This window comes from Rattus rattus, chromosome 7 (assembly GCF_011064425.1).
Source record: "Rattus rattus isolate New Zealand chromosome 7, Rrattus_CSIRO_v1, whole genome shotgun sequence".
In the NCBI taxonomy this organism is placed as follows: Eukaryota; Metazoa; Chordata; class Mammalia; order Rodentia; family Muridae; genus Rattus; species Rattus rattus.
Genome location: NC_046160.1, coordinates 117,787,156 through 117,931,334, shown reverse-complemented (window position 1 = coordinate 117,931,334; position 144,179 = coordinate 117,787,156). Strand labels below are relative to the sequence as shown.

The window sequence follows — 144,179 nt, the reverse complement described above, 5'->3', positions numbered from 1 at the left end:
AGAATACTTATCTGCTACTATGAGGCTAACTGTTAAGTAAGGCCAGAAGGGGAAGGTTCAAGAAGGTCAGAAGTTCAACTTTAGCTTGAAATGTTAACTACACAGCTGGTGGAAATTCTAGGAAGCCATGTGGCTCTCTGGAGCATAGAATAGAGAAGCTGGCTGTAGAGAGCTGAGGGGACCTGTGCAGCAGCCAGCTATGTGAGCTGCATAATTGCCCTTACTCATGCCAACACTTGGGACACTTGTCCTCCAGACCTACATCCTCTTGCTCATTCAAAGCCTTGTCTGTAAGGGAATGCCAATTATACCACAACTGTGATGTTCTTGCTTTTCTCTCTCTGCCTGATGCCCATCTCAGACTCTTCCCAACATTAAACTCAAACTGTGTTTAGATTAAAAACTAAACAAAAACAAAAAGGCATGAAAGGAGAAGGGAGATTATTTAAGAAGTGTGATGGAGGAAAGAGAGGGGCTAACAATGAGTGAGTATGAACGGAGCATATTCTATGCTCTATAAAAAAAATCCCAATATAGCCCAGTTAACTATAATTAATATATTTTAACAAAAATTAACCCCAAATACCTTCTAGGATATACACATTTTCATTCAAACCATATGGTATGGAATTCTGGTATGGGACCAACTCAGAGAAATATCGGGAGAGTTTCAAAGTTTTCTATTGCCATTTGCAAACCACAGCTCATAGGATGAGAACCCACCAAGTCCCACATGGCCCTGCCAACTCTCATGTAAAGGCAGGGAAACTCAAATCATAAGTTGTTTCAAACTCTGCCGAGTCTTACAGAAGACTCAGTGCAATAAAAATCCTTTACCTGCCTGTTTGATGCCAAAAACTGCTCCAAACACCAAGCATAAAAAAACCCTCCCTACAACCAGCTAAAACCAAGGGGGGGGGGTGCGCCTAAGCTCAGCATTGGAGTCACGGGCAGAAACTTAGGTAGCCTGAACACAGCAAGAAAGGACATCTGTCCAGGAAGACAGCAAGAGACACAGGAGGTCGAAGAGGGGTGTTAGCGGTTGGCTGTGACTCCCACACCCAGTGACACATTTTCCTACCATAAACACAGGCTCCGCAGGACCGCACTGATTACCGGGGGTCTCTCAGAACAATCAGACGGAGAAACAGACCTCGTAGACAGATACCTAACTCCGTAGTTCCCAGTGCTCACCTCACACAGGGAGCTCCTGGGCCTTGAACCACTCTAGCTTTGTTCCCATCCCAGGAGTTCTGAATTAACCAGTAAGAGGACTGCCCTCAGGATTGGTTCATTCCAAAGCGCACCATGCCCCCAACCAGGTGGGTCTAATATCCAGCAGAGTCTAAAAAATAACATTCTCACTCTACAGCCGTTTTGGTGTTTTCATCCAAAATGTCTGAACAGACAGCATCAGGTGAGAAACCACGCATCTTGGACTTTACCCCGGCCCAGACCAATTGAGTCTGTCTGTATAGACCAGGCATTGAGGAGGAAGCGCCTACACATGTTAAAATGTCACTGGCCATTTCAAGGGGTAGGTTAGTTCGTTTTTTGGTTACTGTTACAAAATCCGGAAGATAGAGGAGGATAGGTTTCCCTTGACTTTCATTTCCAAGTTCTGTCCATAGGACACGGTCTCTACCACGCTCAGGCCTCACATCACAGCAAGAACAGATGGCAAACTAAACCATTCATCTCACAGCAGTGAAGAAGCAGAGAGAACAGGGGCCATGGTACCTAAGCCCCTCAAGGGACAGCCTTCAGTGACCTAATTTCCACCTATGAGGCCCCAGGTTGTAAAAGCAACACCCCTCTGTATGCTGATGATCAATCCTTTAATACACCCACCAGACTCAGCACAGGGGAAAGAGAATGTGTGAGCAATTGGTGACTTCATTACTGCCTTCCATTCTCTGACACAGGTGAAACTCCATTTAGTTACTACCTTGTAACAGAATCTGAAAAAAATGGACGATAGTGTAAGCTCATTTCTATTCTGTCTGTAGTGCCTTACACAGTTCAAGTGGGCAGGTGAATGCCTCCAGCATTGTGAAAGGGGTAAGGGAGGAGTGGGAGAGACAGGGGAGAGATGATCTGATGGGGAGCAGGCTAGTCAGTACTAGTGGATAGTGAATGAGTTCAGAATACAAGCTGAACCCAATCACTTCGCACACCTGGCCAAAGACACTGCTGTCTCCCCACGCTCTCCTACTTAAGGAGACAGAGTGTCTCAACGAATGCCAGGTGTCTGGAGGTCAAGGAAAACACTCAGATACTGGAGACAGATCAGTACCTCATCTAGGAATGCAGTTACATGTGTGAGCAATGACCTGGGTATTTCTCCAAACAAAACGGTTTGGGAGAAATCACTTTCTCCCGTGCTCCCAGTCGTCTTCTTTGCAAAATAAACCAGCTTGTGTTTCACATCTCTTGGAATCTGGAACAAACGCAAGATAATTAGTTCAAGTTTACTACAGAGCCTCTTTGTTAACAGGCAGGATTTGCTGTATCCCACTTGCAGACAGATTGCCAACAGAGGAAGTAAAACCCTGGCTTCTGGCCCATATTTACAAACAAGGTTGCTCTGTTGCTCTTCCGTGTCCTGGAAAAGGTAGGATTCTCTTACCGTTTTTACAATATCACTGTCAAAGACATGCCCATTACACCTAAACAGCATATACTGTAAGATTTTCATAAACAAAACCAAACATAAGAACATTTCAATCCTAGTGAGAGTTCCCCCCTTTTGATAATTTTTCTCTTGTTTGAAAATAAACCAAATGGAGTCACAAGGGGTTAATTTTCATTTCTGCCATCAAGGCAAAGAACAGAAGTGTTTAGCCAAGATAGTTTAACATTCCTGTAACTGTTGAGGGGTTCTGTTTTGTTTGGTTTGGTAAATACTACACTATTCAGCTTCTATGCTCTGAGAACTTTAGGTTTCTTGACTTGTCTGGCATAAACTTTTTTTTAAAAATTATAATTAGGAGAATACTAAAACAAAGCTATTCAAAACTCACGCAGCTGAAATGTAAACATCCTGTTACTCCCTAATATTCTGAGGGCTTGCCTCATACCTGTCCTAAATGACCACATCTGGGATGATGTTACCCCTTTACAACATGAATCCCAAGTCCAACACTGCTGAAAGATAACCTATTAGGCAAGGAATGAAAAGAAAGCAAAGGAAGAAACCTGAGGCCTGTGCAAATTATAGGATACACACACACACACACACACACACCCATGGAAGTGACATCAGTTTTAAAGGAAAACACATCAGAAAGTAAAGCAATTGGACACAAGTTTTTAGAGTTCTATTGATAAGTAACTTTCTAGAGCACACCTCTGCTACAAACAAGTATGGAGGTTACTTTACTTGGAACTTATGTTTGGGGGGTAGAGAGACAGTTCCTTTCCCAAACACCCACATGGTGGTAATTCGCAATAATCTGTAACTCCAGTTCCAAGGAATCCCAACACCCCTCTTCTGACCTCCATAGGCGCCGGGTACTCACAAGGTGCCCAGACATACACACAGGCAAGCATGCATACACATAAAAATAAAATGAATATATCGTCTAAAAGGAATTTACAATTTAACTGCCAAGATAATGCTTCTAGAAATTACTAATAATCTAAATTACGAAACAAGCATGTTTATTTTGTGCTTTAAACGACACCAGTCAGTCTTATTTGGTTGTTATTGTTGATTTTTGTTGTTGTTTGTTTAGTTTGTGGTTTTGACAGGGTCTCATGGTGTAGCCCTGGATGTCCTGAAACTCACGGGGTAGACCAGGCTGGTCAGAAACTCACAGAGATCCTCCTGCATCCTCTGCCACTGCCTCTGCCTCCCAAGTGCCAGAAGTTAATATAGTAAGCGCCACCACAGTCCAGCCTGCTCCAGCTCCCTTTTTTTTGTTAGAACTCGATTATTTCTTTCCTGGACAAAATGTAGTAAGTAGATACTGAAACAACTCACGCTATAAGGGTTTAGCTTGAGTTGTTTAAAAGAATAAGACTGTGGAGTTCCATCGAGGACTGAAACAGAAGTTATTTGGCCCTTAAAGCTCTCCTGGCACCATTAGCCCAGGCTGCCTTAGTTTCCTTGCATCATTTTATACAAATATCTCTTTCGGCAGGCATCCCTTGCAGAAAACTAACGTACAGTGTTTTCTGTAGAGCTGGTGCACAAGGGGACACGGAGACCAGGAGGTGGACTTTAAATCCCACAGCCCGCATCCTCTCAAGTTGCGCCTTACCTCGGGGGACGCCGAGAGCAACCCCGGGGCGACACTAAACACCAGGTTAGCAGGACCACTGCTCTCCAGAAAGTCTCCTAGGACCTGCCGGTGGTCCTCGCTCTCCAGATATTCGCCCCACGCCTCCTCTGGGAACCCCAGCGCTTGCTGCAGTCGGCCTCCCAGGAAGCGCACCCGCGGGTCTAGGGCAAAGCGTTGCGCTCTCCGTGCAGCCTCCGCCTCCTCGTCTTCCTCGTCCTCCTGCTCCGAGGGGCTGAGCCGCAGCACGGCCCCATCTTTCTGTGCTGCCATCTCGTACCTAGACAGCGAGGATTCTCGGAGTCCTGTGCCACAGAGGCGATCTCCCGAGGCAGTGCCAGCAGTTCTGACCGCAGAGCCAGGAGCACTGGAGGCGCGGTGGCCCGGACTGCATCGCGTCCCGTTGCCAGGGAGATGGCCGCCCCGCCCCAGCCCCGGACGGAGGAGGGAGGGAGGAGTGAGTCTTGGGCCGCTTGGCGCCTCCAGGCAGAGGAAATCAGGCCAGGGAACCATTGGATTTCTCTGTTTTCACCCCCTGGGCATCTTAGAGTTCCCAGAAATGTTCCAGGACTAGCTCTGGATTTAGCAGTACTGTCTTGAGCAGATATTCCTGCTAAATTTGCTGCCCTGGTTAGTTCATCTGGTCCCTACAAAGCCAGGCATAATTGCTCAATGTTTAACTGTGGGCGAAGTATGCCCCAAAGTAATTCGGTAGACCTCCTCATTGCTGTCTTTAAGTTCCTGGGAGGACAGTGTCCCAGTAAAACAAAACAAACAAAAAACTCTCTTACTTTCCTAATTGTCAAAGTCCAAGATCTAGGCATCACAAATCCTGATTCTTACCCCCAAAGAGACTGCAATGAGCTTTTTATAAAAGGCCAAATGCATCAAACGCAAATGCTAGAGTTGAGGGTACGAACTTTATCTCAGGTAGGATGGTGGCAGAGCATAGTCGAAGCCCTAACTTCCATCCCCAGCGCTCAGAAATCTTACTTTATCCGTCATTCGCTGATATTCTTATTATTAAAGTAGTCAGAATTTTGAAGTGGGAGAGAGTCTTTGAACTAAATAGATTTCACCCATTCCCTTTCCTTCCCAACAGGAGTTGCCAAAGGACTATTGCCTTTGATAATTCATCCGTATTTATAGTAAGGCTTGAACATTCTTTTCCTTTGGGAATATTGCCTCTCATATCCATCTATATGTTTTTCTGGTTATATTATCAGATTCTTAGCTTTAAATGTTTCTGGAAAGCCTTCATAAAGATGTCACAGCCATCATCAAATCTGCCTTGTGATTCGTGGTGTCTCTTGGGAGTGTCCAGAAGCTAGGTGTGGGAGATTAACCCTGAGTTTATATTCCCTTGACCTTATATTCTAGGTTTGTATGCTCCTAATTCTGGTACCAGAGAAACTGTCTGTAAATAAATAAATTGAGGAGATGGCCTACTGCCTCAGAGCTTGAGCCCCGTAAGCCTGGCTACCACAACCGTAGCCCTAGAATTCACATAAAAGCTCAGTTTGGTGGTGTGCTCCTATAACCTAGCACTTCTAAGATGGGATGGGAAGCTGAGGCAGGAGAATCACCTGGAAGCTCACAGACTAGCTATCCTGGAGTACACAGCAGCTGAAACTAGAGAAGGCTTGCCTCAGCAAGGTGGAAGGCCAGACCAACTTCCCAAAGTTGTCCTCTGACCTGTAACAGGTGCCTGCCACACCTCTCTCTCTCTCTCTCTCTCTCTCTCACACACACACACACACACACACACACACACACACACACATCACACACACATGATTATGTAATCAATACATTTATTTTAAATTATAAGTCAATAAACTACTTTCAATTTGGGAAGGGAAAATTTAGAACAATAAGGCTAGTAGTATTAAAGTAAGCTTTTCAAGGACTCAAATGTAACAAAATAGCCAATGAAAATGTAGCAAAGAATTTAATTCACTAGCAGCCATGAGAACAGTGAAGTTGCTGTAAAGGGAGCCTGCCAGGCTCGGTGCATATTCACAAAGGCCAGTGCAATTTTAATTTGTCATTGAGTTTTCTCTAGCAGAATAGTTTCTTTTCCAGAATTTACATCTGTAATTAGCAAATATCTACAAATAAAAATATAGCTTTTATAAAGCCAGAGTCTGAGTCTTTCGTTGTAGTAGATATTAAGAAATACATTTCCGGGCTGGGGGATTTAGCTCAGTGGTAGAGCGCTTACCTAGGAAGCGCATAAGGCCCTGGGTTGGTCCCCAGCTCCAAAAAAAAAAGAACAAAAAAAAAAAAAAAAAAGAAATACATTTCCCTAGAGAATTTGTACCTTAGAGTAATAAAATCATCACTTAGAAAGACATGCTTTCCCTCCTTGTATCAAGTGTGATTAAAAACACCAAGCAGGTACCATGCTGAGTTCACTTGGTTTCTCAAGAAAATCCTTATTAAACACCTACTGGGTGCCAAACCCTGCCCTGCTGCTGAGCACTGCAGCATGTCGGCACACTAAGCGTCTCTCCTCACATCGTTGTCTAAGCTAGCTCCACATTGGCTGCACTGAGGTTGGTCTACCTGGGTTTGCCTTCCATTTCTATCAGGTGCTGTCAGGAGCCACCTAGGATAGGCTAAAGGCATGCAGGTGACTTTTCTGGAGATGGCCCACCATTTTTGCATGGCTGTGATGGTAAACTCTGAGTTGCAGGGCCTTGAGAAATTTCGTCTCAGGATTGCTTCTTGCAGCTAAAATGCCTTTTCCTATCACTATTACATAGTATAATGATTCCTGGCATTAGCCTACCCTGTTGAGCAGATTTTCTGCAGATCGACATAAAGATAAACTTTCATGAATTAATGCTGCTTAGATGAATTAATGATTTCACAGAATTCCTGATTTGATTCAAACAATTTTAGAAAGTTTTCAGATGGTTTTAGTTGTCTTGCCAAAAAAGATGTAATAAAGGTAGACTCAAGAATAGAATTCACCCCTCCTCAGAGAATAGTAGTAAGTAAAGGCTGCATAATAAACCAGGCAATAAGCTTTCATAATCACACTAAAAAGAGATATAGGCTTGGGACAAATATGTGTTCAAGGAAAAACATTCAGGACCAAGGATGAAGCCACAGGTGTGCACTCACTATGATAAGGCAAGGCCATGTGAAAACTCTTGCTTTGGACTTAGGTGCTTATAGAATGAAACACTGCTTTGAACTTGTTACAGGTTCTTCTCTGTAATTCCCCTTCTGTGTAACATTTTATCTCTGAGGTAATTCTTCCTTACATAGAGAACTTTCTGTTTAAAAAGCTATAAAAATTGTTAATAGCAATAAAGAAAGGTGGTGTGGCCATTTCTACTACATCTAGAATGTGTGTACGTGCGAGCGTCTATGTGTGTGTGTTTGAATTCGTTCCTTGTTTTCCTTCTCTTTTCTCTCTGCTTCACAGAGAATAAACTCCAGGCTTTTCACCTGGCAGGCAAGAGACTCCTGGGCAAGAGAGAAAGGAACTCTAACAATTAATCCTTTCCTTAATTCCCTGATGCCACACAGCAGGAGTTAATTACCTGAAACCTTAGGATAGTAAAGAGTTTTTTTAAAAGGTAAATATTACCAAAAGTAAGCAATTGCACCCCCCAAATCACAACCTCTGCCACCACAACCTCCAACACCCCCATCTCTGCCTTCCCTGGGAAACCCCATGAAGCCCGGAAGGTCACCCACAAGGTGCTAAGTGTGTGATCCCAGCAAGCCATTTTCCCCTCTGGGTGCCTCGGTTTCCTCACCTGACATAGGAAATCATCAACATTTCAGCAAACACTTCCTCCCTTCACCTTCCCTTCAGTGATGGGATGTGAGCAGAGGTAACACAGGTTCCAGATGACTTCGTATGGTGGAGCTTGTCTCCTGTGCTTTAGGGGAGAACATTCTCAAGTAGCCCGCTGCTACAGGGAACCAATCTCTTATCCCCTTTCCCACTCCCACCAAACCTCTGGTCTTCCCGATAAGGTCTCTCCAACTTTCACCTCTCCCTCCAACCCCAAACTGTACCCCCCCCCCATTGGCCTTAGTTAGGATTGTTTGCTTGGGCATGAGTGAAAGGCTATTTAATCCAGTAAGGACAATTTAGCAGAGATAGTCCACTAAAAATCACGAGTCCTCCCCCAGCTCCCTCCAGCAACTATTAACTGCCTAACAGTCCTCAGGGAGGTGTGGAGCTCTGCAAGTCCCACCCTTATTAATGATGGCTGTTGGTGAGCCTAGACTCTGCAGATAACCACTACTGCTGTGAGTGCGTGAGTACGACAGTCATTTCGTGTCCAGAAGACAGTGTTTTATAGCATTGCTTCCATTCCTATTTCTTTTCATGTTCTTTTAGCCCCATCTTTTAGTGTTTTCTGAGCCTGGGGTTGGAGGTTGGGAGTTGGCATAGATGTTTACAGTATTAGGCATGAATTCCCTCTGGTGGAACAGGCCTGGGAGCCAATCGGAAAGCAGCGGGTTATCCTCATAACAGCCATGCTGCTGCTGTACCGGTGGGCATATCCAGCCTGGTGGGTTTGTAATGGAGTTCACAGAGTTCATAGATAGGTAAGACCATCAATCACTTTTCTCCCTAGCAGACTTCATAACACCTTTCAGAGCCATAAAAAAATGAAGCACTGGGAGGAAGTGTTTGGCTCAGCTCCAGCTGGATTTATTTACATCCTGCAACCAAAGTCCTTACGTCTTCTCCAAGCGTCTTGTTGGCAAGTTTCAGTGAGCAATCCATGTCCTGTGTGGATTGATGTCTATATGCCGGTGAGAGCAGGTACAAGATAAGGCAAGGCCTGTGATTGGGCAATGGAAAAGAAAGGCAGGGGCAGAGTTTTCGAAAGGTGGGGTGGAGAGAGAGGAGGAGAAGGAAGAGAAGATGGAGAAGAAGAATGACCCACCCTGTGTGGCTTTAAATAGCCACAGGTATCTATGAATATCTTATAAGGAATGGATAATTACAGGACAATTTGTTTTATCTAGGTGGGCAATTTATAGCAATATCAATGGGCTCTGAGTTTATTGTGCGGATCTTTCGTGGTGTGGAAATTTACTGATATAAATCTGATTGATAAACTACAAGCTTCTAGATTTTTGATTTTACCAGGTTGCTGGGAATATGAACAGAGTCCGTAGCAAGAGAGCCTTGAGGCAGGAGGCCACTGCATGGGGCTAGCCTGCTGGGGACAGAGAGTTGTAGGAGGTAGTGTGGCCTGCTACATGGTGCCCCACACCATATTTTTATTATTTACCACAGCAGTCCTATCTTACCCACCTCTACTTTTATATCACTTCTGTTCTACTACTTTCTCCTTCCCTTAAGGCCCCTTATCCCCACTCCCCACACCAACACCGGCCCTACTGACACTCCAAATTAAACACACAAGCCTAAAATTTCAAGGTTGGGATCTACTCATTGGTCAATATGTGTTGAGTAATCTCCACGAATGCGTGGGTGACCTAGGCTTTCCCTCATTGACTTGTAGACGTCCTATTGCTGTGAGTAGATATAATACAAAGAATTACTTCATTTTTTTTTATATTTCTTAAACTTGCTGTGTGTCCTAGCATATTATCTACTTTAGAGAAAGTTCCATGTGGTGCTGAGAAAATTGTGTTTCTCTAGCATCTAGATGGAATATTTTGTAGATCTCTGTTAAGCTCACTTGGTCTGTGATGCCATTTAAAATGCAAGTATTTCTCCCTTTTATGATTTTGATCATTTTGTTGTTGTTTTGTTTTATTTGGATGGGATGTCCTGTCAGTTGGTGAAGGGTGTATTAAATTCACATGCTACTGTTATGTTGGGTTTAATACGTAACTTTGCATCCAGTAGTATTATTTTCTAACATTGGGTGCACCTGTGATCAGGGGGCCTTTATGTTTAGAATTGTAATGTCTTCTTGGTGCAGTTCCCATGATCAATATGAAGAGCATCTTCTCTTACTATGTTTGAAGTCTGTTTTGTCAAAAATTAGAAGAGCAAAAACTGCTTGTTTCCTGAGTTCATTTGCTAAAACAACTCTTTTTCTGTCCCTTCCCCACGAGGTAGTGCCTATCTTTGGTAGTAGGGTACATTTTTTGGAGGCTACAAATGGATGTTTTGTCTAACCTGTGTGCTTTGCTTTGAGAAACTAAGACCCTTGGTAGTCAGAGCAATTATTGAAAGGTATGAACTGATTCTTGCCATTTTGCTGAGTTCGTGGTTGGTTCTTCCCTCTTCCTCTCTTGCTTACAAATTATTGCAACATGGTCTGTTCTTTTCTCTGGCCTTATGGGTGGATTTGCCTTTCTCATGAATACAGATAATCCCTTCAAGTACAAATATTTTCTGTAGGTTGGCTATCATTCCTTTGACCTATTTTTTCACAGAAAATTTTTGTTTCTCCTTCAAGTATGACATGTAGCTTTGCTAGATAGTAGTCTGGGTTCTAGCCTGGGTTGGCCATTGTTATCTTCCTGAACGTGAAGCACATCCTTCTAAGGCCTTTCTGAGCTTTTTTCAGCTAACAAATCTACTGTCATTCTCATGAATTTGCCTTTATATGTGACTTGGACTTTCTCCCTTGCCACTTTCAATATACTTTCTTTGTTCTTTTGTTTTGCTTTTATATTCGATGGTTTGATTCTACTAGGGTGAAGGAGGTTCTTTTCTGGTCTTGTCTGTTTGGTGTTCTAAAAGCTTCCTCTATTTGGTTTGGCATCTTTACTCTCTCTTAAGAAATACACTATTATGATTCTTTAGAAAATGATTTCTATGCCTGTAGAGTGAGACTCCCTTCTATCTTCACACCTGTTATCTTTACTTGGTATTTTCAGTGTCGTGTGTATCTTAGAATTCCTGCTTATACCCTCTTATTATTTTATCCGTATCCTTGCTGGATCGTTCCAGCTCCTCCACCTTGTCAAGTTCAGCTGTTCTGTCCTCTCCTTAACCATTCTGTTGCTCAGAGTTTCCATGATGCTTTTTATTTGGCCTACTGTGTTTTTCACTTCTAGTATTTCAGTTTGTTTTTCTTCAGTATTTCCTTCTCTTTGTTGAATTCCCTTTCATAGATTGTGTTGCCATAATCATGTCTTTCAGCTCTGTGTGTTCCTAACTGGGAGCTTATTTTCTTCTTCGATTTCTTTAGAGTTCTCCATCTGGGATTTCATCTAACTTACACTAACTGGATGCCATTGCTGTAGGATCAGTCAAGTTCTGCAGGAGTTATGTTGCCTTGGTTTTTCATGTTTCTTCATTAGGGATTTTTGTTGTTGTTGCTTGGTCTTTTCTGTAGTCAGATGTATCCTTTCAGTTGAAGCAGTTACAATACTCAAGTTGGTCTTGGATATGGTGGAACTGAGATGCTTAGTTCATGAAATGCTGAATCTAAATAACACATGGGCAATTTTTCTAGAAATTCCTGAGTGCTCTGGGGTTGTATCATCTTGAGTATGCAGTAGAGATGGGTGAAAGTGTCCATTTTCTCAGCGATGTGAAGTTTCCTCCTCCACAGTGAAACCACACGTACAGATTGGGTTACAAAGGCTATAAAGCTAGGAGGGTGTGGTTCTCTTGCCTCCTTGGTTCAAAACATCAAAATGCCTATCATGGAATCTATATCATTCTCTGACTGGAATATTAACTGTAAGAACAAGCACAGTAATTATATTAACCAAATGATGCCAGTGACCCCTTTGACTTCAATTACCAATAAAGATAAACAATAAAGGACAATGTGGTGTGTACTTGGATTTTAGTGACTAAGGTTACATGTTGGATGGGGGAGGACAGGGACACAGATCAACTTTGAGAAAATCAAAACAGAAAGTTAGCTGGGTAGAGAAAGCCAGGAAACTGATAGAATCCACAGATTTTAAAAAATAGTTGAAGCTGTAGACAGATGTGATTAAGGAGTAAAAGGAGAAGGGAAAAGAATGAAGGAAAGAAACAGACTCAACAATGGATGGAAATGTATGAGATATGAGTGAACAATATAGTAGAGAAGGCCTGAGTAGAACGGATAGAAAAGCATAAATGGCCATCCTAGAACCTACCAGAGCAAGGCAAGAACAAGTGTTGCAAACTGCTGTGGCACATAGGTAGGTATACACACACACACACACACACACACACACACACACACACACACACACACACACCAGAGAGATTAGCAGAGAGCAAGGAATTAAAAGGGTACTTATGGAGTGAATTAATGAACTTCACTGAGTTCAGAGGCAAAGTTCTAAGATCTCATTGCTGCTAGGGGTGGCAGAGGATGAGAGTAGGAGTCCTTGGTCTACACAGGATCCATGTTTTGTGTGGTTTCAAGTCCTTTCCTGCTGGTGTACTTGAACCCCTGCACTGCACCTTGACTCTTTATCCCTCAGGTCCAGAATATGTAAGAACCATCATTCCTCCAGCCCAGGTTACACTGTTCTTACCCAGCCATCTTGATTCAACCAGTTTGGAGCTGATTTGAGATGACCCGCAGCTAGACCCCCAATTCTTAGCACTCCCACCTGCTTCCCCTGCAGAGATCTCCCTGATTGATGAGTTCATCTGCAGACCTTGTCTCTTGGAGGAAATGAGCACACTGCGTACTATCTTGACTGTTTTCTTTGACAAGGTAATCTGCTGTCTCACCCAGGAGTCCCACTCTCTGTTTCTTGACTCCCACTCCAAGTTTTAATGGAACTCACGGTTGCCCAGACTACACAATTCATTTCCAAGTTTCTCTTGGAGCTAGTGGGAAGTGAAAGTCATTGAGAGGTGCACATCAAGCATATGGAAAGATGCCGTGGCTTCTTTACGAAAGAAAAGGATAAATACAAACTATAGTACAAATATTATGATTTTATTTTTTAAAACTTTCTTATTCTTTGAGTTTCACCCAATAGGTTCTTTTCATATTCATCCCCTCCCCTAACAGTTCCAATATCCACTTCCCCGTTCTTTACCTCACAGGGCAGTTTTGTGCCTCCATTTTCTTGGACGTGTGGTCTTACACTTACGCATGGTTGACTTAGCTAGGGCAGCACTCCAACAGAAAAGTGACAATTGACAGTCGTTTCATGGGTAAGGGTGGCACTTATCCCCAACTCCCCATCTTGTGCTGGATTTGATCTGACTTGGGCTTGCATAGGCCGTGTACATGCTGCTGGGAGCTCTTGGAGCTTTTATGTGCAGTTGCCCTGCTGTGCCCAGGAGATACTGTTCCCTTTGGCCATGCAGCACCTCGGGCTCTTATACTCCTTCCACTTCCTCTTCTTCTGCAGTGATCCCCGCCCCTTGGGATGAGAGGGTACACTTATATGTTCCACTTAGGGCTGAGCATTCTGTAGTGTCTTGTTCTCTACACCTTGGCCAGTTGTGTGCCTGTGTTTAACACCATCCACTAAAAGAAAGTAGCATCTCACGTAAGGACCAAGAGAAACTCTTAGCTTTATAATTTACACGTTAGGGCAAGAGTACCACACCTCCCTAGCTCCATGGCCTGTGTAACCCAATCTGTGTGTGTTGTTTCACTGTGGAGGAGGAAGCTGTTCACGCTGCTGAGGAAATGGGCACTGATACCCATCACCTCTTCATACTCAAGGTGATACAACACCAGAGTACTCAGGAATTTCTAGAAAAGTTACCCGTGTGTTAACTTTGACGCAGCGAGCTTTCCTCTAGGAAACTGTACACAAGGCCAGTCTCTACATCACATGCTGTCAAACTGGAGCAGCCAAATGTGCAACAATGGAGGTTGGTCGAAGTGTGAGATAAGGTGTGTAAGGCGTGTAACAATGGAGTCACATAAGGCTGTACAAAAGAACAAGGATGGTGTTGCTTCCTGGAGTGCTTTCTAAGATAGCTTTTTGACAGCCAGAAATGAGAGGTATTGTAGCTTCCATCCGTGAAAGCAGAAGATTGTAATATTGCACTTGCCCATATATTGTTTTAATAAACGCAATAGAATAACCCCCAAACTACAATATAAAAGTGTTTACACATGGGACAGGAAGGAGGAAGACATTCTTCCTATACATGACTTGAAAGCACATAAGTATACAAAAGTTTAAACTTGAATCAAAATCTATAAAAATCAAAAGTGAATGGAACCAATGCATTCACTGTGCATTGTCAGTGGGAAATCAGAATGATTTCAGGTGACTTTAAAGTAGCAACTAGATAGCATGTCCCTGATGTAAATCTAACCTAATGGCAAACAGAACTGCACACACACAAGTTACATACTATCTTGAAGGGGTTTTCCATCATTGTGCCGTGGTGGATCATGTTGGAAGGCTGTCTGTGCATCATGAACACAAAGCTGTCACAGGCTGGATTCTCTGGCACTCACAGTCATTTGTAAGGGAGTGCTCTTCAGCGACTGAGGACCAGGTAGAGGCACATGTTGGATAGTCAGGCAGTTGCAAGAAGAGTCCTATTCTAGCCCACAAGGAGCTCTTTCAACAGAGGCCAGGGAACCCTACCTTCAGTGGTCCACGGCCACAAGTAATTTGAGCTCACCTGGACTGGTAGTGCACATTGGCCTGGAAAGGCCCTTTAGAGTAGTATCATGGCCCAGGGCAGGTGTCAGCTATGGCACACACTCCAGCAACACTTTTAATTGGTGGGAATACCTTGATATTGCCTGAGGATGGGGAAGGAGCTTCTACACAAAAGCAAATGAATTGAAAATTGTAATTGAATTGAGATTCCACCTCGTTTCAGTCAGAACAACCAGAATCAAGAAGACAAAGGTAGAGAGATTGCAGTGGACCTGAGTTTGGTACCCAGAACCTACATCCAGTGGCTCACAACTGTCTGAAACTCTAGCTTCAGTTGTAGCCTCTGTGGACACCTGCATGCACATAGTATACACAATACATAGTACACATACAAATGAGCAGGCACACACACATAAATGTAAATTTTTTTTAATGTTTGCAAGGATGATACTAGGATGGGGAAGGAGACCTCCTACACTGTTGGTGGGAATGTATACAGGTGTAGCCACTACGGATGTTTAAACAAAAATCTAAACTAAAACTATATCATGTATAGTCATACATTTCTGTGATCTCAGCACTAAAGAGGTGGAGATATGAGGGTGGAAATTCAAGTCTAGCCTCATCTACATAACAAGTCTGAGGCCAGTTTAGGCTACAGGAAACTCTGGCTCAAAAAACCAACCACCATCACTACTACACGTGTCCACACACATATACACACAATCACACACACACACACACACACACACACACACACACACATATATATATATATATATATATATCAGACATAGGATAAGAAATATAATCAGACATAAGATAGACAAAGCTAAATAAAAACCTTTTTATACCTGGTTTTGAAATTAAAGTTCCAATATAAACTCAAATCTCATTTTATCTTTTAAAAATTATTGCTTAGTTTCGCTTTCTGCAAAGAGTTCAAAATTAGAAACGAGTGTGTTGTTGACAGGATAATTACTTAAAATACGAGAGTGGGAGGAAGCTGCAACACTTTCAGGAAATGTCTCTTCCCTAACATGGTTTGTTGTACAAATGGTCTGAGGTACTTTTAAGAAGGCAGTGGTGAGGACATCAGGAAAGTGAGGAAAATCTTAGTTAGGTCTCAGGACAGGGCCTTGAGAAATGGCAGCAGCTTGGAGCTCTTGCTGCTCTGTCAGAGGAGTGCAGTTTTGTTCCTAGTGCCTCTATCAGGTTGGCTCGCTAACCATCTGTAACTCCAGATCCAGGGGATGGAACACCCACTTTGGGGCCCTGTGAATATTGCATACTTACACTGCAGGCACGCACACAAACACACACATGCACCCACCTGCCTACACACGCACCAACACACACAAACGCCTGTGTCCGCGTCCACACACAAGATAAAATGATGAAACTCAGAATGGAGATCCTTGCAAGGCAGCAGGCTATCTGGTAGTCCTGTCCTCTGCATTCTGAGGGACACATAAAGCTAGTGAGTGGGTGACTCAGGTAAGTGTTGTGTTTCCAGAGGAAACACTGGAAGGGCTGTGTGGTTTCTTCTCACATACCAGGAAAGGAGCAAGATGGGTGAAAGGAAGACAGAAACCAGCACAAGGCAGCACACTACTGCCCCATGCTCTGCTGTGAGCCGACCGTGGCTCCAGGCCTAGGGAAAAGAAGGAGTACATTGTATCTAGGCTGAGTGGAGGTGGGGAGCAAGGATACTATAATGCTTTCACCTACCCCCCAACCCCCGCCGCCCCTGACTTAAAGCCAACAGCACTGTACTGTGCCTAATGAAGTCAGGTTTAACTAGGAAATGAGACCTCTCAGTCTCATGACCAGTTTTGTGTGACAGGGACAATGGTGGGCAGGAACATCCAAAGACACTCTGAGGACTGAGCAAGATAACACTGACAGCCAACAGTCAAGCAGGCACTGGAAGACTCTCTGGTAAAGCGGCCTCAGCAAGAGCACAGTTGTTAAAGGACTCAGAGGGTAGCCACACAGCAGGAGTCACTCCCCAAACCTAGACCTTATGACCCAGTGACCCTGTTCTCCCCTCAGAGACTTAGAAAGAACAGCAAACACTGGTGTTCCATTTTCAGGTGGGCACACCATTTATCCCTGTCTCTGTATAAAGGGATTTGCTGTAAAAGATCTCACACACACACACACACACACACACACACACACACACACACACACACACACACACACACACCCATACAGACATTCAAACAAAAACACTGCCAGAGACCAGAAGGAGAGATGCCAACAAAACCAACTGAACTAGATTCTGATATGACAAAGATATCAGGATTCTCAGGAGGAAAATTTAAATAATTATGAGTAGTAGTTTAATGTTTCTGATGAAAAGATCACAATGTAATTTGATCAAAGTGATAAAACCTTTTAAAAAAAAACTCATGGAAATGCTAAAACAAAGCACCCACACTGTTTAAAGAGTACTTATGACAAGATCATCAGGAGATTTAACACAGAGTTAAGTGAACTTGAAAACAGCTCAACAGAAACTCCTGGAAATGAAACACAAAGAGAAAAAGAAAAAGAGAAAGGATTTCATGACTCTGGGCTACAGAATGATGTCAGTCTATGTAGTGGTTTGTATGTGCTGGGCCCAGGGAGTAGCACTATTAGGAGCTGTGGCCTTTCTGGAGGAATTATGTCACTGTGAGGGTGGGCTATAAGGCTCTCCTCCTAGCTGCTGGGAAGCCAGTCTTCTCCTAGCAGCCTTCAGATGAAGATGTAGAACTCTCAGCTCCTCCTGCACCATGCCTGCCTGGATGCTGTCATGCTCCAGCCTTGATGATAATGGACTGAACCTCTGAACCTGTAAGCCAGCCCCGATTAAATGTTGTCCTTACAGGAGTTGTCTTGTTCATGGTGTCTGTTCACAGCAGTAAAACCCTAAGACAGGATTGAGACAATAGATAGCGAATAGAGAATTAATGAGAAGAAATGTTTTTAAAATAACACTGAGAAATCCTTTTGAGATTAACAAACATCAAACCACAGATTAAAAACTCTCTGAGGACACCAAGAAAATCATTACAAAGTGATATAAAATCCCATCAATCTGCAGAAGGCAGACACACAGAGAACACTCTGGTGACAACCAGAGGGAAAGGTCAAGATGGACAGGAAAGAGTTGCAACAGACGTCTCTGTGCCACAGAAGAACGGAGCACACGATTTAAGTGCTGAGGAACGCACAATGGAAGATCTCTCGTATCACACGGAGGGCTCGCCAGAGGGGCAGAGACAGTTGAATGAACATCCATTTACAAGGGGACTCATTAGATTGACTTATGCAACCCAGGCTGGGTATCCAACAACGTCTATGGAAGGCTGAGAGCCTAGTAGCTACTTCCTGGAGAGGTGCTTGTCTTCAGCCCACATTGGAAAGCCACGGAAGGAAGCTAGGTTCGGGAGTCTGCAAAGGACAGCGGCAACGGCAGCCGCAGCGATGATAAGATAGATACACCCACCAGTGTGAGAAGCAACGATCCTCACTTCGTAAGAGAGGACTGGAGATTCAGAGTTGTGACAGTTAGCAGTTCATCCACACCTTCCCAAGCTCAGAATCGGCCTGGAGAAAGGGCAGAATGGCTGATGTGCTAAGCTGGTTCTGTAAGGTGGTGCCACACCCATGTGGAAGGACATTTTTTTTTTTTAAATGTGGTTCTAGATTCAATTGAGTTGACAATAAAGATTAATCATCACAAGTCATAGCTGTCAACCTGACCTCAGCCACACCTCTTTATGTTATTTTAATTCCATATGAAGAGAGCAATAACCATCTCACGGTTATGAATATGCTTAACACGGCATAACTGTCCCCCACAACCAAACTGCACGATTCTTCCTGATGTAAAAGTCCACCAGGCTAGCCTATAAGTATTTTCTTGATTAATGATTGAAGGAGGACAGGGCAGTTCATCATAGGCGATGCCACCTTGGACATGGATGGTCCTGGGAGGTTGACTGAGGTGACTGAATGTGAACCTGGAGAGCAAGCCAGTAAGCAGCATTCCTCCAAGGCCTCTGCTTCAGATCCTGCCTTGAGTTCATGCCCTGACCTCCCTTTCCGAGGGACTGTGTGAGCTGTAATGTCAAGTAGCCCCCTTCCTCCTCAGCTTGCTTTTGGCCATGGTGTTTATCACAACAACAGAAAGCAAACTAGAACAGATGGTTAGCCTTTTAATATCCTATGACTTTTATATAATAAAATAGTGTAGCTTATCTTTTGCGACTCTGTGGGGTCTTCTTTCTTCCACCCTTTCTGCCCCCTAACACTAGATAAGAGAGTAAAACGGATGGAGCGGAAAGGAAAGAGATCCCTGGATAATGTCAGGGGTCAGAAAGGGGGCAACATTATCATCGCACTACTTCCTGCTGATTGGGGGTGTCAACTTCCTTGGGGCCAGTTTGATCTTTGCCCTCAGGATATCTAATCTCCTCCCCTTTCTTCTTTGCACATGAGTACTTAACAAAACATGATCAACAACAATCCAGCCACCAACCAACCAGTCACCGAAAATCCACACCTCTTGGGGGCTCTAGCACTTAATACACCCTCTGAAAAATTCCCAGAATTCCAAATTTCACACAATCACGTAGTTTCTGCAGCTGGCAGAATCTTGCCCCTGTTACAGCACAGGGCAAATCTAGTCAGCTGCCGTGGACAACCTCAAGCAGCCCCCTATTAAAACAAAAACATATTCTTACAATATTTCTATGCTTTTAAAAGAAACTAAAAGAAACTAAAATAGATTTTAACATACTAAACTGTTGATATCATCTCAATGTTATATTACCTGGTAGAAAAGTGAAGAAAGACAGGACCAAAATCTGCATAGTGTAAGTAAGTATATATATGCACAAATGTATTTTTTTCTAGATACATTTTAGCAAGTGTATTTAGAGCCATTATGAAGTTTCCGATGTTGAAACTTACTCACTGAGACATTCTAACTTTATGGTTTATAGCCCACATTTAATTAAAGTTTACAGCAAATGAAAAAAAAAATAGCTGATATTTGATTTCTATCCTGTTTTTATTTTACCCACAATCTTATACTTAGTTATATTTTGACTCTGTGAGAAAAAAATCTAACATTCTGAAATTCCATGACATGAAGAAGAGGAATGTTTGTTTGTTTGTTTGTTTGTTCGTTTGTTCTTCTGAGATTGAAAATGTTTTCCAGATGGTGGACTCTTCAGAATGTCCTCCATTGGTCTGGAGAGATGGCTCAGCCATTTAGAACAGTTGTTACTCTTGCAGAGGACCCTGGTTAGATTCCCAACACCCACATGGTGGTTCACAGTCACATAACTCCAGTATCAAGGCATCCAGGACTCTCTTCTGACCTCTGTGAGCACAAGACCCACATGTAGCGTACAGACATACATGCTGGGAAAATATGCATACACATAAAAATGAATTTAGAAGAAAAGGAGAAAATATGTTCTCCATGTATGCAGAGTGCTCCTGGGTATCTTTTGACATAAGTGTTGCATGTTTGGTTTGGATAGCACACAGGTTAGAGTCTTCAAAAAGGTCAACCAGACAGAGCCAGATGGTGGTGGTGCACACCTTTAATCCCAGAGCTTGGGGGGTGGGGGAGGGCAGAGGCAGGCAGATTTCTGTGAGTTCCATGCCAGCTTAGTCTACAGAGCAAGTTCCAGGACAGCCAGGGCTACACAAAGAAACCCTGCCTTGAGCACCCCTTCCCTAAAAGCCTCGCTTGTCTCCTATGAAGCACAAATAATGACTTCTGGAAGCTCAGACCTATTTGGTAGTCGTCCTAAGCAGCTTCTTACACCAGTAACAAGAAGGGGAATGCCTTAGTCAGTGTTGTATTGTTGTAAAGAGACCATGGCCATGGCAACTCTTATAAATGAAAGTATTTAATTGGGGCCGTCAGTTTCAGAGGTTTAGTTCATTCTGATCATGGCGAGGGCATGGTGGCACTAGAGAAGTAGCTGAGAGTTCTGCATTCAGATCCACGGGCATCGGGAAGAGAGACTTTGGGATTAGTTTGAAACCTCAAAGTCCTCTTCCAGTGATACACTTCCTATTCCAACAGGGCCACACCTCCTAATCCCTTCTCAAGTAGTGCTACTCCCTGATGACTAAACATTCAGATATATAATCCTATGGGGGCCGTTCTTATTCAAGCCACCACAGGGAGTTTGCTGGTCAGAAGTTCCATGGACTTCAGTCAGCATCTAATATACTGCCAAAGAACCAGGTCTGTTACCATGCAATTTTCCACCCCTCCAGTAGAGGGTGCTTCTCTCTGCTTTGTACACGGCATTACATAGACACCTGCTTACTTACCCTCCTCATTCTTTGACTAGAGCACACTCACACACACACACACACACACACACACACACACACACACAGAGAGAGAGAGAGAGAGAGAGAGAGAGAGAGATTGCAGTGAAATGAGTGGGGATACCACACTTACTCTTTACAAAACAAAGCACAAGCACTCATACAATCCTCATTAGTGCAGCAACTGGTCAGGTGGCCTTAAACTGTTACTTAAAACTACATTCTTCACTACTTGTTCCATAGTTTCTCTACCCTCACCAAGCACCTCAGAAGGTCTTGGCTCTTTACCTAAATGGATGGTCCATTCTTGATAAGAAAAATATCATCCTGCCCAGAGGGTTATTGTAGTTTCTTATTGATTTTAATCATAGGACATGGTAAGACCAAGAGATGTCTTAAAGGATATCCTACACTTCAGACACACTCTACATTCCCTCTATGTGGAAAAGTAATCCAACTTCCTCCTGGTGTCTGGATGAATGACCCTTCCCTGTAAAAGAATTATATATTGTAGCTAACCCTTATAAATCTCTCTCTCTCTCTCTCTCTCTCTCTCTCTCTTTCTCTCTCTCTCTCTCTCTCTCTCTGTCTCACACACACACACACACACACACACACACACACACACACACACACACACACACACACACACACCCCTGGTATTTTATTTGACAAGCTGTAAGCATAGATCAAGCAGGTCCTGACCTGGTCTAATTTACATCCAATCCATAGGCCCCATGTTACTTGCTGTTTAAGTCTTGCCCTAACTGTTTCCATTCCATCAGCCTGTCCTCAGGGTCCACTTTTCCTGGCCACATGCTTATGATCCATTAGGCCTCATGTCAGACTCCTCCTCTCTCTGTCTTCTGCCGTCTCTCTTGAGACTCCTCACTTGATTCTCAAGTCCTTCCTTTCTCTCTCTACAGCCCCATCATAGGCTTTAGCCTTTTATTAACCAATAGCTTTAAGTTGTGGAGCAAGGTTTATATAACAAAGGCCAGTAGTGTACTTGAGAATTCACTTGCCTGGGGACAACCAGATCTTGGGGTTCAGAATTTAGTGTTTGAATACACAGCAGCACCAGACCAGCCCAAACACCTCCCTAACAATGTTATTCCTATTGATCAAGGGCATCAGGAGCCCCCCAAAGGCAAAGTCTTATCTTCCAGTTGACTGCTTGTTGTGACTCCTGGAAGAAGCTTTCCTTCTTCTGGAGATAAAACTTGTAGGCCAGAAGAGTGAAGGTCACAAGGACAGGAATAAAAGCTTCTGTTAGTCGGTTACTCTTGGTGATGGGGAGAGGACCCAGTTCCATCTTCACCCAAGTGAAGCTCATGAGTCCTGGCTGTGGAGAAACTGTCACATACTGAATGCCAATCTAAAGCATATGCAAAAGAGACCCTGCCCCAGCTCTCCATGCCACTGTCCCAAGCTGGCATTGTAAATGTGTCTTTAATAGGCCATTCTACCAGGCCAGATGCTTCCAGATGATGGTAGTGGTGGAGGGGGTGGGGGCGGTCAGAGTAAGGGAATTCCATAGCATGGGCCTGTTGCCTATTCTTTGGCTGTGAGTCCCTTGGTCAGAAGCCATGTTGCATGGAGAGCTATGACAAATACTACAGCAGAAACGAAGAGGTATAAGATGAGTGTGCTCAGGGGCAGATAATGAGAGACTCTGGAGCACTCAGCCCTAAATGGGATGGATGTCTTCATCAACCCTCCCTCAAGGCTCAGAGATCTATGAGAAGAGGAAGTAGAAAGAGTGTAAAAGCCAGAGGTGGTGGATATCTCCAAGGAAACTGTGTAATCCAGACACAACAGGACTGACACAGGTATGACCTCACAGAGACTGTGGTAGCACACAAACCCTGCTGCCCTGGTTTAAACCAGACAAACCAGCACTAAGAATGGGAAGTGAACACAGGGTTCACCCCTAACCAAGAAGCGATTTGCAATGGATACCTACTGGGAAAAGGGGAAAACCAGTGGTCTCCAGTGAAGTGTCACTGGGTATATCAACCACACTCCAGGGGAGGCCTGACTCCATGTTCTTTCTGTGGGAATCTTTGCTGTATTTTGTTTGGCTGTTTTTTTTTTCTTATTGGTTTGTTTGTTTTGATCATCAGGGTTTGGGGGGTGGCAGCATTTAGCAAGCATGAGCATGAAGTTGAGTGGGTAGAAAGGTGGAGAGGACCTGGAAGGAGCTGGAGAAAGGAAAAACGATCAAAAACATTGCATAAAAAAACTAAAAATAAATAAATAATAATGGAATCAGCTGTTTGGGTAGAGTGGACTTCAAGGTCAGTGTTAAAGAAAATTTAGCCAAACTGAGGCATTTGAAGGACACATTATTGAAAGCACTGGCAATTCTTATAAAATGAGTGCCTAGACAGAGTGGCCAGCAAGAGCTCTGACAAGGAACACAGCCCCGCAGCAGAATTTGAGGACAAGTTTCACGTCATCCTCTCGGTGACAGCAGAGATGGTTCCTGTATCATGTGACAACTGAGGAAGTTGACACTTTGAGAAATCAAATACTTTCCTTAAGTAAGGTGACTATAAGATATCTTCTTCAGAAAAGTAAAATCACTGGTGAACACACTGAGGAAGAGGTCAGATTTAAGTCTTCAGGACTAAGATTAGAAGTCATGACACACTGTTTGTTCCAGTCTCAAATAGAACGAGGCAAGTGAACAGAGCATCTACGCTGATACATCCATTGTTCTCTGGCGTCAACCGATCCGACTTTTCAAGGCTGACAGGGTATCTAAAAGAGTTGAACCTGCCCAGAGCTGTGGAGAGGCCCAGAGGGCTGGGAGAAGAGCAAAGGGCAAGAAAGCAGAAGCGGAAAAACCCATCTAATATCGTGTCTACTTCCTGTCAGATAGGAATCTTTGCTTCCTGCTGCTGCTGACAGAAAATCCAACAGATGGCGGCCCATGGTAAAGACGCCTATATCCCAGGAGAGCTCTGAATGTTCAGGATTTATTGGCAGCCTGAGTCGAAGGCTGAGAGATGAGGATGCGTTGCGTTCAGTGGTCCCCAAAGACTTAGCAGTCACAGTGTCATAGTTGCTAAGTGGCAGCTGTACCTTTGCCATTTCACAGAGGACAGTGCCCTGCCAGAAAACGGAAGGCCTTCCAGTCCTTTTGCTACTGGCTCATCCGTAAAGAATAGAAACTTGTTTGGCTCAGGCTTCTAGGCATTGAGGTCAGGAGTATGATGTCAGCACCTGGTGAAGGCTCCTGCTGAGTCTCTACATAAAGAGCAAGGGAGCAAGGTAGGCCCATAGGAGCACTGGATGCATCAGAGCAGAAGCCCATTCCCTTATTTATTGGAGGGGATAAATTTGTGAGGTCACACCCTTGTGACCAAAGTACTTCTCAAGGGACCCACCTCTTAACACCGTGCCAATAAGGCATTTTAACTTGTTTGAAGAGAGAATCTTCAAACAGTAGCAAGGAAAAAAAACTGCATTTTCAGCAGTGAAAAAGAAAAGATAAAACTTCATGATTACATCCAAAAGGCCGCTTCTTATGTCACAGGGATAAAGAGTGAATTCTTGCATGGTTGCCCTGGCTTTTAAGGTGAAGCCGGGTTCTGGATGCTCCACAGGCTTTGCTCAGACGACAACCTCCATGCGACAGTTAAAGACATGTTGTGAAGAAAAGCACAGGGAGGGGGTTTCTTCAGAGGGTAATATAGGAACATAAATAAAGAGTCTAGTTACTCCCAATTGCACCTTCAAGATAATGTCATTAGGTTTAAGTTTAGTAGAGGGCAAGGATTCTGCACAATTAAGCAGTTCTGGACAAAATGGGGCTCTAGCTGTGCTTCATTAAAGCCATCATTGTCTCTGCTCCCATCCTTCAAGGTATCAACAAATCGTGCACTTGGTGATCTCTGGGCCTTTGCCTATCCACGAGATTTGCTGTTTATGGAATATGGTGTGAGTTAAGCAAAAAGGTGAAGGATAATGTTGTATCTTGGTGCCCTCAGCCAAGGTGCAGACACAAAATGCCTGGAGGGGTACAAGGCTTTCCTTGTGCTTTTAGTTCCCTTGTGGGCCAAGTCCAGAGGCAACTGTATGGTGTCTCATCTCAGTGACCAAATCCAAATGCTGCATTTCCCCAGAGGAATGTGGCTCTCTTGGTGTGGTGGTTTGAATATGTTTGGCCCATGGGAAATGCTACGATTAGTAAGTGTGGCCTTGTTGGAAGAAGTGCGTCACTGTGTAGGCAAGATTTGAGGGCTCCTAATGCTCAAACTCTGCCCAGTGCAGAAGAGACAGTCTCTTCTGGCTGCAGTTAGATAAAAGATGCAAAACTCTGAGCTCTTTCTCCAGCACCATGACTGCCAGCCCATTGTCATGCTTCCTACCATGATGGTAATAGACTGGACCTCTGAAACTGTAAGCCATCCCCAATTAAATGTTGTCCTTAATAAGAGTTGCCTTGGTCATGGAATCTCTTCACAACAATAAAACCCTAAGATGCTCGGATTGTCTAATTAAGACCCATCTCCAGCCTCCTCTGAAGGATGCGGCCACCAGAAGGTGCCTGGGCAGATTCCTGGCTCTTTCAGGGAGGAAGACAGAGGAGCGTCCATTGGTTGGTTGTCAACCAAGAAAAGTTTTCATCTCAGTTCCTCACAGTGCTTGCCACTAACAGGCTTTTCACAAATAATGGGGATTATTTCATCCCTTTATATATGGCCAATACTGAACAAAATTTATTTCAGAGCCACTCTTGACTACGCTTAAGACTCTGGGAGGCAACAAAAACAGTGTGAATCCAAGAAATCCACGTGACCTTGAGGACCTGTAACGTCTGGTTTAGAGGTAGCAAGGCAGACAAGCGCAGACTGCTGTTTAGGTTGTCGGTAGAGAGGTGTGGCTGAGGGTAGAGCCAGACAAGGGCTGTGGGCCAACTGAGGTGACGTGCAGCTTCCTGCCGGGAAATCTAACTCCCCGGGGTGGTCATTCTAAATGAAAGTACCAGGGAAGTCCCTCTTCTCTCCCACTGCTAGCTTTGGCAGAATAACTTGAAAGATAATAAAAAGAGAAAGACTCGAACATCTTTTTCGACGACAAGCATGGACTTAATAATTAAAAGAGGGAAAGTAACAGAAATCTGATAAGTCTGTGGGTGAGACCAATATTGTAGTATCTACAGAGAACACATTCGAGCAAGCAGGCCCGAGAAGAAGCCACATAAAACTCACTCAGGATTTGGCACGGTGTCTTCTAGGACCAGCCATGCTTTCAGCCTTCCTTTCCTCTTATTCTTATGGCTTGTTTCCCGTTAGTAGTAACTGAGCCCTGTGAAGGTAGAGATGTCAGCCGATACCAGAGTTTGGCGGGCACGCACAGGGAGTTCAGGTTCTTGTGTATCAAACAGTCCACGGAGCTGGGACATCGTCGCTGCAGCAGAAACAAAGATGGTTCTCTCAAAGAAGACGCACTTCCAGGAGAATGTGGTGGTTGACCGGCCCAGAGATCCAGCCATGCTACACAGGCCTGGGAAGGCAGATCATGTCACCACATGGTCTAAGAGCATGATAGCAAATCAGGCAGTGGGCAGCAGGAATTGGGTGCATGAATGGGCACTAAATTGAATAGGAAGAATGCTCCGGAGTTGGGATTCTATAAACTGTACTCCTGGGAAACTCAGAGCAACTGGGGCTAGACTACACACAAGGCTGAGAAACTGTCCAGCAACTTGCATTGCACTGCAGACCTCCCATTTCTCCTGTTTTCTCTCTGATTTCCCCATTCTTATCCAATGTTGGGTGGAGGGCTGTGAATGGTATCTTGGTTCCTGGTTGAGTTGAGGTTTGAAACCCCAGTGACCCTAAGGGACGGTAGGTGTTTCCCTAAACTCCCAGGAAACCAGGCTCCTGTCATGTAGCTACAGCACCCGCCCCCACAGCCTCCTGTAGAGAGGTTTGTGACCATCAGACATGTAGGAGCAGCGCCCCAAACCCTCCCACATGTAGATAAGGTATCCCCGAGCTCTCAGACCAAACCAATAGGAAGTCCCTACTGTCAGACCCACCCCAAAACTGTATATAAGAATCCTATCCAGAAGGAGCAAAGGTGTGCAAGAATCATTCTGTCATCTGAGAGCTTCTGTCACAAGAGCTGTAACGCTGCCGCTTGGGGAAGAGATCCGCTCTCCCGAAATCGGAAATCAACGCCAGAAGCTCCCCTGTACCCCTCTCTGGCTCATCATCCTCCTGCTGGCTCAGCCCTGCCTGTCTTGGAGCAACTGAAGCCGCAGTAGCAGAGACAGAGATGGAGCAGCACCAACGGTGGAGGCAGCAGAGGCAATTTCCTCTCCCTGCTCGAGTTCTCTCCCTTTTGCCTGAACCCTCGAACCTGGCCCAGCCAGAGATCTCCATGGAAAGCTTCCAATACACAGGCCCACAATTCAACATAGATCTAGAAGCCTTGGCTAGAGCAATAGGACAAAAGGAGCAAATAATAGCAATATGAATTGAGAAAGGAAGTCCAAGACCCCCTGTTTGAAGATGGTATGAGTGTTTTCATAAAAGACCCCGGAGACTCAATGTAAAAGAGGTAGGATAAAAATGAGCGCAGAGAGGCCAGTAGCTCCCTCTACACTAAAAAAAAGCACGCTATAGGAGACATTAGAAAAACGGTTCCATTCACAACTCCCCAGAAACAAATGAACAAAACTGAAGTTCCATGGAATAAACTTGACCAAGGAAGTAAAATACCCCTGCAGTTGAAAACCTTACCACACTCTGGAGAAACTGGAGGAGGCACCAGGTGCTGACCAAACAAATCAATACTGGGGAAATGCCTCTGTTTCGGAAACACTGTATAGACTAATGCACACACCCTCATCAAAGCTGCAACTCTATTTTCCACAGGACAGGTAAAAATAACTTAATGATTTTTTTGGAAGAAGACCTTGGGAAATCGAAACAATCCTAATGAGGGTAAAAATAAGGCAGGGGTTATCACCATACCTGATTCCAAGCCATGTGACAGAGCCATAGTAACAGAGCAGCATAGTACTGGCACAAAAATATGTTGATTAGTTGAATAGAGCAGAGGACCGTGCATTAGACCATGAAACTACAGTTGCCTGATTTTTTTTTTTTTTACTAAGCCAATAATACTCACTATAAAAAAGATGACATCTTCAACAAATGATGATGGGAAAACTGGATGTCTGTCTGAAGATGAACAAGAACAGACCCTTATCTCTTATCCCACATAAATATCAACTTCGAATTGGTCAAGGACCTCGGCGTAAGTTCTAGGACTCTGAAACCGGTAGCTAGATGAAAAAGCACAGGACTTCTGTAAAGATGATAGCTCGCTGAGCAGAACTCAGCTTGTTCAGGAATCAAGGCCCAACAGAGAGACCTTATAGATTCAGAAGCTTTTGCACAGTGAAGGAAACAGTTAATAAAGTCAAGAGACAGCCTTCAGATGGGAGGAAATTTTTGCTAACTGTACGTCTGACGGAGGATTAGTATCTACTATACACAAAGAACTTGAAATCAACAACAAAACCTGAAGAAAAAGAAAACAAGCAACCCAATTTTAAAAAGTCAGCTAGGAAACTAAACAGAGAGTTCTCAAAGGGATAAACGGTAATGGCCATTACATGGTTTTAAAAATGTTCAACATCCTTAGCTATAAGGAAATGCGAGTTGGAACTGCTTCGAGATGCTTTTCTCACTCATGTCAGGTGCTAGAAAGGGTGGGTGAAGAGAAGCACCCATCTTTACTGGTGGAGTGTGCAACCAGTATGGAAGTCACTGTGGAGGTTTTGCAAGAGACTAAAAATATTACCACCATGTGACCCAGCCATACCACTACTGGGCATATATATCAGAAGGTCTCCATATAGAGACACTGGTTTATCCAACTTCACGGATACTCTATTCATATTAGCATGGACTTGGAACCAGAGTCCGTCTTTATCAAGTCATGAACTGCATAAGGAAATGTGATATATATGTATATGCACATATAAATGTATATATAATGTATATGTACACACTGTGTGTATGATAGAATTTTATTGACTAGTAGAGATAAATAAAACCTGCAGGAGAATAGATAGACCTGGAAAATATATTAAGTCAGATAAACTAGAGCCAGAAAGACAAACACTGCATGGTTCCTCTCCTTTAAGAGGAATCTAGATAGTATTTTTTATATATTGTGTTATGTGGGCATGAGTATGTACAAACACAGGAACCTAGAGAGGGACCCACAAGACAAAAAGAGAGGCCTTAAGGGAGAGAGGTAGAGCGGGTAAGAGGACACATAGGGTTTGAAAGTGGACCTTCTGACCTCACTTTCTGTCCACTCTCCTAACTCACAGACAACATGACCATGTCTTTTCTGTGTTTTCTCATAACCTTCAGCATCTAGCATGGATCCTCTAGCAACATTACTGTTCAAGTATTTGCTAAATTGGATGGTCCTGGCATGTGCCTTTAATCCCAGCACGTGCCTTGGGAGGAAGAGGCGGGAAGATATTGGTGAGATTTATGCCAGCCTGGTCTACAGAGTGAGCTCTAGGCAGACCAGAGTTGTGCAGTGAGACCCCATCTTAACGAACAGGTACCTGCTAAATTGGCAGGACACCTCAGAGACGCTCGCTCAGAAGGAAAGGACTTGTAAGATCAACCAGGTTCTGCTGGGACTCAAAGCCTCTGAAGGGGAAGGGGCAAAGGTGACATATAAAAAAATAGATAACTGGATGTCAGAGGTCAGAGCAGAAAAGCTGCTTTCCTTCAGAGAAGGAACGAGAACAAACCACTCAAATAATGTTGAGGAGCAAAATTACAAGGAGTGTTGGTTTAATTATCCCTGAGTTCTCTTCATGGCAATATTAAACGTCAACTTTCTATTTCCAGTCTGGGGGCCAGATTAAGAAAAAGGATGGCAAGTCAGGTGCTGGGAAGGGCGAGGGGCAAGGAAGGATATGCCATGGTGAAGGCATGGAGGCAGTAGATAGATAGCATTGATCTTTACATTTGCAAGGCAGATTAAAAAAAACCTACTCTACATGGTTTGTCATTTAGGGGAGGAGGATTGAAGAACACCTACATGGTTTTGCCTGGTCTTCTATTTCCTTTGGCTGGGAACCCCGCCCCCCCTTTAAAATTCACTCTGGTATGCACCTGGGAAGCTTTCTTCATGAGCTAGTAAGCACTGTTTGCTTTCCTTCTTAAGTATGCATTTTTCTAATATTCTGATAATAAATTCTGGATACAGAATATTTTATGGCATTGGAATATTCTCAACTTTCCAAGGACAGACATACCCTTATTAAAGTCCCAAATTCCACTAGCATAGAATCCCTCAGCAACCACCAGAAGCAATTTCTTATCCAGACAAAGAGCATCCCGCTTGACACCTACTCAGAGCTACGGATGGGAAATGTGAAAGTTAAGGCACCATTTCTGCTATGGGACATGGAGAATGTCAACACAGTCACCTCTGTAAACATTAGGCTTGTCCTGAGATGGATGACAGTCTTAACAGAAGAAACGAGGTAGGAAATGAACAGAATTTAAAATAAATGTAGCTCATGGGTCCTGTGGTGCACATACCCTGATCCCCCACCCCCACACCCCATATTTTAGTATCTCTCAAATTGCTATCTTTCATCTGTGGTCTTCCAGGAGGCAAGTCTGTTGTCATTCTTATCTTCCATCTATACATCTGCACTAGAGCTTGCTTGGATATGGCCAGTGAGAGGAAATCTTGCAGACCCCGGTGTGAAGAATCCTGTTGAGTGTGTTAAGTATCAATGTTCTTAATGGCTCAGATGATGCTGAGGAATGGTGGCTTACTAGTTATCCTAACGAGGGACTGTGGCATATTAGTTATCTATTGTGGTGGAACAGATTACTCCCCCTCCCCAAACGCAGCACTTTGAACAATATCCAACGGCTCATACTGGACTAAGAATCTGAGCTGTTGGATATTGGCCAAAGCAGTTATGTCTGATATCCCTGGCTAGGGTCTTTATGGGCTGACGTGAGTCATCCTAAAGTGGACTGGGCTCACTTGGGAGGCTACGACAAAGAGGTGCTACTTCCTTACCCCCAGGGTCTCTGATGGTATGGAATGGCATCAGGCCTCCCTGGAAGGACAAATCCAAGAAAACAGCTGAGAGAGAGGCCACGGTGATTTTGTATGATTGAGTCTCCAAGTGTCTGGCCTGTACACTGTGTTCTATATATTAGAAGTAAGTCATTAAGTGCCAGAAGGAGATTAGCCTTCATCTACTAAGCATTGGAATATGAACTAATATGGCAACTTAAATAACTACCTCTCAAGAATAGGCATGGGAACACACACCTGTAATCCCAACACTCGAAAAGACAGGGAGATCAATCAGGAGTTCAGTTGTATCAAGTACGAGGTCAGGCTGGCCTACACACAAATCTTAAAAAGTGGGGTGAGAGGGAGTGGAGGTGGGAGAGGGAAAAGTAAGCTGACATTCAAAGCTGGTGTGGTGATACAGGTCTGTAGCCCCAGCATTTGGGAGGGAGGTAGAGGCAAAGGGCTCAGGTGTTCATGATCTTCCTTGGCTATATACCAAGTTCAAGACCAGGATAGAATACAGGAAACCCTATCTCAAAAACAAGGCAAAGAAAACAATAAAAACCTAACACCCAGACAAAACCATGAGTGGAAATTCCACCCCTGGTACGAAGAAGCACTTTTACTTGTTCTTCAATGTATGAGAGCAAGAAATGATGAAATGTCTAGCAAGGCTCTTTCATGAGTATATCGTAGGCAATAGAACACCAAGTTGCAGGGTATGATGAGGCTCTCAGCGGTGTATAAAACAATTGATCATTCCCTACATTAACAAATAGCAAAGAAAACTTTTGGGAGAAATTGATCTTGTTAATCTATTAATGTTGTATTAACGGGTTTCTCTGATTTACCTTTTAAAATTGTTCAAGGAATGATGATCAAGTCAATTTGTATCCTACACACGTTTTACGGGAAGTTTTTAGTCAACCCTAATGGTTTCCAAGTAAAATGACTTCTGCCCATATCTTCATGTTTAAGCAAAATACTACCTAAAAACATAGGTTTTACCATAAATTGTTTTAGCAGCTAAATGGATGTTTGGTGAACTGGGTTTTTCCATTCAAATACTGAAAGCCAGGGCATAACAGGCAGAGCCTAATGCCATTTGGGAGCATACTGGCTATTAAAACAATGAGAGCATGTCACACACCAGGAAGTGAGACACTTCTAGTTCCCGACTCCCCCACGTCAACCCGGATCCAGCAAGGAGGCGAAGCAGAGGAAGAGCTGTTACCCTGGGACCTTTCCTCTGTCGCGGTGTACATGTCCTTTGTTAACTGGACTTTGAGCTTTTGACCTCACTAAGTTTCTTGATTGTCACCCTGGTCTTTGTTGAAGTTGGTATAACAAAAGCACCACAAATAAAGCAGCTTATCAACAACATGGATCTCCCAGTTCTTGGGGCTGGGAAGCCCAAGGTAAAGACTCGCAGTGTCAGGTGACGGCTCACACTCGAGCTCACAGACGGCATCTTCTCTGTGTGCATTTACATGGCAAACGAGAGACCAACCAAGCCCTTTGGAGCCTTCCACAGGGTGTCCCTGGGATAGTCACTTGTGAACTTTCCACTCTTGACACACTCTCCTTGAAACTGATTCAGAGGTACCCCAAAATATAGATGATATGGAAACAGCAAACTTTTTAAAAATAATCTTTTAAAGGGAATAGGCTAAACCTAGAATAGGGTAACTTTTTTTTTTTAACCTAGATATGTAGAACCTCAATTATTGTTACCTCTTAAGAATGAAGCAATCATCACTCCGCCCACTCGGTAAGATAGATTAAAAAGCCCAGCACGGACCTCTGGAACAAGCTGCATGGATTTCAGTTCCAGTCTGTGGTAACTCTCCAGCTTGAAAGAGAAAAATTACCAAAGGAGAGTTGTTTGGAGTTTCCTGAAAATCATATTTTTGGGATTATTCTGAATGCTGGGGTAAAGGCATTTTCTATTTTTCTAAAAGATATAAACATTTAATCAAAAATCTAATCAAAATTCCATTAGAATAAAATATAGAAGCAGAAGGATTATTTGTATTATTATTTGTATTTATTTTCAGGAGGAGGGGGTTCTTACCTCATAATGTTAATGCTTTCAAGAATTGCCAAGGTCATAGATTCAAATATGTTTAATTAAGTTAATAATTAAAATTGACTTTTATCAGCAAGATAATTCTTTTCCTAAAAATACAGAAAAATGCCCCAAGTCTGGAAAAGGATTAACTCCAAGAAATCTGCTAGGTTTGCTTATTTTTTTTTCACTCTTACTTAGGGATGCTTTGTTCACAAATGGGATGTAAAAGGAAAGTACTTCTAGTTACTTGCAGTTGTGAATGAATTTACATAGAGTTTTAATACAAACTGCCATCTACATTCTGAAAAACAAAGCCAAATAAACAGCATGAACCACCACCTCCACCACCACCACCTCCACCACCACCACCATCACCACCACCTCCACCACCACCATCACCACTACCACCACCTTCACCACCACCACCTCAGGTTCGTTCTTTAGATAAATTAATATATGACCATTGAAATCGATTTGATTTTTCAACAATATTTTTCTGTCCATGAAATTAGAAAGGAATACAGGGACTCATAAACTTCGTTCTTACAAAGCATCATTAGAGATATAACAATATACCAAACACAGACACAATGAAAAAGCTACTGTAAAGATGTAATATAGTTATGCTAACAAAGGTGTGACTGCCGGTTATTGAGCTGGGTATTTCTCTTTCTTGTTAGCTTGCTCACTTTTGTGGTGTTTTCCTCAGCAGTGGTTCTTGAAATTGTCAGGTGATCAAATAATTAGAAACCATGGTGCCATTTACACGGACCACGAATTACTCATACCTTTAATTCTGGCATAAAATTATACAAGCTGGAAACAATTTTATCAGCAGAAAATATAACTTTATTATAGCTTCCACATCACAAAAATACTATAAATAAAATATTTATTAGACTGCGTTTCACAGCAGGACCATAAATAACACACTTTAAACCAAGCCAACTACCTAGAAAGGTAGGATGCAAAGATGAACTGTTGCTTGAGGCACCTGTCTCCCATCCCTTGCTGGTGTCTGATCACAACAGGGTGAGCCTTCTCAGCTGTCTCGAAACCTGGGCTTCCTTCCTTGCCCTGCACAATCTCGATGTGCGTTCATTATCTTCAGTCTTGTTCCCAGTGAGTCATGCCACTCCAGAGGAAGAGGGTGCCATCGTGTAGTTTTTGAGGTACAGTACCTCAAACTAGCTCGGCTTGAGAAAAAAACACGCTTGAAATGGGAAATTCTCACGGAAGTTCCTTTGATGTAATTTAGAGAGCCAGCTTTTCCAAGCTCCTTTCCCAAGCATTTCACCAATAATCTTGTTGGGAACTATTCGATGCCTCCTGCTGGGTCTGATGGTTTGTCTCTCCAGATCCATCATGTTGAAATCCAATTACCAACACAGCAGAGGAGGTGGGACCTCTAAGAAGCAGAAGATCATAAATATGGCATCCTCCTGAAATGGTATTAATGATCCAAGAAAAACAAAAAGACCCTCAGAAAGCCACCTCATCCTTCTACTATGTGAGGGGACATGTGTTGTCAGGGGACACTGACCTGTGACTTTGGACTTAGTCCTATTATCTACAAGCCATCCAGCTTATGCTGTTTTGGCACAGTCTCATGAATGAAGTAATCCCCTCTGGGTTAGCTACTGTGTATGCTACTGCTTACCAGATGCTGGGTGTACTTACTACAGTGTCAATTATAATTGTGCAAATAAGCACACAGTGCAGTGAGACTAAATAGCTCAGCAACAACTACATCAGGAGCCCAGCTCGAACACCGGCTCCTTTTTCCCAAGTGCTGTCACCATGGAGAGATAACTCCGCATTACCAACAGCCCTTTGTGCTCTTTCCTTTCCCCCTTCTCTCCTTGCTCCCTTCCACCTGAGATCTTCTTGCTCAGGCATCCAAAAAAAAAAAAAAAATTATTTCATTGCAACTAAGAGAAGCAGAACCCAAGGCTATACCAACCAGAGAATCTTAGACAATGCCTTTAAAATCCTGCAACACAATCATACACTATGCACATCACAGCACGGACAATCAATCAATCACTGAGGAATCAAAGAACCCCACATTGCTTACTGGCATCTGAAGTCCCAGTGCCCCTATATCTTACACCTAAACTTTAAACAGAGAAAAGTTGTATCAAACATGAGTTTTCTGACTTCGGGGTTGTCTTTAACAAGACATGGTGAACCACGGCTATGACAACAGTGGCTCTAACCACTGCTTTCGCTCCACACTGAACGGTCTCATGTCAGCGATCCTACTTTACGTTTCAGTCTTATTCATGTGGTTCAATCCCTAGCTTAGAAACCAGAGCATCACGGAGTTAAAAGTGAAAGTTTCAGGTTTTAAATTTCATTATCTTTTCATGCAGTGTCATCCTGATAAGCACATATGTCAATCTTTAAGGAAATTGAAACAGGTATGTGTTTTGGGAAGGATTAAAAAGTAGAAATTTAATTGGTGCTCACTGGTAGGAGGAACAGATAAAGAAGTCAAGGACCTCCCCTCCCCACCCCAAGTTTATCTTTGGGGTAGCAACATGAGCTTTGGGCTTAAGTAAAGAACTCAGGGGAATATGAATCAGGCATAATTAAGCAGTCCTGGTCACAATGGGTACCTTTACTTTTGACATGAAAGCTTTTGACAAAGATGTTACTTGATAGAGGAGCATAAATTTAACTGCCTCTTGTTTTTGATCACTGTTATGCTATGTATGTATGTATAATGAATTAGAACCATGCCCTTACACTATGTCATACAAGCTATGTATCCAGACAGTACACTACCCTACCTACTCCATGTTTAAATACTAGTTGGAAGCGTGTGGGCAGCTCACTTCCCTCTGTGCCTGACATCCTGCAGCTCTCCCTACAGCTCTGCTGTCTCTGCACACCTAGAAATGTGTCCATTCAAGTCATACTGGAATGGATTCTCAAGGCAGTAAGGGTTTCTCTGAGACATGCAAATCTCTCCCAGAAGGAAGACAATTCTTCCTTACAGACTTTTCCACACCTAGGAGGCCTACACTGCTTCTAAGTGAACCTAAATATTTGCTGTGAACTTAAATATTACTTAAATTTTGTCTCTCATTTTTTGACTATCTCCTAACATTTATTAAAATTATTTAAATAAGGTGTCTCTAAATCAAAATTTAATTTCCACAGACGTCTACAGCAATTGGTCACAAATTAACATGCAATTTAAACTGGTGTTCTTTGGCGGTATTTTCAGAGGCAAGTTGATCAGATCTTAAAACCGGGATTAAGAAGGGTTGCCAATAAACGTTCTAGTGAGAGGTATTTAAATTTTCAGTGTTCACTGTGATGAGAAGGTTGGTAGTTTAAACACTTTATTGCTGCTCTATAGTATACATAATTAAATGAGGCATGTTCAACCCAAGGGGACTTTAATAGGTTACTTGCAATTGTTACTGCAGGCAACAACTTGTACATGATTTTATTTCCAAATCCACAAAAAACAAATTTTATACAAATCAGCACTGTAAAAATGTCAATTACAGCCCCAGAGGCTTTGCTGGCAGAATAATTGTCTAAATTCTAGAATATGGGAAAACAGTTTTTTTTTTTTCTGGATTCATCTTTTTTTTAATCCATTTTCTTTTTTACAAAAAATTTACAAGTGAAATGTTACTACGAAACTTTTTATAAGGAATTTTTGCAAAACATTTACAATTTACCATCAACTATTTCTGTTTTAAAATCATTATGTAGATTTAATACCCTATGCTGCACATCAATTTATGTGGGATGACAACTTAGTGACATGCATAAAAAAAACACCACAAGGCATTAAAATGGAGACTTAAGTACAAATATTGTTGCAATAAAACAGTTATAAAATTGAAAAATAGGACCTAAACATCATGCTTATCTAAGTTTGACAAATTAACTTTTTCTCCTAGATTACACACGTTTATTACTGCTCTCATGAGTGTGATAAATAATGACTTAACATCAGCTTCTAATGTAATCAGCAACACATACACAAACCTAACCAAAGAAAGTATACTGTAAGAGAAAACTATTCTAACACTGGAGTTCTACCATGGTAAATACAGAGCTTCACACTGATAATTTTACAAAGAAAAGCTTCATAATGGTGGCCAGGGGAGTGAGCAGCGAAATGCCCTTCGCGAGACTGTACTGGGCATCTGTGCCCTACCACGGCTACATCCCACTGAGTCAGACACAGGACACCGAAACCTACGATTGCTGTCAGACAGAAAGGAAGGTGGACTCAGAATGGTATGCAGAACAGACTGCCAAAATAGGTCTGATTCCAGTGGTGAAATGTGCCTGCTGACAGGTTGTTTTATATGATAGAAGGTTATCCAGATTCAGTCTGATACATGTACAGTAGACCTCATTGTTGATGAGGACAACTTGCACTTCTGATGAGCGTACGTGGGTTGCATAAAACTGGCTCGTGGAACAGTGATGCAGAGCGCTCATACTTGGTGCAAACAACAAAAAATATCACTTGGAGAAAACACGATTAAAACATTGAGAAAGTCTCTTTGCATAAAAAAATTGATAGCACTGATTGTGTAGCATGATAGATAAAATATATTTGATGTTTCAGCTCCTATATAATAAAATTAAAATCAACATTACCAAATGCTCCTCTGTACCAGACAAAACAACAAACTGATTCTGATGTTTTAAAGCCAGATCCATCAGCTGTTAAGAGTACATTAAATAAAATATACAAAACAATTTACAAAATCCAACTAAAATTTAAAGACTTTGTTACAAGTCTACAAAAGCTTTAAGAAACTTGAAATTTATAACCACAGTGTAAAAATTTTTTCCTTTAATCTCAAAGCTTTTTTATACAAACTGAAAGCACAAAAGGCCTTCAGTTTTATATAACGCTACAAAGGGCTGGCCTAAAGTGTACATAGTGTAAACAGTGATCATTACAGTATTTCTCCTTCATCAAAAGTACATGAAACATCACAATTTTGGAAGAGAATTCTCATGAGTAGTACTTTTCCTGAAATAATAAAGAATGCACAAGAAAACATATACCTATATTCGAACCAATGAAGGTAAAAAAGGAAGTAGGTAAAAACTTTAGTTTCCAAATGGTCTGTTTCAATAGTTATGATTCTGTGTAAATACGTTCTAAAAACATGAGGTGTCTTACTAATGTTTAATCTATTAGAATAATCCAATTGCTTTTCACATGAAACGTTTGGCCATCTTTCCTAATAAGACACCGCTCTCTAAGACCCTTGCACGAACAATGAAATATATTTTCAGTCAGTATTTGACTGAAAAGTATTCTGGTTTTCCAAAAATAATTTTTGCTTCATAATATTTTATTTATTATACATTTGTTAAGCTGTCTAGACCTTTAGGGAAAATTCTGTTATTGACATAACGTAAAGATATCACTGTGATATATGTTCCTAATTAGCCTAACACAATACTAGAAATAATATGGGATTTGCCAATTTTTAGTAAAGGAAAAAAGGTGATAATGTATTTAAAAATAATTTTCTGCTGGCCTTGAAAAGTATGACAATTCTTTCTTTGGCTAACAAAGCATAAAGAATCTTGCTTATTGTCAACAAAACTCATATTTACAGAATATGAAATTACATAGATCTATAATCTATGCAAGCATTTCCAATATGAACATTTAAAATGAAATTTCGCTATTGAACACAGGGTTAGGCACACAGTCAACCCTAACTTAAAAATATTGTTAAACTGCTTTGTCTTGCCTTTCTGAGGCTTTCATCCATTCTGTGCTAGCAAATTTTCCCCAGCATTTTCCTAAGGTTTCAATCTAAAGTTTAACCTAAGATTTAGCTCTAAGGTCCTCTTGTGTCTCCAAGATGGAGAAAATAATCGGGTTTCACTGATTGTCTGCACACACACTACTACAATGTAGTGTAATAAAGATCTGAGACAGTGCTCAGATTACTATTTTGGAACATATTCTAATTCAACTTTTGAAGAATTTTTGATATTTAGAAAAGACGGCCAAAACTATTTTGAATAGGTTTTTCCAAAAAACCAAGCTAAAGAAACACAGTATTATCCCTATTGTCAGATAACAATCTGTTTTCTGTGCTAGACAGTAGAAGAAATGTATGTAAGTTATTACTGACTAAAATTTTAACAAAGTTCTTCCAAACAGAGAAAGTCCAATTAAGGCCCAGCCTGCAAATTAGTGTGGTCTGTCTCTTTAGACGCGTCAACAACACAGGATGTTAAAGGAGGGAAGATTCTGTTTAAAGGTTATGTGATGTATTTCCAAAAAACTACAGCAACTTATACCATGGAAGAAATACTTTTCTGTTTCCAGTATATTGGTTTTCCTTTTCTATTTTTTAAAAATTCAACACTTTATATGTTGAACCATAATCCCTGGAATACTTAAAGATGCCAAGGATGCAAACGTGATTTCCTACTCTGTAACTCACTTGACCAGCCCATTTCCAGATTTTCAAAGGTGTAAACTTAGTGCAGCACTAGAGGTCTTTGTTATAAATAGCGTTTCAGAATTCTTCCATGTTTGTTGAAACATTGGGAGTTGCTGGATTCGAATCTTGAGAAATGGCGGCAACTGTGACAATCCGTGGAGAGCCAAGCACCTCTGTAACGGATGAGTCCAGTTCTCCGGAGGTGACAATGGCAAGAGCTGTCCCACCTCCTTTCTTATTCTGGTGAGTTTTGACATGCTTGGAAAGGTGATCACTCCGCATAAACCTTTTAGAACATTCTGGACATTCAAATCTCTTTTCACCTGTGAACATAAGAAGTAAATAAAATTATAGATATTTTTAATTAAATGAAATTTTAATTTTTAGCAATTTATTTTCCAAATACATTCTGCTTTAATAAGATATGATATATACAGATATCCCTAGTTTAAGTAGGCACACAATAGTTTTTTCTTATATCTATGATGGTAGGGGGCAAATCCAGAGCCTTGTTCATGGCAGGCAAGCCCTCAACCTCTGAATTATCTCTAGCTTTCTGTTAAAAAAAAAAAAAAGTAACCAAAACCAAACAACAAAAGCTATCAAGCAATCAATGCAGAAGAAAAACCATGTGGCTGAGAATAAAAGACCCTATATGTTTTTGACATGAACTAGGGGAATGGGTGTGGGGCGTGGGGGTGTGGGGGAGAACTGGGGACTGGAACACGTCAGATAACAACGCTGAGCCTCAGTTACCCCATTCACAAAATAAAAGGATTCCTAACGAAAGAGCTCTTGACATTATCACCAGCTAACAGAGGGCAGTGGGAACGGCCACATGCACTTTAGTTGAAGTTGATAGCTGGGTCTCACTAACAAGTCTTAAAACTATTTTAAGCTAAGACTTTAGTAGCATGCTGGGAATATATATTTCAAATTAAATACAGCTTTATGCTTCCAAGGAAGAATGATGATAGTTTGATCCTTAAATGTGTTTTCTAAAAAATATAAGACAGTTCTAATTAGAACTACTTCTATTCATGAAATAGAAATCAAATGTTAACTAAAAAGGAAAAAAATCTTTTTGTGTAATGGGATAGAACACATGAGACTTGGTTGTTCTACCCTGATGTTTATCAACAGCAATACTATCTTTAGTCCTTCTTTCTACAACTGTCAGGTCAGTGAAAGAGGGTTTCCCTGGTGAAATAACAGAACTCAGATAATATGCAGATTCATTCAGTGGATTTTTTTTTTAACAAGAGAAAGTCTACAATTTCAAAATTTTCTACACCGGATATACCCCCTTTTACACCAACATGCATTTACAATACAGAATTTTTCTTTTAAAGGCTAAATAATGCATTGGACATAATTCTAAGAGGCATTAAAAATACATGCAGCAGTAAAGGGGCCTGAATGCTATGAATGCTAACACTAAGTGAGGATGGAAACCAAACACATCTGAGGAACAGGCATGAAGTCATTTACCTTCTTTTTCTTCTCTTTTTTTAACCATAAAAGAGTTTTCAGTGTACAATCTTTATCTATATGTTTATTTTATAGTTGACTAGCCTGAGGCTCAACACTTAATAATTGCAATATTCATAAACTCAGTCACTTTCTAACAGGTTCCTGTAGATTCTCTGTGCAAGACCATTTCTGACTTAATGGCCACCATGTAGATCTATCTATCACCCCAGTATTACCAGATATTCTAGCCCACAGCTGCTCTGTGACAAATGGCAAGCAGGAAACAGTGGTGACATGTTCAGTGTGGACTTCCCCAGCCTGCCACTCACTCATTTGGCTACTGAATCAACTTCAAGTATACTTTCACTAAAAAAATGAGTCCTTTTAGCTCAATGACCAAAGTGTCTTCTGCTATATTGGGTAATAATTTATTTCCTACCTTCAACAAATACCATCATGGACTTTTTACTTCAAGGGATGTGAAGAATGCTTCTATTAGCTGCAGATCATACAATTTTATAGTTAAAATTATTTCAACTATTCCAATAATGGCTGGGCTTTCAGAATTCATGATTACCTTTTCTGAATAAAGAATCTAATTAACAGGGGTTGGGGATTTAGCTCAGTGGTAGAGCGCTTGCCTAGCAAGCACAAGGCCCTGGGTTCGGTCCTCAGCTCCGGGGGAAAAAAAAAAAAGAATCTAATTAACGAATCAGTCGATATTGACTACTGTCACAGACAACATGGCCCTATAAGGATTGCATGTCCCAACTCCTGGGAGTTACACATATGTCAGAGGATAATGGGGTTTTATAGCTGTAAATAATTATGTTATGGAATTTGATATAGAGATTTATCTGTAACTAGAATTGGAGAGCTTAGAAGTGTGATTAGGGACCAACCAAAGTTTTGAGAGGGTGTCCTAGAACACACGTAAGAAGAAAAGCAGACACCTTGCAAGACTGAACACTGGCCAGGGAAGCAGGGACCCAGCGTAGCACTGAGGCTGAGGTGGATGACAGCAGTGGATTAGGAGTGGGTTGTTTCCCAGAGCTGCCTTATGGTGGGCAGCTCCACACACACCCGACCACAGGGAGGGCAGTGGGGCTTCTGACCTAAAGGAACTGAAGGACAACTGAGCTTCTAAGCTGCTAAGCTTGTGCTGTTCTTTTCAGTTCAGTTTCATAAACTTTTATAAAAACAGAGAATCTTGCCAAATATTTACTATATTATTTAAGATACTATCATTTTCTTCTTTCATTATGAATTTGATAAATCACATTGCCTGAATGATTTTCAAATGTTCAGGTTTTCAAGCCTAGAGTAAACTTCTTAGATTCCGACCCAGGGTGTTCTTTCTCGGAAGTTTTTAACAAGATTCAATTTCTTTAATGAACAGGACTTTTCATGTTATCTATTTTTGGTGGTATTTTTGAGAAGCTACGCCCAGAGCTTCAGTGTGCTACATCAAAGCTCGTTCACTAGGCTCTATCCCAAGTCCTATCTACCCCTCCTTCAGCAAATATGGGTTCTGTGCCTTTTCAGGAGTTATTTTCAAATTTAGGGTAGAATCATTCAGATCATTCACAGTCTTTAGGGGTTTGCCTATGTTTTCTTGGTCAGTGTGACTGGAGAACTTAGATGTTTTACCTTTCAAGCTAATCAGATTTTGGGTTGAGTGGTCTGGGTACTATCAGCTCAGGGTAGAGCACTTTCGTAGCATGTATGTAACCTTGAGTTCCACCCCTGACAGCACAAAAACAAGCCCACCCCCATAGCCTGAGTTTTCTGAACTGTTTTCCCATTTATTTCCCCTCCTTACTATTTCTTAATTTCCTGTTTTAGATCTCTTCATTTTCTTGTAAAAATATTAGACTACTGACCGAAAAAGAGGATTTAACATTATAAATTCACTGTTTTTATTTGCCTCTTATATTTTGTATGATAAAACTTTTCATTCAGTCAAAGTTATTTTCAAATTTCCCTTGAGACTTTCTCTTGGCCCATGGGTAGCTCAGAAATACATGGGTAGACAACTTTATACAAGCTAAAGGCCATATGGGCTACACACGGAATCTAAGGCCAGTCTGGGCTATGACTTCTGCCTCCATTTTTCATTCTTCTGTTTTCTCCTTTCCTCTCTACTTACAGAATATGCATATACACACACACACACACACACACACACACACACACACACACACACACACACACACACACACACACACACGCATTCCGCTCTCCATAGCTCTAGCTGGCCTGAAACTCACTTTGTGAGCCTTAGACTCACCAGATGAGCCTTAGACTAACAGAAATATGCCTGAATCTGCCTAATGCTGGAATTAAAAGTGTTCACCACCATATTAGGCCCTAACTTAATTTTTTGTTATTATTTTTTCTTCCTTCAAGCTTTTTCTAGTACTATTTATTGCTTTACTATGAAGAACTTTTTGATATGAAAGTATAATACTATGAAGTATTTCTTCTGGTGCAAATCTGATGGTAAACATTCTTAGTTTTATTTTGTCTATAAAAAGTCTCTATGGAAAGATGGCTCAGTGGGCAAGACGACTTGCTGTGTAGCCATGAGGATCTGATTTGGATCTTCAGACCCAACATCCACGTAACTAGTTGAGGGTGGTCGGGCACACAGCTGTACCTCTGGCCCTGTAAGGCGTTGGGGACGGAAGGGTCACTCTGGATTGCTGGCTGTCAGTGTAGCCCTGTGAGCTACGGGTCAGACTTACCATGAGACATGTCCAAGCAAGTTTTTCTTTTAGCACCCATCTAGGATATATTGAGCACTTGGATCTCTACTTAATATCTACTAGGAAACCTTTGTTATTCTATATTCAGGGTTTTCCTGTACCAGCCTTTCCCCATTCCTTCCAAGGACATAAACGTTACATCCTTTATTTCTGTCCCGTGCACTCCTGAGGCCCAACTCACTCTCCGCTGTCTCAATTTTTTCCATTTGCCTTTAAGAATTTATAATTTCTACTGCTCATTTTCGACTGTTACATCCCCATTTGGCTACTGAATATTTAGTCATTTCTAGCTTTGAATACTGTACTTTTCTATTGGGTTAACGTCTGCAGTTTTAATTTCTCTAATTATAAACGTCTGCTTTTCTATTCCTTTCAACCATGTTTGCCTCTAGTCAGTCTGTGGATTGTGGTTTTAATGGCTGCTTTAAGACTGATAAATTCTTAAATTTGGGTTATCCTAGCATCTTATTGCACTCTGGGCAGTTTAGAGATTGTGTTGCAGAGATTGTGAGTCCTTCAAAATCGTCTAGAAAATGTTTTAAGTATTAGTAGATAATTACTCGATTTAAGTCCATTCAGACTCAAACTCTCATTCTCACCCTCCCACCCCTGCCTACAAGTTTCAATATTAATTCCTTTTTAAAGGCACTGTTCAAGGACTAGGGAGATGCTTCAGTGAGCAAGGGTAGGATTTGAGTTTGAATACTAAAAAAAAAAAAAAAAAAAAAACCCAAAAAACCCAAAAACCAAAAAAACAGACCAAAACAAAACAAAAAATGGTATAACTGTGCAAGCTGTACCCAACCTTGTGGAGTAGAAACAGGTAAAATCCTGGGAGCCTGCCTATTCCCTAACCATCCTGATCACTGGCCTAAATGGTGAGCTGCTGGGTCAGCAAGAGAGGCTGTCTCAAGGCACTGAGAGACTGGCATGTTCCTTTGTTATCTACATGGATATACACAACTGCAACTTATGTGCATTTATCCACTGCCACTGCCTGTTCCTACACAGATGCATACACACATGCACGCATGTGGACACACACACACACACACATACACACACACACACACACACACACACACAATAACACACACACACGTTAGAGAGTATGTTTGGTTCTTAGCTGTATATGTAGAAATGAGAAGATGGTTTATAAGGCTTTGTATCATTCTATGCTGATCCTGTGCATGCAAAGTTTAGGAATAAGCCAGAATTTCTTCTATTCTATACACAGAATTAGTGATCACCTTTTATCTTTGTTTCAATGTTTTCTCCATGTTTTCTAATCCACAAGTGATTTCATCAACCAGAAAGCCTAGTTTCTGTGGCCTCTTGTAGTATCTATCAGGGCCACAGTTTAAACAACATGAAAAAATATTAGTGATTCCACCCACATTGTATGGTATACATGGCCCCCATTTTCTGGAATCTCTGGCTAGAGATCTGAGTGTGTAGAAACTTTCTTGGTGCCTATGTTGCCACTACTGCAATGCCACGTTGATGGGACCATGGCCCCTTTCTGACTTCTCTGGTGCGTTCATGGACTGCTCTTACTGTTTATTGCTTGCTCCTGCTAAACGTTACCCCAGGGTCAATCCTGGGATGCAGAGCAGGGAGAACAAAGTGAGACTTACCTGCATTAGGTACTTACTTGAGCCTGAGCTCTCTCTTCAGTTGTCTGCTACTGTTCTTCTCATTGTTTAGATAAGAAAGCAAGCACACTACCCAGCTCTGAAAGCAACCTCTATACCAGGAGGCTGAAGAGTCACTGACTGCTAGTCAGCCAAGAGAAAATAGCTTTGGGCATTTTACAAACCAACTGAAGCAGCTGTATAAGAATTCTGGAGAAAAATTTAACATATCTATCGTTTCTCATCTTATCTATTTTGTTAATTAATGCTTTTCCTTTTGTACATGAAAACCACTGGCATTTCATTACCAACTTTCATTTCCACTTAAGCTTAGGACTATACACAGCTTTATATGATGAGTTATATACACTGTGAGACTCTGAGGTCTACTGGAAAGAACATTTTAGGAGCATCTCTAGGTTTTTTCTTCACTGTTAAAAAACAACAGATGTGGATGAAGATGAAACCTCCCTGTGACACTGCTTACCAGCAATCATCCCTGGATTGACTACTCTTGGTACAATACCACGGGTCAATGAAATATTCTTATAAATGAGTAACATGTTCACAATAAAATATTCCCAGAAGTGAGCTATACTGTTATATGAATGTATGGTATATGTACATCTATATCCTTATTATGTACAATAAACATTTGGTTCTCTTCCCGCAATGTTTTCTAATTGGTAGGAAAGGTAAATGTCACTCCTTATTGTTTAAGATGGCAGCAGGATCATACCTTACTGACTTCTACTGAGACACCCACTAGATTACAGTGAAGGAGAGAAGGAGAAGGGGCTTAAACGAATAGCATCAAAAAGAACACAGGGGAGAATCACTGACAAAACAAATGACTGCATTGCATCTAAAAACTAGAATATAGAGATTACCAATAAGAAGATGTGCTCTAAAAGAGTCATTTTTGTGCAGAATTAAGGTCTATTCATAAAGGTTTTATTTGCTTGCCTTTTGATGTAGGGTTTCACTCTGTATGCCTGGTTGGTCTGGAACTTGCTAGCACATCAGGCTGGCTTAACTCACAGAGATCCATTTGCTCAGACGTTATTCATGAAACTAACCTGACTGCCATAATCTCAGGCAAAATACTTCAGGATGTATAACTGAAGAAATGTTACCCACAGCCATCTGTGGCAGTCTTCAGAGGGGGAAAAAAGATAAAACATAGCCCAGGGACTTTATCCTGAGACCAGAGGAGGTAAGGGAGAACCTTCTTCATAAACCTTGTGTACTATTTAAGTTTTAAATATTCTACATGGACCATTGAAAACTTTACATTTTTTGTTTTTTCTCTTTCTTTCTTTCTTCTTTTTTTTTTTTTAGCAAAGCAAACTTATCCTTACTACTTTCAAAAGAAATTAAAAATAATCCACTTACATACTCACAGTTCATCCTTGTGTTTCTGTTGGGAGTGGTGGCAAAATACTGAACTGAGTGATTCTTGCCATGAATGATGAAGGCTTCTAATGGAAACGTGTTCAACTTTTAATCAATACTTATTTCAAAAGATATTTTTGTTTGATATTGTTTTCAACAAATTTAATAAGCACTGGCATGACTATCTGCACTCTTTAAAAGTCCCATTTTGTAAGCACACCAACACTGGGCTTAGTATTTTTAGTGCCAAACAGGTTTTGCCTTCTTTCAATGCAGTACTGGGACTAGGACCTCTCACGTGCTAAGCAAGCATTCTACCACCAAACCACAACCCAAGTCCCTACTGTGTTTCATTTATTTTAAAGATATTTCCCATCATTTTAAAAATATTTTTCAAATACAACAATTATGTAATTGCCAGTGTGTCTGTGGAGGAGTGGCACACAAGTGCCAATACCTGCAGAAGCCAGGTGATGAAGTTGGATTCTCTGAAGCTGGAGATAAAGATAGCTTGAACCACACTAAACTGATGCTGGGAACCAAACTAGGGTCCTCTGTGAGGAGCACAAGCTCTTGATGAGGAGCTATCTCCCCAGCCCCTTTAATATGTATTAATTAAATAATTTTGTGTGGGCTAATATATATTCAAAACACTTACATCAATAAGCATAAAGTAAATCTGATTCTCAATTAGAAAGAAAGCAGGTGATTATGATTTAGATCATAATAAAAGGATAAAGAGAATGAGAGGAAGAGGAGGAAGAAAAAGAGAAGGGAGGGATGTAGCTCAGATGGTAGAGTGCTTAGTGAGCATAAGCCCCTGGGGCTCACACCGAGCATGGATGGTATAACCAGGGCATGATGGGGTATGGCTGTAATCCACTCTCAAAAGGGATGGGCAGGTGCATTAGGAGGATCAGAAGTTCAGGTCACCCTAGCTACATACAGAGTTTGATGCCAGCCTGAGCTACACAAGACCTTGTCTCAAAAAGGACATGGGGAGAGGGGAGGGAGGGGGAGGGAGAGGGAGAGGGAGAGGGAGGAGAGGGGAGAGGGAGAGGGGAGGGAGGGGGAGAGGAGAGGGAGGGAGAGGGGGGGAGGAGAGAGGAGAGGAAAATGCCATAAATTATTAATACTTGAATCTGGAACATTTATCTTTGAACAAATACATTTTGTGTATCTGTATGAGTATGGATGTATAACATAGAAGACTTTAAAACCTATCACTTTCAAACAAAGCAATCCAATCACAATGCCAAGCTTCAAATCAAATAAATGGCAATTTTTCTTGGCTTCTTTAACCTTTCCCCTGCAAATCCAGGGAAGAGATACTCAATCTTCAATATTAGCATACAGTATTAAAAACTTTAAAAACTCTTAAAACCCAAATCTCATAGCCATTACATAATGCTCACTTCCAGCACAGAGCAACATGCTATTACTCATTTGAGTTGCCCAAGTAGGTCATTCTGTGCTTATAATTCACTTAACAACTGTGGTGCTGGGGATGGAGCACAGGGTCTCTCTCATCGCTGAGCGCTATCCCCAGCCACCTGAGACAATTTTCTGATCTGTAGTACGGAGCTTGTCTCTACCTCATGGTGCTGCTTTGCACCAAATGAAGAAACACATTCAAATACCCAAGAAATCCCAGCTCATGCTGCTCTAGGCCAGTTCTAGGACTCCTGTGTCTTAAACATACACCACAGCTTATATAAGTTAACTAATAACTCGAAATTTACTCAGCAAGAACCAGGCACTCTGAGCAGGGATGAGAGCCTGAGTGTGCTTTCACCAGATGCGGAGATTTAAGAGTTTATAGCAACGAAAACTGAGAGGCACTCGTATGTGAACTGTCAGACGGAACAGAGCTTCCCAACAGGGGACCCAGAAATTAAGCCACAATTAAAGAGGACAGTTTGAGAGAAATGTTACTATAAATTAGAAAAATAAACTAGTCAAAAACTAGCTTTTCATGTGAAATAATTTGTAGCCTCAATTCATTATTCGAGACAAGAAAAAAAGAGGAAGAGGAGGAAGAACAAAATCACTGTTTTGCATATTCTAGAGGACCAAACTGGAGGCAAAAACAAAAATCTCAGAGCTGTTAAAAAAGTTTCAAGTAACTTCAGGATATCTTAGACTTTATTTTTTTTTAATTGCATGACTGAGAAACACTCCAGAAGAAAACTGAATGCATCACAACGCAGAAGTAAAGTAAACAGCACACGTAAGAGGAGGCTGATCTCAGGGTCCTCAGGAAAGTGCAAACTTTCAAAAGAGAAATGATGTTGGACAGACACAAACTGCTGAAGCTGGCACTGCAGCAGTAAGAACACATGAGGGGACGTCAGTATGGACTTACACATGTCCAATGCTTCAGAGCAGCAAAGCTGGTGACAGCAAATTACCCTCCAATAACCAACGTGTGAGAAATGATCAGTGCCGTGTGGCAGAATACTGCACATCTCTTAAAATATAAACACACATGCATAGGAGACTTGAGTGAAAGTGTGTAGAACGGTATCATACAATATTTTATGGCCTGTACAAAACACTATTTTTCTATGTATATCCACAAATAATACACATGGGTTTAGAAATATACTAGACACCAAATCGTAGACCGATGGTGGCTGATGCCTTTGTTCTGACTTTCTTAGTGGTTTGATTTAATAAAGTAACAAAAAATATAATTTGAGTGTTAAGTGGATATTTGTTATATTATTCTTGACATGTCCTGGGTTTGAAAAGACAAAATGGAGGCTACTCGGAGTCACCGATATCCTTGTAGGGAACAGGGCTAGGCAAACACCCCCTGCCCTGACTTGACCTGGAGCTCCTGACGCTTGAAGATCCCACTCATGACTTGGTGATATAGGTCAAAAAAATTAACCAGTCATGCTATACTTTTCCAGCAGCTCACCGCACATGCTCCAAACCCTATAAAAGCCCTCCCCTTCACCTGGTCCTCTGCTGTTTAAGAAGCAGCTGCCATTCTGTTCTTCCCAGTAAATCTCTTGTGTGATACTTGTTATGTGGCATGACTTTGTGGTATTCCTTGGCTCTCAACTGCTAAGATGCCCTTGCACTGGAAAAAACCCTTACAATCATAATTTAATTCTCTTTTATATATATTACATATATACTTTGGAAAATATATATACTTAGGAAAAAATATATACACACACTAGAAAAACATGCTATGGAAAAAATGCAAAAGGAAAAAGTTCTGGTATGGTGATAAAATTTAAGAAGTAAAATAACTTTACGTCAGAAAGAAGGCAGGACATTTGACCTTCAACAGTGCAACTTTCACTAAGCACTCAGAAACTAAGTAGAAAGAATGGCTGTCTCCCAAGACAAACCAACTAACCTGTGTGGGTCCTTCTGTGCCTCTGAAGCTCATCACTCCTGGTGAATCTTTTGCCACAAAACATCCAGTTGCATATGAAAGGCCTTTCTCCAGTGTGCCAGCGGAGATGTGCTCGTAGGTGAGAGGTCTTGCCATACACTTTCCCACACCCTTCAATGTGGCAAACATGCTGCTTCTTCTTTCCTGGTTCACTGCTGCCCCTAACAGAACAAAACCAACATCATTACACCCTAAACTCAGCTTCTATCTGTGCCAAAAACGCAGGCCATCTACATGATTAGAAAATGCTTTTCTGAGTACGTCTGAACACAAAGAAACACGTGATATATTTTTTTCATTGAGGAAAAAAAATCAATTATGGTCATGTACTATATAAAAACTTATATGAAAATGTGGTAAGCTTCGGAATTTATGACTACTACATAGCTCAGACTGCCTGAACCAGCTATCTAGAAGAGGTTATCCTCAAATTCACAATATCCCTGCCCCAGCCTCCCTACTGTTAGAATTGTAGGCATGCTACCCACACCTAATATAGAAAACAAACCTCTTGAAAATTCTCCTCTAAATATCAAAAAGATAGTTAACTTCAGTTAAAAATGTGGGGTACCAAGATTCACTTCTAGCAGGTCAGTGTGATAAGGAATTCCATGAAACCCCTCCCAGCAAAACTAATAATTTATAAATCTACCTCCCAATCCACTATTGAAGAATCTCTGGTCGGTCCTAAATATCAATAACAGCAAAAACTAATATTCACTCTGAAACCTAAAGTATGTAACAATGGAGTCCATGGATCTAGGACTAACTCCTTTTCTTCCCTTCTACCTAGAGTTACAGAACAGTACAACCATGAACAGGGAGGGCTCCCTCCCCTCCAGCCTCCAGGCTAGATACCTTCCAGAGAGGAGCAGGCCACCTGTTGCTGAGGCTGAGTTCCAGCTGAGTGTGGCTAAAAGGCACCCAGTGCCCATCTCACTGAACTTTGGAATTATTGTGACATGATGAAAATGATATGGTCCAGGTGTTTCCTGACCTTCATGCACAGTTCATAAATTAGAGCTATTGCATTGGAAGAGGCGAGGTTAAGAAAATGTGAGCCTACTGTCCCTGCCGCCAAGCACACAGCTGTTATATCAGGGCATTTCTCTGCCCCACTTCCCATTCACAAGCCCAAAATTAGCTAGAACGAACTCCAATCTCAAAGAACTGGCGATCTGCAAGGAAGCTGGAGTTTAACTGAAGGGCTCGTTTTTTTAAAAAGAAACAACTGTTGCAAAGGCACCTGAGAGAAAGATACATTGTCACTGGAGATAAGGCAAACCACAGGTTGGTGAATCTGTGGAAAGCAGCAAGGGTAGAAAGGGAGAGTGAGCTCTGAGATGGGAAAAACTTCAAACATATGCTCCCAGAGGTCAACAAAATGATAAAGCTTCAGTTAAACTAAGACAAAAAGACTCAATTACCTCCCTCACAAATAAAAGTCATTATCAATCTCATGAAAATGAAAAGGATCTTAAAGGAGCATTAGGTGTTACCAACCACTTAGGCAGACACACGCTTAAACAGAAAATTTGAAAAACTGATAAACGAACACAAATGGTCAATCAAAATAAATCTTTAACAAAAAGAGTTAATCAGAATAAAGAAAAACAAAGCCTAGAGTCAAATAGCTTTACTGGTGAAATCCCTTTCCCCCATATATAATTTTTGCTTGTTTTGAGACAAGGTCTTACTAATGAGACAAGGAACTCACTATGTAGATCAGGTTCGCCTAAAACTCAATGAGAACCACTTGCCTCTGCTTCCCAGTGCTTGGGGTAAAGGTTTGTACTATTATAGCCACCTCCTGTTCTTGTTCGTTCTCTCTCTCTCTCTCTCTCTCTCTCTCTCTCTCTCTCTCTCTCTCTCTCTCTCTGTGTGTGTGTGTGTGTGTGTGTGTGTGTAGTGTGTTTGTGTGTAAGAACACCAGCTTTTAAAGACTTGTTCAAAAAAGAAAACTGCAGGGAACACTTCCCAATTCATTTTGAGGCCAATATACAAGAAGAGTAGAGACTAGCACCTCATTAACACAGATGAAGAGACTCCTCAACATTAGCAAACTAAGCAGTGTGTGGCACATGCTTATGGTACCAGCATTCTCCGGAGGCGGAGATATATAAGACGAGAGGCTGACAGAGAGAGGGAGGGGAAAGGAGGGGAGAAAGGGGGCAGTAGACAAAATCCCAGTTACCTATAAAGAGAATTATACATCATAACCAGGAGGGTTTTACCATACATATGCAGAAATCCTTTGGCTTGTAACACCTAGTCATGTAACTATACAATTTTTTGGCTCACAATTATTATAATAAATTTAATAATATGATTAAAATGAGAAGAAAAAAAAGGAGATGGTAGAAAGGAGCTTCCTCACTTGATCCAGGGTTCTAGAGCTAAAATTATATTAAAACGGTGAGAAACTAGATGATCTGTCCCCCTACCCTGAAAAAAAAAACCCACCAGAAACTCTCCAGAGCAGAAGTAAACACAAAAATTTTTATTTACAGATATTCTAACTGTATCTCTATAATACTATATATAAAATACCATAATACTCTAATACAGAAATCTATTTTCTTTTCGTTTTTTCATGCAGTGTATTCTGACCATCCTTTTCTCTCCTCTGACGCCCCCCAGAACTTCTCCATCTCCCTACCCAAGCAACTTTATGTTGTTTCTTTTTCTTTCTTTTTTTTTTTTTTTTCCGGAGTTGGGGCCCAAACCCAGGGCCTTGTGCTTGCTAGGCAAGCGCTCTACCGCTGAGCTAAATCCCCAACCCGTTGTTTCTTTTTCAAAAGAAAACCAGACCACAGAAACTAAAGTCAGAACAAAAGGGCAAAAGACCAACAAGACAAAAATTGTCACAAAGCAAAATGAAATAAAAAGCTCCCCTCCCACACGACAGCGGGTTTTTTGTTTGTTTGTTTGTTTTCCAACTATTCTTGGGGATGGAGACTGCCCTGGAGTATGGTTGATATACCCAGTAACTAAACTTGATTTTTTTTTTTTCATTGCTAGTGGGTATTAATTGCACGTAGCTTCTTGGTTGGGGTCTGGACCTCATGTCCACTTCTTCCTCTCAGTGCTGGGTCCCCATCTAACCTGAGCCTGTGCAAACCTTGAAGTTTGATGAAGACATCCCATTTAGGACCGAGTGTTCTCAGTGGACACAATGTCCAGGTATGGATTTCTGTGTTAATTCCCATCTACTGCAAGACGCTTCTCTGATGAGGACTGCTTGAGGCACTGACTTATGGGCACAGCAGTGTGTCATGAGGAGTCGTTTCATGCCTATGCTCCTTTAGCAGAGGAAGTAGGTTTCCCATGCCTAGCTGGTCTCAGGTTCTTGGCCACTTTATCAGCTTCAGGTATAGGTTTCATCTCATAAAGGCCTTGAATCGGAATTTTAAAAGTGGCTAATTGCTCCTGTAACATTTATGCTACTATTGTATCAGAATATCTTGCAAGCGGGTTGCAGGGTTTGTAGCTGGGTTACTTTGTCTTGCACCATGAAGAGTATCTTCCAGAACCACGAATGCTAATTAGGAGTGAAGCTTCTTATTAGGTACTAGTCTGACTTTTATATACCTTATAAGTATTCTCTTCAGAAATAGCACCTTAGAGTTAAGATGTGGAGAGCCTTGGCACTAGTCTGTAATGTTTGGCAGCTTCAATGAGAGCCCATTGGTTAAGGATTCAACCAGGTTTGAGTGTGAAAGGGCTGCTATGTACCTATTCTGGCACCAAAGGTTTACTCAGTGTCCTAAGATTTCTGCTTGGGGCACTGTCTTCTCTGTTATTTAGTGGCTCCATTTAAGCTCCTTTCACATATGTGTATACTTAGGACGCTTCTACAGTAGCAGGCTTCTTTGTGTTTTTTTCAAATGGATTTTATTATCAGTTCTAGTTCTCCATTCCCCTCCTTTACTCTTCTCTATCTCTTTCCCTATTTAATCCTATTTTAGTTGCCCCCTTTAACTCTCATAGCTTTATTTTTATCTCCACTTCCTTCGAAGATCCTCCCCCCACCAATCCCAAGTCCCTTACTTAATGTCCCTGGTTATTCAGATGGTGGTAGCACATATTTTGAAAGCTTAAAAGCTAACATCCATATGTAAGAAAGAACATATAATGCTTGTCTTTGGGATCTGGTTTACCTTACTCTGCATGGTTTTGTTGTTTTGCCTTTTTTTTTTTTTTTAAAATACCTCCATCCATGTACCTGCACATTTTGTTATTCTTAACACTTGAACAATATTCAACTGTGTAAACGTACCACATTTTCACTATCCACTCATCAGCTGATGAATATCTGGACTGTTTCCAACTTCTTGCTATTACAACTCAAGCAGCAACAAACACGGATAAGCCAGCGTCTCTGCAGTACAGCGTGGAGTCTTTTGGGTATGTGCTCAAAAGTGGTGCAGCTGAATCTTGAAGTGGATCAGTTCGCAGCTTCCTGAGGAATTACCACGTTGTTTTCCATAATAGCTGTACAGGTTTTCACTCCTACCAGCAATGAATAGGTGTTCCGCTTTCCCTGCAGCCTCACCAGTCTGAACTGTGACATTTGTTTTATATATCTTGGTCATTCTAACCAAGATAAGATGAAATCTTATGGTGGTTTTAATTTACTTGATGGCTAAAGCATTTAAAAAAGTTTTTCTTAGCCATTTGAGCTTCATCTTTAAAAATTCTCTGCATAGTTCTGTACCCCACTTTTTAATTGGGTTGTTATTCTTGACATTCTGGGTTTTTTGTTTAGTTCTTTATATATTCTAGATATTAAACCTTTATTAAATGTGTAGTTGGTAAGTTTTCCAAATGATGGGTGTCCTTTGCCACACAGGTTTGTAGTTTCATGAGGCCACATTTACTTCTTTAAGTATTTTATATTATTTGTGCATTTTGTCTATATTATATCTATACGCCTCCTGCTAGACATCTTCCTGTGAAGTCCAGAAGAGGGTACTGATCCCCTAGAACTAGAATTACAGACTGTTGTATGCTGCCATGTGGGTACTAAGAATTAAACCCAAGTCTTGTGGAAGAATAGCCATCTCTCCAACTCAGAGGTCCCGCTTATTAACTGTTGGTCTTAGTGCCTCTGCTATCTGTGTTCTGTTCAGAAAGTTTTTCCTGTGCCACTGAGTTAAAGGCTATCTTCTTCTTTCTCTTCTGTCAGACTTAGTATATAAGGTCTTATGTTGAGGTTCTAGATCCATTTGGAGTTGAATTTTATGTAGCACAATGAGTAAGGGCCTATTTACACTCTTCTGCATGCAGCCATCCAGTTGTCCAGCAACATTTGTGGAAGATATGGTCTTTTTTCCCAATGAATATTTTGGGTTTATAGAAATCTTTTTTTTATGGGTGAGTGCTTTGCCTGCACATAAGTCTGTGTGCTACATGTGTGTAAGTGTCTATAGAGGCCAGAAGAGGGCATTCGATCCCTGGGAATGGCGTTACAGACAAGTGTAAATCACCATGTGGGTGCTGGGACTTGAACTCGGATCCTCTGGCAATCAGTGCTCATAATTGCCGAGGCATCTCTCCACCCCAGTAGATGTAAAGATCTACGTAATTATTATGAAATCCACAAGAAGGAATAATTTCACAATATTCTATAATGTAAGATTTTAGAATACCCAAAAGCCAATGTAATTCTATACACTCGAAATTGGGGGAAAGGGAAGCTTCATCTATAGGAATACATTTAACAAATACTAAACTTACACTCTTTTTTTTAAAAAAACACAAAATACTAATGAAACAAAACAGCAAAAATCTAAACAGAAAAATGTTCCTTTTGAATGGATCTGAAGATTCAATATTATTAAATTGTCACTATTCCTGAAACTGACCTGCAATTTCACCTCAATTCCCATCAGGATACCAACTTGCTTCTCTGTAGAAAGTGACAAGCTAGTGCTAAAACTCACCCAGAATTCCTAGTGTTGCTAAACCTTAAAGCAATTTTGAGAATAGGAGCCAAGAGCATTCAACAGGGAAAAGAAACTTCAGTAAATGATGCTGGGTCCCCGCTTTCTTCACATCACCTTTTATAAAGAAACCATGTATTATCCTATCTACATTCCAGAATAAAATCGTAAAACTCAGAAGTGAAACAACTATGAACATTCATTAGATTTGGCAATGGAGTCTTCAATATGACATCAAAAGCAAAAGCAACCAAGGAGAAGAAACAAACAAAAAATTATACTTCAAAGATTTTGTACTTTGAAAGACACAATCACAATTTTGACAGTATATGACCATTTTACGCACTAGGAAACAGTATCTCCAAATCATGTATTGGTGAGATCTTATATATAAAGAGCTGAATATATAAAGAACTACTATTCAATGATGCAATTAAACATGGAAAATTCATCTAAATATGCTTTTCTCCAATGATACACTATCAAAACCATACAAAAAGATGATTAATATCACTAATCACTAGGAAAATTTAAATCAAAACCACAGTGACAGCACTTTTAGACTTATTATTAACTGACTCAAAAACCATAAGCAATCAGGAATGACAAGGACTAGCAATCTAAAGGGAAAACTGAAACCTTCACACAGTGCTGACCAGAACACAGAACAGTACAACCACTTTAAAAAAAATAGTGTAGCAGTTCCTTAAATGGTTAAATATAGTTACCAGACAACCTGGCAACTCTATTTCTGCACGCCCACATGCACTCACTCACCAAGAGCGAAAGAAACAAAAACGAGTGTCTGCATAAACACTTACATACACGCAAACAGTGACATTGCTCATAATGGTCCATAAGGAGAGAGCTCAGCTATGTGACCAGTGCTGGGATAAACAAGTACCACACACACACACACACACACACACACACACACACACAATGTATGTATGTATTTGTACACATACACAAACTATATGTATGTATGTGTACACATACACACACACTATATGTATGTAGGTATATGTATATACATATATATGTATACACACACACATACACACACACACACACACACACACACACACACACACACACTAAATACTCCATACAATGGAACATTATTTGTCCAGAGAAGAAATGAAGCATGAAGCATAGGGGCCATCACAAACATTCAAACACTGTATGATTCCATTTGTATGATATGCTTAGTACAGAAAAACCTAGTAGAGCTGAGGAGTTTGGAGGCCAGGCCTTTCTGAAGATGACAAGGTGGCTTAAAACAGACTGGTGATATCTATGTGACTGTGAATGTATTCCAAACTACTGCACTGTATACATGTGTATACATGACAACCGGGTAAACAGCATGGCACAGGAGTCAGTCTGAAATCAAGAGATGTTCAAAGCTTTTACCTAGTAAGTGAAAGGGGAAATTCATTTATTAAAAAATTATACAACAGAGAGCAGAGGACTGCGTCTCAAACAGCCCAACTTAATCTCCTGTGTAACACTGCATTCCAGCTTCTGAGAGAGAAAGCTCAGGAGGCTCCAGTGCTTAGAGGAAGTGGCCACGACTGCTTTAATTCCAGAGAGGCAGGGTGAAAACAGCAGTTACCTTCCTTCTCCTTCCCTACAGTTAGGACACGAGCAGGCAACTCTTCGAAGCCTCTTGCCAGGTTGCACCTCTGCATCAGAGGTCTGCTGGCCTTGCTGCAAATGCACTTGTGTGAGTTGGTCAGGACTAACAGCACCTATTGTCGCATTAGCGATCCCTCCAACTGCCACCGTTACAGGAGCTATAGTAGCTTGCTGGACTTTCACTCCATCCTGTCCTTGCTGCTGACCTAAAAAAAGACAGAAAAACAAAGCATTATAATGTTTTCTGTTTCGAAAATAATGGTGAAAAAATCCACATAAACATTTTAAAGCTTTAAAATGTTAGTTTTTGTTTTTGCTTTTTTAACAATACACAAAAAGCAAAGGGCTTAATGATATGATATCTACCCAGCTGCTGGTATTCTATGTAAACATAACCACCTAACTGAAATCTCGTGAGGATTGAGATTTCTGAAATACTGATCCCTGGGAGGACACACAGAAGCATATAAAACGTATAAACATAAACCATCATTACTATTTATTACAATCTGCAATCAACAACACAGTTCACATGGCAGGAAAATACAGGAGTAAAAGTGGTGGTGTTGCACATCTTTAATCACAGCGCTAGTGAGCAGAGGCAGGCAGATGGCTGAGTTCAAGCCTAGCTTAGTCTACAGATAGGCAGGGCTACACAGAGAAATTCTGTCTCAAAAAAACCAAACCAAAGCAGAAAATACAAGAATAAAAAATTAACTAGCAGAAGAATGAAATATAGATATTTTTCATTTAGAAACAATTAAGCAAACACGTCCTTACTAATATAAATTTTGTTTTATTTTTTAGCTTGCAAACAAAATCGAATGTTTCCTTACTTTATTCTTTTTAAACAGGGCCTTGCTATGTAACAAAGGCTGGTCTAGAGCTCACTATATAACTCTGCTGGCCTCAAACTCAACAATCCTCAGCATCTTAAGTACTTGGGTTACAGTCCAATACCACCATCATTCCCTTCCTAGGTGGGTTTACAGGCAAAGTCAACTAACACTCTCTCTCTCTCTCTCTCTCTCTCTCTCTCTCTCTCTCTCTCTCTCTCTCTCTCTCTGAATGTATGTAGGTATATATGCATGTACACACAGTCACTACTACAAACAGAATTTTTTAACTGTATTTTTTCTCATGCTTCTGATGTCTTGGTTATAAACTAGCTTAGCTACTTTCCTTGCTAGGGAAACTAGAAAAAAATGTGTCAAAACTGTTTGCATGAGCTGACTCTATGTTGAATTACTCAGTCTCCAGGTCTGATTCATCATGTGCATGGGCTGGAAGGAAAAGAACTTACAAGAGTGTTCTCCTTCAGAGATCTGACATAAGGGTAAATTAATACTTAAAACCCCTTACAGTACTGTTCATACCACAGTACTGTTCACCACATTAGCTACTGCCTCCCTTACTTACTGAGTTGAGCTGGACTATAAGGATATAGCATGTCAGGAAACACAAATGCAGGTGAGAGATAAAACTTACTTTATAACTATGCTTGTAGCACTTTAATTATTTGGGAAAACAGTAAAAATCACCAAGTGAGAGATACTACATGATTGTCAACTAACAACTCCCGACTGGACGCTTGCATCCAAATAAATCTCAACTTCCACTGTGAACTCCTGGAATCCTCAGGAGCACCATGGCTAAAACACAAATGCAGCCATCCTTCAGTATCTACAAGGCGTTAATTTCAGGACTCCCCTGTGGAGGGCTTTTGGGGCTTCTAGAAACTTGACAAGAATTTGACACTGGGTCAGGACATGGAAGTAGGCTCAGGCAGGAATTCGACTTTGGGCTAGGACAGGGAAGTAGGCTCAGATAAGAATATTTACACTTGGGCTAATACAAAGCTCAAGGCAAACTCAGCTGAGGAATATGAGGCCTTCCTTTTATCTTGGACATCATGATAAGCCCCTAGAAACAGTGGTCAGGGTACTTTGTTTATTGCCTTGCTTGTTCTTTGACATTTTGTTTACTGCCTTGTTCCTTGACCTAGAACTGACCTCATTCTTTTCACGCAGTTAAAATGGTATAACAGCAGGCTGGAGGAAAACTCGTTTCAGCTTCAGAACTGGCTGGAGTTGTGTTGTAGTGTTGTCTAACTGTCTTTTTCTTTTCAATCCTTGCTCCCTCCCTTGAGACGCTGTTGACTGACTGAGCTGGCTTGGTCACTCCCCTTTCTGTCACCATATGCTATAAACTACAGATGCTTAATCTACAAAATGGCATCGTTCTGTATAGTACATACACACAACATCCTCCCACAAATTTAAATCATCACTAGTTTACCTATACCATCTAATGCAACCTAAATAAAACGTTGTAATACTTCATTCTTTTTTTTAATCTCAGAAGTTAGTGGGTGAGGTAGCCCTCAGGAGGCAGAGGTAGTGCATCTCTTTGGATTCAAGGCTAGGCCTGGTCTACAGAGTGAGTTTCAGGAAAGCTGAATCCCTGTCTCAAAACAAAATCAACACTCAAAAGTTTAGCTGAAGAGATATATTGCACCCCCTACCCAAATACTTCATCTGTGGGTTGGCTAAATCTTAGGATTGAACCTGAAGATGAAGTAGGCTGAATGGAAAGTATGTATTTTGTTAGGAAGTGGTTTCAGAAAGTTTAATGTGTCCACCTTTGAATCAGCACCATGGTAAGTGAGGTGACCCAAGTGAGGCCCCAGTTATGAACTCATCACTGAACATTTAGAGACTCTGGTTCTTAGTGCAAAGCAGTTACTCTGACCTCCCTAAAATTCATGCCTCTTGTCAACTTCAAAAGTCATTTCTGCCAAGTACTGTGGTGCATACCTTTAATCTCAGCTTTAGAGAGCTCTTTGAAATTGGAGGCCAGCCAGGTCTATATTACAGTGTCTGTCTGTCTGTCTGTCTGCACACCCTCCCTGTACACACACTATTTCTGGGGCTGGAGCTGAAGCTCAGTAGTAAAGGGATTGCTTCCCAGTGACAAAGGCTAACATTCAGTCTCTACCGCTGGCCTCCACCCCTCACAAAGGGGAGGACACACTCCTAATGGTCAAGTTAGTTTTTCATAGATAAAAATCTTATATTGTAAACCAATAAAAAAGAAAGTGTAATTACTATGCCTTAATGTACCTTGTGAATTTACAAGTTTGAAATGGTCCATAAAAGATCCTTTAAGTATGACCTTGGCTAACAAATGACTCAATCACAGTGACATACTCCACGGAAAAACAGGTCTGAGACCAGAGTTCTGTCTGAACAGACGCTGTACAGAATCCTTACAGCATGGTACCCAGGAAGTGCCGACAGTTCAATATGGAAAGCATTCTTTACATCCCCTGAAGTCCTGAGATATTCTAACCACAAATGTCTAGTTATCATTCAGGTTATGATGATATCTAACATGATGTTCATTATTTTAAAAATTGCTTATAGATCCCAGAATCCTTGGAGTCCTTCACAAATTCTGCAAGCCTCCATATTATGAATATGCCCATCTGTTTAAGGTCTATATAATCTAACTAATTATTTTGATGAATAATATAAAGCAAGGCATAGTTGGATTATAGTTAAGTCTGATAACATTCTTCAGCTGGGTATCTCTCCCTGAGCAACTCAAGTTCAATATGCTGCCTTCATTTCTACCACCAGTAATCTACCAAACTCTACAGCAGGGCATACAAGACCCTTGTGAGCCAAAATCTCAGACCTCATCTTGTTTCAGTCTTTCTGGCTGGGTCTGCTCCTTACACTTCTGTCCCAAAACAAGTTAGTGTTCTTTTTAACAGGGCTTTTGCACACACTCTCCAGCTCGAGCAGGGCTGCCTTTGCTTCTAGATCTTTGGATGGTTGACTCTTTAGTGATTGTTCTGGTTTCAGTTCAAACCTCCTTTCTTTAGAAATGCCATTCTGAAATAGTTTCTGTCTTAATCATTTCCTGGTTTTGTCCTTGATTTTTTTTTCTATTTCATCCCATTTGTTTTGCATTTGGTGTGCACATTCACAGCACACTCATGGAAGCCAGAGGAAGACACTGGGTGTCCTGCTCTATCACTCTCTACCTTATCTCTGAAGACTGTATCTCTCATTGAAACTGGAGCTAAGCTAGGTAGTGATCGGCAAGCTTTAGCAATGCTTGTGTCTCTGCCTTGGCCTCAGCTCCCTGGGGTTCAGGTATGTATGTAGCCATGCCAGCATTTTATGTGGTTTCTGGGAATCTGAACTCATGTCCTAAAGCCCGAGCAGCAAGTGATCTTACCAACTGAGCCATCTCCCTGGGTCCTCACCACATTTCTGAATGTTCAGTGCCAAAAGGCAGGTAAACTATACTCATTTTTTCCATCTCTAGCATCAGGAACAGTACCTAACACATAGCCATTCAATCAAATGGCTAACTATTTATAATATTTAAATAAAGCTTAAATGCCCCGTTTTGGTCAATGATAGTCCTACTGCCTTATACTCACATTCATAAGCACAATGCATCATTTTGGCTGCTCCCTTTTCTTGGTATCTTGAACTAATCTCACAAGATCATGATCCATCTGCCTCAACTTCTCATCTGAGTACTAAGAATACAGGTGCAAGTCAGCAAGCTCAACTCAGGCTCCTTTCCCCCAAAATCTATGACATCCAATAACAATGGAGTTAAAGGGTACTACTGTAGGCCAGAGATGGCTCAGTGGTTAAGTGTGTGTTGTTTCTGTAACTAGAGCTCAGTTCTAACCACCTATGTCAGTATTCCAGTTCTGTGGTGTCCAAATGCTCTGTTCTTGCCTCTGAAGACACCACACTCAGGTGTGCAATCCCTGGACCCCAAGATAATTAAAAATAACATCTTTACAAGTGAGAAGGTGCTACTGCATAGTAACCATTGCACTTATCTTCTCTATGATCAGGATCATTACTTTGATAGTATCTGCCAGTCTGTGCAGACCCTTCCAGGAGGCGGGAGAGGGGGGAATAGTAGTAGAATACAACAATAATGTTCAAAGGGTGTTATTCTGAACACTGACCTTCCATGCTCACTGTCAATGGTTGGTTACAGTCATTGTGAAGCGTGGACTTCATTCCTGGCCAGCAGACTTCTTTCCAGAGTCAACACATTACAAGGCTGCTCTGCTGCCTGTGCAGCTACTCATCATCCTGCCCCTAATGCTGTACTCTCTGAGCTGCCAATTCTGTCAGAATGTCTCCATCTCTCCTCACTTTTAGCCAGCATTTACACCCATATTCTTACAGATTTATCTGTCTTCTATATTCTTCATCAGTCATTCGCTTTCTAAACTATTTGGGTTAGGTACGTCTCCCATCACTGCTAAATGTCATGACAGAAGTAACTGACAACTAATCTGTTGGTAAACCTAAAGACAGTCTTCAACTTACTCTTACCCTAATCCCTGGTCACTCTTCCCAAGTCCGTCTGTGCTTTACTGACTTGATCTTACCCTAACCCTTCTCATCATTCTTCCCACATGCTCCTGTGCACTCGTCCTGATCTCACTGCATTCTCACCACCTCACTTCACTGTCCTTTCTAGGCTGCTTCTCCTCCCCTCCACAATACAATGCTGCTCTCTAGGATGCTGGCTTCTCAACTTGACTACTTGTGAGGAGGGTGATCTCATCTGCTTTCATATACAGTCATGTGTAAGTGAGTGCTTCCCAACTATCCCTTCCACTCAGACATCTTCTAGGAGTGTCACTTTGTCACTGCCAGGAAGCATTCTCAAATAGATTCCTCAGAGGCAATCTGTCTAAAACCCAGACAAATTAATCTAGCTCTTTTAACTGTTCAAATAAAAAATCTAGATCTTTCTTTATGCCCCTTCATCCTTCTCATCCCCCACAACACAAACTATCATTTAACACCTACTGTGAGGTAAGAAATTTACCAGATGTTTTATATACCAACATTCCAATAGACTTATTATTGCTGTCCCCAGGTTAAGATTTGGAAATTATAAAGTTTTTAAATGGTATGGAAAATATCTAAGTTCACAAAGCAGATATGAAAAGCCAACTTCAGAGGCCATCTTCATTCCTTATGTTGGTCCACTGGCCCACTTGAGGCTACTTCTTTAATTTGTCCATATTCTCCTCCCAATTGCTTGGACGTTAGGACAGGCAGGCCCCATCACCTTTCATCAGTTTTGATCCTTACAACATCCCAATTGCCTGGCTAGCTCCTCCCAAAAGTCAATGAGCACTGCATGGTATTCACCATGGAGTCAACATTTTACCATTGTACACACTTGCCTGATAGCATCTTCTCTTAGGTTCCTCTTCCACTCTGCTCTCATTCCTACTTTCAGTGAGAGCCTACTTCCTTTAGTGATTCTTGCTTCCTTTTCTTTAGGACTTTGACACATTCTCCTAACCCAACGTCTCAGTCTTACACTATTCACTACAACTTCAATGTTTATGCTCTCAGCACATAATCAACCACAACAATCAACCACAGCTTAAAGTGAACAACTGAGAAGTTAAATATGGTACACTCTGTGATTCCCTTATCAGTTAGTTATAAGTGACTGAATTAAAGCATTTCAAAGACTTAGACAAGCCCTGTGGTACAGGAGGAGTAGAACAAACAAAATGGTGTCTGGGGTTTGACAGTCTCTTGTGTCAGTGGTAGACTGGAGATCACAACTTGAGAGGAATGGTTTACTCTGGCTTCAGTTCACAGTCACTTGTCTGTGTTTCTGGTTGTCTGTGTTTCTGGGCCTGTAGTAATGCCAAACATCACCACAAACAGATGTGGCAGGAGAAAGCCATTCACTAATGACAGATATTGAGATCAAGTTACAGGAAGAGGACAGGAATAAGAGATATCTGTCAAAGACAGTTGAGATAGCTCAGGGAGGGAAGGTGCTTTCTACCAGGCCTGACAACTTGAGTTCAATCTCCGAGACCCTCATGGTGAAGAGAACTTTACTACAGCAAGCTGGCTTCTTGTCTTCATGTATGCTGTGTGTCACTAAACAAATTACTCAAAAAGACTTACCTGTCAAAAGCATGCCTCATTATTCGAATTCCCTGGCCAGGTCCCACCACCTAACAGCTCATTCAGTTTGAATTCATCAATGGATGATCCTCGAATTAGTTCTTAGCAACCTAAAAATCCAAGTTGAGAACCAATCCTTCAGTTCTCGAACCTTCTTAGAGCACATTTCTGTGGGCGAACCATAAAGGAGGACCTTACTGTTTCAACCCCTAGGGCTCAATTCTAGAACCCAGGTATAGATTCCAGGCATCGTGGTGCATGCTCACAGAACTTCTCTGTACATGTGTCTGAGTACCTGTTCTTTCTTCATTTGCCTGCAGTCCCTAACTCAGGTTTCCAGGACCCGAGTCAAGAAGGGCCAGGCATACATTTAAAAATAAATGAGCACGTGCTACACCAGTGCTGTCCAATTCGGCTGCATCTAAAGACAACTGACTCTTAGCTAGTGTATCAGCTACAGTATTTTTTTTTTTGTTTGTTTGTTTTTTTGGTTTTTTTTTTTTTTAAGTTTTACCTTGTTAAACCACTTTTAGCTTAGGATACTACACTAAAGAGTGTAGCCATTAGGTTTTAAAAATGATCTGTACACAAAACCCAATGAACGATACTCCTTATTCTTCTATGCATCCTCTCAATGCTCAGTACTGGCTAACTTAGCAGTGGGTATTGTTCTTCACTTCTGCCTTTTGTTTTCATGGCTCAGGTTTCTCCGTCTGACCCTCAGAGATGGAATACAGCCCTCACTCAGGGTCTCACCCTTCAGCACTGCCAACTGCGTTGTCATCACCTGCACACTCTACTACCATTTCAACCCATTTCTACGATGCTCACTGCCCAGTGCAGAATGCTGACTCTGTTCCTTTTTCACAGCCTGTCTCCTATGTAAACTGAGCAATTCCAATGGCATAGTGTCCTACTCCATAGGTTTTTGGGAGGACCAGAACTCAAGCTCATTCTGTTCTTTTATTTTTCTGAATGCCATTTCTTGAAGTTTGTTTTTGTTTTTAACATTTAATCATGTGTGTGTACATATTGCCAGCATCAAACTCAGATAGTCAGGCTTAGTGACAAGAGCCTTTACCTTATCAGCCCCAAATGTCTGGGTGTAAATTATTCTTAACATTTTATTGGCTACATTTTTACTGATATGTATGCTAACTATATTGTACAGATACTGGTTTCTCCCATGTGGGCTAGATAATAAAAACACTTTCTAAATCCACATTTTTACCCACACCTCCAATTTCATTTTCTTTCTTCTTTTATTTTATTTTATTTTTTTTTTTTAGATTTAGTTATTTCATGTATGTGAGTACACTGTCACTGTCTTCAGACACACCAGAAGAGGGCATCGGATCCCATTATAGATGGTTTTAAGCCACCATGTGGTTGCTGGGAATTGAACTCAGGACCTCTGGAAGAGCAATCAGTGCTCTAACTGCTGAGCCATGTCTCCAGCCCCCAACTTCATTTTCTAACACTTCTACCAAAATACATGCTCAGCTTCCTGTTCTTTGTACCTGCTGATTCATGTTTATCCAAGCCTCCCTTAATTTAAACATCAATTCAAGCTTCATGTAATTCTTATTTCTGCCCTGAATCCCAGTGACTATGCCCTACTTTTAATGAATGCAGAATCATCACCACTCATCAATTCATCTCACTTTAGTGTCTGGTATTAGATTATTCCTACATACTAGAACCTAAGATTTCTAGAAGGCATAGATTTTTATACCTTTATTGTCTCAGAATTGAACCTTGGTTGGACAGGATAGATGTGCCTGTAAATCCGGCATTCGAGAGGCGAAAACAGAAGTGTCTTTAATTCAGCACTGGTTTTCCAGCAGAAACTTAATAACAATAAAAGATGCTTAAAGGCTTTAACTATGTTTGTTTTTAATGAGAATACAAGAATAACCACAAAGCATGTGTCTGAGAGTCAATAAATGGTGAAACACAGCAACAAAGAACACTGACCATCAAAGGGGTAAAACAAGAAGAGACTAGTATTCTGCTATAATCAGAGAATATGAGCAAAGGCTATCAATTTTACTACAGTAATCATCAACTAACCCTTGGGATTTTGTTGTTTTTGTTCTATGCTCAAAATGCACAAGAAAACATGGTTTTTGGCTGTCTGTATATCTTTCCCAACACACACACACACACTAATATATATTTTAATAAAATCTGTCACACCAAAGGAAGCAGGCAGCTTGTATAAATCAGTGTAAGAATTCCTAAAACATAATGACAGCCTTAACTCCATAGATTATATAGCTGATCTTCCCAGCCCAGAAAACACAGAACTAGTACAGTATACTCTGTCAGTTCTTAGGGTCATCTCTTAAAATAGATGCACAGTTTAGGGCCAAGAGAGATTAATCCAACACTTAGTCTGTCATGGAGCATAGTCTAACCTCACAGTGATGGCTATTTTAAGATGCATCTCTAAACAGCAAATTGAACAACCAGGAAAACACTTGCTTTCTACTTTCAGGTGTAGTGCTCAGCGACAGGTCATTCTTGCCATAAATACCACCCGGCACCCTCCATTATGCAACCTGGACCCATCTTCAGTTGCAGGGAGCTCAGCTGTAGCCACTCTCCTTTCACTTCCAATTAGGATGGGAGAGTATGAGCATTTTGAAAAAAGTATCAGATATCTAGTATTTTTTTTCCTTGGCTGCAAACATTTGGCTTATGCTGGAAGGGTCAAAACACAGGCAAAGAAATAGCTTTATTTACTTTCTTGATGAGTTCAAAGTATGAATATTAAAAATCCTTTAGCGTAATAAACATGGGCCAAAGAATCACTTGTGAACATGATGAATCTGACTAATTTAAATAATATAAAGAGGTACTCAATGAAAGGAATAAACTTTACTGTAAAACTAACTATAAGCTTAATTCTTTCAATGGATAGCTACATTTCCCCTTCAAAATTGTTGTAAGAACTCAAATTCAAAGTGTTTTTTTAAATTCTTTTATCACAATAAACTTCCAAACCATGGGTCAGTGATAGTGAAATTATAATTTTAGATTTTATTTGTGTGGAAGTTTAGTATGCATTTATGTCTAGGCCCAAGCAGTGCTTGCAGAGGCCAGAAAAGGGTTCAGATCATGTGGAACTGAAGACACAAGAGGTTGTAAGCCACCATGTATCATGTGGGTGCAAGGAATCAAATCAAGATCCTCTGGGAGGGCATTTGGTGAGTGCTCTTAACCACTGAGTCATCTCTCCCTGTATTACCATTTTTTAAAACCAATGATTCAGTTCTTTAATTGCCCAATATGGAGACAACTCAGGACCATTTCCACATATGCAGTTACCCAAATTCAAGAAATGAATGAGAAATACATGATTTAAAGCAAAAGAGCCCATGGCAGGTTACAGACATCCATTTCCCTTTTACCATACTGAAGAGACTGATTATTTTAGTTTTCTATTGTATTGCCTCTAAGAAAAACTCAGGGTGCCTTTGTAGCTTGAGCAGACAATGATCTCGTCATGACCCAGAAGCAGTTTGGCATCCCAACTCTTACGCTGTAATTCTAGACAAAATAAATTCAGATTGGGTATGCTTTTCTGAAGTGCTTGGACCTAAAAGTGCTTTCGATTTCATCTGGATTTTAAAATACTGACATATATACTAATGAGGGGCAGGTACCTAGACCCAGTCTTAAGAAGGTAACTCTGTGCATTCCCAACATGCCTGCCTGCATTCTAATTGACCCACTGTAACATCAGGAATGAAGTTTCTCACTTAAGAAGTCAACACTCAAAAAGTTTATTTCTTTGGGTCCAATCCCTAGTACCACTCCTAACACCTGTTAATAAAAAAAAGAAGTCTGATTTTGGAACCCTTGGAGCTTGTATTAGAGATGTTTCATAACCTGTATGATAAATTCAGAAAATGGCTTTTAAAGCACATTTAGTTTCATTTAAGAGAACCACATAGTTCTCAAAGGAAGTACAAATGTGCAGTATTTTTTAAAAGTGTTCAAATCTTAGCCATAAGAGAAATAAAGATTAAAACTACTATCAGGTCCCATATTACCCCAGCTGAATAGTTACTGTCTAGGAGACAAGCAATAACAAATGCTGGTGAGGAGGGTGAAGAGTGGCTTTATAACCCTTATGAAAATCAGTATGAAGACTTCTCCGAACACCAACAGTAGATTTATCACACAACTCAGATATACTACTGCTCTGTATACAGCAAAACAAAACAAAACAAAGGTACTTGCCATACTACATGCCATACTACAAAGATACTTGAACATATACGCTTACTGCAGCTCACTTTACCAAAAAGCAAATGAGCAATGTAAGTATGGTACATACACACATTAGAATTTTATTCAGACATAAAGAAAAATGAAACTATTATATTTACAGGGAAATAACTGGAACTGGAAAATGATCATTAAGTGAGGTATCTCAGTCTCAGACATTGCATGTTCTATTCACATGGATCCTAGTTCCTAATGTTGTATATTACACACACACGCACACACTCATTCTCTCTCCCTCTCCCTCTCTGTCTCCATCTCTGTCTCTCTCCCTCTCTAGTGGGATTAAGTATGGAGAGAAGCCAGAAAACTAGAAAGTGGACCATGAGTTGGCAGAGGATGGAGTAGGGAGGGAAGAGGGCAACAGCACACGATATGAAAGGAGAAGTAACAAGAGAGGGGAGGAGGAGGGAAGCCCAGGAGAATAGGAATGAGGGAGTGGGGATGACATCTATACTAAATGTACACAGATTTCTTATCATTTCATCAGCATCGTATTGAATATTAAATGTATCTAAAACAAAAGAGATGCAGAAATCTGAAGCCATTAAGTTCTCCAGAGGATGTTACCAGATTGATGTTATATACAAATTTTTATAGTTTTAATTATAAAAGACTTTAAAAGCATCTTGTATGGTAGTCCATGTGAATACATACTGTTTCAGTATGAAAAACGGTAACATTAAAGCACAAGAAAAATGTAATTATATGAAAAAATGTAATTATATAATGTAACTTTTATTAGCAGGTATGAAACCCATATTCAGAATAAGAGCAAATATACATTATTAATGAAAGAATTTTCATTGTTGTGTATCTGTGTGCATGTTCATTTGTGTGCACGTGCAGGGAGAGGCCAACCTTAGGTGTTAACCTTCAGAAACTCTCCACCTTGTTTCTCAAGTCCAGTTCTTTCACTTGCCTGGGCTTGGCAGGAAAGTTAGGCTGGCCGGCTATCAAGTCACAGGGACCCTCCTCTGTCTGCCTCCCCATGCTGGGCTCATGATTGGATGCTATCATTTCTGGCTTTAACGTGAGTTCTGGGGTGGCACTCAGATCTTCCTGCAGACATAAGCACTTTACCCACTTAGCTATAGCCTCAGTAAGAATGTCTATAATGTGAGAGTATATGGAGTAGGAGATTCAAAAAGCAAAACAGTTTCTCCCTAACAAAACAAACATACCCAGACTAATATTCCACGATTCAAGGTTGTACTGTTAAAATGATAAAAAACAACAACAATAAAAACCTTGCTAAGCACTTTATTCAATCCAATTAAAGAAAAAGAAAATCAATGAGATGAATGCAGTCTGGCTTCAGCTATAGATTTCCCAGGGCATCAGACCAATGCTAAATGTACAAATTTTTCTAGATTGTTTACTTAATGCTTTGTTAAAACCACTCTAATTCAAAGAGAGAAAGGAAGAAAGGAAGGAAGAAAAAGGAGTGAGAGAGGGATGGAGGGAGGGAGAGAAGAAGGGAAAAACTTTTCACATTAAGGAAGTTTCAGGTACCTGAGAAGGCAATATACAATTCTAGAAGAACAGGCCAAGATATGCTATAAGCAACACTTTCACTGGAAAAGATTTAATGCCCTTTCTCACTAAGTTAAAACCTATTTAAGCATCAAATGAAGAACACATCAGTTTAACCTGATCCTACCTTTCAACATAATTACAAATTTTCACCTATTCAAGGATATGAGCAATCTTAAGTGTAGACACTTGGAAACCATTCTTAGGCTTCATTCTCTTCATTTACTCCTTGAAATGTAGAAAGCCAACCATGAATCCCTGTTTATATAAAGATCCAGCAATATGGAAGGTCTCCCCACCACTCTTGCACGCATTTATTGTTTAATATTCTGGGTGCCCCAACCGGAAAAAGCAAAGAACAAAAAGATTATACAGCACACTTCACTCCCTAACCATTTTGGAATATGTATTAAATGTGTGTGTGTGAATGCTTGAGTATATTGTGCATATGTGTATGCATACAAAAGTCCATGTCGGGTGTCTTTTCAACCACTCTCCACCTTAACTATTGAGACAGGATCTCTCGCTTGCTGACTGGCAAGACTGCCTGGTTTTGATGTCTTCATTCCCCAGTGCTAGAGCTACAGAAGAATTACCATGCCCGTGACCATAATGATCATGTCACATGGGTGACAGAGATCCAAACTCAGTTCTCATTTTGGCAGACAAGCACTTTACCAACTGAGTCATCTCCTAGGAGACTTAATTTTTCATTATGATTCACTGGCCTCCTCTACCAAATTTTCCTCCATCTATCTCTGTTTATAATATGATCATTTGACACTAACTTATCAAAAATGCAATGGAACAGTGGAAATGGTTCAATAGGTAAAAAATGCTAGCTGTATAATAAGCCGGATGACCCAAGTTCAGTCCCTAGAATCCATGTAAAAAGCAAGATTTGATGGTGTGCATAAAAAAAAACCCCAGCATTCCTAGGGTAAGAAGGGAGGTGAAATCAATAGAAATTTTCTGGTAGCTGCATTGCAGGAGGGCTAATCTGGAATATGCACTGCAGTAGCACAAAAACAAACAAACAAACAAACAAACAAACAAAAACCAAAACCCAACAAACCCCCAAACAAACAAACAAACAAAAACAAACAACAACAAAAACCCAGAGACTGCCTCAACAAAGTAGAAGGGATCAATGCCCCCAGTGTCCTTTGACTTCCTCGTGTACACTATGTTGTGTGCTCATTCTCTACCCTCACACCCCCACACACAGTTTTATTTTTAGTGGCTTACAGTTGTAACAAGTTTCTAAGTTTACAAATATACTCCTGAAAACAAAATAAAACAAGCAAACAAAATATAACGAAGGGCACTATCACAGGTAGCTAAGAGACATACTGGGTTATGCTATTAAATAAAATGTATGAAATAAAGTTTAAATAAGCATATTAAAATTTAAGTTTAGTTTTTTCCAGAGACTATTTTTCTACATATTAAATCAATTCTTTGACAACCAAATCACTACCACCAGACATAGGAACAGACATTATTAATTTTAAGACCTTATTTCTTTGAGAAAAGCCAGCAACACTTGCCTATAATTATTTTTTTTCCTAACAAAAAGCTTCTAAAGCCTGAGTATATCTTTAACCCTGAAGGACTTAAAGCTGCATTGTCTTGACTTTATCAATTGATTTGAGTAAAACACATCCAATATGGGCTTTAGTTTTGGTTGTTATTTTTAATATAAACAAAAATAGTTGAAACAAGTTAACATGTTAGGCTGAATTTGAAAAGTCCCCTACAAGCTCATTTCCTTAAAACACTTATTCCTCAGCTGGTGGCGCTGTTCTGAGTTCTGAAAATTCTTGGGAGGTGGAAACACACTGGGTAATACTGGTTCCCAGTTCCCATTCTCTGTGTCTGCCATGAAGTTGAGGACTTTCTCCTCCATACACTCCTGCAACCATGATGTTCAGTCTGTGGTTGGTTGGTCTCATGCAATCAATATTGGCAAAACATCATGGCTACATGTGTGTAAATATTCACCTGTACTCATAGATGCATACCTCAGCACCAAGCTAACTCAGTTCAGATGCCTTAAAAAACAAAAACAAAACCCTTAACTTTCCTTAATACTATTTCTTAGCAGTAAAGTATTTTGGTTAAGAATAGCTTTTAAAAAACAATATAAACAATATTCCAATAATTCCAAAATAATGTTTTGGTAGAAAATAACCCACTGAAGAGTTTTTTCTTGCAGTTTACAAGAGGAGGAGCCAAACAATGCCACAGACTTAGGAGGAGGCACATGGGGAAGCAACGGTCAATATCAGGAAGTAGAAGGAAAAGAACTGAGGGAAGAGCTATTCGTACGGCATCTGCAGGAATGACTATGTAGGACATGGTAAGGAAGATTAGAGCAGGCTGGTTTAACTAATTCACAGGGCTCTAGGACATGGCTGCTGCTCCTAGCCATCTGGTTTACCGTGACTGGCCTGAATGACAAGAGCATCATAAAAAGAAACTACTCATCTGGCAAAGTGTTTGCTGCCCAGCATGAGAACTTGAGTTCCATCCCTGGCACCCATGTGCAGAAAATGCTAGGCATAGCAGCATCTGCTTGCAATCCCAGCCCTGGAGAGACAGAGAAAAGAAATTCTAGGGTTCACTGGCTGGCCAGCCTATCTGAATTAGTGAGCCCCAAGTGCCTGGCTGGTTGTTGCAAGAGGTAGCCCTGCCAGGGCCAGTAAGGCTTCAGAGAGCCTTCAAAAGCATCATTTTGAGACCTTATCTCAATAATAAGATGAAGGGGGCTACAGATACCTTAGGAAGAAAACATGTTTGCTATGTAAGTACAAGAATGTGAGCTTGAATTCTAGCACCCACGTAAAAAGCAGGGTGCGGCCAGGAGTGCTTGTAACCCTAGTAGTGTGTGTATATGGTAGGGAGGGTGTAGGAACACTGGGATTTATTCAATACCAGCACAGGCTCAGCTTTAGTGAGGCACTGTGTTGTGGTAAATCTCTAGCCCCAAAGCCCATGTAAAAAACATATAACTCAGTTACAATTTATAAGCCGCACACCTCAATTGAGCAGATTTACCACTACACTACTCCAGCTATGATCTCTTGTTACTTGCAGATTCTCTGGGCCATGTGCTTCTGTTCCATCTTCTTTTCACCTCCTCTTTCTCTGTTGTCTTCTTCCCCGTTTCCCTATTCTTCCCCTACTCTCTAAAACCTCCAACCCCACCTTTCCCTTCCATTGCCCAATCACTAGCTCTAGTCTTTATTTGACCAGTTAAAATGGAGAGAAAGTTCATATGAAATTACCTTGATCTACTCTTCCTCAGGGCAGTCCCTCTTGAGGAAGCAGAATTAGAACATCAGAACAAACAGCACCAGGGTGACCCACAACAGTAAGGTCTCAATGAAATGAGCACAGGGATACAAGCAGGGCACCACCATCCTCCTCTGGCTTCTACACACACCTGCACATATTCACACATCCACTGCACAGATGCACACACAGATGAAACAAAGTCAAATATAGTGGGGCTGCAGAGATGGCTTTGCCCTTAAGCACACTGGATCTGCAGAAGATCTTGCAGAAGTTCAGTTCCCAGTACCTACACAGCAGCTCACAATCACTATAATCCTTTACAGGGGATCTTAGTATCCTTTTATGGCCCCTGCAGGAAAGAGGAACACATACAGTACATACACATGCACACAAGCAAAACACACATACATATAAAGTAAAGATAAATGAACCTTTAAACAGGTAGAAGGCTCACGCGAATTAACTGAGGTTAAAGCTCAGGCCTCCACATACCCACGCAAGCATTTATTCACAAGAAAAAATAAAAAAGGAAGGACCAAAGTCTAGATTTATTTGTACTGGAAATCTCACTGGCAGGATAAGTATCATCATTTCAAACTATAGGAGAGGCAGTAAGGCCTCAGATGGCAAAGCATCAGCAAACATAAAAGATATGCTTAAAACACTATGTAAGGCAAGTAACAAAAATATATTATCACTGCTACTATATATTTTCACTGCAGTTATAGATGTAAGTTACCACATAACAAGGGATAAGAGGAGAAATACTAAATATATACACATTAATGCAGAAGACGAAAAGCAAACATAGTGACAAGACATCTATTCAGTGCTCTGGCACTTACAGAACATTTTCGAGAAAAACTATCTGCTATGCAGACGTAACCTTCATTTTACAGTTGTTTATAAGGGGATTCAAGGTACACAGTAGAAACCTCCATATGTCAGACATAATGGGACAATTTAGGTGTTGTCCACTGCTATTTTCACTATCACCACAACATCCCTTTAGCTGAGTCTAATCTACAGAGAACATAGAAATAAGATTATTCATTCCTGAACACCAAAGACCACTCAATAATCTTACAGCATCGAGTATGAATAACCTAATGAAACAACATGAGATGCTTGATAACTCGTTAAACATAAATCTTTGTTAGGAATGGGATAGTAAGAGGTTTTTTTCTTTAAGTTTCTATAACACTAGTGTGCTAGATCTCACATAACATTTGATACTGTACTGGCTGGTTTTGTGTGTCACCTTGACACAAGCTGGAGTTATCACAGAAAAGGAGCCTCAGTTGAGGAAATGCCTTCATGAAACCCAGCTGTAAGGCGGTTTCTAAACTAGTGGTCAAGCTGGGAGGACCCAGTCCATTGTGGATGGTGCTGTCCCTGGGCTGGTGGTCCTGGGTTCTATAAGAGAGGAAGTTGAGCAAGCCACTAGAAGCAAGCCAGTAAGTAACATCTCTCATGGCCCCTGCATCAGCTCCTGCTTCCTGACCTGCTTGAGTTCCAGTCCTGATTTCCTTTAGTGATGAACAGCAACTTGGAAGTAAGCTGAATAAACCCTTTATTCCCCAACCTGCTTCTTGGTCATGATGTTGTGCAGGAATAGAAACCCTGACTAAGACAAATACATATAAAAATGTATTTCTCAGTAATCATTGTTAATAGTTTTAAACTGTGTTCCTATAAATTTGGATTAATCTACAAAATTAAATCCAATCAAATATAATATTTAAAACTATTGTTCAGAGTGGGGGTTAAGCATCCTTGCCACAAAAATAATTGCGATAATAATGTATTTTCAAATTAGCTATAATATATTTAACCATACCATGTTATACAAATACTTCAAAACTTCATGTTGTATATGACTAACATAAGCTATTTTATTTTTCAATTAGGAATAAGCAAAAAGTTTTAAGCTAAAATCTCCATATTTTATTACTATTTTATTGTTGAAGAGTAGTCTCACAGGGAGCCATTCTATTCAAGCACCCATTGACTTTTATTTTATTTTTTTTCTTCTTCTTCTTCTTTTTTCTTTTTTTCGGAGCTGGGGATCGAACCCAGGGCCTTGCGCTTGCTAGGCAAGCGCTCTACCACTGAGCTAAATCCCCAACCCCGACTTTTATTTTTTTTAAAGGTTTATTTATTTATTATATATAAGTACCCTGTAGCTGGAGTATCAGGTCTCATTACAGATGGTTGTGAGCCGCCATGTGGTTGCTGGGAATTGAACTCAGGACCTCTGGAAGAGCAGTCAGTGCTCTTAACCGCTGAGCCATCTCTCCAGCCCACTGACTTTAATGTAATACATTTCAAGATGCATTTTCTTGCCAAGATACATCCAGAATCCAGTATTACACTCTGTGTGAGCCACAGAGATTTGCTTAAAGCCATAATAACTCTCCTTGCTTTACCTACCTCTAACAGAAAATTATGAAGCTCTAGCAAATGAAGACAGCACCCTGCTCTTAAGAGAACTTTTGACTATAAATCAGCCATGACAGTCTTCACCTGCTAGAACAGGAAGTAAAAAGCTTTCTCCTTTTAAAATAAGAGCCAAGCTCCACCTAAGACTTGTGTGTCTAAATTTCTGTATTTTACAACAACCATGCGGTAAGCTTTTTAGTAGACCTGGTCATGAGCGCAGGAAATAAAGCAGAGAGGACAAGACAGCTACTGAAAACAGAGGCAGCAAGAGCTACCTTCAACTCCTTGAAGCTGGGATCTGGCTTCTGTAAAGGCTACAACGTACGTACGTTGGATAAATGACCTCTCTGCAAGGTTACTGTGGCAGTAGTTACTGTCACAGGGATTTGCTGCTTGTAAACCGGAGAGCTCAGATCTAAGCAAGCATAGTCCCTGGTTTGAATGCTGGTGCTTTTCGAGGTCATGTACACCTGTTAGCACTACAGAGGCTGTGGTAGGAGATTACAAGTTCAAGGCTATCCTGGGCTTATAGCAAGTTCAAAGATACATAATGAGGCCCTATCCAAAACTAAGGAAATCAAAATAAAAAGATCAGCTGTCATCGAACAGCTGATGCCAAAGGCACTGGAGGTTGTGAGATCAGGGCCAGATGGCAATCTAAATGCCCAGGGTTTAGGGTCCTCATGCTCACATGTGCTGTTCCTTTGGCTGGGTATGTGTGTTTTTACACGGAAATTATTTCCTAAAACATTCTGGAAGTCCATAGTAATGACTCAAGCCTAGATATGTACTTGTTAGAGGAGAACATTATACTTGTGAGATTTGCCAAAAGAAAACAAACAAACAAACAAACAAAACTCTTGCAATTTCTTGAAATATTGACAGGCCTCATTCACAGTTTAAGTTCAGAAAGTAATCAATTATAAAACTAGCCGTATTAGTGAATGAACATTTCCCTGAGTTTTCCTTTTGATCTCCTAAAATTAAGTTCAACTTGCTATACATTTATACTTTAAATTACAGTATGTTAACAATAAGTGAAACATCACCACTATTTAAATTTACAAATCACATGTAGTATTAACTTAGATGAAAGAACCTGCTACCAAAACCTAACCACGCCAAGCAGCCACACAGGTGTTGGCACACACCTGCACCTCCAGTCCTGCTTTGAGAAATGGAAAGAGGAAGGTCAGGAGTTTGAGGCCAGACTAAAAAAGGGGGTGGGGGTGGGGAGGAAGAGCAGAAAGAACAGAAGGCTGCTGCTGGCATCAAGATCCCATTCCCATAGGTACACACTGTTTAAAGGCAGAAACAACCTACTACTTAGCTCACAGTCCTTTCCTACACATCAGCTACCTCTTCCCATCACAAACTGATTAGGAATGAAATGTTTGGTTTCAGTTTTTGAATTAGTTATCACTATCTCTGCAGACAGCTGCCAAAGAAAAAAATCTGAGCCATCTGAGTACCTGGGTTTCAATAATCAAGTTTTCTTTGTAGTTTTAAGGTAAGGGGGGGGGGATGTAATGTGCTGGGATTAAAGGTATATACAATTACCATGCAGCTGCTGAGCTGATTTTTTTAATGAATATCCCAAATTGGGTTAATATTTTTCACTATAAAATGGTTGGCATGAGGAAGTTTAAAATAAGCATGGAATTTAATCTCCTTAAATTTTCATCAGTATTTTTATTGAGCCAAAATATCATACATAAATGCATGTGGGCATATACACAAAGCCAGAAATATACAAAATAAAACATGTACATTAAATTGACTCTCTCCACAACGCAGACACACAAAGACATACACAGACACACATATGCTTAGATGTACCAATCTCTTTAAAATGTAAATTCATCAATTCTAACTGGTAGTCTATAATCAAGACTGAGAAAAGTCTTTAAAATTTTTATGGTAACTATAATTCCACTGGCCTCAAAGATCTCTTAAAAAATAACAAGAAAAATTTTAAAACCAGATAGACTTTTGGTTCTTTTCCCATATCTCCACCCACTAATTCTTTAACAACTGGAAAATTATTTAAATTTCCTTAGTCTTGATTTTCTCATCTATTAAAATCACTGGGTACTCAGTATTATTACCTCAGTGGAAGAAAATATGCCAGGTAAGGTCTGATTCAATCTTCACTAACACATACGCACACACAGAAACATAACATACACGCATACACATGCATAAGCACAGGCACTCAACAAAGCCTGGGCCTGGAACAGATGTCAGCAGTAGAGTGCTTATCTATGTGTTTGAGACTTGGGGTTTGATGCTCAATACTGCAAAGCAGAATGAAAACAAAAAACTACACTGACCTAAGAGTGAGGTAAAGCAAAGCTGATAGAGAACAAAATACAGCCCCATGAATACAGAAGTCTCTTGTGCACCAGCTATGGAATCTTACATGTAGTGGCAGACACGAAATACATTTTGTTTATTCTAAGAAGTAAGAGCATCATCCCTGTTTGAGCTCTCTCAAAAGAGAACATATGGGATTATCTAAAGAACATGCATTCTATGTATATAATTCTTTTAGTCACTGGATTTTCTTAAAGTAATTTTAAAATGTTATTTTCTTCAGAGAATGAACATTTTCATCTTTTAAAAACATGGCTTAATAGTCTAATAAAGAGTGTTATGAAATGTAAAACATATTCTTTGGAGTGTTATATAACTGTTAATGAGAATAAAATACAAAACTCATTTCATTTATATTCTTCTAATGTGTTTAGAATGATTCTTAAAATTTACTCAAAGTTTGTGTGTGCATGTGCATGCATGCAGCCAAGAGTATAATTTTACCAGCCTTAAATTTCCGATCAAAACAGGACTTCAAAATCATGAAATGTATTTTGTATTCTAATTCCCCATTTCATATATGCACTTGACCACACAGGGGGACAAAAAAAAACGCTCTGTTATACACCCAGGGATCCATATCTCACTAGTAGATTACAGTATCTCAATCACAGTGGCATATGTGAAATGCTGTTGCTTAGCTGCAGGGCACAAGCTTGTGTATATAGCTGTGCTGTAAGGGCTTCCTCACATGCCCTTTCTATCTGTATAGTCTCAATCATGAGGACTAATCTCTGACAGCTCTGCTTTCTTGGAAGTTCTAGAAAGTGAAGGCTCCATCATTGCCTTCTCTACAGGACTGTGAGATGGGTTAACATGAGTCCTTAAACACATGAGAGATAATGAGTTTATTCAGCAAATAACCACAGGAATCAAACACTGTAAGATATGGCCAACATATAGAAAAACAGTCAGTGGTAAGAAAACAAGATTTCTAAAGCCACAGAGCTGAGATTCTGGGTCGGTCATTTACTATGTGGCCTTGAGCAAGTTATTCCAGTCTAGACTTTAGCTTTTACAGCTGAGAGGAGGAATGGCAGCAATATTTACTTTCCACTGTGCTCTAAAGATTAAATGAGTTATTGTGTCAGGCACTGCACTATCAACATGCAGTAAATGTCAGACAAAATATAAACCAGCTAAAGGGTACCCTCTTAATACTTTTATTCCTGAAAGGAAACAGAGATTTCCTTCCCCATTACAGACATTCATAATAGGGAGTTCATAAGGAAAATATCAAGCTCACAGCCCTGATGTATCTACCTGCTGACTAATATGCTCTACCAGTGAGGAGTACACAAAATGACTAAGTTCACCAAGGGCTTACTAAAACTGTTTACCTGCCCTATCATTAAAAATCAAGATACACAGTAACATGCTAATGAATACAAATGAGAGAATTTCTAGAAATTATACAGAATGCTTTAACTTTGTAAAAATAAAATCACAAACACACTGTCATTATTTATAGAATGCCAACTGTTTAAATCTCAAATGGTTCACATACAGACTAAGATAGCTGGGAAAGCCCATCAGACTTATACATCATTTGATGTGGGACTCCTAAATCAATCCAGTTAGTACTTAAGGATTATACTCATCTAAATCTTCCTTCTTTCCCCTTCTTCAATTCCCTGGAGTAGATCTCCTTATCTGAACCTGAAAAGAGGTTCCTCGTCCCTCCAACCTCACATCAGGTACAGGCAGTCACCACAGCATAGATCACTGTCTGGCTCCTATATGCCTGTGCATAAGCAGCTCTGCTTCTGTAGACAAAAAGCTATGGTGACTGGACTTGGTATTTATAAAACCACACCGAACCCCTAGGACTGGGCCACATTACAAGGAGTCTATATAATTTTAGAGGGACAGAACATGTTGCCCATTTCTCCTAAAACTGGAAATTAGAAAAATAGAGACATTATATATGTGTGTGTGTATACATGTGTGTGTGTTCTCTTTATTAAGTACTACTTTCTATTATGATCATGTATTCTCAGTCCTTCTGTTCCAAAGACCCCATTCTCCTACAAAATCAAAGTTCTCTCTACCTAGTTCAGTATCAAGATAACAGACACTAAAAAACAATGCTTACTGGAGGTCAAAGGTATATTACGTGTGTGTGTGTGTGTGTGTGTGTGTGTGTGTGTGTTTGTGTATAACAGAACTACAACCTATATGAAGTTTATAATTCTATCCTAAATGTATTATTATTCCTTAATCTATGTATACATTTTACACATAAAAATTACTACTTGAAGCCAGATGTGCTGGTACATGTCTTTACTGCCGGCAGCTCAAGAGGCAGGGGCAGGGGGATCTCTAATTTCAAGCCAGCCTAACTAATCTACATAAGTCCTAGGGTTATATACATAGTGAGACCCAGTTTCTAAACACACACACACACACACACACACACACACACACACACACACACACACGTGTGTGTGTGTGCACACACGAATACTTTTCTTCCTCCTCCTGATCTAGAAGCTTATCTTTTAGCTGTATCCCTCTTCATTCCTACCCAAAATAATGTAAGTGAGATTGAATCTTCTGTCTTATGGGTATCTAGAGCCTTCATTCATTGCTTTTAAAAGCAAGTACTACATGGTATTATAATTACACATATGTGTGTATATAAACTCATATATAATATACTTGCAATCTAAATGTTAAAAATAAAAAAATATTATATTCTAATTGGTCTAAAATGCAAGTGACCATAAGAAAATATTCTGCTAACTAAAGTATCAAATGCCTTTGGTTATTAAGGTATGTTAATTCGCAAAGATTTTAAGTATGAAAACTTAGTTCTTACAAGGTCTCCTGCAACAGAGTACATATCTTGCGTGGGGAGCAGTCCCCTCAGCTTCAGCTCTCAGTGACCATTACAATGCAGACACACAAAAGCAGAAAGATCTAATGATCTAATTCTTGTCATTCTTTCATATCAATAATATTTTTATAATAACCATTCACTTCATCATCACAGCCACTGTCACTTCATGACTAAGTTACTCTAGCAGCATCCTTTTAACTGAGCTCCCGACTTCTCTGCTACACTTTCTTGTTTGTGACAGCTTAGTACTTGTTATCCTAGCTCGACCCCCTACCTAAACTCTGAGATTACAGGAATGTGCTACCCTAGCAGCAATCCAGTTTCCTACCAGAGAAACACTCCAATAATATAATTTGAAACACAAATATCTTTTAACAACTTCTGGAGTGGGTGGAGGGGCAGGCTGAAGTGAGTGCACCCTGAAACTATCCCACAGCAGGACTACTCTTCTACAGAGTACACACAAGAGATCACTATGCTTGTGTGTTAGCTATCAACTTCCCTGTGAGGGCGTTATGCTTTCCAATGTTCAGTCCCGTAAGCTTTTCCAAGTTCAGCAGCTTGACTCAAGACACCTTTTCACCTCTCCACTCCCACAGGATCAAAGTCCACTTTATAGTCCAATCATTTAGGCCTGCTTAGAGTGTTTTACCTACATGCATCACTTCCCCAAACTCACCAGACTCTGAACTCTCATCTAATTTCTACACTTCAAAATCTAGTACTTAAAAATACAAAGTTTTTCAGGCAGTTGCAGATCCATACAAATGTATCATGTACTTAGCTGTCTGTTCCTAACACAAGCATCCTTTCAAGAAAGGTGAATACTTCCAGGGTAAAGCTAAGAAAAGGACAGACATTTACTTCTTACTACAAGAAAGCACATGGCTTCTGGTATGATTGTAGACATACCTATTCCGGTATCCTTGGTTGTACTTTACCAAAGCTTTCTGATCTATTTTACAAATTTCGCTTAAGATGTAAAACTTATAAAAATAAAAATATTGACAACCAGTGAATGGTATTCCATAGAGATGTTACCATGTTACTTCCTTACACAAATAGTTTTAGTTATAATATAAAAGCTCTCCCTAAGCATGTTATCAGGTCTCAAAAGTAAAGAAGCATGTTTGCCCAGTAACTGCGAATGGAACCATTAATAGAGGGTAGCATTCGAGCAAAATCTAAGTTCTAATTCTTAGTCTTGTTACCTATGTCTGCAATAACCAAAATAAACACACTACTAGAGCGTATATCTCTCTAATCAAGCTTACTACCATCTCTGAGGGAAAAGAACCTTCATATACTTGAATTGCCATTCTTTTCCTTACTCAAAATGTCCTTTGGTCTGAATATTTAAAAACACTTCCCTAGTAGCTATTTTGAGCCCATAAATCAACAAACAAAGAAAAACAAAACAAAAACCCCTCACATTCTGGATCTGCTTACTCCATGGGTTAAATAAAGGAACTTAAAGCTGAGTGCTTCAAGGAGTTAGGGTTCCACCTATTCTAAATTGCTTACAAAAGAGCAATCACACTGTTCATACCAAAGTGTTAACATTGAACAGCTATAGTTAAAGATTTAAAAGAACCTTAACAACAAATTCAGTGTTGGACACTAAAATGCATATAAAAATATTAATCCTTTCCCATTCATCAAATTAAAAAGCAAGTAACAGGAAACTAATACTAAGAATTCTAAACGTAATAGAGAGCAGAAACATGCTTGTAATCTAAACTTATAAATACACTGCATAATAGAACTGACCTTATATCACTTCTATAATAATAAATGTAATGTCACCCTAACCATCCTCCATTCCTAATTATATGACCATATAAGTTTAAGAGTTATTGTGTGCTCTGGCCGTAGGCTAAACAGATAAACCCAATATAGGACCAGAAATTCAAAAACCCATGCTCTTAGGTTTTAGAATCAGATCCAATCAAACTTTCTATACGGCATGAGCAGTTCTTCCATACTCTACAATCTCTAACAGATGGGTAATCCAGCCTTTAATGATAAAAGATAAGTACCCAAGAAACAAATCATCCCATTAATGTACAGCCCTGTCTCAGTCCTGCCCCCCCCTATAAATATGTAATATAAGCATACTCTGTTTCCCAGGGTCAAAACAGAACTTTTTCCACTGTAAAGACTGAAGACAGTATCATACCTCCTCTTGATTCTATTTAACAGTAAAAACACTCACTCTGATTATCGCTAGTATTAAGTATTTTCTATTCTTCACCACAGAAATCCTTGCCATGATCACCAGTTTATTATTAACCCAATGAAAATGTTCCACCCAGGACTACACACAGCAGTGCAGCAGCAGTCAGGCAAACACAAGGAACACAGACAAAGCTTTAATCTCAACCCACATTAAGCCAGTAGGTTCCATTTGCACTAGTCCCGCTGCCAAACTCAGACTTTCCATCCTGTGGGTACATAATTCCCCTACTTTAAGTGGAGTAACTTATCTGCTTTGCCCATCTCCCCAGCCATGATTCCAGCCTATTAAAAGCACTCTGAATCCCAGTTCTATCTCCTATCAATCTGCCTTTTCTCATTTGTGAATGAAGCAAATAAGGCCATCCTTCAGCCCAGTACTTAAAGGGCAATGGGGGTAAGAGTTACACTGTATCAAGGATAGACTCTCATAGCAAAGCATTAGTCACTGCTATTACATACATTTTGTCATCCAATTGTGTACCCAGCTATGAGTCTTTGAGAAGTTATGACCAGAAATGATGAAATCAAGATACACTTTAATTCTTGGTATGATGGTGCACATCTGTACTCCCAGCACTTAGAGGAGGTGGGAGGCAGGAGGATCAAAAATTTAAGGCCAGGGCTGTCAATGGCTAAGAAGGTAAAAGTGCTTGCCACCAAGCCTAATGACATGAGTTCTATTCCTATGACCCCTATCTGAGGAGAGAACTGTCCCCGAACTGCCCTCTGGTCTCTGCATGTGCTATACTCCCTCCTCATAAATAAAACTTACAAATTTAATTTTAAAAAAGTTTAATACCACCTTCCCTCCATAGCCAGTTGCAGCACAGCATGTAGGTGTATGACCCTATCTCCAAACACATAAAATAAAGCAAAGGAACATCACTGACATACTCCACGTGGCTACCTGACACCTCTACAATAAGCTCGAATTGTAAACTAAGATGGCCACTTGAGACCTCTGTGAGAGGCACAGGATTAAGGATGAAAACAAAGCGGCATGACACTTTAAGAATAATGCTGGGGTGAGGGCTGTGATTGGGATGAAATATGAATAAAAATAAATTAAAAGAATGCTAGCGAAGCAGAAAACGCCTACTAATATAGGGTTTTACAACTGGTAAGGCTAAGGAAAACCGTGTGATATAAAGAGAGGACAGAGACAAGACACCCTATCCAGTGGCCTTATCCATGCACACTTTTGTCTGTTATGGAGTAGTCCTAGAATCAAAGATGACACTAAATCGTCACTCTCCCACTGACTGGCAGAAGATACTAGTTCCTAAAGAAAGTGAAGCTCAGTGAGACAGTTGGTAGGATGGACACAACACCCACCCATAAAACGGTACTGTGTGACTAATACTATGAACACAAACAGCATTAACACATACGAGAAACAGTAAATGCTTGTTTTCTTCCTCTGCAGGCAACATTTTTTAAAAAAATGTCCATATACGATGTAGACAACTATGGCATCTTCCAGGGAGGTTTGGTAAAAGGATGATGTCAGACTGGGCTTTCTAGTGAGTTTAAGGCCAGCCAGGGCTACAAAAAGGCAAGATCCTTTTGCTTTTTTTAAAAAAAATCCATTTCTAGCTATTGTTTCAAAAAAAAAAAAAGTCATTGGCCCAAGGATCATACACAGAATTTACTAATATCATTAGATACAAGCTTTCCATTTTTATTTTTTCGAGGTAGGGTCTCTGTGTAGTCCAAGCTGTGGTGAAATTAATTATGTAGGCTAGGCTGGCCTCAAATTCACGGCAACTCCCCTGCCCAAGCCTCTCTTTTGAATGCTGAGATTACTGGCCTGAGACACCCTGTCCACTTAAGTCTTTTAAGATGAGGAAAATGATACTACCTAGGTCCTACCATTAAGCTCAGTAACAACAGACCTAGAGAACTATATTTTTCAACAATGTTATACTTAATATGCTAGCACTGAATAGCCAGGTGAGATAGGGACAGTCTATCCGTGAGACAACAAATAGGATAATTCTAATTCTCTAAGCCCAAAGTTCAGTTTTATTTACTCACATGCTAATAAGAGATTTGGATAAGCTAGAAATAAGGTAGAAAAACAGCCCTAATCTGAGTGGAAGTCAAGATGATGGGCTCTGCCACAAGATATATGTCATTCAACCCTTCTGAGCTTGTTTGTTCATTTCTAAATTCGGCTAAGGAATAAGGGTAAAGGGTTGATTATGCATGTGTGTGGGGGTCATATATATATATACATATACATTCATATATTTGGTTTTTTGGGTTTTTTTTTTTTTTTTGACACAGGATTTCACTGTGTAACAGAGTCCTGCTATCCTGAAACTTGCTTTGTAGATGAGGTTGGCCTCAACCTTGAAGGGATCCATCCACCTGCCTCTGCCTCTTGAGTGCTGGGATTAAAGGTGTGCACCACCATGCCAAGCTTCAAGTATATTTTAAATTGCCTTAGTAATTCCAATTTCATTAAGCTTTCATCTCACCTCAGACGCATTCCTTTGACAATGTTGGTTCTTTCCCTCAGCAGCACACATCCTGTCCATCCCAGATCAGAAGAACACACGTCTGTCAGTGCTTTATGAGTCATTCCCAGGTACTCACTGCAGCAGTGGAGAGTCTGACCCATATCTCTGCCTTCACTCATAACAGTAAAATAAACTTTCATAGCAATATGAAAAGGTCATAACTGTAAGCTATAATCTCCAAGGTCTTTTCCAACTAGAAAGCTAGCAGTTGGTAAATCTGCTATTTCTGCAAGATCTACCCATGGCATCTTCCCTACCTTCCTTTCCAATTATGCTTCCTTTTCTATCTCCTCTTCACTCTGTCTTAACGCTTGTCCCAATATTCCTTAAGTATTACTTATATACTATCTAAATTAGAAACTGTTAACCAGACAGAACGCTTGAACCTTAGCACTCCTGAAAGTTGGATCACAAGAGCAAGACCACCTGGGCTTTATGTGAATATGAAGCTAGCCTTATATTCACATTGTCAGGGAGATCCCTATCATTTACAGACAAAACAAACAAACAATTTGAAAAGGAAATAAGTGTTCTACCTTTGCCCTTCAACCCCACACAAAAGATGTTGTCTTAGGGTTAATATCACTGTGATGAAATACCAGACCAAAAACAATTTGGGGAGGAAAGAGTTTATTCTGCTTATATTTTGAGTCACAATCCACTGAGGAAAGCCAAGGCAGGAACTCAAACTTGAAGGTAAGAGCTAATGCAGAGGCCATGGAGGGGTGCTGCTTATTGCTTTGCTCCCCCTGGCTTGCTCAGCCTGCTTTCTTATAGAACCAGGACCACCAAACCAGGGATGGCCCCACCCACAATGGGCTGAGTTCTCCTACAACAATCACTAAGAAAATGCCCTACAGGCCCGAGTAGAGCCCAATCTTATGGAGGCATTTTTCTTAGTTGAGGTTCCCTCCTCTCAGTTGACTGACTAGCCTTTATCAGGTGGACATAAAGCAAACCAGAAGAGATGGCCTTTAAAAGTTAATGTGGCTTTCTATGGCACTTTTTATCTTCTATGAAAACAGTTTCTGAAGGCTAAGGTCAAACTGGTAGTTAAAAACCTAAACTTAAGTCCCTTATAATGAAGTCTAATCTATTGACCCAGTATTAGAAGATTTTATTGAAAAGGTAACAGAAATAACTGACTCATCTTTAAAGGAAATAACCGAGCACATGTACGAGGATCATATATACAAGTGTGGTTTTCATATGCTAAAAAGGGAAATCCAAACCAATACAGCATATACAACAAAGAAAAACACTATCTGGGTTAAATGTCAAGCCAGTTTTCTACTTTGGGTAATTCAGAAGAAAAGGCAGATGTTAAAAGGTTGATTCCCTCTGTTACATTTGGACTTTTAAATTAAATGTAAGCTTTATGTTCTCTGGTTCCTAGTTTTAAATAGTCATTAAGAACTGGCACTTCTGTACCTGGCTTCAAACTATATCCCCAGGTTTTAGACTTTAATTCCCTATAAAAAGTAAAGGAATTATGTAAGAGACAAGTTCTTGAATACCCAGCAACATCTTATCAAGTGTTAACCTTCTTTATGAGAAAACTAGCATAAAAATTTATTTTCGACTGAAAATGACAGACAGCCACTTAATCAAGCAGAAGGACTATGGCATGATAGTGTGGACCATGCCAGGTTAATTACTGAGATAGAAACCAAGAGTCCCTATTAACTCTCATTTATAAAGAGATATAACTCCTGGAGGTCAGAGGCCACTGAAAGAATACTGGGAGAACTTCTATTCTTACTTAGTTACAACAGAACTCAAGAGCTCTGCCTACCTTTGCTACCCCAACTGGGATTAAAGGCACAAACCACCACATCTGGCTGAAATAAAGGTCAATAAACACAGTTGTTAGCCATCAAACTTTTCTTCCCAACAAGAAAATGAAGTATGCAGAGGGTACAAGTATCTAATTATTACAACACTCCTAACTAATGATAGATGCTGAGCTTAGAAATCAGAATTTTCAAACGAGACCAGAGCAAAGAAAGATACTTTACTGAATATATTACGAAGGCAAAAAAAAAAAATGTCATTTCATAACAATATGAAGCCTCCAGCTTCAATATTTGGGTTTCCGATTGCCTTGTATGATTTTTCCTCTGCTGTCTGTATCATGCAGACCTCCCCTATTTTCTGAAAAGGTAAAATGGTCCTGGACCATAAAAAAATTTTAAGCCTTGTTCATGAGGTAGCTATTATTCTGTCAAAGGTAATTAACATTTTTTCCAAGATCTGATATTTTTCATGAACATATTTTCACTTATATGTAGAAGCTAAAATGTTGTTTACAAAAATAAGAAAAAAGAGGGGCCAGGGATGCAGCTCAGCATATATGAAACCCAGAGTTTGATCCCCCAGTACCCTCTAAACCAGGCCTGGGGAGGTAGAATTAGGAGGATCAGGGAAGAGTTCGAGCCCTACCTCAGCTACCTAGTGAGTGTGAAAGCCAACCTGGACTGTGTGAAACCCTGATGAAAAGGAAAAGTGAAAGTAGAGACTAAGACACTGGCTACCAGAATGAGGTAACAGTTGGGAAGAAGGAAAGTGGGTATGGTTACTTGACCAGGAGTCATATCTAATACGCAACTACAACACAGCAGGATAGCTGTGGTTGACAGTAATTGAGTAGCAAACAGAATTTTGAATGTTCCCAAGACAAACAAATGACAAATGTCTAAGGTGATGACACAGGCACCTTGATCACATCATTACACACTGTGTACTGCACTGAAATATCACGTTGTACCCCAGTTATGTACATGAATTATGTACCAATTAAAAGTAAAATAACATTCTTAAAACCTGTGAATATTAACAGTGAATATTTTCCCATAAATTCAACACTGCCATTCTGGAAGGAAACTATGCAATAACAAAAATTGGGGGCCCAAAGTATTAACTCTAAATTAGGGCTCACTTATAAAGGGGATATAGGCATGTGATCGCCCTCATTTTAAGAGAGTGCTTAGAGTTCTACTTCTGGTGAATTTTAAATGTAAAAACAAAAGAAATTAATGAAAACAAAGCAATTTCACCAGATTCATTATAACCACTCTAGGGCATTGCTCCCATGTTACAAACCTTCGAAGATTACTGTCAAGTACCTGTTTGTTAGATAATGGTCTAAGAGCTAACAGCTAAGCTTAAATTCACTGAGCTTAAACCAGGGTCTATTTCTGCTCTTTATATTACAGTAATCTCTTTAAAGTATCAACAAAATTGTAAATGGTTGGATTTCAGTGGGGGTGGGGGGTTCTTCATATGTAGTTTTCCTTATGCACTTAAGCAAACCTCTTAAACTATGTGAGGTCTTAAGTAAAAAATGTGCCCATGAAAACATAAGAATAACATATCTAGCTGGAGTATTTGGAATAGTCATTGGGCATGGTAGTTAGGGAACTAAAATGGCATATATACCAGTGAAACATGCTCTGGGGCACATATGAGCTAGCTTAGCACCCACCGGCTCCCACATTCTGCTTTCTGATTCACTGTTGATTAGACCCTTGATTCCCAAACTTTATGGAGTTTAAGAATCACCTGGAAAATCTAAAAGTCAAATTATTTTACTATTCTACTTCTGCCCCCAAATTTTTCTCCTAGAAGCTGCATCTTACATTATAATGCAACATTCCAGGAGTTGGGGGAGGGGGGTCAGAATACTGAATTATCTTCACAGTTAGTAAGAGGAAACTTCTGACCATTTCTAACCTCGATTATAAACTACTCAATGCTATGAACCACAATTCAGTAATGTTTAGCAGGAACATGAAATGTAAATAATTTCTGCTTTGACAATGCAAACTATTATTCAAACCACCAAAACCAGACATTGCTCTGAAATCTTGTTAGCATGTTTAGTATGAGCAGGAACTATGCAGAGTAAGGACTGGAAACAGAACCATTGTTACACATTTGGGCACTAAAAGTGTTAGGGGAAGATCACGCTCAGTATACTGGCGATATACACTGTCAACGTAAGAGCCACTAGCTAAATGTGGCTCCTTAAATAAACCGTAACATTCAGTTCCTCAGTCCATTGTCACCATGCTTTATGTGCTTGATCACTCCATAACTAGTGGATAACACCGGGTATTTCAGAGATGCCACACCTTGAACATCACACAACATTCTATTGGGTGGGTCTAGAAATATTTGGGTTCTCCTGAATGTGACAGGCTCTCTAAAGATAACATAATTTTACAAGCACGCATCGGCTTGAATTTTAACTGTGAAGAAGTTTATCTTAATTTTCTTTGCATCTTATTTCAAGATAGGTCATTTTAGAAAAGGACAAGCATACTCATCTTCAATTACCAAAATAGAAATTTTTAGATAATAAAACTTGGAAAGATCAAAAGTACTAAAATCACAGGCAGTTATTAGTAAGTCAGACTCAATGAAGTCTAAGTATTGGTAAAATAAGATCACTCCCCCAAAAAGATTATACTACTTAATGGAACTAGGTTTTTTAAGTACTTTAGAAGTTATCTAATTATATTGATAAGAAATAGCAACTGCTTTTATAGCTGGTTTAAAACAACATGGCCATAATTAGTTTAAGTTAATGACATTTTACTACCTACATTTTTAATTGATTTTCACCAACCTCACACTTGACACATTCAGATAATGCAAGGATGATAAGACTTTTCCTTAAATTTTATATACCAAAGACCATTAAAGTCACAATTCTGAATGTAGCAAAAAGCAGACATAAAAACTTAACGAAACAATTTGCAATTTAAATTTCTATCTTAACTATAATAGTATCTAGTTTAAAACTACTGTACATTAAAGCAAAAATACCTTAAAGACAAAATGCTGAAATGTAAGAAGGTCCAGTTTATAAAAGCCTTATTACACAGAATTAACATACCTCAAACTCACAACCATATACCAATGCAAGTTAAACCAACTTTGCATCAAGGAGAGATGAGCTCATCTTCCCAAAGAGTTCAAGTGTACTTGAATGGAATCTCTATAATTATGACTCTAATCAGAAAAGGATGCTTTACGAAATAATTTATTTACCCAACTCAACCCACAAAACTAAGTGGTAAAAGCTATAGAAATAAAGAGGTCACAGTGACAAATACATATGGTTACTGGTGTAATAGTTCAGTTTGATCCCTCTCCAGTATATGTACATCAGAGGTGTATCAAAACTAAAAGATAGCCTGGAGCAATAACTGTTACTAATCCCTCCTAATAATGGGTTAAAAAGATGTAGCTTACCTGCAACACTAGTGATTGTTACTGGAACTCCCTGAACTTGAACACCCGCAGCACCCAGGTTGGCAACGCTCACTGTCTGAAGGTTAGGCACTGATGCAAGCTGGGCAGTATTCAATGTTATTGGGGCACCAGCAACAGCCACAGGAGCAATCTGAGCAAGAGTTGTGCCACCGCTTGAAGACACTGGGGTGATGGTTAACTGCTGGGATAACCCAGCGTTCTGAACTTGCAAATTTGAAAGACTCTGAATATTCTGGACCTGGACAGTTTGCCAGCTGATTTGCCCTGAAGGTGTTAAAGTTGGAGCCCTGATAAGCACCTGAGTCGGGTTTACTGCTTGAAGTTGAACATTCTGCAAAGGCTGCTGCTGGATGGTCTGAATTGTCTGCCCTGACTGGAGTTGAAATGACTGTGGCGGGATAGCTTGAATAATCTGCTGCTGAGGCTGCTGGATCTGGATTTGCTGCAGGATAGGCTGGCCTACAATCTGTACTTGCTGAAGAGAATTTGACTGATCCTGTGCATTCTGTATCCCATTGGACTGAAGCTGACTGGAGCTCTGGGCTTCAGACTCAGTAGCAGCAGGTGTCTGTGGTTCTTCAATGGTGCGTTCAGAACTACTGGCTGATGTGCTTGCATACTGGCCCGTATCTGCTGAGCTCACTAATGTGTCACTGCTCGTCAGAGATGTTGATGCAGTAGTTGTGCAGGTAGTAGAGGAAGAGGGTGATTCAGGCATAGTACTGGCGGGAGCAGTGCTGGTGGTGGGCGTAGACACTAACTGATTTCCATTGGAAGTCCCACTATCAGTAGTAGTAGTAGGCTGGCCAACTTGTCCAGTCCCTCCTCCAGCAGTCACGTTATTTATTACTGGCAAAGCTAAAGTCACTCCTCCAATGTTAATTGGTAGGGTTGTTACAACTTGAGCCTGAGTACCAGGAAGGGTCTGCAATTGCAATGGTATTGAAACACCAGGTCTAATTTGTACCGGAACTGTCTGATTTGCCAGGTTTTGAGCAAGGATATTCCCAGAAGCTGTCCTGTTAGCAGCCGTGAGGATAGCTTGATTATTACCTGCAGAAATGAGTTGAATTTGACCCTGCAAATCCTGTAGAGATGAACTACTAGTTGGATTGATTTGAATTTGCTGACCTTCCACCGTCTGAAGTTGGGGGATCACTTGGTACTGTACACTACCACTTGGATTCTGTACTTGTATGACTTGAAATTGATTAGGGGTGGAAGGATTACCTGATTTAGTTTTTGTAGGAGAGGAATTCCCGTTATTACTGCTGGAAGAACTAGATGAACTAGAAGCTGGCTGAGAAACGTTATTTTCTTTTGAAGCAGGAGGAGTGGAGGCAACAAGTTGCCAAGCGTTTCCAGCAAGCTGCGTTGTCACCAGTTCTAGCTGCTGTGGTTGATTCTGAAGTTGCACCAATCCTTGGCTTGGATCTATAATAATCTGCTGTTGTCCAGTTGCTTGATTTTCACCAGGAGTCCCTATTTTGCTGCAAGTAGCTGCCAGTAAAGCCAGAGGAGAGGGCTGAGAGTCCTACCCAAAATGGGAGGGGAAAGGAGAGGGAGGGGAAAAAAGTGGGCGGATTTAGTGGAAGACAGCAGTCGGGAGGGGGTTATTTATTTTGAGAGCTCTAAGTATCAGAACACACTTAATAGGCAGCAGAATTAAAAAGGAAATATGAACAAAAGCAGGTGGTAGAAGCTATACGAATAAAGAGGCAAGTTCTGTTACACAAAGTTTAAATAAAAAGGAATTTTCTGGTAAACTTTCTTAAAGTGTTATTCTTCTAAACTCCAAATGCCCTTGGGAAAATAGACACCGTTTTCTAACAGTCTGAATTCCTGATGTAATATAAACACCGTTCGTTATAGCCTCAACTATGCGAAATCTTCATGAATTTACGATTTAAGTTCCTCACTCAGAAAGATGCTTTGAATGGATAAACATTTTCATTCTGTTCTTTACTTCTGGGTATTTAAAGGGCATAACTCCCTCTCTTCCCTAAAGCTTTGTGTTGAATTTTCTTTTAACGTTTGCTTTTACCTGGGAGCCTGAGGTTTTGGGTTTTTTATTGTTATTCTCTGGCTCAGAGGTTTTCCCTCCTTCTGTAGCCATCGCCGCTGCCGCCTCCTCCTCCTCCTCCTTCTTCTGATCTGCAACAACCCCCCCACCACCAACACACACGACAACAGGTTATTAGGATTATTATTATTCGTTCTCCTCCCTTCTTCCCCCTCCCTCCTCCTGAACATTAATCTCCGTAAACCCGCGATCCGTGCACACCGGCAGGGGGTGGGGGAGAAGGAGGGAAGGGAGGAGGGGGCTCTCACGAAACGTGGTTTGAAACCCGACCCATAGGCTCCAGAGCAACACCCAGAAGGAGGTTGTTCTAGCTCAGACATTAAGACAAAACACAGCCCTCCTTCCCTCCCCCTGGTTCCCTCCCGCCCTCTCCTCCTCCCCTTCCAGCATCTCGGCGGCCCCGGGGGAGGGGGAAGCGAGCAGGGTCTGGGGAGGGAGGGACGAAGGGAGGCGGTGAAGGAGACCGAGGGGGGTGGAGAATACGTACCGCTCATCCCGCATTAACAGGACAAACCCTCTCAGAGACACTGGGATAGGGTGGGTGGGGGTGGGGGCGAGGCAGGGAGGAGAGGCCGGTCCCGCCCGCCCGCGGTGGCTCGGAGGAGGCTGTAGCTGGCACAGGCTCTGCCTCTTTTTCCGCGAATGGCCGCCGCTGGGCTGTGGCGTAGCAGCTCCTCTCTCCGCCCGAGCCCGGCTGACTCGCCCTTGATTGACAGCGGCGGCGCGCGGCGAGGGCGGCGGCGCGGGCCGGGGGCGGAGCCAGGGCGGCGCGAGCGCGGCGACTCCCCACCCCCCTCGGCCTGCCTCCGCCGGCGCCGCCGACTCTCCACCCCTTCCCCCAGCGGATTGGCCGCCGACCTGCCGGGGCCGGGGCGCTGGGGCCGCCCTTTCTCCTCCCCTTTGCTCGGCTGGTGCTCGCTGCTGTTCGGCTTCTGCCTTCTCGGCCCGCGGCGCGTGCCCTCTCGGTGAGCTAGCTGCGGTTTGCTGCCGGCAGGCCCTTCATACAGCCAAACTTGTTGTCTCAGGATATCCCGCCCCCTACTCAGTTCCCGGCGCCCTCCACTCAAAAACGCGTCGCAGCATCTTGCGAGGGGCCGCGGAAGAAAGACATGGAACTAGGCTTAAGGGAGAGGAGCGAGGCGAGCGCGGGGAAGCGTGAGCTCCCTGCGATCCCGAGGTCTGAGTGGACTGCCGGCTGCCCACTCGGCGTGAGCATGGCTTTCCTAAGGCGCATCCGGACCCGGGCGCCCTTTTTCCCTGGCTCGGCTCTCATTGGGTGAGGCTGTTGACGTGCGTGAGTCGTGGGAGGAGGCGGGCGGGCCTCTCCCGCAAAGGCTTTCGGGTCTTGTAGTTTCTGTCAGCTATCCGATTGAGGCACCGCCTTCCTCCCGCCCCCGAGCGCGGCCTGGCTGCGGAGCCTAGAGCTGCCCGAGGGGGCGGTGGCAGCAGGGCGTGGCCGGGGCCGAGTGGGAGTTGAACCCAGCGCAGGGGAGGGAGAAATGGGTGTTGTTTGCCTGGGCCTATCGGCCGAGCGGGGCTGCCCGAACCGCCTCTGCCACCGCCCCCTCAGCTGAAAGCCGCTCCCCGCGGGGCGAGTTCACACCCGGAGCGCGCGGCGATTGAGCGGGCGGAGGTGTTGGGAGGCGGGGTCTGCTGTCCTCGGGGTTTGAATGAAGCTGACATGGGGTACACCCTCTTCGTCCGGCTTTCTTTACTCTCTTAGCTCGCCGGGGCCTCCGGTCCGAGCTCGAGGCCTGTGTTCCCACAGAGCAGGAGCTTCCATTTTATTTGTTGTATCTCTGGCTGCTGGTGCAGAGCCATGACCGTCTTCTAGGGTAGCCAGGAGTGCGCCTTAGAGTCTGCGTTCTTGGCGCGCTTCTCGCTCCTAGAGGTCTCACAAGGTTGTCCGGGCAAAGGAAAGCCCAGCTGCATGTGGGTCAGCTCTGGTCATGGTTTAGTGTAAGCTTCTAGGCAAGTGGAATTCACAGCTAGCTGCGCAAAGCACTTTGTCAAATCCTCCTGAACCGACTCCTAGTTTCTCTCCAAAGACAAGAAGCCAAGATACCAGGGACCATACCAGCGACTGACGAAGTGTACCAAAACTGGAAATGAGTCCCAAATATGAACCTTGGGATGGGATTACACACTAGGCTTAAAGCGCTCCACATTTATTGACGTGGGCCCCACATTCAGCTTTGGGTATTTTTGTCTGGTGCCTGAGCTCTGACATGTTGTAAGGGTGAGTGAAGAGTCTGGTGCCGTCATTTTCTAGTGCTTCCTTGCTCAAGTATTTGGGGGGATGACAAAGCAGTAGCAGTAAAACAAAGCAAGTGGAGTAAAGGATTAAAATGTTGCCTACTCCATTTTATGAGTTGAAGATGCTATAGTAATCTTCCATACACATCCCAATTCACTAGATCTTAGAAAGCTCAGAAGCGCTTGTTACATTTATAGATACATAGTCTCTCCTCAAGCACCGCCCCCATCCAGTTTCGCCATAGTGAATGCAGACCAGGCGTGAATTGGAGCGTACCTTGTAGTTCTCTTTAGACAACTTGCCTCAGAGAAGTAATGGCAGAGTATAGATTTACAAAATGTCCTAAAGGTCCTGCACCCTGTTGATAAGTAGATATACCGGTATCCAGTAAACAGTGACAACCCTAACTTTTCGGAAAACCAAGAACTGCAAGTTCCTAGCTAAATGTTTGTAACACACACACACACACACACACACACACACGCCCAGAGTAAACTCAGGTAATGGGACTCTGTCTCTTAGTATGATGGTGTTTGGAGTCAGAATCTTCAGAACATTATGGTTAGATAAGGTCATGAGTGTGTCACTCCCATGAGTAAAACTTACTGGTCTTTAAACTTCTTTATTCTGCTGTCTCCCATGTGAAGTACAATGACTACAAGACCCTCACTAGAACCTGACTGTCCATACCTTTATATCAGACTCCTTGTAAAATGGTTAAAATAAACTGTTGTTGATAAGCTGTGGGTTATTGCACCCTGAGCCGATTAAAACACTGGCTGAGTCTTGAAGCCTGGTGACAAATGAACTGCTTCTTAGGGACTCTTATCATATCGTTACCCCTGTAACAGAAGGCTTTGCTAGATGAGATATTGCCAAGAGGACAGCCACTCCCATAGTATCATCCTAATTTAAGCTATGTACTATTATACTGGTGGTTTACTTAATATTTTTTAAACCATTTTGCTGGTTTTTATAAGTTATTTTAAGAATTTTATATTAGCTGAGCATGGTGACTCATTCCTTCAGTTCCAGCACTTGGGAGGCAGAAGCAAGTGGATCTTGTGAGTTTGGGGATAGCCTAAGCTCTGAATCTTGTTTCTAACTTACCCTGGTAGCTTTGCTTACTTAGTCCCGTTTTAGCAAGAAACCTGATGGGTCAGTTTAGTGACAGTCTCCCACCCTTGATATCTAACCAAATTCCCTATCAGCTGCCTTTGATATCACCCTCAGTGGTAGCCTTGTCTTTTCTAACCTGTTCTAACCTTGTTCTAGTCACAGTTAAGCTGGGATTACAGGCATGCAGCGCCATACCTGGTTTATGTGGTGCTTGTGATCAAACCTAGGGCTTCATGCATGCTAGGCAAGCAGTGTGTCACTGAGTGACCTCCCCAGCTTGAATACTATGTACAACTCCTGAAATATCAGCCTCCACTCCTGGAGGCCAAAGGCCAGGGCCTTGAATCTGCTCCATGCCGAGGATGCTCAGACAATGAGATTGAAGCAGCTCTCCAGGTGGCTTAATTGTGCAGGTGGCTTGACCGAATAGTTAGGAGATGGAATGTGAGCCCAGGTGTGACAGGAATGAGAAAGGTTTCTTTTCTGAGTCCTTTAAGGAGACACTTGCTGAAATAACCATTGAACTGCTTTCATTTTCTCTCTTGGAAGTAGACCGAAAAAAGGCTTAGAGAATCATCAAGCCTAAAACAGTTCCATGTTTACTATCCACAAATTACACTGAATGAGAGTAGTTGACCAGGAATCAGACACCACCTTGAAGGGTGTATTTAGAAGTGTCCTCATTAGTACATAAGAAACCATGCATGGTACCATAATAAAGGCCTGGAAAGTGTTCAAAACTGTATTTAAAACGTAAATTTCTTACCCAATAATAACCATTTTTAGAAAGCAGAAATAGTTCAAAGTATTCATATAGAGCATTTGCAAGAAAATGGATAAAAATTGACTGTGAGTATGTGGGACTTTTAAAGTTATAAATAATGTCTGTAAGTGACATTGTCAAATGTAAATGGCCAAGTAACAAATACAGATAAGCACTCAGACAGCCTGTGTATGAGCAGCTAGAATTAATAGCTTGGCCTTTCTTCCGTATGCTCAGTTCCTTCATGGAATACTAATGTACAACTTCATGATTTTTAGGCAGAGGCAGGAGGTTCGCCAACAAGTTCCAGGACATACATTCTAGACTATATATAGCAGTACCATGCCGAGAGAGAGAGAGAGAGAGAGAGAGACAGAGAGAGAGACAGAGAGAGAGACAGAGAGAGAGACAGAGAGAGACAGAGAGAGAGAGAGAGAAAAGAGAGAGAAAAAGACAAAAAGAAAAAGCAAACAAAGCCCATTACATTTCATTCTTTTTAACATGTCAAGTTTCTGATGTTGTCCAGTTTTATTTGTTGTTTATTCAAATTAGGATGAAATGAATAGTTCTTGGAAATTACTGGGGCATAATATTGATTTATGCATTCAGAGGACTATAATGTAGCCAGCAAATAAAAGATGTTTAGTCACTGTAGAAGTTAAAATATAAACAAAACCATTTTAAGACTATATAAGGTTGGTAATCAAAAAATACATTCTAAACCTGGCTTCACAGTGGCATGGTAATCTCTTATCTGTGCAGCAAAGAGAGACCTAGACTCAAATCAACAACAGATATGCATTTACAACTTTCCAAAACACCAATTGCTTATGTTTTGTCTAGTATTTTTGACTGGTAATGGGATTTTTTTTTAATTGGATTTTTACTAGGAGAATATGTCACTGGAAGCAGACTATTTGGATTTACTTTCTAATCTGTTACCTGTAAATGCACATTCTCGCGCAGGTTATACTGATTTTGTCCTAGCAACCAGCATGAAAGGTTGGGGGAGGGAGGGCAAAGAAAGAAGTTAGCTGGTTATCACTTTTATTTTTTATTATATTTTGTAGTGCTGGAGATAAGACTTGAAGTGTATTCATTCAAGGCAAGCATACTACCACTGTGCTAACCCCATTGTTATGCCATCATCAAATATAACTGCCCATTCACTTGTTATTACTATTATTAAAACAGGAAGTCTTAACAAACCAAACACAGAAATATGTACAACAGAAGCCTCTCTATTCCGTCCAGTTTCTCCTCAAACACTGTCAGTATCAGTGTTAACTGTTGATGTATCCTTTGTCACTTTGGCTTCCATAAATTATAGATATGTTTGTTCTTTAGTATGGGATTTTAATATAAAATTATATATACAAGCACACATCTAGTCAGATATGTACAAACTGGCCTTTTTAATGCCTTAATACATTGTAATTATCTAACAGAAAAATATGAATTGAAATTATCATTTTAGTGCAATATGTTACTTGATACTGCAATATAGTTTATTCAGTACAAATACTGTTATCATTAGGACTACTGTGCCTGACTATAAATAATTCATCATAAACATACTTGTCCCAGTACCAGCAAAGATGATTTTATACCGTCACTTCTGTTTAAGTGGGATGGTTTCAGCAGTGGATGGCTTTCACTAAGGCTGGATATTTTTACTTTTAATAGCTATAATAAGATTACCAAAAACGGCCTTTTATTCCATATATTCACCTAGTCATGTGTGACAGTACTCATGTCTCTCCAGCTTCACCAACGTTGATTATTTCCAGCCTGCTCAGTTGTTGGAGCTGACACAGTCAGAGTATCTGCAGGTGAAGACCCCGGTGCCTTTGCTTTGTGGCCATGTGCTTTTCCCAGTACAGGTTACTTGTGCATCTTCTTCTCTCTTCCCTCCCCTCCCTTCCTCTCCTCCCCTCTCCTCCCTCCCTCCTGCTTGTTCTCTCTCTCTCTATCTCTCTCTCTAGGAGCTGAGTGTATATGTTAGCATTACGCCTTGCATATCAGTGGCACTCTTAATGTAGTTCCCCAGGGTATCTCCTTTTGATGTATATTCTGTTTGGTTAGATTTGAATTTTGTTTTGCATTGGACAATACCATCCAAATGAATATTTCCATAGCTAACTAATATACAGGGACAGGGTTTTTCTGTACTCTGGCCCATGACAATCGTTCAATATGTATTTAATGAGTCAGCGACATTTCAAGATTTAGTACATGATCAATATAAAGTAACCACTTGAGGTTTTTTGTTTTTGAGGTTTTTGGTTTTGTTTTGTTTGTTTATTTGTTTTGCTATGGCCTCAAACTGGCCACCCTCCTGCCTCAGCCTTTGGAGTAGCGGATTATAGGCGTGTGCCCTGGGGTGGCATAAATTAAACACTGGCTGAAGGGAGGGCTGAAGGCACTTGTCCCAAAGGGAACAGCATTAACACCCAGACATTATAACCAGTTACCCACCCCAGCAGCTGCAGGCATTGATTTTTTTTTTTTAAAAGGAAGGTTATAGATTCTCTGAACTATCCCAAGGGAACCTAGTAATAATAACATTCTGGTTATGTCTCCCTATTTATTTTTATTCATAACATTTTTCTTCCTCACAAAGGACCTGTAATATATCATGTGATAGTAACAAAGGGATTGAAATATAAAATTAGATCCAATATAAAAGAAAAAAATTGTACAACAAAAGTGTCAACATGTATTTTATCTGAGCTTTAATTTTGACTCCAAGTTTCCTTGCAGCCAGAGCAAATACAGAAATGTGTTTATTTTGCCCCATTGTTTTAAAGGGGGATGGAGGCTGTGTGCCACTTGTCTCAGAGAGAGCAACTCTTTATAGCTTTAACAATTGATAGCATCGGTAGTGCCTGACCGACACACATGGATGCGACTTGTCTTTTTAGGCACTTACAATTCTTGAAAGAATTAATTATATTACATTTAAGGATATGCTTTAGTGGAATGTACTGACTTCCTTTGTAGAATTATATAGAAAAAGTTTACATTTGTTTTGGAATTAAGAAAGAGATGGCTCTGTGGTAGTTCTTCCAGAAGGCTGGGGTTCAACTCCCAGTACCATATGATGGCTCACAACCATCTATAATTCCAATTCCATGGGATCAATCATTCTCTTCAGGCCTCAGTAGGCACTACACACACACATAGAATACAGACATACATGCAAGCAAAATATCTATATACACAACAAAATAATAATAAAAATTTTAAAGATTAATCAGAGATCATGTAAGAGCAAGCGTCTTCTATTCTAATATGGGAGAATTGAAAATCAAGCAACAATAATTGAAAACTGCAGGAGAGCAATAAAGAAGATTTTGTTGCAGGCCAGCCCGGGATATATACAGAGACTCTGTCTGAACAGACAAGGCGATTCCCAGGTAAAGGTTCCTGCCACTAAGACTAATGGCCTGAGTTTGACCCCTAGAATCCATATAATGGAAAGTGAGAATTGACTCCTGCAAATTGTCTCCTCAACTCCACATGTGCACCATGGCATGTGTGCACCACCAACTCCATGCACATAAGATAAATAACATAACAATACGTAAAGAAAGAAACAAATGTAAAGATTTATTTTAAAAACAAACATTTGAAATTTGAACTAGCAGGCATGAGGTTTTGACCTTGATCAATTACATTGTTAATTTAAAACCCAAGATTTGTGATTTTGTTGTCCCAAACTATCTTGAAGCTTTTTTTTAAAGATTTATTTTATGTATATGAGTACACTGTTGCTGTCTTCAGACACACCAGAAGAGGACATCAGATTCTATTACAGATGGTTGTGAGCTGCCATGTGGTTGCTGGGAATTGAACTCAGGACCTCTGGAAGAGTAGTCAGTGCTCTTAACCACTGAGCCATCTCTCCAGCCCTAAAGCTTTCTTGAACATTTGAAAAGTTCACACCAAAACCCTTAAGATAGTGAAATAGATTGAGCTGAAAGTATATTATCTAGGAATTTTAGCTAATGCCCAAAATTTTGACCTGTCCATGTGAGTTCCAGTTTTTTCTAACAACAAAAGCAGTTACCTTTGGAGGGCAGGTTTTACTCTATTGTAAAACTGACTCTTCAGCCTACACATGGGACAGAGAGAGAGAAAGCAAATATGCAGGTTATGTACAAATAAACTACAAAATTAAGCACAAGGTTTAAAGAAGAGAGGAAGGATGAGACCCTTGTTTACTTTTATTTCTTCTACAGTTTGAGGGATCAAATCCAGAGCCTTGTGTTCTAAGCATAGGTTCTACCATTGAGCTGTGTCCTTGGGCCATAACATTCCTTTTGTGTTGTTTTCCAACTTATCAAGCCAGGACTTTCATGCCTTTCAGGTGGGTCTGTAAAAAATGAGATTTGGTAGAACTTCAGCCGTGGTGGTCAGGCCTCTTGGTTTCAACCCTTGCAAAGTGAGGGAGATCACCTAGGATGCACATGAAGGTGTGTTTGGAACCCATAAGCAAGGGCTCCTTCCTATTGTAGCTCCCCGACTAGTTACTTAATATCTCTGGGTTTCCTCATTCACATGTAAAGGGTACATGATAACTCCTATAATATAAAATTATTAAGATTAAATGAACTTTTCTCTATAATAGGCATTTAATAATTAATTTGAAGTTCTTTCCTTCTGATTCAGTGATTATATTAGGATAATTCTTTAGGATAAATATTAGGGTTAATTTAGGATAAATCTTAATTTCCCTTTTCTTCTAGTTCTAAATATATAGTGATCAATTAAAGTAGGCCAAGGGTCTTTGCTATGAGCTGGAGGCTCTCAAGTAGCCTTTTAGGATTTCAAGATCTATGCATGTAATTTTTTTTAAAAAAAGCACTTTATAACAGAGCAATTCAATTTAAATTTAACAATCGGAGAATGTCTCGCCATAGCTCCAAAAGAATCAGAGATTTGCAGTATGAAGATTTCTCTACCTAAGCTGAATGAGGAACTTGTCCAACAAAAGGAACAGGCATCAGAGCTGGCTATTTGAGACAGTCAAGAAGTCAGCGAAAGCCTCAAGTCTGGCATCTGCAGCACAAGCTTCCTAGCAACTTGTTCCCAGTGAGCAGTGTTTGGTGTGGTTGGTCTGCCTGCATCTGTTATAAGTAGAGGTGGTGAGTACCTAGTAAAACAGAAGATACTGAAAAGAAACAAGGAGAACAAAAGGCAAAGGGATTGAGAGGAGTCCTACTAATAAATGTCAGAGTTGATCTTCACCAGAGTTTTCCTCTTCCCCGATATAGTAAGCACTCTGGATGAACACAGAGGAAGAAAAGTCTTATCAACCAATACAGACATGATGACACTGTTGGCCAGACCAGCTGAAGGTATGCTGTTTTCCCAGAGCATGGGTCTCAAAGATGACACAAAGCATTCGTGATGAGTATTCCAAAGTTGTAGTCATTTCCTGACAGATCGTGTAGATGTGAATGAACATCATCACCATAAGAAAATAGGAAGCATTTCAGGAGTAGAAAGTTGGGGGAAGAAAGCAAAATGAAGGCTCAACTGTGAGTCTTACAACAGATACAGTAATGATTAGTTTTTGTCAGAGTACATGTAAAGTCTTCGGCAAACAAGTGTAACTCTGAGATAGTTGGCTTGCTCCTCTGTCAATCAAGCCAAACCTAAATATTTTTAAAGGATGACATCAATTGAAAGAAAAGATAGGCCAAGACAGCAATATGGAAGTTGTGGTTGGAAGGTCTGTGGGAAAGGTACTGCAATAGTCTTCAAACATATTCAGTCTTATTACAGAGTAGTTGAGGGCAGGGTGGTGGTGGTGGTGGTGGTGGTGGTGGTGGTGGTGGTGGTGATGGTGGTGGTGGTGGTAGTGGTGGTTGGTGGTTTTATGTAGTTGCAGAAGCTAGAACTAAGATCAATACATGAATGCTACCAGGGGATATATTTGTCACTGTATAAAAAAGCACTTCCTGGAAGGGAGACTGTTGGTCAGAAGGCAAACAAAGTTTCAAAAAAAATTGTGGAGTATTAGAAATGAAGCATGTGGAGCTGGATAGTGCCCCTTTATGGGGGGGGGGTATTCAACATCCTCTTGGAAATGTTGTAAAGAAGATTTTATATTTCTGAGAGGAGGAGGAGCAGATCTAAATTTAGTGGAGATTCAACTTATTAAAATCAGGGAGTACTTTTTAAGAATGAAAACCAGAGGTTGTTTGCCAGGGGATTCTCTGGATTCCAGAAAGAAGGACGACCAGGTAGACATGGCATGAGACTGACAGTGCTTGGCTGATCCTACCTCCCTGAGGACAGGTCTCCTGGGAGAAGCGCTATCAAAAGGCAAATTGAGAGTCAAGGCCTTTTTTCTAGCTATTAGCTATTAGCAGGGTCTCCTGAGCCAAAGAGAGCACACAGCAATTCTGAAATTGAAAGTATTTATGCCCAAGATGAAAGTGAATTCTGTTTGGGCATGAGGCATTTTTATATGTACAAAGTAAAAACAGCATAGGGACTCCTGTTGGCAAATCTGATGAAACCGGAGTAATCTGGGACGAGGTAACTCATGCACCACAGGAACAGTGGCATGACTTCCACCACTGAGCACAGAAGCCGTATGTTCTACTCCTCAAGGATTTAAAGTAATGAAAAGTAAATAAAATGAAAGTGGATTCCTGCTCTTAAAGTACAGAAGTTATGAATAAAAATGAGATATCAAAGCTCGGAGAAGTGTTTGGTCTTGGTTTTTCCCAGTGCTGGAAATTTAAGCTTTGTTAGCATTGCAGTAAACTCATCAAGAGAGTCAGTTGGCGTCAAGTAACTGCAACCTACATTTATTTTCAAATGAGTTTCTGGTATTTGCAAGACAACATGAAGGTAACAGAGAGAGGAAATGAAGTTAGACCTACCTAGATTCCTGGCCTCCCTTAGTTTTTGGACAAACTGAGTAAGGTCTGAGTAGTCATAAGGATGGGTCTTTTTTACAGTGATGTTTGTAGTTCTCATCTGTCATCATGAAGATAATGAATGACAGTATTCCTCATCCTCCAGTTTAATGTGTAAGCCAAGAAGTTCATGAAATGTCACCAAACCTGAGTATTCAAGAGATTCACTACATGGCCAGCTCTAGCTTGAACAGATGAGCAATCACCACAGCCAAGCCAGCCAATATCAGCATCTTGTTCTCCCTCCACTCTTGCCAAGTGTAGAAGCAAGGACCAAGCCAACTCAAGTCAGTCATCGGGTTCTCCAGGGAGGGAGCGAGGATTAAAAAGAAAAAGACAATTTGACAACACTATAGCGTGACCCCAGCCTGTTTTGAGGCTGAAGCAGGTTTACTTTTTCCTCAGTCTGCTTTTATACCATTTTAATTACATGCAAACAATAAGATCAGTTCTAGGTTAAGGAACAAACCAGGCAATAAACACAGATAGTCAAGGAACAAACAAGGCCTTATCAGGATGACAAAGATATTTGAGCCTACTTCCCTGTCCTAGCCCAAAGCCAAGTGCTTGCCTGAAACCTTCTTCTTTTTTCTACCCCAGTGTCAAATTCCTGCCAAGTTTCTAGAAGAGATTCCAAAAGCTCTCCACAAATCAAATACAAGTACTTCTGGTCCTTCCTTTCCAGGAAGCAGGTGACAAAGATCATCTGTGTATCGACAGGTCTCATTATTCATGAAGTAGTAGATCAGTGGGAATCCCAGTGCCTCACATGACTGGAGGGCATCATTCACTTAGAGCACTTTCACACTCATAGTGGAATCTCTGTCTAGGAGTAACCAAGAGATGCTAAAAGTGTAGAATCACAGACCCACCTATGGGTGGTGACAAGATCTCCAGGCCATTTGTGCAGAGTCAAGCTTGAGCCAGCCAAGCTTGACTAAACTATAATGTAGAAGAACTCTCTCCTGATGCTATCCAGTTCTGAAGATCTCTCCTTTAAGCCCTTTGGGAACATTTTTTTTTATGCATAGAAAGAAGTAAGCCATGATAGACACTTGCCTATTTTCCTAGGAGAAGTCTTAATTCTCTGGTTGTCACTGCTTCCCGTTCACTGAGATCTCTAAGATGGGACAGTCCAGACTTGAGATGGTTAGTCACACCTGACAGAAGATCCAGCCATCCATTTCTTTGATCCCCACATTTCCTTCTAAAATATGGAAAAGGAAAGGTCTGCTGGGCAGAGGTTGACTCCTATCTACAAGAGACTCAATTCTGTCTTTCTAAATACTTCCCTCTCTCCCCCATTTCCCACTTGTGCCTCTTTCTTCCTCCTGCCATCTTTCTTCTCCTGGCTTCCTCTTACAGTCTATTACCAGTAAGCCAGAGGGACAGGTCACTGGAAAATACTCCTAGGGAGCCTTAAGCAGTAGGATCAAGCAGCATCCAGACACACATACTCCCCTGCCTTTTCTAGCACTGCTATATTCTGGATCTATTTTGACTGACCTTGGCTGTGGCCTTTGGAAACCAAGAAAGAAGAGGAACCTCTTTGGTCTTTATTACCTTTAAAGTAATCTTTAAAAAGGAAAAAGAAAAAAGAAGAAGAAAAAGAAAGAAAAGTCTTCGATGTATCCCAGCACAGTTTACCAGAGATGGGGCAGGTATTTGAGAAGGCTTCTTTCGTTCAGGACACTTCACAGGCACCAGATGTTTGACTAGAGTGGGAGTCACTTCGTCCCCCAATAGCTTAGTAAAGCAGCTATCATAGTTGTTCCCATTTTACAGATGTAGACTCTGAGGCAGTCAGTTAGTAATTTACAAAGTCACCTAGGAAAAAAAGTGGCATCTCTGGGGCTGGGACTCAGGAGCTACACATTAGAGATCCATGTTAACCTGCTTCTGGAGCCTTTCTCTGAAATCTACCAGGAAGGCTGCCTGATCTGGGCGTTTCTCCCCTGGCACTTCCCATCCTAATTGCATTACCATTCCCTACAGAACTCCTTTCTGCCTGCTGAGAAACAGACTTTAAATCATGAAAACTGTGTATGACTTTATGTGGTTCCTTGCTCAGTAGACCAACTCAGTTTACGGATGAGAGAAAGAAGCATTCTCACTAACTCACTCTCCATCTCACGCACACTAATAAGCAAAACAAACCAACCAGGCAAAATGAGATAACCTGGTAAATGCAACCACAGAGAAGCAGTCACCCATTGTCTAAAGGGTAAGATTTTCAAAATGGAACCAATTACTCTTGTTTCCTGTTCTCAGCCACAGTTCCTCGCCCAGGGTACAACAAGCATACTGTTTACAAAGCACTTGCGCAGATGTCTACTCCTTGATTTTACAGCACCCTAAAGAGGCTGAAAGACTTGCCTAAAATAACACACAAAGTAAGTGGCAGCATTGAGGCTGCGGTCTGTCCCTTGAGGTGAAGAGCTAAGCAGGCTAGCTTTAGCTCTGTTCCTCAGTGATAAAAGTAGACTGGGAGGTAGCATGAGAAAGAACATCAGACAATAAATTTGGAAATGTCTAGTCACACAGAATTAACAGCTTGCAAGGAACAAGGGCTTCACCAGGCACCAGATGCTTGCCTAGCAATGTCACAGAGTGGGATTTGTTTAGTCCCTCCAACAACCCCTGAGAAGCACAGTGGAATTCCCAGTTTTGGATGAAGAAATTGATGCAAAAAAGTTCAATAATTTCCCAGACTCATCACTCCAGCAACTGGCAGAGCTCAGATTCAAACTGGAACATCTGGTTCCAGGGCGGTTCTCTAATCATGGAAGGATTCCTGCCCCTGCTGAAGAATTCAGATCTGACTGTTTGACAGAGAAGCCAAAAGCATCAGTCCCCCAGGGAAGAAGGAGAGGATACAATGCACTTGTTGTGAGAAGAAATATTAGCACAGCACTCTCATGTTAAGAGATTGGAAGATAACGGAACTAGGCACTATGTGTCAGGCAGGGACATCAGTGGAAAATAATGCAAAGTCACTTATAAAAGATGTAATGTTAACTAAATGGGCCTTGATTATTTTAAGATTCCTTCCTGGGAAGAGTCTACCTCTGCTTTTTAATGTCAGAAGGAACTCTAATAAAACGTCTTTTCTCTTAAAATTAATTATTATGGCTAGGAATATATGTCACATCCTAGAGTGCTTCTCTAGTATGCATGAGGCTCTGGTTTGATTCCAGACCTGCATAATACCAAGCATACATGGTAGTACATACCCATAACCCCAGCACTCTGAAGGTAGAGGTGGAATGATCAGAAGTTCAAGATCAACCTTAGCTTTATCCTGAGATCAAGGCCAGCCTGAGCTACATGAAACCCTATTCATCACTCAAGGTATTTTTTAAATTACTTTTAATAATTTAATTTAAATTAATTCTATCATGATCTAAATACTTTATGTCAAGTTCTATAGCAAGTGATATTGTGGCTTGAAAGAGAAAATAAGACAATCAACAAGAAAAGTTATAGGGCCCCAAACGTATAGGGCCCCAAACGTCTAAAGCTCTCAATGCAAGAATTGTTAGCTGTGACAAATTATTAAATGAGTCTATAGTTGATAAGTGCTGGGAGTTCATAACAAAAGATAATGTCCTTCAGACCGTTGTGAAGAAAACCTTTGTCATGGAGGAGTTTGAATCTGGAATTGAAGGATACTAAAAATATGGACAGTTGTAGAGCTGTAGAAGAGATGAGTGTTGCAGATGGAACACTGTGAGCACAAGTTTAGATGAAAGAAAATGCTAGAAATGCACATTTGCGGGGAATGAACTCAAAGTCTCATCGCATCTGGCATTATTCCAATGCTGACCCTCTTGTTTCATCATGGCTGCTATAGAGAATATTTGATGAGGTACCCTAGCACTGTACTTCATCTGTCCACTATGGCCTGCCTGTGTTGTCATTGAAAAAGTGTCAAGAAATTGGTAATGCCTGACCTATCATCTTCTCCAGGGCTCACTGCACAAAGATAATAATCTTTCTGGAGTCCAGAATTGAATGGAAAGGGAAACTTGGTGCAGGCCCTCTCTCTCTCTCTCTCTCTCTCTCTCTCTCTCTCTCTCTCTCTCTCTCTCTCTCTCACACACACACACACACACACACACACACACACACACACACACACACACACACAGTGAGCAACTGCCTCAGGTTCCCATTGCCACAGCTAGACTTGCTCTCACCAAAATGTCTTCCTTGACAGAAGAACTGTGAGACACAACAAATCCCTCAGGTTGTTTTTTGTTGGCTTTTGTGACCCTCAACAACAAAAGGAACAGATACAGCTCCCCGATGGTCTGTAGTCATCGAAAGCTCCAGTCATCTTGGATTCCAGGACAGCCCCCTGACTCCCAGTATGAAAGCTAATATTCACATAATAATCACCCTGGGGCAGAAGTAATAACTCCTGAGGATCGGGTTGGCTTCGCAAACAAGAGTTTCTTGGGACCTGGAAGAAACAAAGCTGAGACATTGATTGGTGGGGTCACATGTTGACTAAGAGGCTTAATTTTGTATATCTCTCCCCACTCCTTCCTCTACCTACCCTAAAGCTTCCATCAGTTCCCCAAAGGCAAGTTGTGGTCACTAGATTCATCTGTTTATTCCTTTTCACAAAACCTTGATTGAATCTCCTTTTCCTGCTTTTTACCAGTGACTCTTTAATCTGGTTTATTGTGATGGGGTGCCTGAGCCTAACCTGTCGGAGCTGCTAAATCCTGAAGTCCTATCCTAAAATTCTCTTGAACTGAGCAATGAAACCCTTTGACATCCTCATACCTTTTCTTCCCCTCAGCAGATGTCTCCTGCTTTGGTTTCATTCAAAAGTATACTTATTTATGGCTGAGTATAGTGGCACATGTCTGTAAAATAGCAAGACTCAAATAATAGTTATAAATAATAATTATTTATATACACATTTTATGTATATATTTATATACTATACATAATTTTATACATTTAGTATATGGTATAGTATATTTTTATATAATATATAAATTATAAAAATGTATCTATTACATATATGTTATTATAACTATATAAATCTCAAAGTAATAATTATAATAATAAATGCCTAGTCCGGCATGTCATCACTGAACATTCTGCCCTCTTTTATTCTGAGAGAGGTATGCTAATGGATAAAGTTCCATGTTAATGGACAGTATGGTAGCTTGAATGAGAATGGCCCCATATGCTCATGTACTTGAATGTTCATTTTTCACTTACCGGACTTTATAGGAAGGATTAGGAGGTATGGCCTTATTGGAAGAGGTGTATCCTTGTTGGAGGAGGTATATTTCTGGGAGTGGAATTTGAGGTTTCAAAGGCCTATGCCAGGCTCAGTCCACCTACTCCACCCCCACCTCCACCTCCTTGCAGATCAAATGTATATTCTCAGTCTAGTCATGCTCTAGTGTCATGTCTGCCTGCCCTTACGGTCATGGACGAGCCTTCTGACACTGTAAGCAAGCCCCCAAATAAATGATTCCTTTAATAAGTTGCTTTGGTCATGCTATCTCCTCATAGCAAAGTAACTAAGACAGATAGTATGTAAAAATAAAATTAGTCTCGGATATAGAGGAGGTAATACCCAATAAAATGGGAATAACAGGAGACCAGGAAGGCAATGTTGAGGTGACAATTGATTAAAGGAGATGAAGAAATGTGTCACTAGGGGAAAAAATTTCCAGGCATGTGGACAGGCAAGTGCAAAGTCCTAATGTGAAGACAAGTCCTGATGGAGGTGGAAAAGGAAGCAAGTTACTGCGGCTGAATAGGATGGGCAAATAGTAATGAAGTCAGATAGGTGGGTAGGGGAGGTTGTGAAAGCCTTGGTGCAGATATTAGAGCCACTGAAAGAAAGGTGAGCAGCCAGGGGATGATTTGTGTGGAGAATTGTGACACAATATGAAACCTATTAGTCTTTGTCTTGTTCTGTCATAGAGCTCTTAAAAACCTTTGGCATTTCCTGAGTGACATGAATGTCTTTTGTTGTTTATAATGAGTCTGTTTTGATCACATTTAGAATTATGCAAATGAGGTGATTTAAGGCTCTGCTGCAGAATGAGGCCAATCACCAGGAAGACTAAGTGATTACAGGATTAGAGGGTTGTATTGTCAGCCAGCCCTTCCTACCAGACTAGGAATAAGGAGCACAGGGTCTGAGGAATTGAGCTCCATAAAAACTCTGGCCAGTACTCAGCAATGGAGGGCCTACCTAGCACGAGTGAAATTCTACATTCAACACCATGCTATGAAGCAAAAACAAAACAGAGTCATGGAGATTGAGACATGATGACTCTTTGGTTGCTCCTATCTGAAGGTGTGGGGGAGCAGCATCTCAGAAAGAACATGAAAACCCAAAGCCCCGCCCTGAGTATCTCATTTTGTCCATCTTCTCTCTCCACAAAGGATCATCTGTATCCTTCCTTTGTGATACTATCTGTGATAAACCAGGTAGTACAAGTAGTATCCCAAGTACCATGATGCATCCTAGCAAATCACATAAACCAAAGCCAAGACTTATAGCCAATTTAGAAGCTCTAGTGACAACCAACTGCTTGTGATCGGCGTCTTGCAGTGCAATGTTATAGAACTGAGACCTCAACGTGAGCAATACAAAAACTATTTCAAGGTAAATCATATTAGAAGTGGCTTGAATTACAACTCAGTCAGTTGATATTTACCAGAGAATTATTTTTTGGTAAATTGGGGGGGAACCCCATATGGCCATAAATTGAGAAGTGTTCTATGAGGTGTATGAGAGAAGAGAGAAAACACTGCCATTTTAAAATCCCTTTTGAAGTAATATCAGAAATTTTTAAGTTACTTTTTTTTCCAGGCTAATATAGAGAACAGGGAACAATGACAGAGAAATAGGCTCAGAAGCAACCTGCATGATTTTGTACACTTTTTGCATCTGTGTAGATCATCCCATCCTGCATACTTTATGGGCAACTGTTAGTTTTTTTTGTCTAGTCTCTCCCTGCCACTCAGTGAAGCTCATATCCCTCTTTCCTGGAAGACTTTCCATCTTCTCTCTGTGAGAGGGTTCATTCTCTTACTTCCCAAAATTTCCTATTAACCACAATGCAATGCATGGTTGTATGTCTCTCAACCATAATAGAGTGCAATGCATGGTCAGATGCTGTCTTAACCAGAACGTGATGCATGTTTGGATATCTCTTAACTTGCTGACTTCTTAGCTCCTTCCCTACTTTTCTTCCAGTAACCTCTTAGTCTCATTATTAGGGCAAGATCTTCTCAAATTAAACCATAAAATAGTATTCTATTTTAAAATTCCAAACCCTTCTCTTTGCAGTGTTCTTCCTTACTTATGTGTTCTTCAACTTTCTGGAAAATGCCAGATTATCTGCTGGTTATAGTAACTCAGTGTGGTAACTCAATACTTCTGGGATCATTACAGCCATTGCAGACATTCTTCATAATCTGTAAAATACACCCTTCTACCTGTTACCTCACTGACTTTGAAAATGAAATCCATCAAGTCTTGTCACCCTTGTCATCCTATGTACCACACTCAGCCTCCTCTTCCTTCTAATCCCACAGAATGAGGCTAAGGCCTTCAACTCAACAGCTTTTAACTTCTGCCTTTTCAACATACTTTCTCCAACTGTCTGTTTCCTGTCTGGTCTCTTTCCAGATTAGAGTTGCTTACCCCTGTCTTACCTTAGAAACACACACAAACAACCCTGAACATTCTTCCCCATGACATGTCATCCATCTACCCTATATTTCTCCCTCTCCTGAAATAGTTGGGTTTTTTCTTCCTTTAGGAAGAGAACCAATAGAGTGAATACATATTCACATGCACACTCACAAACACATGCACACACACATATAAGCATACACACATAATTAGGGTGACTTATAGGTTGTGGTCCATCTAGTCCAACCATAGTTATCTCTCAACTGAAAGGCCAAGACTGTTGCTCAGTCTACCAGGCAGGATGTCTCAGCTATTCCATCTACTGCTGGAGTCCTGAGGGATTCCTAGATCTGCTGGTCTACATTGGTATCGTGAAGAAGTAATTTCTAATACCAATGAAGGAAGGCCTCAGCAACAAGAAAGATGAACTTGCCACCAAAAGTGAGAACAAGCAGGCCAAAAACCAAAAGCTTCCTTCTTCCGTGTCTTTTTGTATCGGCTGCAACTGGAGTATGTGAGCCAGATAGAGGGAAAGTCTTGAGACCTCAAGTGATCCAATAGAGAAAAGCCTTTACATAAGGCTTGCCCAGCCACTTAGTTTTAGTTGATACCAGAGGGAATCAAGTTAGCAGCCAAGAGTAGCCATTATACCTCCACCACTAAGTTTATTGGAGAAATGTTCTATCCCCTGCTGTCTTTGCCTCCTTCTGCTCAAATCCACCTGCACTTTATTCATGAAAGGTGACCTCTATATGTATTAATCCTCCCTCTCCAGGCATCACTACTGCATTGAGCATTAGCCAAGGGCAAACTAACAAGTTCCTGCACACCTTTTCCATTGGAGAAGACAAACTCCTACTCATCTTTCTAATTCTGTGACCTCTTCATGGGTTCAGCAAAGCCATAGCTAACATGCCCAGCTCCACATTCCATGGTAAATTGTCCTTTATGCAGCCATTGGCTCAGTTATTAATCCTTGTTCACCTCTGTCACATTGTGTGGCGTTTCCTCACTAATGATGAACTTCCCTTGAAAGTGTTACCAGGGATATTGTAACACTTTTGGGTTTACTCTTCTAATAAAAGAATCTACAAAACCAGACTCAAGGAAGCTCAAGGACCATTTTGTTAGAGTTTGAGAGAAAAGCAAAAGAGTAAGCAAGCTATAAATTCCAACAACTTTCAGGAGTAGGGAGATAAAGAGAAAATCCATGATTATTCAGCTAGAGTCCAGGAAAGTGGGCATGTTTATCAATAGAGTTTGGCAAGCAGCTACATGGCAGAAGAGAAGTGGGGCTTCAGAGAAAGAATGTGAAAACCCAGAGGGTCAGGGTAAGCATGCTTAGACCTTGGGCAAAAGCAAAGGAGATAGAAATAAAGAAGAGAAGTGAGGTATATAGATATAGATGATATAGAAATAGACAGACAGATAGACAAGCAGATAGTCGAGTCACATTTAGACAATTAGGCAGGCTTAGTAGTGAGGGATGGTAGAACTCTGTAACCATGCAAGGGGGAGAAGATTTGGGAAAGTCTACATTATTTCATTAAAGGGATAATTATTCCTCTGTAAGTATGTCCTCAGGGGAATCAGTTTTCCTAATGGGTGGTTTCCTGACCAAGTGAATGTCAGGCTCAGCTGAATTAACTCGTAAGGGAAGAGACAAGAGGATGTGATATTCTCATTTTGGAGCAAGTTAGAATGTCATGTCTCCACAAAAGGCCAGAAGTAAAATTCAGATTCCATTCTTTTGACCAGGAAGAAGTAGATTTCCCTCACTAGACCCCAACAAGGCCTTGACATTTTCTCCTTTTCATATAGTACTTTGAACCCTAAAGAATGGCAACTGTGATAATCACCTTTCTAGTATTATCAGAGAAGTGGTAGATGGGGTCCAAAAGATGAGATGGTTCATCTTCAATGGCCTGCAAAGTTACTAATCCCTGTAACATACCTCCCAGAAAAAAATGTTGAGAGCACAGACATAGTGGCTTCACTCTTGTTGACTTTCAGTGCTTGGAAGATGACCAAGGGGACCTAGATAGATGGAGTCATGGACTATCTAAGACAGTGTTTCTCAACCTGTTGGGGCGGGAAATTGAATGGCTTGTTCACAGTATTTATAAATCAGATATCTTACATATCAGATATTTACACTACAATTTATAACAGCAAAATTATACTTATAAAGTACCAAGAAAAATAATTTTATAATTCAGGATCACCACAGCATGAAGAACTGTATTAAAAGGTCGCAGTGTTAGGAACTTGAGAACCACTGATCTAAGTGGATATCAACTATAGATAACAGGCAATAAATTAAGACAGTAATTGAGTACATAGATCCAAAGATTAATGGAATTACTACTAAGACTAATAGATTAAAAGCCACTTCCGCCACGACAATTTAGAGCTTAAATAAATAGTTGGTCACCAAAATGAATGGGTGCCTAGACTGGAGGTTTGGTTTCATCCTCACACAGCACCTAGACTGGGATGCTCACTCAAGGAAAGAAAAATAACAAGATAATGAACCAGGAACCAGAATTTTCTTGTGGCAATTCTGACATATAACAAGAACAAAACTGCCAGTGGGACCAAGGGCAAATCCAGCATCTCTTCAAGGACAAGACTCAAAACTCTGGTTTTGGATGCCTACTCTACAACTGCCTGGCACTTTCTATCTCCTGTTCTTACCCTGTAAACATCACTAATGTTTATGCCACAGTTCCTTGTGTATACTCAAATTATTTGTAGTGTATACACGATGTTCTAAGTTACATACAGTTCAGACTATATTATGAGTTTTCACCTTGTGAACATTCCAAGGTAACTGACATTTTTTTTTCAGACAAAGAAGTCGATCGAAAGGATCATTTTATAATGCTTTTTTTTTCCAACTTCCTAGTTCTGTTTGCTTCTGTCCCAACCTATTTGAATTTACATAGCAGACTATCTGAGACTGAGTAATTTGTAAATGAAGAAACACATTTCTCAGAGTTTGGGAGACTTAGAAGTATAATATTAAAGTGTCCTCCTGGGGCTCCTTGCTTCATCATTCCATGGCAGACAGCAAGAGGGCAACAAGGACCAAACTCCTATAACCAGCCAGTATTGCTCTAACAAATCTACTCTCTCAGCAATGACCTTAATCCACTTCTGAAGGAAAAAACCTCATGACCTAGTCACCTCTACTAAGCCCACTTCCTGATACTATCAAAACAAAAGTAACTTAAGGAGAAGTGCTAGATAGTTTTATGTCAATTTAACACAAACTAAAATCACCTGAGGGAAGGAGCCTCAATTAAGAACATGCCGCCATAATACCCACCTGTAGGACACTTTCTTGGTGATTAATGTGGGAGGGCCCAACCCAGTGCCATCCTGGGTTCTACAAGAAAACAGTCTGAGCAAGCTATGGGGAATGAACCAGTAAGCAGTACTCCTCCATGGTCTCTGCATCAGTTCCTGCCTTCAGGTTCTCACCCTGTTTGAATTCTAGCCCTGACCTCCTTTGATTATGAATAGTGATATGGAAGTGTAAGCCAAATAAACTCTTTCCTCCCCAAGTAGCTAATTTGGTCATGGTGTTTCATTGCAGCAAATAGGACCCTAAGATAGGAGTGAATGGTTTACCTTGGCTCACGGTTTAAGAAAGCATATAGGCCATCACAAGTGGAGGGGAGCAACCGTGGGACCTGAGGTGGCTGGTCACATTGTTGTCTTTTGTCAGAAACCAGACAGACTTAGTTAAATAACTATGGAGATGCCCTCACAGACATGCCCAGAACTGTGCTTTATACATGAGCCTAAATCCATTGAAGTTGACAGTGAGCAGCAGTTACCAAATACATGCAGTAGACCCTTTGCCCAATTCTAGTTAAGCTTATAACCTAATTGTCTTTTTATTATTGATCAGTTACATTTCTTCATATATTGTAGACTCTCTTACCAGATGAGTAATTTGCAAACAGGTTTCCCTATCATGTGAGTTGATCTTTTACTGTTGGAGTCGCTTCAAGTACACAAGTTTTAGACTATGATTTCTATGTTGTCTGCTTGATTCCCCGTTGTTTTCTCATATTTAAGAAACCACTGCTAAATCCAAGGTCATTACACCTATATTTTCTTGTAAACGTTACTTTTACTCTTTTATTAATGCAGCTAGATAGTATTCTAGTATCTGCTCTGAATTAACACATTGCTGAGTTTGAGCCCTGGCTCCTTATTTACTGATGTTTTTTATTTAGGCAAGTTGTAAATACTTTTTCTAACCCTGTTTCCTCTTTGAAAGGGAGTGAGCTAACAAAGTACCCATCATGGTAATATAGCCATGCTCCAGTGAACTGGTATTTGCCAAACTTAACATCTGGCATGTATGAGCGCTCTGTAAATGTTAGCTCTTCCAGAACTACAACAGGAGTCTTCCTCATGGCCACCGTCACATTTACTCCACGGAGTATAATTGGTGCTTGCCTGTTTCTTACAAACGATACATAATCACAACTTCATTGTTGAATGTCCATCTTCTTATCCAAGATTGTGATAATTATTTTCTAAGGTGTAGCCTTTGAATGGATTCCTATATGTCTGCATTATAGTGATCATTTCAATATTAGTCTACAAACTGTGGGTTTTTTTTTTTCAAGAAATAGAATTACGGCAATTTTATATTGTATTATATAAATAAGAATTTATTACAGTGATTAATTTGGAAAGAACTGTGGCCTATTTTTATAAAGTAGATAAGGGGAAAAATTACCACAATGCTTTTATATGATTATAAAGTCCATATATTTGTGGGATAAGTGACTAAAAACCAGTAGAATACTAAAGGCATAATAATTCTTCCTGAATGTGGTGGGTTATTATCCAAAGCTGCTTTGAGAATGATGATTCCACTTTCTTCCAATAAATCTGTATCATGAACCAGCACCAAGGATACTTCAAGATCAGCTGATAAACTTAATTTCTGGTCTACTTCTGAGTCAGTAGCTCTCAAGCTTCGGTTCCATCAGAACTTGAAGGTATCTGCAAGCCACAGTTGTTGAGCCCTACACCCAGGATTTCTACTCCAGTAGTCTTGGGGTGTGGCCTGAGAAATTACATTTCAAACAGCTCTACAGGTTGGGATCCACACTTTTAGATCTACTGCTGTGGAGTATGGTATATGGTTAATCAACACTGAGGATGTCCAGTCCACAGTTTTAAGTTGGCCAGCATCCAGAGAATTCCACAGGTCTGTTAAACAGCTCTTTGGACAATCTGTGGAACTCTAAAAATCTCACTAATGCTGTGAAGCTTGGCTACGCCCCAGTTTTCTTGGAAAGCTCAAGGGCTCTGGAGACTCAGCTGACCCCTGAGAGTGGGCCATATGGTCACCTTGCTGCCTAACTCATTAGGCAATTAATTGGTCCCTTTGGTTTGTTTTGACTTGCTGTCTCTGTAGAACAGGTTTTCTAGCTGGCTTCTCACCTCCCCTCCTAACTCATGATTTCTTTGTAATAATAGATCCATTCTGTACTCTTAAGTGTGCAACCATTTCAGTAATTTTATGGGAGTTATCACTAACTTTCCAGCTTCCCTCAGAGCCAACTTTTCACCCAACCAGCAACTGTTCCTTTTTTTGTTTTTTGGTTTTTTTTTTCTCCTTCTTCAGTAAATAGTTTTTCTCACCAACAAAGATAGATATTAGATTGGAATGTGACTGTCATTCTTGTTTGAAGTTCAAGAATACCCCACCCCAAGCAAAATTAGTGGGCAAATTCTTCCTTAAAAGGAATGCTAGACAATGCTAGAAAGGCAGTGCTCTGTAGCCATCATTAGCCACTCTCCTTGAAACGTAAGAGAAAAGCCAGCATACAAAGAGAAATAGAGCCAAGAAAAGTGAATCAGGTTGCGTCTGGATTAAGGCCACAGCAACTCCCTTTCATCCTGATTATTTGAGCCAATAGATTTCTGTTCTTAAGTTAGCTGCTTGGCTTTTGACATGCCTGTATAGTTCGTGAGATTAACTCCATTCAAAGATGGCTTTTTGTAGGTAAAATTACTTTCATATAATACAACCAGACTGTCTTATTAGGGTTATTTATCACTGTTGTGATGATGCACCCTGACAAAAGCAACCTGAAGAAAGGATTTATTTGGCTTACACTTCCACATCACTGTTCTTCATCAAAGTGAAGTCAGAACAGGAACTCAAACGGCAGGAACCTGGGGGCAGGAGCTGATACGCAGACCATGGAGGGTGCTGCCCACTCTTCTGCTCCCCCTGGTTACTCAGCCTGCTTTCTTAGATGGCGCTATCTGCAGTGGACTGGGCCCTCCCCCATCAATCACTAATTAAGCCAATGCCCTGCAGGCTTGCCTACAACCTGATCATATGGAGACTTTTTTTTTTTAATTGAAGCTCTCTTCTCTCAGATGATTCTAGTTTGTGTTACGTTGACATAAATCCAACCAGCACACAGACTACTCATATTCTCCACATGAAATATTAGCCGCTATATTTTATGACATAGTTAATTCTTATTCTAGTTTTGCAAACTGTTAAAGAAATTGGAAGTGAGGCCTGGTGGCACAGGCAAGGAATTCCAGCTACTATGGAGACTGAAGCAGAAGGATCACAAGTTCAAGTCTTACCTCAACCTCACTAGTGAAAGCTTGTCTCAAAATACCAAGTAAAAGAAGGCTGCGGATATAGGCCAAATGTAAAGCACTTGTCAGACATGCATGAGAACCTGAGTTTAATCCTTATCCCTTCAAGAATACATACATGCAGTCATTTGTAAATAAATAATTGGATATCTCCCTTATGGGTCACAAATTTCTATAGCATCGCTTAGCCAATACATACAAATGCTGCGGTTACATTTATACTTCTCCTAATAGTTCAGTGCTCACTATATTCTGGGGAAATTAGATGCAGTTAAGGTACTTGGGACACCTGCAACAAACAAATGGCTGGTGTCTTAATTTGGTTCCTGTTCCTGTGATAAAATACCCTAACAAAAACATTTTTAAAGGAAAATGGGTTTAGTTTAAACAGAAATAATTAGTAGGATTATCAATGAGAAGAGGAAAATGCAATCATTAAATTGCTAAACTTTCTACTTGATAAATATATTGTGAGTTTGGTATTCTCTTGATAATTATCAATAATAACAAAACCCTGAATTTTTCAATCTTTTGGTTTCAGGTTGATTATTGGCTTAATTCAGTTGAATTTACTCAAGCCAGTGTATGCATCGTTTCTTTTAAAAAAGGAAAAAAGAAAACTTGATGAATTAAAAATCAAATGAATGAAGCAATCTAGTCACTCATAAGTACAGTAAAACCATAACATCATTAAGAGTGAAGGGAGTATACGGTGAGTAACAACGAAGGTGGCCAACACTAGAAAGACCGGCTCACTGGAACTCTACTGACTGGCTAAGCTTCAATGCACTTTAGGAAATCAAAGATGAAATGCAATTTGCATGTGTGACATACTTGTCTGTGTATCTAGATGAACAAATGTTTCCTTCCTGTATTTTGGGAAGTACAAATCTCATAGGGCTCTTTGCTGGCAAGGTAGAATGTAAATGAATTTTAAAACTTAATTTTTAAAGGTGAGAAAATAATTTGGTGTTGTTCTACTGAAAGGAAGCATAAAATGATACCTCATTTCTGTGATGTCATTTCTGAAGGGAACTGGTGTGTCTCTAGTTTGATCAGGTGGCTTGATACAAGCAGAAGCTCAGCAAACTTAGGTCTCTGGTCTTCAGACATCCTACAGACCCTAATGTACCTTTGGAAAACTATACCTCACCTGAACATTTTAAAGTTAATACCTGCTTTAGGATATTTGATCACACTATGAACCCCTAAATTATGCTATTTACTGAAAAGCCTTGTCTCTAGTCGTGGTGTGGTTTAGACCTTAGTACACACCTTTAATCCCAAACAGTGAAGTAAAATTAGTTTGTAGAAGGATACACCAGTGTTTGGAAGTAGTATCTAATTGAATGTCAGACAACATTTGACAGAATAGGATATGCCCAACTCTCAAAAAAAAAAAAAAAAATAGATAAATAAAGAGGAAAGGAAGGGAAGCTACTTAAGAGGTCGGGGGGGGGGGGAGGCCAGGGTTGAGGGTGGGAGACAGTTTTACTGGGATTGTTTTATAGAGACAAGTTAAAGACAGAACAAGCTAGACATGGATAATGACAGAATGAGCCAGAGAATGAGAAGGAGCTAGATTAGAACCAACTGATAAGAGTTAGTTTGAGGCCAAGCAGAACAATTTAGTCAGAGGCTGAGAGAAAAGTCAGACTGAATCAGTGAGCTTGGAGAAGAGTTTGAGCTAGAACAGCTGAGTTGAACCAGGCAAGAAAAATTCAGAAAGCTAGAAAGGGTCAGCTAGTTGAGCAGTAAGTCTCAGAGGCTGAATGGTAAGGCCTAGGTGGAATGTTAAAGCCTAAGTAACTGTTACCTGGATAGCCTGCCATTTTGGACTGTTAATAATGCCACAACTTTCTCATATACTGCTATAAGTGTTACTATGATGTTCTGTGCTTTAGCGTTCTTGGAAAACAATCACAATAGAACCCAGTAGAATTGCTTTGCATAGTTAAACACAATAAATTTTGACTGAAACCAACCACCCAGCAGCATTCCCTACACCTGTATATGAGCCTTTATGGTATTTTCCTTTATAAACTGCCCTGAGGATGGACTCCAACATAAGAGAGACACCTGCACCAATATAAGAAACTATTTGGAATAAGACTTCCATTTTGAATAGGGGGGTCCAGTGAAGAAATAAAGTTTCATAGATGTGAAAAACAAAGTTGTAAAAACAAGGTTTTGAGAAATATATCTGGTGATCAGGATGCCTATGACAAACTTGTGACCTTTCTGAGAGATACATCTGATGTCATGATGCCCAGTGATATGAAATAAGTTTTGGTGATCAAGAGTCTGACTAAACTAATTAAGACAAAACAAAAACAACTGTTCTAAAAAAAAAAAAACAAAAAAAAAACAAACAAAAAAAAAAAAAAAAAAACCAAAAACAACAACAACAACAAAAACCCTACCCTTCCTGTGGTAAATTCTGAGAACAACCGCAAGATGTCATCCTGACCCTGCCCAAACACCCAGTCCACCCCTCCTCTAAGGGACATGCCAACTTAGCCCTTTCCCAGTGATTCTCCAAGGCCAGGTGCAGGGCTGGATGAGGAAAGTGACCAATTGAGCCAAGAACAGCACCTTGAGCAGGCCAGCCAATACCTGACCAGATCCTTTGTCCTGTGTACCACCAATGAGAATGAGCCAGCTAACCCTGTTGCTGAAGTCTGCCCTCTGTAACGAATAAAAGTTGTGTGCTTTTGAGTTTGGGGTTGCCTTTCCCTGCATGGATGAGCAACTCCATGTAGGTGGATTAAAAATCTTATACCCTCAAGCTATTGCAGCAGTTACCTTGTCAATCTGTGCTCTGTGGGTTGCGCTCTTGAGGTAAGGCCACTATGGGGTCTTACAACACCTGTTTAAGTTCCCAAGACCTCCCTGGGAACTGACATCCTATTTGGCCGAAAAAGACATGAATGTGGGTAACTGACATCCTGGTTAGCAAGTTAAGGCATGAATTTTAGACAAGTTCCATCCTGGAAGAGAAGTTAAGAGATGAATATTAGACAAGGCAAGTCTCCTGCCATAGCTGAATACCCCAACCAATAAAAGCAAGGATTAAGTGTACAACAAAGACATGTTCCTAAGGAAATCCCAATCCCTAAATCCTGGCTGGTAGAATAACTTGGCACAGATGTTTGTAGATTTAAGGCTTAAAAAGCCCTATAAGATCTCGACTCAATGTCATGGCTCAGCTCCCAAGTCTGAACTGTGGCCCTGATCGATCCATCCTGGGGGATATGCTCAATAAACTATCCCTGTGTGACTGAGATTAGTGTTCCTGTGGTTTGTGAGACAACTCCTGGACCCCACGCTGAAAACATTCTAAGCCTAGGTAAGATTGTGTGGAGGCTAGAAGCTTCCAGGACTAGGCCTAGGTTAATGCAAACAGGCAGTAAGCCTCCAATGTCAATTAACATCAGGCAAATAAAATTACACATACATATATCTAAAACAAATGCCATAAGAAGTTGAAGGAACTAAACAAGTTTAGCATATGCCAACTGTAGCATTTTGAAATGGAAATATTTACAATGTATATAAAAACCTCACAGATAGTTTAAAAACCATGTATAGTCCCTGTTACAGGAGAGCCGAACTCAACAGATTTTTCCACTTTACAATGAATGTGAGAGCAGCACTCAGTGGGAACTCTGCTTAGCAGTTTGGTTTTGGATCTTTCTCAGGGAGCAGTCCTCAACAGAGCAGCAGCTTGTGGGCATGACCCGGAACAATTGTACTCTACTGGATTGCTGAGTAGGAAACACATTTTTTGGAGAAAAATTATACCAAATCAAGAGGTATCTGTAGATTGTACAACACCACCACCATTTAAAATACAGGATCATTTTCTTTGGTAAGAAATTCTACATGGTTCCTTATTCTCTTTGAATTCTTTATTCTTCCACTAGAGAACTGTGAACACTACAGACATGAGTCACACATAACCCTGCCATTTGTCTTGCCCACCCAGCAACTGTTATTACTCCACACCTCTTACTAATTGCCCCAAAGACTAATGGTATATACTTACATAAATCACTTAAATTACCATTGGTTACTATTATTGTTCCTTTCCTTTCAAACATTTATGTTCCCCAATTCCTCCTAGTACTGGGCATTGTGGGAATGATAGTGAGCAATCTTTTAGGGGACCAGAAATAAGGAAGTTGAGCTGGGACAAATGCAGTGTGTATTTAATGCTGTGTAATCTAAAGTTGACATTCACTTCCCCGTGTAGTTAAGTAACCTTCCCGTAGGAATGATTCCTATATCATATATCACCTAGTGAACTCACCTGGAGGCTTGGAAAGTAGGTGCAGGGTGAGAGGCTGGAGAATGACGTAGATATGACACCTGTGCCATGAACATGGATGTGATAGAGAAGAAACAAAAGTAAAGGAACAGAGAGGTTCATCTGTGAACAATTGTCAGCAAAATGTTTGGATGTCATAAACGCCCAGTGCAAAGAATGTATCTGATAATGCAGAGTGCACAGCCGCAAGCACGTCACACAGTCTTTTTGATAACAGTGACACAACATAGGATTGCCTTGCAAATCATAATCCTAGCAACACTGAGTAGCATTTTTGCACGTGAATGTGATGTGCAAATGGGCATGTTTCAATGGCACTCACTTGACTCCATCTCCACAACACTGGGATTACAGAAGCTCACACTACGCTTAGCTTTTTACATGGATTCTAAAGGTCAACCTCAGAGCCCATGCTTGCAAGGCCAGCACTTTACCAGCTATGCTGTCCCCTGCAGGAAGCCTTCCAATCAGTGAGTAGAGTCAATGTTTTATGCGTCCAAATTACCAGTAATAATTTTAAAAGTTGATCAAGCACATTAGTGGGAATACTGAATTATATTCCTATTCTTTCTGTAAAATAGGATATTGAAATTTTTTGAAAAGGCTGTGAAGGCATGCAGACAAAATGTGAGCAGAGACATAGCAGGTGCTTAATTCAAATGCTGTATTCCTCCACCTAGGAATATTGGTATTTTAGCATCATACCATGTATATAATGCTTTGTGGTTCCTCTTTAAATTTTAAATAAATGTTTGCACTTTTGCCTGAATTTATGACTTTTTCTTCAAGGTCTTCCTCTCTTTCTCAAATTACATGTGTTACAAGCCTATATGTTCTCACCTCTGAGTTTACAGGACTCTTCCACCATGGTCCTCAGTGCTCAGTACCACTCAGTACTCAGGCTGAAGAAGAGATCCCTGATCTATAGCTCACTGAATAAAGTCTTTGCTGTACTGTGAAAATCCAGTACCCTTAATGGCCTGCCTGAAATCCCAGTGGAGATAGAGAAACTCCAGGGAAAGCAGGCTAGCCAGACTAGTCAAGTAGTAAACACCAGGTTCAGCATGAGACCCTGTCTTGGTATGCAAAACGGAGAGTCATTCAGAAAGATATACCATATCACATCAACCTGGGCCCTAGCATGGACATACAGGCATGCCCACACACTCACGTGCATCCATACACATTTAAAGATGCAAATACACATATAAGACATACAAAAACCCCCAACCAAATGAAAACTTGATGACAAAACAATGGGTAACTGGGTTAAAGATGGGAAGAGTTGAAAGTTGGGGCTTGGTGGTAGACCACTTGCCTCGCACGTGTGTAAGCTCTCAGTTCAATACCCAGCACTACAGAAACAACGCCCAAACCAAATCAAAAAACAAATTGAACCCAACAAGCCAAACACCTGAAAAACCACTTCACCAAAGACAGTCTACAGATGACAAGCACATGAAAAGACATTAAGCTTATCACTCGGGAGTTACCAATGAAAACAAAGCTGGAATAGGGTGCCATTCATTACACGGTTATTAAGATGATCCACATTGAAAATACCAATGGCACCAAATACTGAGGCCGGAGCAGCAGGAACACGGTACACAGGACAGAAGACACCACTGCCACCTGGGAAGAGAGTTGGGCAGTTTCTCAGAAAACCAAACATATCCTTACCTCATGATCCAATAATCACACTACTTCATGTGTACCCAGACAAATGCTTGTGGCAGCTTCATTCATTTGAGTATAGACACAATTGTGTCTTTCTGTAGGTAAGGAAATCAACTCCAGTGTATTCCAAGGGTGGGATATTATTCAACAATAGCATTTAAATCAAGCCATGAACAAAGAGGAAGAGGGGCCCTTTCTCCTTTCCTTCCTTCTTTCTTTCCTTTTCTCTCTCTCCCTACCTTTTTTTCTTCCTCTTTGTTTTGTTTAACATTACTTCCACCCCAACCATGATAGTGTCTGTGCCTCACAGCATGGAGGACCAATTCATATTAAGTGAAAGAAGCCAATCTGAAAAGCTACCTGACCTTCTAGAGAAGGTGTAACAGTAAAACCAATAAAAATAATGGTGATCTCCAAAGGCTGGGGAGTGGGCAGAAATGACTTAGAACACTGAAGAAACCATTCTGTGAGTATTAGCTGCTTTTCTATTGCTGTGATAAACCACCATAACCAAGGCAACTTAAACGGCAGGGTTTATTTGGGTTCACCATCCTGGTGGAATTTAGAGTCCACCATGGGGAAGAAACAGGCATGAAACCTAGAATAGCTAGCTGAGAATTCATATCTTGAACTGAAAGCAGGAAGCAGGGAGAGCTAACTGGGAACGACCTCCTCCAGTGACGTACTTCCTCCAACAAGGCCACACCTCCTAACCCTGCCCAAGCCACCAACAACTGTGTTAGGTATAACATCCAGGCAAATTTTTTTTTCTGCTCTTTATCTTAATATACTAAAAAAACATACTATGGGCTAGAGAAATGGCACAGCAGTTAAGACCACTTGATGAACTTGCAGAAGACAAGAGTTGGGCTCCCAGCATACGATATGGAGCAGCCTGTAACTACAACTCTAAGATATCTGGCAGCCTCTCCTGGTTTCTGCAGGCACCTCCACGCAAGTGCTTGCATAATCGTGTGTGTGTGTGTGTGTGTGTGTGTGTGTGTGTGTGTGTGTGTGTGTGTGCAAGCACACATAAACAAATAAATAAATAAATAAATAAATAAATAAATAAATAAGAATGGCATTGAACTTTGGGTCTCTGAGGTAGCTCTGGACATTTGAATCACATGTGAATAGAGAAATAATGGTGCTCTCTTCATTATAACTGCTTTCAGAGTTTTACAGGTTCTAGAAAGTTGAATATTACAATATAGAAGATGACACAACAATTCCTTTTGTGCCTCATCATAGGGCACAAAACTCTAGAACTGACTAGTTCTGACTCTAGAACTGATCTTCATGCTTTACCTGTAGCATCTGAATATAGATTAATATATTCTACCCTCAAGACACAATTTATTACACACACGTACGCACGCACGCGCGCACACATAGAAAATTTCTTCTCCAATATTAGAAAAGAATCATCTTACTAAAACCATAAAACTAGGATGTAGTTTTCATAAGAAGCTGAATTTTTTGCCATGAAAATTAAGATACTTCGGGTCTGAAGTCAAAATATTGAATACCTTGCAGAAATGTATCACTTGCTAAAGACCTTAGAATAATGGCAATGAGCCCCAACTATGCCAAGCCACTGAGAACAGCTATTATTTCATCTCTTACTGCCTTTGGGGAGCTACTGCATTTAAATATGAAATGTAGAGCCTTGGAATTGGTACCCCTTTCAATACACAGCATATTGAGAGGAGGTTAAGCTGATCTCAGTCATAATGTTCAGAACTGACTAACTGAATGGAGACAGCCTTTACCTTCTGTGTTTTTATGTGAAAAGCAGCCTGGAGATCAACACTGACCAAACTGCCATCGCGTCCTATCTTCTTCCTGTATGAAGCCATCACACTTTATACCACAAAGGATTGTTTATGCAAGCCACTATAAGAGTGAAACAAACATATGAATTCTTCAACTTTTATGCCACAAGAAATTTACCATAAAGACTTCTTTTTGAGCTGGTCCTGATGGAACAGGATTTTAATCCCTTACTTAGGGGACTGAGGCAGGGGGATTGCAAGTTCAAAGCCAACCTGAGTAATAGAGACCTTGACTCAATAGAATGAATGAATGAATAAATAAATAAATAAATAAATAAATAAATAAATAAATAAATAGAACTGGGGACATAATTCAATGCAAGAGGCTTATCTAGCATGAAAACCTGAGTTCAATTTCCAGAATGGCAAACAATCAACAACAACAACAACAACAACAAAATTCTTTATGATATTTCTACTAAAAAGTTTAAGGAACCTAGTTCTCAGCACTTTAAACAGAAATAAAATTGTGTGTCCAATTGGCTTATCTGTCAGCCACTTCAGGTACAAAAAAGGGGAGTGTGCCACTAAATTTAGAAAAAGACCCAACTGAGCTCTCTGACGATCTAGACTATGACCTTAACTCAGGCAGAGGGATTGTGCTGTAATAATCTGTTTTTCCTTGTACCATGACACCTAAAACACTTGGAATTTCCTCAGTGACAGGAGTCTTTCTGATCACATCTGATTTTATGCTCTTAGGATGGTTTAGGATGGGGGTCTATTGATTACTCTTGGATGTGCCTGGCCCCCAGAAGCAACAAATGCTAGAAGGCTAGAATTTTTAATCACAACCTCCAGCCCCTCTGATAAATAGAGAGATGAAGGCCATATAATGAGCTCCATGAAAAACTCTGAATCTTTATGATCTGGAGTCGTTGGGGGTTCTAATGCTTTGAATTAATCCAGCCCCCAAAATCAGGAATCTGCTTGTCCAAACGCTGAAGGTCCTTGTCCCCAATTGGTTTTTGATCAATCAATAAAGAGCCAACAGCCAATGGCTGGGCAGGTAGATTGAGGCAAGACCCTGAGATTTGCACAGGCTAGGAACTAGGGAACTGGGAAGGAGAGGGGAATCCCCAAGGTTTCGAGGGAGATGGATCATCAGATTTATAGCTGCAGAAGGAAAATCATCCAAAAGAAGGTGAGAAGGAATTTGGCCTCTGGAAGAGCTGCCCAGAAGCGTCTTAGGCAACAAAGACTAGGGAGCCGCCCAGAAGGAACCATGGTAACAAAGATAAAATATAGAATTAGAGGGCGTTAAACCAGGATTACAGGAGAGAAATGTGTGCTAGTGGGGGTAGGATGGGGGATTAGAACTGCCCAGCCCTTCAGCTAGTCACAGCATGTCAAAAATTAACTGGCCTCTGTGTGTGTGTGTGTGTGTGTGTGTGTGTGTGTGTGTGTGTGTGTGCACGCCATTCACCTCCCTAATTCCAGACAGAAGATCATACACCCAGTACCCTTCCTGACTTGTCTTATGTACTTCTTCATCTGGGCATTCATTTGCATAACTTACTGCGAACTTGTAAATGTAAGTGACACATACATGTGTGAAACATTCTAACAAAGTGTGAACCTGAGTAGGGCACGCTTGGAGCCACGGTTTACATAGCCAATCATTTGGAAAGACAGTATGGGTACTAATACTTGGACTTAACCTCTAAAATATGGGAATGCTGCAGGATTGAGCCATTATATTGTGGAATCTAGTGCTAACTTAAAGGAGTATTCGTGCCAGAATCAAATTATTGGGTACCCACTTACAGTCTTCAGGGTGTCAGAGAATTTCTTATACACTTGACTCCAAAGAGACACGTGAGTAATAAAAGTTTTAGGGAATAATTACAGGCATCCGAGAAACCAGGGTGATTATCTGATTAATAATTTAAAATTATGTTAAGTAGAGACCAAAGAGTACTTTAAATAATCTTCCGACAATGCCTATCTCTTAAGGCTCTGGACCTTTCCCCACCTACTGGTTAATTGAGGTTGTCAGTAAGAGCGACTAAACGAACAGAAGGCCAGAAATCCTCCTAAGTAGAATACTGAGACTTTGAGTGATAACATAAACATTGTCAAGCACTTCTTCATATAAGAAGTGGGTCACAGTCAAAGCAGTCGTAAGCCAGATGCAAGACAGCACACAAAGCAGTTGACAGTTATTGGGATGGGCTACTGCCTGTGCCTTGTCACTTGTTTATGTTTTGAATATTCAATTTGACTATAACATGAACTTGGAAGCTACTGTTGTTAGAATGCAATGACTCCCTTGGGCTGGTAAGAAAACTACAGGCAGGATCGGAGCCTGGCATTTCCACTTTTATAGCTATCTCCTAGGCAGCTTGCTAGTTGCTTTTACAAATGACCTGTTTCAGAAGCTCCTCACACCCCCACCAAATACGTAAAGGTTTCTAGCCACTCTCTCAGACATGAAGGTACCTTGGGTTCCAGAAACAACATGACTAATTGGTAGGCATACTTATTAAAAGGAACCAAAACAAACTCCCAAACAACAGAGAGCTGAAACAGACCAACCCTCACAGGAGGACGATTACCTGTGATGGTGAAGCTCACCTGGAGAAGGAGTTATCATACAGGAGCCAAATCATTTTCTTCAAGCAATAAGGACTTCCGTTAGCCAGTTTCCAGAGCCAGATCCAAGAAATGCTGAGCCAGACCTCACCTTGACCCTAGCTACTTAGTTGGACATACTTGATACCCCTGCCTAAAGCCTTCCTTTATTGAAGCCTAAAGATCATCTTCAGAGCACTTGGGGTTGGGGGTTGGAGGAGGTGCCACTAAAACCGTTTACCTGTACTTCTGTGTATGTGACTAGGGGATGAAGCACAATGGTATTAATTAATATGCAAAAACCATTGATGCAGAGAAGCTGAAAACATCATCCTTGATAAACTTGCCAGCACAGCTTTTGAAGAGTTTAATAAGTTTGAACATGTGACGAGATGCCTGTGAGAATAATAACTGATCTTTTGAAAGGTTTTTGCTTAATGTTGTTGGTCAGTTATATCTTGTGAATGTATTGAACCTGAGCTCTTATCTCTACTGGCTCGAGATCATATAATTTCTTGCCTATTTAGCTGTGGAAATTTCTTCCACATTGACCTTTCTCTCTTCTAATATTTAATTTCCGTTTTGATTTTAAAACCAACTTTTAAAGAACTCAAAATTCACATGCCCTAGCTCAGAATGTATCTACATTTTGGAGGGATGAAATCTGAAATCTTTAGGGCCACGTACAAGTTTCTTTATCCTTTGTGTCTTAGGATTTCTATTGGTAGGAATGATTATGGTGCTGGTTTACAGTCCAGAGGTTGAATCTGTTATTTTCATGGTGGGAAACACTGTTGGCACACAGGCAGACATGGTGCTGAAGAGTTCTACATCTGGACTGGCAGGCAGCAGGAAGAGTTTGAGAGCCACCGGGCCTAGCTTGAGCCTCAATGCCCATCCCTGGTGACACACTTTCTCCAACAAGGCAGCACCTTACAATAGTACCCCTCCCTGTGCACCTATGGGGGCCATTTTTTTTTTTTTTTTTCGGAGCTGGGGACCGAACCCAGGGCCTTGCGCTTCCTAGGCAAGCGCTCTACCACCGAGCTAAATCCCCAACCCCGGCCATTTTTATTCAAACCAGCACAAGCAAGGTGCTGTGGCAGAAATTTTTCTAAGTCATTTGCATTGTTATTTACTCTGATGACAAATGTCATCTTGCTGACTCCAAAGATGAGCTAAAGACATCCTTCTTATTGTCTCAGTACAGAATACCTCGCTTCTTTCAAAGGCTCTGCTCTCACCTGAAACCAACATTCTACGGACTTTTCCGCCTAAGCTGCAAGTTTTTTTTTTAAGTCTTCCACCTATGGTCTGCTTTTTGCTGTTAATTTTCTATTGCAGGGCTTTCTTGAATCCCGAGTGAGGTTAATTAAAACACGGAAACATCTATCTAGTTCAAAGCTCTTGGCCTTTTGCCGAGGCAGACTCTCAGCTAACTACTATGTAGATGTTTCCTGATTTCTCTACGATTGTCTGTCCCTGTGATTCTCTACTGCCTGCTTCCAGCTCAGTCTTCCTGTCAGCCTCCTTCTGTGACCTTGACTTTGGCACCTCTGCCTGTGCCTAAATTCCACCCCAAACTTTGCGTCCCAGCTCCTGCTGCCCGCTCCTCATTATTCAAAAACCACATTCCCATTCCTTTCCCAACCAGTAGGCTGGGGAAGGTTACCTTCCCCAGGGCAGCTTGCCTTGTTTTAAAGGCTGTCAAGGAAGTGACATTTACATATCTAGAGAGCTGGGTGTCACCCACTCCAAATAATTACTGAAAACGTAAGAACGCATTTCTCATAGCCAGAAAAGTACAGTGATTCTCACCATAAACCTAACTGAAAGAAACCGTCAGTACGTATGCAACATCCTAAATGTTAGACCCACTCGAAAGTCATTTTACAATGTGAATTAGGCCATCACTTTCATGACATGAGCAAAACACATACGCATTGCCTTCTAGTCAATGTCCTGGCAAAGTCCTCATGTCCAACTGAAACCTCCTGAGTGATCTTTACTGTCCAAATTCTGACCAATGTTCTGATCTTCTGAGGTCTCTCCGGGACTGTTACCCTTACAGAATTCTAGGACTTCTGTTATTTGCTTCTGCAGAATTTTCCCAAATCCTTCCCTAAATCAGTTTCGAAAGGCTTCTGAGCCATGTGGCCATGAGCAGTCAAAACAGTGTGCCTCCTCCCTCGGTGCCTATTCCCTGTGTTAGCCAAGCTTTTCCTTACAGTGATAAATACAGAAGCAGACTGAAGCAGGAAAGAGTCTTTTGTCTCTTTCTCAGAGATTGTAGTCCACAACCACCTGGCTTCATTGCTCTTAGGCCTGTGACAAGGCAGAGAGAGAGATTACAGAGGGAGGGCATAGACACAGGAGCTGTTTATCTCATAGCACCTGGGAAGCTCAGAGGAGAGGCTGCTGGGTTTCCTTTTCTGCTTTTACTCCTCACAGCTTCCCCCTACAAAGGGTGCCTACCACATTCACAGCTGACGTGACCCCATCAGTCGCTGCTGCCCTGCCATCCCTCTCTCAGAAGTGTGTCTTATGATCCCCTAGGCATTTCTCAATATATCTAAGTCTCATTTATAGTATATTTAGTTTCCTCGTGATATTTTTAGACTTTCTAGGGGCTGGAGAGATGGCTCAGTGGTTAAGAGCACTGACTGCTCTTTCAGAGGTGCTGAGTTCAAATCCCAGCAACCACATGGTGGCTCACAACCATCCGTAATGGGATCCAGTGTCCTCTTCTGGTGTGTCTGACAGCAACAATGTGCTCTTATAAATAAAATAAATGAATCTTTAAAAAAAAAGTAGACTTTCTAATTATTTAATTATTTAGACTATTTAATTATTTAAAAATTTAAAAGATTTGATTAGACTGTTTACATCTATTTGGAATCCCACCACCCAGGAGATTGAGGCAGGAGGATCGTGAGTAGAAGGCAAACATGGGTTAATATGGAGAACCTGACTCAAAAAACTCCGAGTAAATACACAGAGTAAGTAGTGCTATGAGTAAATGAAAATGGACCAACCAACCTTGTGGTTTCTGTTGGTTCTCCTTCATGTTTAGAAAAATAAAGACCTTTTAGTTCCACGTGTTTTATTTATTGCTCACTATTCTTTAACATACTTGCCCTAAGGTTTATGACACTGGAGTCTAAAAGCCAAAAGGAAAGGGTACTAATGAAAACCAGCGTTTCTATCAGCATAGCTACATTCAGAACCAAAGGGGACCGGTGTGCTCATAGCTCATAGTGTCTTTGGGGCGCTAACAGAGGTTCTCAGATGATATCTGAAAGGGGAGGAAACATGGGGCAAGCATCTTGCATAGTTATCAGCCTTGGTCAAACAAATCTTGGTCAAAATAAAAAGACAGATGACAAACATTCTGTCTGCGTTGGTCAGATGGGGCTCTGTCTGTGATTCGGAAGTCGTTGCTACTGCCAAGAAGGACGTTTGGGTCTTGTATCAAGAGATTGCTGCACCTGTTGCTTCAGGAATCCAGGATACCTGGAGAGGAGAGTAATGCACTGCAGAGGAGGTAGATGGGAAGTGGAGGCAGTCATGCAAAGCTCTCTGCCAGCTGAGTGGAGTACTGGCTTTTGACCAAGCAGCCTCCAGGCCTGGCTTTAGTTTTAGTGTGTATCTTTAATACAGCGTCCCTCCATGTTCCATAGTACATCCTATGGGATACTAGTACTCTGCAACACCGAGCTCAGATCTCTCCCTCCCATCATCCATGATACACCTATGTTTTAGTTTTACATGTGTTGTCAGCCCATGCATTTTCAACACTATTTTTGTATCAGACGCTTGTTGTATTTCAGTGTGAGTAACGAACGGTAAGAGGAAAGACCTCAGGTGTGATGCTATCTACTTAAATCTCAGCACTCAGGAAACTGAGGAAGGAGGGTCCTGAGTCTGAGGCCAGCTTGGGCTACATACATAGTGAGGTGTGTTTATAAACAAGGCCTGAGGGCTGGAGAGATGGCTCAGTGGTTAAGAGCACCGACTGCTCTTCCAGAGGTCCTCAGTTCAATTCCCAGCAACCACATGGGGGCTCACAACATCAGTAATGGGATCTGATGCCCTCTTCTGGTGTGTCTGAAGACAACTACAGTGTACTCATATAAATAAAATAAATCCTGAAAAAAAAATGCTTTCTTTAAAACAAAAAAGGCATGAGACTGGAGGGACGGCCCAGTGGTTCTGAGCTCTAGCTGCTCTTCCAGAGAACACAGGTTAGATTTCTAGTGTCTACATGGCAGCTCACAACTGTTTAGGATTCTAAATCTAGGGGACCCAGTACCCTCTTCTGGCCGCCCGTGGGTACCAGCATGCAGGCAAAACACCCATTTACATAAATATTATTTTAAGTAATAAGCAAGAAAAAATATGTTGTGTGATGTATTTCTTTATGAGACCGATGTCTTTATTGGTCTTATTCCTTCTGACTTAAGTACTTTAAAAACATTTCTATTAAAACATATCTACTGATAATGTATTTATTTTGGGCTGGTGAGAGGGCTTAGCTGGTTAAAATATCGGCCACCAAACCTTACAGCCCGAATGGGATCCACATGCTCCTGGAAGGTGTGCTCTGGCCTCGACACGCCATAAATAAATAAATGTAATACAAATTTTAAACTTGTTTCTATGGTGAGAGAAATTTATTTTGATTTCTATCTACCCCTAGTTCTTAGTACAAGGTTCTTAAAACCTTTGGGTTGTCCCGAGAGACAATAGGCTTTTGTTATTAACAACGGGCCCTTTTGTAGGTTAGCGAGGTGACCTAGGTGGAGTCCAGCTAGTGACAAGGTAGAAATTTCCTGCTCCAATTACTAACAACCAAGAAAGGTTGAGCCAGAGATAAAATTATATAAAGCTCACTAAGATGGCTGGGGGTATAGATCTACAGAGCTCAGTCTTACTGTGCTTGCCTTGTATGAATGAGGTCCTGGGCGGGCCATCCCCTTAATCCGTGTGCTTTGTAAGCAGAGGCAGGAGGAAGAAAGAGTAAATCTTACTCCTTCAGGGTAAGAATTGTTGAGCTTCGAGTTGCTAAAGCTGTGGCACACATGGAAAGCTCTAGAAAGGATGGGAGGCCCCGCCTGCAGGCCACACCCCCTGCCCTGCGACCTTCCATAACCCTGCCCTTCCTGAGCTGAGCGCTTTATAAACCAGTACGTGTATGTAACGCCATCTCCTGAGTTCTCGGAGCCATTCCAGCAAATTGTCAAAACCAGTGACGAGATTGTAGGAACCCAGCATATGGCCAGCCGTCTCGGGTCTCGGGCATGGCAGAGTGTAGATGTTGGCCTAAACCAATAGTATCTGACACCATGTCCAGGTAGATGGTATCAGAATGGAACTAAACGATTGGACATTGGTGTGTGTGAAGGAAATACTACATCCATCTAGTGTTAGAAGCTGTCCTGAGAGTGAAGCACAGAGAAACATGAGTCTCTTACATTCATTCGTTTCCTCCTTTGATTTTTAAACCGTTTCTTAGTTTGCACACAAAATGAGCTTTATCCCAATATACTCACACAAACATACGGAATCATATTCATCGCGCTCACTACTCTTCACTGCTCGCCCTGGTCTTTCCTTCTCCACCACTCCCCTTCGGCTTTCATGCCACACATTTATATCTATTGGAGGTTACACGAGGTAGGAGGGAAATGTGGTGTCTCTCTTGCCCCTCCCCCTTTCTTCCCGTGAGACCCCTCCCCTCACGGTCCCCTTCAAGCATCAAGTCATGGACGCATGATCTGGATTTCAAATGTGGGAGAAAGCATGATTTTTGTCTGGGTCTGCCTTATGTAGCTCAACATAATGGTCTCCAATTCTAGCTCCAGGATGAAATCTTTCCTAAAGATTGGATACTTTCATCGTTTTTTATGGTCGAATAAAATTCCATTGTTTTTACATAATGACATGTTTTTATTCATTCATCGGCTGATGGGCATTTAGGCCAATCCACATCTTGTCTATTATAGACAGTGCAGTGATTTTCTTGTGCAAGCATTTCTTTTTTTTTTTTTTTTCTTTTTCCATCTTTATTAACTTGAGTATTTCTTATTTACATTTCGATTGTTATTCCCTTCCCGGTTTCTGGGCCAACATCCCCCTTACCCCCCCCCCCTCCCTTCTATATGGGCTTCCCTCCCCATCCTCCCCCATTGCCGCCCTCCCCCAACAATCACGTTCATCGGGGGGTTCAGTCTTGGCAGGACCAAGGGCTTCCCTTCCACTGGTGCTCTTACTAGGATATTCATTGCTACCTATGAGGTTGGAGCCCAGGGTCAGTCCATGTATAGTCTTTGGGTAGTGGCTTAGTCCCTGGAAGCTCTGGTTGGTTGGCATTGTTGTTCATATGGGGTCTCGAGCTCCTTCAGCTCTTCCAGTCCTTTCTCTGATTCCTTCAATGGGGGTCCCGTTCTCAGTTCAGTGGTTTGCTGCTGGCATTCGCCTATGTATTTGCTGTGTTCTGGTTGGGTCTCTCAGGAAAGATCTACATCCGGTTCCTGTCGGCCTTGTGCAAGCATTTCTACCACCTCTGCTCTCCCTGTATGGAATCTAGGTACACAGGTTTGTACGTCAGCGTTTTAAGGAAACACTCTTCTTGCATAGTTTCTAATAAATTTGCTGCGAATCCTCTATATAGAATACATCTTTTCCTCCCAAAATTTATTCTTTGTCCTGGTTTTCAGATGTATGAACATGACATGTCTAGATATGTGCATTTTGTTCCCTTTTCCAAACAGTGTGACATTTCTTTACTTGCATATGCATGTGTTTGTGTGTGTTTGTGTGTGTTTGTGTGTGTGTGTTTGTGTGTGTGTGTTTGTGTGTGTGTGTGTGTGTGTGTGTGTGTGTGTGTGTGTGTGTGTGTGTGTAGGTCAGAAGGCAATGCATTAGTCACTTCTCTCCTTTCAGCACATTGGTCCCAGGGATTGACCTCAGGTCCTCAGACCCTGAGCCACCTCATCCTCATGGGCCTTGATTTATTTGTGTCTGTATTTTGAATTTATTTGGCCTGAAGCTTCCTGAAACCCTCAACTCAGGCTCTTGCTGAAGAGAATCAGAGCCAGGCTCTTTATCCTGCAGTGATGATGACCCTTGTACTGTCTTCTTGTACTGCGAGTGAAGAATACATTTGCAACTGCATCCTTCTTTCTGGTGAGAGTCATGTGAATGCCCATGAAGAAAACCCTTATATAGAAATATTGGGGTGTCTTTGTTGGATTTTTTTTCTCAGAAAGTTTTGTGTCCCAGAAATCAGACAGCCACCAAAGCTGCCCCAAAATGGTGGTTTTTGTGTCCTTGCCTCTAGAATTCAAAGAATGAACTTCATGAACCACTGAGGATATGTTTTAGGGAAAAGTTTATCATAGATTCATAGGTAGGTGCTTAATTGGTAGCAAAAGATCCATGCCATTTAAGTTAGGCATGGAGTCAGCCATGTGTTAGACAACTCAAGACTCAGAAATCTGGGCAAACCCAGTAGAACCTCATGGTGGCTGATAGCAACTGCACTAGATGTGAGAATTCTGGGAAGGGTAAGTACATCGTACCATTAGTGGGATAGTTGTTCTCCTACCTCACTAGATGGCTCAGAGTTGGCCTGTCTTCCTGAGGGGTACTCCCTTAGACAGATAATTAACCAGCACTGCTTGGTTACCTCCAACACTGTGGAATTACCTTTTTATGTTTGTGTAGTTTGGCTTATAAGGTCTCCACTAAGGCCAAAGAAACAGCCTTCTCTAATGGGCCTCCACAGACTCCTGAGCAAGGCTATTGTAACAGCCCCATGAGAAGAATTAGGTATGCTATGATTAAGAAGATACCTTGAATGGAAAAATATGCATGGAAAATAAAATATGAATGGAAAATGCAAAGCTCAGTTAATAAATTAGTGAATTCAAACAGGAAAGAGGAACTGTGTTGTTGTGTAAAAGCACTGACTTTGCACAAGCGTTTTGCTTCTCATGTGTCTATTGTTTCAATCTACCCATTTTACATGTTCTTATGCTTAGTCAATTCTCAAGGTGAGTTCTTTTTTGTATATATTTTTTGAGACAGTTTTGCTACTTAGCTGTGGTTGACCTTGAATTCAGTCTTACCCTGCCTTACAGCATCTCAGGGATATAATGGCAGGTGTGAGCTCCCACACCTAGTTTAGCATTTCTTACACTGCTTGCTAGAGGCAGTGTCTGCTGGACTTGCACCTCTCTTGGAATTTCCTTGAAAAGTAAGCTGATTGGTTGCCTTTACATTTCAGTTTTTTGATAGGGGAAAAATGTATTCTCTTGTACTTTTGTAAATAAAGCTAAATTAATATTTTATACAAGTAACAACTTACGTAGCATGTTACAATTGTTTCTGAACTTCTACTGGTAACAAAGTTTGAGCCCTCATAGCTGTATTGTGCAAACATGCCATTATTCTTGCTGTCATATTATGTGATGTGATTTTAAAAGCAGAGCGTCATTTGTTCCCCTCCTCCCTTGTGCTGGAGATAGAACTAGGGCTTTAAGCAAGCTAAATGAATGCTCTCCTACTGGACCATCCCCATCCACAAGAAAAGTCACAACACTGAGAATGTTCTAGCTTTTATTTTATTATAACACTATTTATTTACTTGTTTGTTTATATTTTTATTTGTGTGTGTGTGTGTGTGTGTGTGTGTGTGTTCTGTAGCATGTATTTGGAGGTCAGAGAACAGCTTATGGAAGCTAGTTATACCCTTCCACCACGTAGATCCTCAGGATAAAACTCAAGTTATCAAGCTTGGTGACAAGTGTCTTCACCCACTGAACCATCTTACTGGCCCTTCAGCATTTAGTCTTCATTTTATGGTTAAGGGGTTATGTTCTTTCCACCTTTCTACACTCAGAGAAGACCATAAAGTACAATTACAAGATATTTTGGAGAGAAAAAATATGTACTGTAAATGTAAAGTTAATTTAATCATTTAGTGAATATCCATTGGAAAGAAATATGTCCTACTTCCAAAGCACTGACTTGGCACAGTGTTCTGTATTTAATATTTAGTGTGTTTTTAAAGGAAATCTAGACCTTTGTAAACTCTAATTATTTTTGCTTTATGAATTCTATAGAGAAATGTTACTTTTAAATATGCTTAAGATCCTTGACCTCCTGCTGGGTTTCCTAGTCTGGCTTTAATATGAAGGGAGGTGCCTAATCTTATCACAACTTGATATGCCATATTTGGTTGATATCCCTGGGAGGCCTGCCTTTTCCTGAAGGGAGGAGTTATAGAGGCACTAGGAGGAGAGGAGGTAGGGGAAGCTGTGGTTAGGACATAATATGTGAGAGAATAAATTAATCATGATAAAAAAGAATTTATGTTCCCCCCAAAAAGAGAAATTAGACAAATGAATATGCTCTACAACTAATACATAATTTATGAGATCTACTTTTTTCTCTTTGGTGTATCATAAGAGTTATGCAGGTTCTATGGACAAATTAAACTTTATGCTGTTTGGTTAAAGAAAGTTGTATAAGTTGGGGTGGGGGGTGATTTTGTTGGTTTGGGTAACCTAACTGCTGGACCTTTGGCACCCTAATAATACACACTGAAAATCTCAGAGTGAAAGCTCTGATGTTCCCAGTATACTTAATCACTGCTGCAATGTGTTGTGTATTTGAAAATAGGATTTAAAAACAGTCAGTGGGTAACAGGGCAAGTTTTAGAGCTTGCAGATTTTGTTTAATAAAATAAGCATGATCTTTACCTTCATGCAACATGTTTGTTTTTTTTTTTAAAAAGCCAGAGAAACATGGTTCAAAATATTGCTAGATTCATTTCCATAAAAATGAAAACAAAGTGCTTAGAACACAAAATATAGCAATAAACCTTAATAAGGAGATAGATTGCATGAAACGTAAGTACCAAAAGGTTAATAAAATGCATAAAGATTAATCTGAATATTCAAGACAATTATCAAGCCCTAGTTGAAAATGAACAAAAGCTTCAGACTGGTAAATCATATAAGATAAATGCAAATCACACAAAAGTTTAGTCAGAAATTTACTGCCGTCAATAATCAAAGCACCATGCTACTAGCATTTAATGTCTGTAATTTGCCCAAATTAAAGAACATGCAAACAAAACAAAAAGAAATACAATATTGACATGGTTTGACCAAATAAGCATTTTTGTAAAGCATTAAAAACAATAATTATTAATATCCACAACCAAGTCCATCTGTTCATTGTGTAACACTACCGATGGGATCTATTTCTACGGAAACCAACCACTGGGATTAAAAAAAGCACGCTCACGAACAAATAAAGTTCACCGTCATTGTGCTTACAATACAAAAACTGGAAACAACCTCAATTATCATTGTGGGCAATGTAAATTAAATATTGTTATGCTAATCTATGAGTGATTATTTTTGTGAAAACTCTAACCTAGACAGCTTACACTTCTGAAAACAAGGACGAAAATGAGGTTAATTAGGTGTTTACGAAATTTACTGAAACTTCATGCTTACATGGAAAAGATTGTCATGAGGTGATTAATTAGAGTGGGCGGTGGCTGGCTTTTGGCATTGATGGTTGACGGACCGACTGTCCTCACACCATGACTTACGTATAGCTCTAATAAACAAGCGTGAAGGCAGAGGTAGATTTCAGGGCCACACGGCCCGCCCAGTGTGTGCAAGGTCCTGGGTTTGATCCCTAGCACTGACAAAAAAGCTGAAGATGTAAATTATATTTTTCTGGGCTAGACCCTCCACCTGATTTATGGACATTTTGCATATATTTACAAAAGCTACATGTGTCTTAGTGTGTAACCGCTAATATGACAATCAAAGAGTGACCCAGGAGACATATTGAATAAAAGGATGGGAAGGGTCTGCTGAATCTTGAAGCCAGTCAGAACGGAGACAAATTAGCTGCATTCCAAGTGGTTTGTGAAGAACTCTGTCCATCTCAGACCACAGTTGAAAACTACTTCAAAGATCTAAACGATTTATGTGCACCTAAAGGACCATTTCAGGAGGTGCAGCGTTATGAAACAGAAGAAAGAGTGCCCGAGTCTTCCATTAGTCACACAAGGATCCACATCTGACCCCTCAGTTCAGTTCCCCAGTTTAAACCAGTGACCAGATGTGTAGCTGCAGTTGGGCAAGGCACAGGCACCACCGAAGGAGCAACTGTCTGATTAAATGAGCGGCTTTGTGGACCCATGCCCTTGTGCAATTACTATGGTGTAGAGTGTAGGGTATAGTGAGAGCTGGGTTTGACACTGTGGGGCTCTGTGGGCTAGGGTTTAAATCACAATGATAATTGATCATCCTCATATGCACGCTTCACATGTCCATGAGATGACCTGCAAGAGACTGTCCGACATGTTGCTGTACCTAATTGTTTTGTATTTTTAATTGGAAGCGCCCGACTGACACTTGTGATTTAACGTTGATGTGCAATAGGGAGTGTAATTAACTAAGTTTATAAATGGCATTCGGATGCCTGCTAAGGCTACAAATTCAAATTGCTACATTTTAATAACCTAGGAAGAATTTACTAAAATTGTGTTAGCTTGTGAATTTTGATTGGAAACATAATGTGATTGAGAAAATATAATATTAGGCAAATGTATAGGCTGAAATGAGGGAATTTTGCACATGTGCATGTGTGTAGTATATCTGTATGTGCATATGCATGTTTATATGTGCATGTGGATGTACATGCACAGATGCCTAGGCACGTGTGTGTGTGTGTGTGTGTGTGTGTGTGTGTGTGTGTGCACCTATGTGTGAAGGCCAGAGGCGGGAGTCAGCATCTGTCCTATCTCTGTCTGTCTTGTTTACTGAGGCAGGATTTCTCACAAGCTACATCCTTACCCCTCCATGGAACATTTCTTACTTGCCCACCAGAAGCACAATTAGCATTGCAACTTACAACTTATGACAAACACTAGTCCTTGACTTCAGTTTACACAGCAGGGCCATGGACAAATTTCTAGAGTTTAACAATTTAGCTGGTCTGTTTAGCCAGCATAGCCCCAGGATACTGCTTCAGCCACCCAGGCACCTGGATTACATAGAGGTGGACCACCACACAGCACGTCTCTTGATGTAAGATTTTGAATGACTTTTATCTTATCTAATACATTCAACATGTAATAGTTCATTAGTTAAAATTAGTCAGAGGATAAGTAAAAATGATTATGCTTATTTTTAATAAAACTATTTGAGTCATAAATCAATTTGCAAGAATTTGTAATCCGTAAGTTGTCTTTAATTAACTATAGTTTTAAAAAATGCCTATTTTGACAGTTCCCAGTGGTTCACTTTGCATATGAAGCCTTCTGTTGGACATTAGAAGATTTGTTGAAATGTTATTCCCGGTAGTTAGCAATTGGAAATGACACCATGACCAATGTGTAGCACTCTGAAGAAGCCAGTAGCTTATGTCATCTTCTGCATTTAAGTAGAGGAATTTATTGTATTCTAAGTGACTGTTTAATAACTGCATCAAATTTAACGTAGAAAATCATTAAGGAAAGTGTAAGAAGCAAATGTTACCAGTAATTTGCCAAAACAACTTCTCCTACCGCATTGATGACCCAGGTCTCAGTCTCTAAAAATAATTATATATATTTAAAGAGACACAAGTAAATTGACATCCTACTACATGGTTTATAATGGGCTGCTCTTAAAGTTCTTCCTTCTTCCTTCTTTTTTCCTTTTTCCCTTCTTTACTTCTTCTCACCTTCGTATTTCATCATGACAGTGTGTGTGTGTGTGTGTGTGTGTGTGTGTGTGTGTGTGTGTACACGTACATATTTTCTGTAAGAAAGGAGAACGTCCATGAAATGGAACCCACGCCTGACACTGCTAGGGTGGACAAGAACCTGAAACTGAATAGTCTATGGGTGAAAGGGAAAACCAAACCTATTGTTCTACTAAAGGAACATAGTGATAAAATAACTGAGAGAGAGAGAGAGAGAGAGAGAGAGAGAGAAAGAGGAGGGAGAGAGAAAGAAAGAAAGCAAGAGAGAGAGAGGGAGAGAGGAGAGAGGGGAGAGAGAAGAGAGAGGGAAAGAGGGAGAGAGTGAGAGAGAGAAGAGGAGAGGAGAGGAGATGAGAGAAAAAGGAGAGAGGGGAAGAGAGAAGGGAGAGGGGAGAAAGAGAGGGTAAGGGAGAGAATAGAGAGAGGAGAGAAAGGGAGGGAAAGAGGAGAGAGAAGAGAGGGAGGGAGGGAAGGAGAGAGAGAGGAGAGATGGGAGGGGAGAGAGAGGAGAGATAATGGAGGGAGGAGGAGAGAGAGGAGAGAGAGAGAGAGAGAGAGAGAGAGAGAGAGATAGAGAGAGAGAGAGAGAGAGAGAGAGAGAAGAGCCAGCAGCACATCTAGGCAGCTCTGAGAGCCTACGGTGTGGTGTTAGTGAGAACAGGAGTTTGACAGCTGCTCTCCGGAATCTGCCCTTTCCCACAAGCTACACCCTTAGCCCTCTATGGGACATTTCTTACTTCCACCAGAAACACAATTACCATTGCAACTTACAACATATGACAAACACTGACTACTTCTTGTTTCAGTTTTCACAGCAGGACCATGGGCAAATTTCTTAATATCCTCCATCCACAAACTCCATACCTGGTGAATGGAGATGGAAATTAGTGCCTATCTGGTTTGCTGGGACAATGAGTGTTCACAGCTAAGGCCTGCAGGGCCAATTTTAAGGCACCGGGATAATACATAATTTCATGTTGGGAAATGATCCTAAGTTTGAAACTTCTAGTACAAGCGTGAAGTGAGGCGGAGAGTAGAAAGTCCACAGCTGCTTCATGAACTCGACGCAGGTGAGTCAGGTGAGTCAGGTGAGTCAGGTGAGTCAGGTGAGTCCCAGACACAGCAAAGACATTGCATAGTTATATCCTCGTGACAGGAACGAGCAGTTATTATAGTGACAGAAGCGACGTTTGTCTTTAGATTTGGGTAGATTCGCAACACACGGGCAAGTACTTCAAAATCCAAAATAGCCAAGTGCATTTAAACAAGGAACAATGGAGCGGTGTGATTATTTTAATGCCGACAGTCCTAGAGACACCAGTACTGACCTCTGTTTAATTTCTCTGGAGGCTCCTAACATCCAAGATGAGCGACACAGGGTTTCTTGTCCTCTCACCCTTGACTTTCACAGTGATGAGCAGTTGGGGAAGCAAGGCTACATCACAGTACAAAATTCAACATTACTTGAGGCAGAGCACCACGAGTTCAAAGCCAGCCTAGAGCACATAATAAAACAACTCTGTCCCGGGTCAAACCTGAACGAACTGCCTGCCACCACCGCCAACCACGACCGACTGACACTGAAGGTCAAGCGCTCAAGCC

At 40.9% G+C, this 144,179-nt stretch overlaps 2 protein-coding genes across 4 annotated transcripts in view; both read right to left on the bottom strand.

Annotated features, from left to right (window-relative positions):
- Dnah11 (dynein axonemal heavy chain 11) overlaps positions 1–4,556 on the bottom strand; it is a 298,504-nt gene extending 293,948 nt beyond the window's left edge. The window contains exons 1-2 of the mRNA XM_032908348.1: positions 4,266–4,556; positions 2,297–2,440 (exon numbers count right to left, since the gene is read on the bottom strand). Coding sequence (XP_032764239.1) covers positions 2,297–2,440; positions 4,266–4,556 — 435 coding nt within the window. The remainder of the gene's footprint in view (positions 1–2,296; positions 2,441–4,265) is intronic.
- A 32,098-nt stretch (positions 4,557–36,654) lies between these two features.
- Positions 36,655–94,789, bottom strand: Sp4 (Sp4 transcription factor). 3 transcript variants are annotated; one of them, XM_032908346.1, is made up of 6 exons: positions 94,451–94,789; positions 93,925–94,034; positions 91,860–93,405; positions 58,028–58,256; positions 50,426–50,625; positions 36,655–40,102 (listed from the first exon to the last, which is right to left on the bottom strand). In XM_032908346.1, the coding sequence occupies exons 1-6, from the start codon at positions 94,455–94,457 to the stop codon at positions 39,855–39,857; spliced, it is 2,340 nt and encodes a 779-aa protein (XP_032764237.1). In that variant the 5' UTR covers positions 94,458–94,789; the 3' UTR covers positions 36,655–39,854. The 3 variants fall into 3 exon arrangements, with proteins under 3 accessions (XP_032764237.1, XP_032764236.1, XP_032764238.1); XM_032908345.1 differs by having other exon boundaries at positions 91,860–93,414; positions 94,451–94,785; XM_032908347.1 differs by lacking the exon at positions 93,925–94,034 and having other exon boundaries at positions 91,860–93,380; positions 94,451–94,770.
- Positions 94,790–144,179: the final 49,390 nt, after the last annotated feature.

Coding starts and splice junctions, on each gene's coding strand:
- Sp4 (XM_032908345.1), bottom strand. Junction 58,257..91,859: donor AACAATCACTAGTGTTGCAG/GTAAGCTACATC, acceptor GTCTTTTTTTAG/GTCAGCAGCAAGGACAGGAT. Junction 50,626..58,027: donor TGTAGGGAAGGAGAAGGAAG/GTAACTGCTGTT, acceptor TTGTTCTGTTAG/GGGCAGCAGTGAACCAGGAA.